Source organism: Seriola aureovittata, chromosome 8 (assembly GCF_021018895.1).
Source record: "Seriola aureovittata isolate HTS-2021-v1 ecotype China chromosome 8, ASM2101889v1, whole genome shotgun sequence".
Taxonomy (NCBI): domain Eukaryota; kingdom Metazoa; phylum Chordata; class Actinopteri; order Carangiformes; family Carangidae; genus Seriola; species Seriola aureovittata.
In genome coordinates, this window is record NC_079371.1 from 5,379,607 (window position 1) to 5,523,785 (window position 144,179).

Here is a 144,179-nt window from a genome sequence, read left to right on the forward strand (position 1 = left end):
TGATGTAAAACTAACCTGGATTTTTTCAAAAAATTATAATGTCCTAACTTTATCTTTCAAGCTTGGAAAAAATGCCAATAAAGACAAATAATCATCATCTATAGAATAGAAAAGACTGTTTTCTGATGAAATGACTCAAAGTGAAGAAATGTTTGAAGAGAACTTTGTTTATTTTGTTGACTGCAGCGAAGGTGTTAGAACAACAATGTCAGCATTGAGCTGCCTAATTCAATTAAGATGTTATCACTTATTCATAGTCAATTAAATCGACACAGAGCTGTCACCAGGCAGTGGGCTGCTTCACTGGCTGCCTGCCAGCTCACCCTTTAAGCCACCTTCCCTGGAAAACAAGCAGCATGAGACACCGTCAGTGCAGCACATTCAGTTCAGGGTGGAGGTGACTGACGAGCCCTGGGTGGTTGACAGAGACTGACCTGGGCAGGAAGCCTGAGTTCAGGTCAGACTGCATGAGTTTAGCATAACTTTCAAGCCTGCTTTGAATCTGGGTCCTTGTCACAAAATTATTATAAATCACTGTAGTACGTCTTTTCAGAGGCTTATACCTATACTTGCCTGTGTTCATAATTCTATCTATGCAGCAGATCTTCTTCCCCCCCAGGAGCCCCAATAATACCATGTTAGGAAGTGTTCATTCATGAAAATGGGATCTAAGATTAAAAAGAAAAACTTTATGAGTTCGGAGGCTGGAGTCCTGCTTCCAGAGATCCATAAAGAAAATCTATAACAGAGTCATCAGAGGACATGGCATTTTGATGAGGTGGTCCATGTAGTATATTCTCTGCAGGTGCAGAGGTAATGGAGTGTCTTCATCTATTGTAATATTATGCAATACACAGCATACTAAAATAATCTGACATGCCTTCTCTGGGGTGGAGAGAGCAGCTTGCCACCACCTGTGTCAAGGCACATCCACCTGGCCTTCAAAACCCTAACTGCATGCTCCACCACAGCATGAGTGTGTGCATAACCTCAATCCCCTGGAGACATGGTGAATTTTATGGAAGTAGTTTGGATGGCAACATTACCGTTTGACAAGTCACTTACCAATAAGCCAACCATCTTCATGGGCACCTTGGGCAAGACGTGTCCCAATCACACTGTTTTACGCTTCCTCAGGCCAGAGCAGCGACATTTAGCAGGTTTTTATTTTGCATCTGATATGATTTGAGGGTTGGTGGAGTGGTACTGCTTGACACTAAGGAAGGAGAATGTAACAGGGGAAGGTGCTTTGATGCATAGAGGTGTGCAGTCTATTGCCCCATGATGTTGGTTAGTCTAGTGATGGCCTGAAAGTTACTCTTAGTTTTTACTTGTTTGACAGTGGTGTACGGGGTTTGATGTGATATCTGGGTGATAATCTGATGAGGGCTGACCAAGGAGAGCACACCGCTCTGTCTCCTATCTCTGTTTCTGTGGCCAGGAATTGGACTGCAGGGAGCACCTGGACAGGTGGTGGAATAGAGTTGGATTGGCATATCTGTTGAGTTGCGACTGTAACAAGTTACAGACTTGTAGAAATGGTAATCTAAGCCGTGACAACAACCACTCATCTGTCCCTGCCCATGTATCAGCACACCATCTAAAGACACACTCTCTTCCAAGGACCTAAAGCATCCAGAAGTAGTAAGTCAGCCATGACACACCTGTAATCTATAAAGTCTGTAAATTTTCTTTCCCTCCAAATATTAGAGCTCATCAGTAAAATCCCCTGCTGAGAAGATCAGGAATGAAAAGTGTTTGAGCCCAAGAGTCCATGTCTTCTCCCCTCACAAAAGAGGTAAAAATATATATATATTGGCACTCCAACATGCAGCTTTCAAACAACAACCAAGATGCTGATTGGATAGAAAGCTGGTTAGAATCAAACACAGTGAAGAGCAGGAACTACTTTACCCTGAATTCAAGAGTTTGCAGCGATGCACAGTGATGTGATGAGTAGGCAATAATATAAAGGGCTTTGACTGTCTTGATAATAAAAAGTTGATCTCATACATAACAGGAGTCTAAGAGAATAAACAGAAACACTGTGGTTTGGTTTCCTGTCACACAGTTGCTCCTTTAAGTTGCTGCATCGCCATCAAGTTACCAGATTCAAGTGATTCTCTCAAATATTTGCAGTGCTGTTCAGATGCTGTTCAGATGCTGTTCAGTGTTCATCTGTTTTCAGTGCCAGCAGCTTAGACAGCACATCCTCCTCTGTAAGTTTTCCTCCCAAGTTTAACCACTTGACACTGAAACCTCAGCTGAAATACTGATCAGCATTTGTACTTATACTTCCAACTCATGCACACAGAAAAAGCTAAAGCTAGAACAAAAGTCTGTTTGGATTGAAGCTGAGCGTTGCAGAGCTGTGGAGATGTGAGCACGCTGCTGCTGCTTTGAAGTGGCAACGCTGCCTTGTTTGGAGGTAAAGAGAAAAAGAATAAACACACATGCACTCGTAGTAGAAGCTTTGCTCACATCTCAGACTAAGTTCACTGGCAGACTGCGTTATTGAGAAACAAACTCGGACTTCTTTCCTGCAGGAGGCCTCAGTTTCCCATAGAAATGTAATATATGCTAATGTCATCATGCACTTCTCCTGATTCTCTCAAAAAGTAATACTGTGGCCTTTCAACTTTTCAAAACTATTTTTAAAAAAAAGTCCCATATATGACACTTTTCCAGTGTTTTATTTGAAGTTCTGATATCCATGGGAAGGTATTTGTAACTGAACACATGGTTGCTGATACATAACACCCACTACACTCAGAGTTTGAACTGCTTCCTTCTGGCCGTTGATTCAGGGCCCAAAGGGCCCAATGGAACATATACAAGAAGTATTTTATTCACTATGCCATACAGGCATTGAACACTTCTTATTTGTGTTGTTATTATATAAGATTGCTCTCCAGTGTTTATATAACTTATCTGCTGCTACCTGCTCATTTGCACTATTGCATGTTGTACGTGTTGTTTGTTTTTAATGGTGTGTTGTGTTATTGTGATTGTATGTATTTTTTGCTGTACTTTGGGAGAAGCCAAGGACAAATTTCCATTGAGGTAGACAATAAAGTCAATCAATCAATCGATCATTGTGGTTTTAAGTACCAAAAACCATCTCAATGTAGTTTTACATCTCCTCTCAAACAGGTGGGTGAGCCTCTTCTCTGATTAAAAATATAGCAGATTTCAGGTCAACCGAATCCTGCAAGGCTGGATGGTGGGTCCAGGTGGGCGGGGCTTGGGGCATAGCTGAGGGCGGCGACTGCTTTGTTGTGACATCACAAAGTTACAGAAGTTTGTGAATACAGGCTGAGTGCATTTCTCTGTGGACTGAGCGCTTTGATACTTTCACAGTATAGAACCTAGACCTGCTTTATAATCAAAAAAGACATGGACATCTACCTTTATACAATATGGGACCTTTAAACATCTCATTTTTTATGACCCCCCCCCCCCCCCCCAAACCACTTTAATAACTTCAAACAATACTCTCTCATTTGTAATTCTCTTTTGTATTATAAACAATTATAAATGTGCTGCTTACATCCAGATTTGTCCGTCGTAGCACTTAGTCAAAATGTTACAAAGCTGTTTTGTCAGCAGCAGAGATTTGGAACAGGAGGTCCCACCGGTGCCGAGTCGCAGCAAGCCACAACGGCCATGAATCATTAAAGAGAGAGGTTTCGCTTTGATGTTCATCTGCGACAGTCTGATGCCTCTCCTTGCACATTTCCCCACAGGGACGGGGGAACCTCCTCCCATCCAGATGTGGCTGTAACCTGGCATGACCTGCCCACTTTCATGTGCTTGTAGAGAACAGATCAGGACATCGCCGCAGTTTTGGGCTCATACCCAGAGTCTCACCGGCTCTGAGGTGATGCAAATGAAGAGAAATCCTGAAACATTGTGCAAAAAGTGGTAATTCATTACATGTTTTACAACTGCAGATGAAATGGAAAATTGGTGTGGAAGAAGCCTCTATTAATGACACTCTATTAATAAATTTTCAAGTCTGTGGTTAAAATTGTAGTAAGTCATTAATAAAGGTTTGTGGATTCACTTTTTTAATAACCATTTTGTCCATTTTCGGTTTGGATGAGGTTTAGTTGTTTTGCCACAGGTCCTGGGTCTTTGTGTCAGCACGTTTAATACTTGTGTGGATGCGAGCTGACACCCTATCAGCTCTATTACATGCTCCATTATCATCATCACAGGAGGAAAATTTCTCTTTTGAGGCGAGACCAGAATATAAACTTTAAAAACACCGAAAAAATGACAAATGTATTTCTGCAGTGCTGCCATTGTTGGTGCTCTCTCTCTGTGATTTCTATGGACCAACTGTTCTCAGGTCCATTTTGGATTGAATGTCTTATTTTTGTAGATTTTTCTTCTGGTTTGTAGCTAAAAAGCCATTATTAAAGGTCACATATTGTACAAAGGTAGATTTCCATGTCTTTCTTGATTATTAAGCAGGTCTAGGTTCTATATTAATACTTTGAAAGTATCAAAGTGCTCAGTCCACAGAGAAATGCACACAGCCTGTATTCAGAAACTGAGCCTCAACTCGAGCCATCAAGACTTCTGTAACTTTGTGATGTCACAACAAAGCAGTCACCGCTCTCAGCCCACTGTCCAGCCTTGCTGGATTTGATTTCACTGAGTGTTGACCTGAAATCTGCTATATTTTTCAGTCAGAAGAGAGGCTCAATGCCTCAGACCTGCTGTTACTAGAGCTCCAGAGAGAAGCCTGATAGAGAAGCCTGTGACATGTGACATGTAAATTATGCCGCCATCACCGTCAATGATGTGTCCTCCTTCCTTAGTCACCGTTTGAAAATACATCCCCCCCTGCTACGTAGCCAAGATGGCGACCGTTGAGGGTGAGAAGTGTCCTGTATTCCACACTGAACTTTTTGACCGTACACCATCCAGGTACTTATAGTGTACTGCATGTTGCCATGTTGATGCACTCACATTAAGTGTGAGTATGGGAGAACACAAATTGAGACAAACCAAATGTCTCCAGAGCCATTGAAGGAAAAAGGTGGATGACCTGCTATGTAAAATTGTGCCTTTGCTTCTGTTGCGATATTCATCCTTAAATTTAATAATCACTGAATGATTAGAAGTGTAGCTGCGTTATTAAGAAAATTAGGCTTTTATTTTTCTATTTACTAGATTCACAGTTTAATTTCACATTTCCCTCATTAAAGACTGAGATAAGATTCAGCACTGATTAATATATATTACTATTTATTCCCTTTAAGTGTTTTCAACATTGTTATAAATTATTTAGTTTGGCTGCTAAATGACCTTAATGCTGTTTTTCCTCAGATGCTCGTCTATGTTTTCCCATTGAAAAGGAAGTCAGCAGTGACTGCCAAAAGACTGGTAAATGTCGTTTTTGGAGGACTATTCATCCAATGCCACTTGGCCAAGGTAAGCATGCGACAGACACACACACACACACACACACACACACACACACACACACACACACACACAACACACACACACACACACACACACACACACACACACACGATTAGCTCTGCTGAGGAAATGTCACGTGGGATGTGTTTTGAAACAGACATTATCTGTTGTTATCTACAATGCCAGACCCCAGGAATTGACCTTTGATCTTTCGTTTAGATTTCTACATGAATTACATTTTTCATACCCTCTTCCTGTACTGATACGCAGGATGAGCCGTCAGCCCAAAAGGAAACCACAATGATGAACTTCTCCTGCATTTGAAGTTGTAATTCAAATCAATGTTATTCAGCCAGAGGCAAATCAATATTCTCAAGGGTTCCAATGACAGGAAATAAAAGCCTCTAAGCCAAGCCAGTAATTCCTGTTTACTGCTCACATCCCACTCTCTAAATCAAGGATATGCAGCTTTGCAGAGTCTCAAACACTTCGAAAGTTTTAGATTTTCTGCTGCTTTAATTGACACTATTAATATTATCATTGCTTTTTTCCTCAAGGTAAACTTGTGTTTACCCTTCTGGAGGGTCTGCTTTTCATCTGCCATACAGTGCTGACTAAGGATGGAAGCACCTCATTAGACGGTACGACAGCCACTTGTTCTTCCTTCAGTGGATTTGTTGCCTAGAGATCTCCTAACACCACAAGATTCAACATCCAATCATTAGACGTGAACTTTGATTTTACAGCGTTATGTCCGACAGTTTCTCCAGCCATCAGCTGAAAAACAAACATCGGCAAAGATCTACAATAGTTCGCTCAACTCATACCCCCAGACTCCGCCCGAGTGAGTCGGCTGGGGGCATCTGGATTCTGCTCATCAAATCTCGTCTTGGCAGCCTGCCGTAGTGGTGATACTTGATAGGCTGTCACAGGTGTCTCACAGATAAACCCAGGAGCGACAGCTGCCTGTGCCATTTTCAGTTTTTTTATTTTTCCTCTTCTTTTCAGATTAAAAAAAGGAGAAGCATCATCGTAGAGACTGAAGGAGGCCCCAAAGCACACAGTCAATGCATGAGGCCTTCAGCCATAAAAGGGCCCTGCACTGATTGGACGAGGGCCGATGTTTGATGAGAAATGGGTTCATACTCTCTCTCTCTCCCTCCCTCTCTCCCTCTCTCTTTCTCTCCCTCTGCTGAAAAACAGCAATAAACATATTGTTTGAAACAGTTTGCTGTGTATATATGTTTGCTGTGACAACTGGAAGCAATGAAGCCACAAACAATCTGCTGTAAATAAATGGGGCCTGTGCGAAAAGAAGGTGACGCATATTCCAGATGAGGAATCACTTTCATCATTTATCATAGTTTTAAATCATTTTATCCGTCATAAGTAAATGTTTTCAATGTCAGAGTGATCGGTTGTAGTGCTCTGATTTCACGCCAGCAGCCCTTTGTCAAGGGAAGATATCATTTTTTCTCTCCAGGGTGGAGCTCTCATTTACGATGAATAAATCAGCACAAGCTGGAGACACCACTGGGTCTTAATCCAGAAACGTATCCAGTGATGAGAGACACAGGTGCAACGTGCCTGCTGTATTTCTCCTTCTCACTCGTTGGCTCTGCACCTCTGCACCCGAGCACGAGCACGAGCACCGGAAAACATGGCAGCAGAGCGAGATGAAGAAATTAAACAGGGAAAATAAAATGGGGTTTAACATGGCACCGCGCCTTAGCTGTGACAGTTCAATCAGAAAGCGTTTTGGAATGAGCCTCTGATGGGTTACACAGTCTGTGTGTTTATCTGTCCCCTTTGTAAATGTCATAGACAAAAGCAGAAATGCCAGGCTTCTATGTGTGTGTTTTTTTTTCCTGGCCGTCTTGTGTCCTGCAGCAGAACAAAAGGCAATACTTCCATAAACACGGTGCCGATGTCCGTCACACATGTGACTTGGCAGCGTTGAGCCTCATGCAGGAAGGACAACATGTGTCAAAGGGAAAACAATGGCTTTGTAGATTTGTTATGGTTTGAAGGCAAATCTGTGCCACTGAGACTGGGGAAATCTCTCCGTCATCACGTGTCACTCAGCACGTGTTATGTAGGTGTCAGTTACTATATACTGTATGCCCCCCCCCCCCCCCCCCCCCCACTCTACTGTACTATATTTACTTATTAGGCAGAACTGCAGTAAACATACAGCTTTGTAAGCTGTCTGTGGAAATATATCTCAGGGCGTCATAAAGGGTTTGTTCCCGCTAGAGCTGAAAGACGGCCAGTTCTCTTTGGCTGAGGTGTTTAATACATCAGTGTCAACATAACAAAAAGGTGTATTGGATTTGGATTTAGATCACTTGGCTACGTGATGCAAAATCAAACTCTTACTTTTGACTTTGTTATTATTAGGAAATGAAAGAATCTATTTAGAATTTATTGAAAACAATTGTAGATTCAGATGCCTGTTTGTATTGATGTGAGATCTGGAGTTACATGTGTTTGTGTAGGGTGGTCCATCTTACTAGGTTTTTCCATAGACAAAAACAGTAATTTCATCATGCAGACCATGGGAGATGCTGGTCGACCGCTGTCTCGCTCGGCTTGTCTGTGTTATTGTGTGGCAATCAGTGTTGGAGGGAGCATTCAGATTCTTTACTTACCACGCAATAACACAAACTAACCAAACAAGGCAAAATGCAAAGATGAGACAAAATAGTGTCTAATTTCTTCATAAGGTGGATTGTTCCGTGATCTGCCCTGTGAGTGCGTCTTTGGCTAGACTTGCATTCATCATTTCCTGTTTTATTTTGAAATTACCTTTGTTGTGTCTATTATGGTTCTACCTGTCTTTGCCCCCCCCCACCCCACACACACACACACACACACACACACACACACACACACTTGCCTGTGTGATTGCTTGCCCCACTGTAATTAGTTTCACCTGTGTCCTATTGTCCTCCATCCACTAGAGTATTTATGTTTCTGTATTCCCTTCACTCGTAGTCCGTTTGTTTGTTCCCTTGTATTTCCCAGTGGATTTGTTACCTGCGTTTGGATGATCCTTTTTGGTTCTGATTGTGTTTCTTAGTTTATCCTTATGTGTATTTTCCTGTTGCCTGCATGTGTTCCTGGATTCCTGTCTGCCAGCTTGTCCACCTGAATGTCATCCAACCTGCCTCTGTGTGAATCTGCATGTGGGTCCTCTCCTGTGTTCCTGGCTTTTACCATAACACGGTTGCATAAGCAAAAAGGAGGCTGCTAATAATGGCTTTTCTTTTCGGAGACAGACTGCAGAAAGAGGGTGGAAGCTGGAACGAGGAACCAGTTTGATTAAGAACTGGCAGCAGCGAGCTCTGGTAGATGGACACGGTATATGGCAACATGAGATTTGAGCAGTTTGGATTAAAGCCTGAAGGCCTGTGGTGTAAACGTAGGCTGAGTGTTCCTGTATGAATTCCTCCCTTGACAAGGTATGTAAAGTTTTTAGTACAAGGCTTCTTGTCCTCAGGCTGATGAATCCATGAACAAGCCCACGTTCCTGGGAAGCCATTTGAAGAGCTTGGAGCTTTGGAGAACAGACTGTTCATAAGATGATACAGCGCCAACACAATCGATTATCCACAGCCGATGTATAAGAGACCACCTCGGAGGAAACTGCACTTGTCTGAAATTTTCCCTACATCATTCAATTTTCTTACTTGACACTAATGAGTCCTTCAGAGGGAAGAAGGAGACAAGTTCTTCTGACGTTCCAGCCGAGTGAGGGAAAATTGACCAGTCCAGGTGAATTGAGCAGATTAATAAAATAATCATTGGCTCTGGTTTCATTAGCAGGCACTAGACTATGTTCTGGAAAAAGCACTTTTATTAATTTGTCTCAGCTGGCAGACGCCTACAAATAGAGATGCTTTAGTTTCTGGAAGGTTTCCAGTTTGAATCTCTGTCCAGGCTTCTGAAACCTAAGGATGTGAATGAATGACGAATGCATTCTTCTATTTCTCTTTTGTCACTCACTCACGAAAATTCTCTAAGTTAACCAGCAGATATAAGAGATTTTTCTCATGATAACATTCACACTGCATGTTGATCTTGAACTGTAAATATGCAGCACTGTGTTCAAACCCTTCAAACCTGACAGTTTTATCTCAAAACACAATATTTATCATGAAAATCTACAACCTTGAAAACCCAACATTTTACTTAAATACAGTTCAAGAGGAGATTAATTATATAGGAGGGGATTTAAAAAGATGGTTGAACTCTTTTACTTTGAAATCAAACATTTACAGGTTGTTAAACACTAAATGCACATGTCTCCAGAGACAGTTTGCCCCAATAAAACCAATCTATATTCCAGGGTGAATCATTTGTATTGGCCCTTAGAAAAACAAAGTGTCCTTGTGCTACTGGGTAATAGATGTGCACTCTTGTGCAGTGGCACGTGTAAAACCTTATTGGTGTTTTGCCCTCAACAGCTCTCAGTGTTGATGGTGGCAAATGTTGGCTACTATACCACACCCCATCAACCACCACACTAACATGTAATTGTAGTTGGGAGGACCTTCTGCTAGTCTCCGGCCTCATAATGTTTCCAACAAAACATTTCCATTTGTGAATTTATCATCTCACCCGCCCCCCCCTGCCTTTAAGTGTGGCCATTCAAGTACAAACACCCTTGTCTTTAGAAATGGTCGAACAACATGTCGCACATGAGTGTTTAAAGTCATCCTGTTTTCATTTTGAAGACTGATAAAATGGAGTTTTACATAAGAAACCCATTTTGTTATAGAAAATAGTGGAACAAAGGCTGGCAAGGAGCAGGACGGACAGAACTCTGAGCCAGGACAGATATTTGCTCATCGACAGAATAACATGCTTCCAGTTCATCAAGAGTAAAGTCAGAAAGACGCAAACACATCTTAGTGAGCAAAGGGGGTGGGGAAAGGCAGCACGTGGGTCGCAGATAACAAGCAGGTTTAACTAAAAAAAACAAGCAGACAGGAATGGTTGGAAGGTTTCAGCAAGTCAGCAACAAAGAGACTGAAAGCAGAGAATGGGAACGGGACAATGGCTGGTATAAACTGGGGCTTAATGAGGGAATGAGGCACAAGTGTGTGGGGAGGAGGGGGGTCATGTGACTGGTAGGGAGGAGGGAAACTCTGATGGTGGACAGGTGAGAGAGAGAGAGAGAGAGAGAGAGAGAGAGAGAGAGAGAGAGAGAGAGAGAGAGGAGAGAGAGAGAGAGAGAGAGAGAGAGACTGTGCAGCATTTACCATGACAGATATTATGGACATATTGCACATTTCTTAAATTAAGTGGATAATGTGTGGGTTGTTAGTGTCCTTGCTGCAGAGTGCAGTGGATTCATCAGTGTTTATTAGTATACATTAGTCTGATTGCAGCTGCACAAATTACAAAGTGATGACAGTGATGCATATACTCTACATAGGTGCCACTCAGTTACATGCAGCTCCAGTAAATATTTACATGCAGAGCCTGAGGGGTCGATGTGTTGTTTAGTGCTCATGTGTACATGGTGTGTAGGTGTAGGTACACGCGCTGATTCCTTTCATTTAAGCTCCAAGTTGTTGGACTGACAGCAGGAAATTGATTGCTGCTGTGTAACCGTAAGGAGAAGAAGCTTATTATAGTTACATGTATGAGAAAGTGCCATGTAAATAGGCTGTCAAAAGGTCTAGCACGTGTAAACACACTGCAGATATTTTCTCAGAGGGGCACTGGTTTATATACAGTACTCACATGTTTTCAGATTGTAGGCTGTGATCATGATGGTTGCTTCCCTCTCTCTCTATCTTTTTTTTCTCCAATTATTTGGTCAAAGGTAAGCTCCTTCAAGCAGACTGCCACTTTACGCCGTGCTTCAGCAGATTGTGGTTTTCCCCTGAGTGCCTCAATTTAAACATGTCTAAGGTTTTACTGAAAAATTAAAAATTACAGATGCAAAGAGGGAAATTATATCATATTCTTTTTTTGTGTGAAGTTGCTATGATTACCATCTTACAGCAAAAAAAAAAAAAAATCACCTCTCACATCAAAAACCGACTCTCCATGTATCAAAGAGTATGTCAAGGTTTGAATTAGAATTTCCTGTGTTAGATCTAACAGCAGAATGTAGCCTGTCTGTACTCTTATCCTGTATGTTTTAGTAGAAGAGAGGCTCAGATCCTCTCCTCTGATTGGCTCAAAGACCTGTTGTTACTATAGCTCCAGAGAGATGTAAAACTACATTGAGATGGTTTTTGGTTCTTAAAACCACAATCATATCTTCTTATGAGCAACGCTTCAAATAAAACGCTGGTGTACAATGTGTAAAATATGGGACCTTTAAAAGTTCAAGGCAGAGATGAAAACCAACAAACAACCTGTTATCATTAACCTGTGATAGGCCGATTCATATCATCATCTTTTATGGCACAGAACTACTGGACAGAAATGGATCCCTCAAATCAGCTGAATTAACTGAAACTAAAACGTTCACTGAAGCATTCGTGAACACTTACGAGTAATAATCGTGGTAATTTTCTGAAGTCTCACTTGACATGAATATTTGATAATCAGCAGCTTTGTTTCCCACTGAGGAAGATTACATTTCACACCATTTTCTCTTTCAATATTGACTCCAATGTTCAAAAGGAAGCAGGCCAATTACTCACATTCTCATAAAAACGTGATGATAGAAGGGTAATGATACATTGCAAACTTTAAACCCTCACTGTAGAATCAGACTTTGTATTGTGCAGCAAAAGAAAATGATGCCACTCTTTCTTACAAACCTCCAGTCAGTGAGGTCTTCTCTTCAGCAGTTACCTCGTCTTACCTGCACAGCAGGAATAAACTGAACCGAGCAACCTAAACATGACAGCACCTCCCCCCTTCAGCCCATTTCCCACATGGCTAGAAAGTCAAAAGTTCAAATGCTCAAGCTGAACATGGCGTGTCTTTCATCTTGCTTCGTCCTTGAGGTGAGGATGGTGGGCTTTTTCTCTCGGAAAGCCCAGAAGGCAGCCAGGCAGCTCAAGACTTTGATGTTGTTCTCTGTGTCTCAACATCTGAAAGGTCTCCAGTTTGGAGAAAATGGCCGGAGAGTTGACAGCTGAGATGCATGAAAGCAAAAGTCGAGAGTCCTGTCAACAGGATGAGACTGCATTAAGAACTGAAATGTTTTACGAAAGATTACTTCTGTGTGATTTAATCAAGAACATTCATGAGATTTGATTTAGAAATTCATTAGATACATCATGAGATACAAACATCGTCTCAGAAATGAGACTTCATCAAGCCAGTCGTCGCTGGTTACAACAACATCACCATCTCCCAGGGAGGTGAGTCACCACAGCATGACAGCGGAAACAGATTTTGATGACGATGATTTGTTGGTAGGACTGGGTGTTACAGTCCCTGAAGTTATAGCACAACAATTGGGGATGTTCTTGGAGGTGACTACTTGCTATTGCTACCAGTACGACACATCATGTGTACCTTGACGCCATTGGGTGTTCCAGCCTTTTATCACAAGACACCCTCAGTCGAGGCAGGCCCACCGCACACTGAGCTGAATGACTGCTTCTTTCTGCAGCGTTGACTAGAGCTTTAACTGCATTACTGCCGGCCTGCCCTCTGACTCCTACCTCCCTCAGGATCTGTGCGGTGGAACTGGCGACAAAGCCTCTGCAGCCCACCTCCACAGGACGTACTTCAACCTTTCAGTCTCGCTTCTCAGCGTCAACTGCAAGGTCTGTGTATCGTAGCTTTTTCTGTTCAAAGGCGTGTTTCTTTGAACCCAGTTGTGAATAAATTGTAAGAGCACAAACAAACATACACACACACACTTCCTCTTCATCACACTGTTGTTGATTCCTCAGTGAATTCACAACCAAAAACAGCCGATCCATCATGTTCTCACTAAGCTGACGTCTCCTGAGAAACCTGCAGTTGATCGTTGACGTCTCCTCTTCTGACTGTGTGTGTGTGTCTGTGTGTGTGTGTCTCATTGTCCCCAGTCTTTTGTCTGTGATAATGAGCCGTTTTGTTCTCAGTGTTTTTGTCATCACTCATCCATCAGCTCTGTCTCTGCTCAGCTCCCAGCAATTCATCACTATGAAGGAATCCTATCTAATAATTCATAGTTGATGTCGTTCCCGCCAAAAACAGACAGCGATGCCTATTGATTGGTGAGTGTTTACATCACAAACAGTGCATGCTCTTTGATGGAGTTTCTTAAGACTTAATCCCATAATCTCCTTTTAAAAGTTACATTTGTAAATGTGTCTATTAATTTATTAGGGGGTCCTCTTGTTTTTACAGATTAGTGGCAGCAGCTGATCTCTTGTTCCTCATCCAGATCTGTATTTAGGGCTGCTAGCTGCTACACAGGGACCAGATTAAGACTTGTACTACAGCAGGTTCAGGTTCAGGATCTAGTGATGAAAATGACTTTTAAATAAAAAAAAAGGCATATCTGCATGTTGGGTAGAAACAGGAAGCTCTGTGGCGGAGAACACTCTCAGCACGGAGGAGGAAGAAAGGCAGGACACTGTTTGGCAAGAACATAACGTCTCTGGGAAAGCTTCGTGTCCCTCTGCTAACAGTGGAGCAGCGGTTGGTTGAGTGGGAAAGATAGAAGATTTTTAGCTCAAGACAATTGAAAGTGCTACATAAAAAGGCATCAAGATAAGATATAAAAGACAGGAAATAAGGACACACAAGCTGTGTTCCTTCGGAGGCTGCATTTGAAGCATTTGACTCCTTCAAATGTGGCCTTCATTTCCTGGGCAACAAAGGCTCCAACGGGTGGATCCTTCATGGCCCAACCTATCCCAAGATTCATTGCACCGGTAATAATATGACAATGCCGACAGAGAGCCCAGGGATTAGACTTTTAAAAATAAGTATTGGGTTTCAGCTCAACGGTACAACAGTTAAAAACAAGTGCCTTAAAATCTCATGTTTTTCTGAAAGAAAGTTACGTGTTGTTGAGGTTGCCAGGTGCCAGGAGCCGTGCTTTACGATGCAACAGTAAGGGCGGACACAGCTGGTGACACAAAGAGAAAACCCTCCTTAGGCCAGACCGTCTCATTTTACTTTGGCCTTTGTGGACTGCGTCCTCTGAAGGATGTGGCCCCTGAGTTGAGACACAGCTATACTGTATAAACATATTCCCTCAAATTTTTCCAATGTTAAATCACCATTTTGCTTTTGTAAGAGCTAACAATAAATATGCAAGCCCAAACTGAATTACTATAATTGTTTATTGGAAGCAGAAATGTTGTCATTTACTTATTATTGAAGGTATTAATGATGTTAATGAGTCCAAACAGCCAGAGTCACAAAGAACTATCTCCAGAGACAAGAAGAACAAGGGCACCTGCAACAGATGGTTCTCCAAGTTCTCCAACATGGTTGGAACAACTTTCCTGCCAAGAACCTTGAAAACGTGCAGGTGTACTGAGGAGAACTGGAACTGATTTTAAAACAAAGGGCGATCACAGAAAATGTGATTTATATTTTTACGGTTAATTGAAGAATTTAAACTAACCATGGCATTATTTTTGAAAGCTTCTCAAACCAAAACTTTTGCACAGTGCTGTATATTAGAGATGTCCCAAGCTGATCTTAAGGATCAGTATCAGGGCTGGGCCAGGAATATTTTAATGGACTAAAATAATGCTGTTTAAAATCGAATCCTTTTGTTACTGTACTCTGCTGCCAGTGTTGCAGCTCCTCTCCTGTGAAATGATGTTTGGGTGCAGCGGTGAGTGACTCTGAGTTCACACACTGAAGCTGGAAAGATGCAGACATTCACTAAGCTCCAACAGCAGTGTAGGAAAAATTCAGCTGCAGCTTCTCATTTTTAGCCGGTGCTGAGTGTCACTTGTACTGGTTAAAATGACAAACATCTCCAGTGGTAGGCTATACGTCAAATCAGCTCTCACTAATTAATGTTAATTTTGTCAGTAACATGCTGACAGGCCTAAATTAAACTTGTCTGTTGTTGGTTTGTGTGCTGTCGGCATGCCACTGTCAGTATTTGTCAAACATAGTTTGTGAGGGAAGAAGCTCCACTCTGTAAAACCACTGTACAAGCACGTGTGACCTGAGTGTTTCTTTAGTTTTAACAAATCCAACAGAGTGAGACGTAAGATCTGCTCAACTGAAATTCTGTTCATATCAATTTAAGCTTACAAGCTTTATATTTTTATAACCACGACCTACAGTATTTGCATCAAGAAGCTCATAATAAATACGGTGTGTAGTCTACAGCTGTGTTAAAACTGTGCCAGATTACACAGGCTGTTTAATCAACATTTAAGTAACATAAATATAAGTGTCACGCTGGACCAATATTGGATTGGGATCCAGGCCAAAAAAACGGATTAGTTTAACCCTGCTGTATATAATGTACTGACACCTTCATATGTGGTTAGCAGTCCTTGAGATGAACATCTGTAGGTTTATATGGGAGGAGATGGAGGCCAAGGACAAGAACAGCTTTGTTTTCATTAGAACAGTTTGAATTTGCCAACTAATCACACATGGTGTCCATCTAACTGGACTACATCAGTGTTGCTTGTGTTGGTCAAACCACATCTGCCAATCACTTGAAAATATTCAAGGATTCCATGCAAAAAGAGGAATCAGCAGAGGTACAGTGTCAAGAGGCAAATGTCTGGGGCCCCCAACATGTGAAGGGCACATTTTGCAATGACATCTATAAACCCCCTTAAACCTCCCATTAAGGCACTGTGCACGGCTGCTGCCCCAAAACCCCTGATGATGTGTGCTGTAGCCAGCATCTACCGACATCGGTAAATTGTACCTTCTAACATAGCCTGCATGTGAGCTGTTGAGGAAACATGGAAATTGAAGCTACTCCTGATCGTCTACATGTGAGGCATTTAGGGGAACATATAGTCTGCAAACATTGATTTTTTTCCTCCATATTTCATTAATAATGTTACCCTTTATGGCAATTAAACAATCAAAATGATTAGTCATTCTAAAATTGCAATATCTAGTTCAATATCTGAGTAATTTATTACACACCAAAAGAAATTTGGCAATCATGTCAAAGAGTCTTACTTATTTTAAGTAACTGCATCATGTCAATGACATAAATGTAAAAACATCTAAATAATCAGGTGATGTACATTAATTCAAACAGAACAGACAAACCCTGAGGTATGATTTAAGTTAAATTATGACATAATGGGCTTCGTGGTGAATGAGGTCTCTATGTGTAAATGCATGGTACCACACTGTCTGCTCCTCTGAAGCTCTCTCTCTGCACTCTTATCTCTTTGTAGTGGTAGACTGTTTTTCATTCAGGGTTTCTTCAATGTATAATGAATGTATTTCTGCCCCCCCCCCACCCCACACACACAATCACTTTTATCTGTATACACACGCTCAGCGCAGACAGCATACCCCACTCTCTCTTCTTCTTCTGCTGTTTCTGCTCTTTGTTGCTCCTACATTTACTCTCTCTCCTCCCATTCTGCCTCTTTTTTTTCTCTGCAGAGGGGAAGCTGTAAAAGCAGCCACGGCTTCAAACACAATACTCCGTCTCGGGGAAAAAAAAGAGGAGAGTGGTTAAATAATAAAAGAAAAGAAAACACTGCTCTTTAGTCAGGGGAAAATTAATTGAGAGGAGACATGACTATGTATCAACCAAAGCTGTAGTCGCCTATCACCACTCAACTACGCTGTTCTGAAAATGTTTTCGCCACCTAAGAGTTATCACTTTAAACTGCTGTATGGGGTCAACACAGGGGGCCTTACAAAGTAAAACCTTGTTTCAAAAACTGAGACATACAATGAAAAAGAAAAAAAAAACCTTGAAACTGTTGCTTTTCATCTTAGATCACTGGGTAATGGCTGTGAGGTCTTTGGGATTGAAATAAAGAGGTAAAAAGCTACAAAAAAATAGATGTAGCAGCTCTGTCAAGGCCTGGCAGGACACAACAAACAGACTCATGCTCAGGCACCAAATAGCATATGGGCAAGTGGTGCTAAATAGCTAGAGCGCTGTGCAATGACAGCATTTGGCGTACTGCAGGGCTCGAGCTGAGGCTAATGGCTTCAACAGCGTACAGAATGTGGAGGTGCTGTCGCTGGTAATCCCGTCGGGAATTGGGGCCATTATGGAGATGCAGTCGGTAGTGCCCTTGGCCAGCTCTCTGTAACGTGGCGAGTGACCTCTAAGCACAGGCAAGGCAATTAATGGCAAATGAAATCCATGGAAGAGAGCTGATTGGATTATTTTGGTTGCCTCTGCGGGTAAGGGTAAAATGAGGAGGGAGATACGGCTTATGGAGCTGTATAGCACATAGAGGGAAGCCTATTTTTGCCCCAATTACTGCTCTGTTGCTGTTTGTGTCTTATAGACAGACTAGGTAGCGGTCCATGATATATTGTAGGTCTCAGGGTGAGCACAAACTGTTTGTTGTCATGGTTCAGAAAGCTTTGGATACAGCAACATCAAACCGGCAGACTTCAAAGCTCTGTGTCGTCATCAGAGAGAATTCCCTTCTCTTTGTCATCTGTGTGCCGTCTTATACCCCAAATCTCTCCTTCAACCTAAAGCCCTAAAATTCAACATATTCCACTGTTTGGAAGCAAAAAGCAGCACTGCGTGCAAACACAACCCTATACTTACAGTTCCTGTGACATTGGCAGAACGATCAGGGTCAACACTTGCAGCCTCCCTCCTGTTCTCCATCTGTAGCCTTTGGCTCACAATTTTCCCTCACTTAGTTTTAAGAGTTCACCTCCTGAATATGTATGGTGTCTTTAGTTAGAGGTACTATACATCTTCAGGGCATTTATCCAAAGCCTGCTGTACTTCAAAAGCATGCATATATAGTATGTTCTTGGAAAAACGTATTTGCATAGGTTATCTATGTATTTATATAGAATCTGATTCCCGTATAGCAGCATGTTTTGCATTTCATTGGACTGGGCATGGTTTTCAATAAGCAGAAAGGTCAAATGTGCCGGCAGTGAATAATTTCTCATTTGAATGCTGATGTAAATGGGTGTGTTTGTGTTTGATCCACTGCGTGATCTCGTAGTAAAAAAGACAAACACATCTGTTCAAATTTGTGGAGCCAGAACACTGTGCAGAGCATAGTACAGGGGATGCTTTGTGACTTGAATGTCACAGGACACATATTCTGACCATTATATTTAAAATTAGCACTGGCATCTCTGACATTTGCATAATGCATGTTCAGAATGCCAGTTCTGATGAGGGAGAATGACATGCTAATGAAGGGGCACCATGATTCATTCATATTCGTGAGTCTTAAAGAATTTCATGATTCTAGGAGGCTCACAGACATCCAGACAAACACAAGTAGTATTTTTAAATCAGGAAACACTCTGAGCCTTCAGTATTTTACCTATGCCCCCTTCACACTGGACAAAAAAACCTGCTAACATCAGGCTTTTGTCGCCAATGTGAAAGGGCACTCCCAGGTAAAATGACTCTGCAGTAATCATTGGTATTTATCAGCTCCAGTCCCGTTTGGCAGTGATGTAAACCGGACACCGGGTGAACACGCTAAATTTCACCCCTTTTCTGTGCTGTGGCATCTTTCCGAGCACAAACACTGTAAACAGACCTGACACCTGCCCAGCACGGTGCTATTAAACCAGAAACGCCACAGCTATACCTTATTCTTACAGTCTCTACACAGAGGCCCAAAATAAGGAAAGGAGCTATTGTAAGTTTTGCTATTGCTACAGAGCCAGCATTAGCATTAACAGCTGTTTACTTGTCTACTTTCTTACAGAAGCTGCTGACACAGAGGAGGGAACTCATCGCTCCCTGCGTCTGACCAGCTCTCTATGCAGCTGGTCCAAAGGTTCAAAGTAGCGTTCCTCCAGTCACAAATCATTTTGTTACCTACAGGTTACAGCTGACCTTTGCGTCAGTCAGGAGCAGAGTGACTATCCCTGTAGACATCCCTTAAGAGTTATCCTTGGAGACAGTACTCATCAAACCTGGACGAAGTACAGGAAGAGAAGCACCGAGAGAGAAGAAGAAAAAAAAGTTTTTAATTGCTTCTTTGTTGTTTTTGTTTTGTTTCATTATTTCATGATAAATATAATGAATTTAAGTAGAAGCATTTAAGACAGTGTCTGACAAACATGGGTTTTATATTACAATTACATCCCATATGATTCTACATTTTTCAGTAGCCTAATGATCTTGAAAATAATAACACATGGCACGACCAGATAAAATATGTGCTGACTGTGCCACAAGCGTGTATGGTAAAAAGGGTGAGGACCAAGCAAATAAAGCTCTGGGTTAAATCCCTGGCAGCATTGCCTCAGGCTTTCCAATGAAAACACAACTGGGACTGTTTGCAGGAAGGATGTAACTGAGGGATCTTGCCCAGAGGGGGGGATTTGATCTCCTTGCTGGACATCTACATCTCCAGACCAACAGCAGGAGGTAACAATGTCAAGAAATAAAGAAAAAAAAATCTGGCTCAAGAGACTCAGCTTCAGATCAAAGATTGACAACAAGAGAAACATTTTTATAATGTGCGCAGAAAACTTTCAGTTGTGTGACTCACCCCTTCAGAGCCAGTAGCTCCCGTCGCCTTGAAAGACTGAACTTGTTAAGTCGAAGGAGGAGAGTTTAAGCGCATGCATCAGGGCTGTAATTATGTTTCTACAACCCATCAGTGCTCTGCATATTGCCCTGGGAGGTAGATGTGAGACACAGATGAAGGACGGTCCCTCCCCAGTCACTTGTTCACTGCATAAATTTCCATATGGAACCTCTGGTAATCATTGTAACACCCAAATTTTAAGCCTCAGAGTTTGTTTTCATCTTTGAAATACATTACAATAAACTGCAGCAGAAAGATGTGCATTTCTCATTCTTCATTTTGTTCTTTGTAGAATCTAGAAATGTTAGATAAATGATTGTAATGAAAACAAACCATCGAGCACCTACTCTAGCAGTGTTTATGCATTTTGATATGAAGGGAGCTGATCAGTTTTAGGAGGTGATTTTGGTATTTTTCATGGTAGACAGTGGGTGAATGTGTGTGTATATATATATATATATATATATTACAAAACTCAGATGTAAACACAAGCTTTGCCTTGTATGTCTTAATAAATGCCCTGAACGACAAGCTTCTCATATTGTGCAGCAGTGTATGGAGGAACACCTCCTGTTTAAACATCGCCTCTGCATAAACAAACATTGAGGCTAAACCCATTCTAGTCTAGGTAAGCTACGTTTTCATTAGTGAATGCATCCCTGTTTTTACTTTTTTTTTTTAATATATTTCAATATTGGTAATGCACATTTTATAGTCCCGGCAGGCCAGGACAGAAAGTGTCATTTATCAGTTTGCCTGTGAACATCAAATCTATTCACAGTCACAGTATGTCTCAAAATCTCTTCACAGTCACAGTATGTCTCAAACTGCCAATAAACTTTGATACAAACTGATGCAAATTCTTGTTCTGCTAAAACTTTAGTTGTTTTTTGACCCTCATCATAACGAACAATGGCATGCTGGATAAAAAGTTACTTTGACGATGCTGGTCTTTGTTCCAAACTGAAATTGTTCTCTGGTCATTGTTTGTACAGAACTGAAGTCCATTCTGTTTCCTGTCTTTTCCATTTGGCCTCTGCCCAAATCTAGACATCAATACAACTGTTCTTAAACCATTTACATTTTATACTTAAACATATATCATCAGCCTGGTTGGCTTAACTTTTCTTATCACAAACATTATGAACAACCAATGCTAAGAAGTGTATTGATCAAATCCAGGTCTGCAAGAAATTCCATGTTGCTAATATGGATATTACTGATGCTACACAGTGAAAAAACATATTTCTCCAATTTTGGGGATTTATCTATAAAAGTGAAGGAATAAAAATCCCTTTATGGGTTGAGAAAATATCCTTACTTCTTAAGATAGCCTAATTAAACCATTTAAAAACCCACTGAAAGCAGAAAACAGCTATTTTTGTTACTTCTACAACACATTTTGAAGTTTCAATCATATAATGCAGGATAATTCCATCCAAATCCAAAAGAGTGTTTAATGTGGATGTACTGCTACAGTATATTGTGTTGGGATTCTTGTTTCTAAGATAAGTTAAGTAGCACTGTTTTATCTTGCGGTGCTGTGATTACAGAACAGAACACAGAAAAACATTGCATTATTTTAGACCCTGTCAGTAAGTAGACTATGAAGTCATGCTTGAAAATATAAGTCGCAATCGAACGTGTAATGAAATATAGTTTGATAAGAATGAAGATATTACTGCAGTAAATTAGAATTCTCATTTCACCGTTAGATGAACTGAGTTTTAGTTATGAACATATATTAAAAGGGAGAGGGAGACAGAAGAAAATAAAGAGAATAATGATTCCATTTCAGCAATTCACTTGACTTTATTGGTAAATATATCTGATACAGAATGAAGCTTTGTGCTGACAGGGTTTACTTTCCATCAGATGAATGGATAATTTTATTTGCCAAATACCAGGTTAGTTTATTGATGACAGAAAATAAAATTATGTGACTAAGAGACCAAACTAATGCACATCAAGAAAATTAAAATCTGGCAGTTTAGTTTCAAACTGTAATCCATTATGCTGTATTTGTAATTTTAAACCACTTCAGATTTCCATCTAGCAGTAGTAGTAGGAATAATAATAATAATAATCTTTACTTAGCACTTTTTGTAGTGCTCTACAACAAAGAAATTAAATGCATCATGTGCATCAAATGAAAAGACATTAAAGATTAAGACAAATTAAAAATGGATTACATAGAAGGCATAAAATCGTTAAGACATCAATATAACAGCATATAAAAGAAATGCTGAGCAGAGCATAAGTGTGGAGCAAAGTGCAACATTTCAGAGCTAGTTGAATGCTAAGGTAAAGACATAAGTTTTAAGCTTTCTTTTAAATATGCTTAGTGAGCTGGCTTCTCTGATATCTATGGGTAGTGTGTTCCATAGCTTCTGGCCGTAACTGACAAAGGCTGCATCCCCAACTTCCATACAGCTGTTGCTGGGAACCTTCAATAAACCAGAAGTAGATGATCTTAGTGTTCTTTGAGGTATATAGGAAATCAGAGAATTAACAATATTGCCTGGTCTTTGCCCATTAAGGCCTTTGTGTACAAGGAGGAGGACCTTAAAATCAATTCTAAATGTAACAGGAAGCCGCAGGGCGGTTAAAACTAAAACTGGGCTGGGTCTAATACATTTACTGCAAGTGAAGAATTGGTCCCAATTTATTTTATGATGTAATAGATGTTTTTATAAGTGTTATATTAGTTCTGTCTGGAAAATACATTTTGACATCCATCTCAACACCCAATAATGTACAGTAATTGAGTGATTGGTATCGAACAATTATCATCTCAACCTCATAATAAAGATTTATCATGGTCATATTGTTGCATGTCCCCCAGCCCTTCTCTCTGGCTACCAGTTGTAAGGTGGTCTTGTTTAAAAAAAAAAAAGCCACTGTTTCCTGTCATGTAATTCCCCAGTCAACCCTCACGAAACCTGCTCGGCCCCTGCAGGGTGGAAATAACTACCCGGAGATACTGAGCGAGATAAAGAAAACCTAATTTCCATCATTGACTGTGATTTCTGTTTCACTCCTCCTGACAGCTGGATGAGAATTGAGAGGTAGCAGCCCATAAATCAATGCACCAGAGAGTGCGCCTCAAGACAATACTTTCATGGCACACTGCAGTCACAATGTTAAATTGGCTGGATGAGGACAAAGGCGCAAGGAAGATTCAATACCTTTCATGTAGCCTGGAGGCCAGAACAATGACAGCGGCACAAGCTTGTACGGAACAAGATCCCTTTGAGTGAATTTCGAAGACTTTCACCGTCACACTGATAAAGTGAGTTCAATGGGCACAACTCCTGGGTCTTTACTACAAATACAAATTCAATATGTTTTAGTACATAATAAAAAGGTAATGTTTCTCCTATGTATGTATGTATGTATCTATCTTGGTGGCAAATTCACCAAGTTTGGGGTTCTGTGTACTTGACTATCACACTCAGTTTTGGTGAGTGGCACTGCTGAAACTAAGCTCCACTGTGGCTCCGTTGTTTCACAGTTTGGATTTTCTGGCTCTAGAAATGGAAAAGATCACAGTGAGCCAAAATGAAACCTAATGGATCCAAAATGGTCCTTCAGAAACATTTTGAGAATCTCACAATGCTCTACATCCACGTTTTGCATGTATTAAAAAAGTGCTGTATAAAAGCAGAAAACATGCAATATACAAAAGAAAAAGAGCAATACAATGTGCACGGGACCAGAGAATGAGTTTCCATGCATTCTTAGTCAAGTTAAAGTAATATTTTTCTTGTCCTTGCATCTGAGCCTGAGGGGAAAAGACTACAATTCCCCTTTGAATCTGCTAGGGACAGAGCAAAAAAAAAAAGAAAAAAAAAGCCAAAGGTGTAAAAAGAAAAACTTCTCTAATAAATTTTATAACAAATGCCAAAAGTTAATAAATTGTAATAAAATAAACTAGAAAAAAGTAGATACAAAAATTAAGGCCTAAATAAGCAATGAAGAAAGTAAAGTTTCAACTTGACACAGCATAACTATACAGACCTAATCTTGCAAATGACACACCAGAGGGTTATATACACTGTGTGTAGTGTCATTATTTTGAACATTTTTGGTGTAATATGTAACGAAATATAAAGAAATACCAACACTGGTGGACAACAGTTGATGCAACTGCCACAGACTCCCAAGCTAGAAAGGTTGAAGAGACTTTGCCTCAGGGGCCAAGTCAACACAGTGACACCACCTTGAGGGTTTATAGCAGCAACAAAAACTAGCTGGTGGACTGTGAATTCTCAGATGCTCCATGCAGCTGTGCAGTAGACAGCTGTGCTAGACTGTGTTAGTAACAGCAAGCTCCCAGTCAGCCCCTTTGGCAGGAACCTGATAAACCTTCATTACTAACAAATCATGTCATATGTTGTCTTTAAAGTAGGCTACACACAACAGGCTCAACCTTGCTGGTTGATGATGAAGAAAAATGACAACTTGATTTCTTCCTGTTTACAGAGAAGTTTTTATACAGAGTGCAGCTATAACTTCCTGTAGGTACACACCATGTTAAGCACAGAAATTGGTGAGTCTCAATAATAAACTGTCTAACAAATCAGCAGCCAGCAGACACCAGGACATCAACCACAACCTCAGATAGACAGACAGCAACTGATTACAGTCAAGACTTCAACTCACAATGTTCACATAACAAGAGCACAAGATCTCCCTGGGTGTGGATGATACACAAATCTGTGGAGAGATGTTGTGCCAGTCTTCACAGATGATTCGTGACAGCTGCTCTTTGCTGAGCTTTGCTTCTGCTTTAAAATACTCCAAAGGCATTCTGTTGGCCAGGTGATAGTTTTCACTTCTTCATTCTTTGCAGTGTGGAGTGGTATCATTGTCCTGTTGGAAAATTCATCCCCTGCTAAACTTCATGAGACTGTGAGTGAGTCATATTTTCATTCAGTATTTGGGTAAATAAACCTGCATTCACAGTACCATCTGTAAATGTCATCTCCCCTACACCTTGTGCACTCACACAGCCCCATATCAGCACACTCCCACCTCCATGTTTCACCAGTCGGCACTGTGCAGTCACTGTGGTAGTCTCCTGGCCAGGTCCACACCAAACATGCTGGACTCCATCTGATTCAAACTAATTTATTTTGGTTTCTTCTGACCAAAGAATGTGCTGCCAGCATTAATCAGTCCTCATTTCATGTTCTTTGGCAAAGTTTAATCTTGCAGTTTTAAGCTGTTCTGCAAGCAGTGTGTTTGATAGAGGTTGACTTCATGCAAAGTACTTCACGCTGTCTGATCAGTCACTGAAACACCGATTTCCACAGATAATCCTTGTGTCAAGTCAGAAGCAGATACCCATGTGTTCTTCAGTGCAAGGAATACTGAATTGCGTGTGGTGTCATTTTATAATAATTGGCAACTACACCTTCTGTTATTGATAGTATGACTCTTCCTATGCCATGTTTTGGCTTACGTTCAGTAGCCCACTGATGTTGTTGTTCTTCTCCATCTTTGAAGTCTCACAATGTGGTTTCTTACAGGCACTTCCTCACCATGTGGAGCCATGTTGCACAAGACACAACACAGGCCAAGATTGAGAAAGCTGTGGTGGTCCTGGATTATTTTATAACCTTGTTCATGCATTTAGACTTAACTGGAATTAAGAGGTACAATCACTAATGATGTAGTGACCACAGGTAAACTGATTTTTGCTACATTGAGGTTGTAATTTGATTTACTTTCCATGCAGTCCATCTAACCTGTTTTTAATTTATGTGGGTTTATGTTTAAAAAAAAAAACAAACATAAATCCACCCACCTGGACGAACCATCCAACCTTGCAGAATTTGGTTTCGCTGAGTGTTTACCTGAAATTTGCTATATTTTTTATTAGATCACTCATAAAACATTGGGTGGTAATAAAAACCATGATGATTTTTTTATGACTGCAGTTTTACATTAAATGGAGATATTCTAGCTCTCTCATCCTTCCCCTCAATATAGAGCCTGATATACTGTGTTTGCTATCTGTGAAAACTTTGGCATCTTGACTACAATTTAAAGAAAAGTTCTGCAGCTTTAATCAAGCTTGCCCTCATATCAAGACTCTTGACCTACAGGTATGCATGACAGGGCTGAGGAGGTTAAAATAGATGGGGTGTTGTCTAGTGCAGCTTCCCATCTACTGAGTTGGTCGCATTAGTCATTCATTCTGCTCCAGGCACTGAATCTCAACAACTGGTCCAAAGTCACGCTGAGCCTCATAATTCAAATGCAATCAATTGAACTGGGTGTTTACACTGGCCTTCTAGAAGGCCATGAGTCCATGCAGTGACTTTCTGAAAGTTTACAGTAGCTGCTCTTTCAGATCTCCATCAGACTCTCAGCTGGAGCCCATGAGAGCTAATTCTGATTCATCTGTTTTCTCACCTCATTACCTTTTTTTCATACTTCTATGCTCTGAGGGAGAGATTTTTTTCTTTCGATTCTACAGCATTTTGATGTAAAGTCTAAGAAGAGGCAAAAAAAATGTCCAGCTCCTCCTGGAGGCTATGCCAATTAGGCATTCAGGAAACTGTCGAGGCAAAAAGATGAGTTCTAAGACGTCCTGGGGTGTGTGGACCACCTGCCTCAGCAGCTTCCCAACCCATATGTCTCCTGGAGGCATGAGCTCACATTACCCATGATGCACAGAGTTCAAGCTGACAAGAAGTGGTGAATTTAGGAATATAAGCTGGAAATAAATGAATAAATAGATCATTTTAGAACTGTTACATGAATTTGTGGCTGTTAAATGCAAAAAGTATTGGAAATGTGCCCTGCAGAATCAACCAATGTGAACATTATTTCTATGGAAAGTGAAATGGATTTCGGATAATAACTTACAAATTCAATGGAATTTGTTCCACTACGTCCGTGGCTAAATCGATTTGAAAATGAAGTTAATGATGGACACTAAATTGATTATAGGATTATAGCAAAGATGATTTTTGACCAAAGAAATCACTTAGACATACAGTATGTGTCTTTTGGATCCAAATCAACTCAAGTACCATAAGATGAGAGAATGAACAGACTGTACTGAGAGCAGCGAACCTACCTTCTTACCTACCATGGTTACTATAATAACGGTCATGGATTGAATAGGTTTAGGTGCTAAAACTACTTAGTTAAGTTTCGGAAAAGATTGTGATTTGGGTTGAAATAAGTACTTCCTCAAAATTAAACAATCTGTGTTGTCATGGTTACAATAATAACAACGTAGTTAACTAATAGAAAAAAAACTATTACTTTGACATGGGAATCAAACACCGCTCTCCTGTGTCATATTACTGTGTTTTGTTGACGCAACCATCCACTACAACTTCCTCCTGACACTGACTCGCTCTCTATACCACATCACCGCATTTTTCCCTTTGCTCCTGTCATTCTTACTACGGTCGCTAGATGTCGCCTAGCAACAAAACGTAAATATAAGTCTTAATAACCTGCTGCACAAACAACCTACAGGCTCGTGTTTTACAGGACAGTCTCGCCCAGGCAGGTATGCATCTTTACTTCAGTTGATTCTCTTGCTTTTGTTGACTGTCCGTTTAGTGCTGTCAAAGACTTGATATCCACCAAAAAAGTAGCCTTCAGTAAAAGTTGCCAAGTTCCTAACCTCAGTAATCTCACGGCAGCCTTGGCAGTGCGTCCAATACCCTCTTCTCTGACTACCTCATCCGAATGTGCAATTAACCGAGGTTGTCATCCATGGCCAGAAGTGTCAGTCAACAGTGCAGGTCTGCCACAAATAAATTAGCCCTCACGGTACCTCTGTGCTCCACACATCAAATATCACATGACTAATTGGACACTTGAAAGACAATGAGAAGACAATGCAAGTTGAATGTTGTCTCTCAGAAAGTGAAAGTGCATAATTGGAATGCAAAACACAAACCCTGAGGGAGCCATCTCCACCTGAGTGCCTCCCTGGTATATTTATTAACCTTTCTCTCATCAACAGATGATGAACTTGAACTTCTCCGAAGACCTTTCGGTGTTATCTGCTAACTATGCAGGAGGAAGTCGGGGGGCAATAGAGTTCACCCACAGCTTTGAGACCTGGCAGTGAGAAGGCCACGGGTTGAATGTCAGAAAGTTTGAAAGTTTCTCAGCTTCAGCTGCCCTGGTGTCAGGTGTGGATAATGGCACGTCAAATACCCATTTGCAAGTTGTTGCAGCTTTTTTGGTACCGAACACAAATTCATGAGCCTCCGAGAGCTCCTCTCAGTGCGAATAAAAGAGGGGTGGGGTGGGAGGGAACAGGGGGAAAGATTGATGCGCCTCTCTCCTTCATGTCTCACTGCCTCCCATGGCTGAATGAAAATCCTGCCCATCAAAAGCAGAGCCGGACAACAGAGCAGCTGCACCCGATTTTTAAATGAGCGCTCGTTCCTCTGTTGCTGAGTCTTTGATGCATGAACGACTTCTCTGTCAGCCTGATAAAACAATTCAGATATAGTTCAGTGAATCGAAGTTCTGCTGTTGTACTAATAACTGGGCACGACTGTTTTCAGGCCAGACTGTACACTGTTCCAAATGGTGCCGAGTTTGATGTGCTCTACATGTTCAAAATACCTCTGCAGCACTTACAGCAGAGTAAAGCACCAGAAAGCCACAAAAGGTGAACAGCAGCTTTGAGATTACAAACACAACATCAATGACGTGGTGAAAGCAAATAAGAATTTCTCCCTGAACAGCTATTATCAGTGTCCTTGAATAAAGAATTTTTTGTGTTTGCTTCCATTTTTCATTAGTTGAAATAAAAGATTTCATACTTATCTGTCCACACTGACATTTTATTTCTCTAAAACTTTGTTCACAAATGTGTTTAAATCCCTGTTAGTAAGCACTTCTCTTTTAAGACCATCCATCCATCTATCTGACAGGTGTGGCACATCAAGATGTTGATTATACAACGTGGTTATTGCACAGGTGTGCCTTGGGCTGGTCACAGTAAAAGCACAGCTTTGTACTGCAAAACGATCCACACTGAACTACTCCCTAAGAGTTTTTGTGGTGTAAAACAATGTCCTGCTTCTTCTGTCTTTGGTCCTGAGAGAGGACAGTCATTATCTACATGAGGTTGCTTTTCTGGAAAACATGAACAGGTTGTTTTAAAGCATTTGTACAAACATGAAACGGTCGTTGCAAACTGTCGTTGCTCCAAAACAATGTTCTGTGTTCAACTGATAAAGTTTTCTATCGGCTGCAGTGACTGTGATGGTAGCAAAGGAGGAAGCCATGTGACACTGTTAGAGGGCAACAAAGTTGATGTTTGGAGGAAGCCAGGATGGATGGATGGATGGATGGATAAACAAAACATCAAGGACAGATCACTGTTTCCATTTTCCATCTGACAGGTAAGGTTCTTTTTCTTTTTTAAGCAAGCCGTAGTCATTCCTTCCATTAATTAACTACATTTATTATTGTAACCATGATGATGAAAGTCCCCTAACCTTAATAAAATAGTCATGTTTTACTCAAACCACAATCTTTCCCTAAACCTAACCAAGTTGTTTTGTTGCCAAAAAAACAACATGTTTCCATTCCAGCTGAAAGTTCAAGGGGCTTCTGGAGGATAATGGTTAAGATGGATACCACAATTGACAGTTCAATTCCTGGCCAGGCGACTTCTGTTGTAAGTCATATCCCTCTCCCTCTGCGCCATTTCGTGTCTCTATAGATGCTCAGTGGTAAAACAAAATCTGAATGAGAAAAAAAAACTTCTTGCAATGAGCAACCATCTTTTTTCTTTTTTTTTTTTTAAATTACGTTAAATATGGCAAGAGGACATTATGTTTTGCCTATAACTTTTGGATTTCTCTATATAAAGTAAAATGATCAATAGATATCTAAACAATAAATTCTGAGTTTAACACTTGGGACAAAATAATGACATCATCCTGTCTCTGCTGTTCAGTTCAGAGAGGGACACTTTTTATAAAATCAGAAGAAGAGAAGGACAAAATATTATACAGCTCCCTAAGGGACCCTTCCACAATGAGACAACATGTATTTTAAGAGCCTTGGTACATTAATTTCCCATTTTCCTCTCAATCATATCTCCCTGCCTGTGTTTGGACTGAGTGTGCTCCACGGGGAATCGATTAAATTATGCAGGGGAACAAATTGATACTCTGAGCTAAAGGTGGTCCTTATCATTAATTTCCCTCCTCTTCATTATCCTGTTATGATTCAAATGAATAATTGAAAATTCAATATCGTCACTGTCACCCAAAATGTCTCTGGGCGCAATGTCGACCCTTCGTTTTTAGGCATTAAGGGACGTCACGGGTGAAGCAGGCTGAAAAGAATCAGGGCGCAGCGGTTGGATTCACAGTTTTGCTTTTATCCGTCTCATTACTAATTCTTTCAAATCTTATTTTTTAATTGCCACTGCTGTCGCCAGTGTAGCGGAGTCGCTGATCAAATGATAGAATCTTGATTAAAAGAATTCCCACTGTTTTCAAGGCTGTTTTTTTGGCGTGTTTTCCAAGTGAAGATTTTCACCAGCCTCATAAAAATGTGCATATATTCTTGGCCTTTATACTCCCTTATTTTGTGTTACTGCATTCAGTCAGAAGAGAGTGCATGTATTTTACATTTATCCACTTGTTGAGCTAATGTTACCATGCGAATTGTTCAAAATGTGTGCGTAAATTAGGCAAATGTGCAGTAGGGTTTAGTTCTTTTTTTTAGGGTTAGGACATGTTTGCTTAGTTTTGACATACATTTCCGTCCTTTCATTTCAGTCTCATTACCTTGCAACATTAATGTTATCCCACTTAGGGGTTTGGGGCAGTGGCAGCACCCCAGTGGGAGGTGTCATTGAAAAATGTGCCAATATCAGGGGCAGTCCAGGGCCTCTTTAACCCTTAGGTGCCCCAAATGTTTGCCTGGTTTGTCGCTCCTCTCTGGAAACCTCTGGGTGTATCAGGCGTCAGATACACAGACAATATTCATTAATACCATCAGTTCATCTTCAATCTTGTTGTCGTTCTCCACTCAGCAAATCCCATGACCATAGGTGAGGGTTGGAAAGAGGACTGACTGATAAATCTAGAGCTTCGCCTTTAGGTTCAGCTTCTTTTTCAACATGTTCAATACAGTGCCTGCATTACTCATGACACCGAATCATTTCACATTCTGTCTTATCCTCACATGTGAAAAATACCTTGAAATCCTTGGCAGCTTCTTCCTCCGACTGTGTTTATCATGTATGTATCTGTTTAAGATTTGAAAGGCATTTCAATTACTTCTTTAAAGGATGAAATTTGCAGTTTTCTGGACACAAACATCATATCATAACAAACCCACATTTGGTGACAGTATTGTACAGTTGAGCCAGAGATATTTAAAGGTATCTCAGGCTACACAAAGACTGCTGAAGGGACTGATCGATGAGAAAGGAGCAGTGGGCGTTGGTCAACGAGGGAGTCACAAGCTGTGCTGCAGCAATACATCATTTTGGGTTTTAAATCTTTCCCACACCCACTACATATTGACACATTGGGTGATACATGGTTACAGGGTACTCAGGATGTTTCCAGAGCAAAGTGTATGGATTTTTTTCTCTCTTCATAGACAGCAGCACCCATGCCCTTTCAACCACACTAGTATTCTGGTAAATAATTTATTTACCCTCTTTCCTGCAGGAGCTCAAGTATAAGTAGGCCAACATGTCTGACGCTGTGGTTAAACACCTCCTCCGGCCTGCTGGTGGTAATTCCGTGCATTAAGCTTCATTGCATTAGATATTAAATAGCTCTCTTTCGGCTCTGCAGTTGGAGCTTTGATGCCAGGTTTGCTCAGCGTTTTGATCTCAGAACACAGAAGCCTGCAAAAAAGCTGGTTTGGCAGTAGTGATCAGTTCAGATGGTGGATAAGGGGAAAAAAAAAAATCATCCCCAATGTGAAGACCCAGATAAACCAACACTGATCACAAGCTGGAAGGTAGTCTGTCGCTCCCAGTCAGGGAAACTCCTCTCAGTCTGTCTGCTTGTTGTTGTGTAAGAGTTGTGAAGACAGATAGATCATGCAATTATCATTCCTGTTTTCTTGTCTGGGTTTAATATATATATACAGATTATTATATATATATATATATAAATACATTTTAATTCTTTAGCTAACCTCTTATTTAATTTCCAAATTGAAATGGCAATAAAAACGGAAACCAGATATTCTTTTATTGCTGAAATATACTACTTTTTCATAATATGTGGGTTACACTCAACAAGAGTAATATGGGTATAATCCTCCTAATGGCTTTAAAAGCATTCAACACCCACTAATGCCATTAGAATTTCTCAGCATGGTGTGTGGATGATTAATCAAAACTGTGTCCCAATTCAGGGGCCGCATCCTTCAGAGGACACGGGTCACGAAGCTGTGGCCCTTTGTAGCCGTTGTAGACCATGAAGGCTGAACCGAAATCTACGGTCTATGGAGGATTTTTTTCTTCGTGTCACCAGCTGTGCTCGCCCTTACAGTTGCGTCGCAATGCACAGCTCCTGTAGCCTAGCAACCTTGACAACACGATAAGTGTGGGTTTTTTTTGTTTGTTTTTTTTTACAAAAACTTGAAATTTTAAGGCTCATGGTTTTAATAGTTGTACCCTTAGCTGTTGAACTGAGTTGAAACCCTTTAAAAGTGTAATCCCCAGGCTCTCTGTCAGTGTATGCTTTCATTACTGGTGCACAATGAATCTCGGGATAAGTTGAGCCATGAAGGATTCACCCATTGGATCTGTTGTTGCCCAGGAAACGAAGGCCGCATTTCTTGGCCACATTTGAAGGAGCCTTCGAAATGGGAGAGCCCAATCGCGCCGCTGTGACGCAATCAGTATTCAAATGCAGCCTCTGAAGGATGCGGCACTTGAATTGGGACACAGCAAAAAGATACAGGCTTTCTCTGCCGAACTATAGATACTGTATCTACAAGGCTACTAAGATGATAATTTATAGTTCCACAGAGGTTACTGAAATATTTAGGTTATTTTAGAATCAACCAAGCCTAACCTAAACCTGTCAAATGAATATAAGTTGTCAACATTTGTGTTACTGGAGAGTTCATTTTAAATACACTGTATAGAATCTCCATCTTAACAAGTAAGCTCTATGTAAATCCAGAGTATGTCAGAGTATGTTATTTCAACATAAATCCAAGTTTTCAAGGAATGTTACAGCTTGAAAAACAAAAGAGTAAATGTGCTGCAGTAGAATGAAGAAAAATGAAACAGGACTTTAGAAATGGGATGAAACAATCTGATTAGCGATGGTGATGAACATTTGAAGAATACAATTACAGACTAAATGGACTTGATGAGGGAGATTGTTTGCAGTATTTTTGATTTCATAGTTTCAGAGTGAAGCTAATTTGAAAAAGCAGATGAATCAGATGATTTGTTTTACTCTTTTCAGGTGAAAAAACCTCAAGGCTGTTTAATATTTACTCTGTTATGAGGTAGACACCCAGAAAACCACCACCCAGAAACAAACACACTTTTGCAACAAGATCTTCTTATACTTTTGGATAAATTCCCATTCACTGAGGTGAAAGTGGGTATCGCACATTTGTGGTTATTGTTTTTTTTCTTCAAAGAGATACCTGATATTTCATAAAAGATGAATCTCAGCAACTACACCAGCAGTACTATGTTTATAAAATATATCAGTACTATAGCAGGTCCATTCAAAGTGTAAAAGTACAGTCACTTGCGCACTTGGATCAATGTGTCAGTTTTCTCCTTCTTTTGCACAGCAATAATTCTCCAATCAGCATGTGACAAGATATGAAAAAAAAAGAGGAAAAAACTTGGCAGCTGTCACACATCATCAGGGAGGGGGAACCAGACGTCTTAAGGGTCCATCATAGAAATTTAATAAGATCCTCTCGGTACGCCGTCACAGTTTTGTCACAGCTGGACTCTGAGCGGTTCAGTGCCCTCGCTGGGGAACTCTCACTATAAATCTTATTATTTGTGCATTTATGGCTAACTATGGCACACCACATGACTGCAGTTAGCCAAATGCTTTGGTTAGCCGTGGGGAATTCAAGCAAAATCACAAGCAAAACAGTGTTCTGCTAGATGAGCTGCTTCTTTCATTCCAGCCCAGAACATCCACCTCCCCTTTTTATTATAACAGGATAAATAGTAAATAGAGAGCTATGACTTATTCAGCATGACGGTGTCTCACTCTGACATATTTTACTACACAACGCTGGAGGTGTTTGAGGAACCGTGCAGTACCAGGGACAAGTACATGGGTGCCTTCCACATCAATGTTTCAGGATCTCTTCACTCCACTGGTCCCTGCAGACGCTGGGGCACTGCTCTCTGCTCTCTGCTGCTGCTTTGCCACCAGCAGACACACACTATATATAGATTCAGAGCTGGTGTGAGGGGGGAGACACCATGTTCTCTACTGCACATTCTGCAACCAGAGAAGATGCAAACAGTGACTTCTTTTATTATATGCAGAAGAATGTAATAATAAACTTGCATGTTAATACCAGATAACTCAAAGGACCATTTAAAATGATCGACAAAACTAGGTCGAAACCTACTCTTAAGTCACTAATGCTTGCCTTCAGAGTGACTTCTGGGTCTGCGCCCATCTACTGGAACTCAGTAATAAAGCCTTATGTTGCTTCTCGCCCACCGCTTTCCTCTAAGGAACATCATCTGGCACCGCTCTCGTCTGTGGTGGTGGAACAAGCTACCGAATTCTACCAGAGCAGGGGTGTCCTTCTCTATATTCAACAATCTCTTGAAAACTCATCTCTTCGGAGACTACCTCCTCTCCTAATCACTCACATGCGTAACTAGCACTTACTACGCAATTTCAGTGCACACCTGTTTCCAAGGCCAAGAATGAACTCTCATTTCAACCTTTAAGCCACAATGAACAAGACGTCCTTAAAAACAGAAATTTGCAGATCTACAGTCCATTAACAATTGGTCAACTCCATCTGCTGAGGAAGATGGAAAAGCCAACATGGAAAAGAAATCCTTAAAATGCTCAGAAAAAATGTAAATATACTCATTGATCTTTCAACTGGGCAAACTCCAATTGCTGTTTTGTTAACTATTAAAAATGCATTTGAAATTGAATTCATTGATTTATTTTTTAACATTCGAGAGGCCTGGTTGGATACTGTAAGTACATTATAAAGAAGGATGGATTTCATGACCCCTGCAGCATTTAATTACGCATGATTGTTAAACACTTGATTATAATCAAGATAATTATGGATGAACTGAATATTTATAAGGCCTAAGAATAGACCATCATGGAAAGATACTGGTGTAAGTAAGTACCAAATGAGATTTAAATGAGCAGGCTAATTAAATATCTAAGAGGACTGTCTTCATGATGGCACAGAGTGTGAAATGTTATTTCTAATTAAAGTATATATGTATGTACCTTGTGCCACAAGGTCTGCTGCACTGACATGAAACAAATAAAAATAAGTTGGGATAATTCTTTTCAAATTCTGACTGTCATTTAAGTTCTTAGAAATAAGATTTTGGAGTAAAGTGAACCATATTTCAGTCTACAGGAGAAGAAACACTGTAAATGTGTAAGAGTGCAGCTCTTCACTCACGCTTTACATCAGTGTCTGGATCATGAATTTACAGTTTTTAAATTTATTTTGTATATTTCTACCTCACAGTATGATGATCCTCAGATTGGATCCCTCTGTGACCCCCTGACACTTCCTGTTTGCGAAACAAGAATCAATCAAAAGCAAGTCTAGACATTATGAATAGCAGCTGCAAGAAACACAGAGCGATCTAATCAGCCTCACAGAGAGGCAAGTTGAAACTGGGTGTCAGGCCACAACCGGTGACAGAGGCCCCCTCGAGGTTAATCTGAACTTTCAAAGAAATCCAATTAAAAACGCAGACACTAAAGAGACAAACACTCGCAGGGCATCTTTTGTATAACACTGCTTCTGTACAAGGAAAAATAAGGTATTTTCTCACCATGACACCTGGGGAAATGGGGTCTGGTTGCTGTGGCTATTACAAAAGTCAGCGTTTCCCTTTGTGCAGCAGAAATGTGGAGTCTGCCCCGACACAAAGACTCTGTTTATTAGCTCAGTTTGTTTTCATGGGGTCACATCTTTCTCTAGAGACAATAGAAAGAAAGATAAAACCACAGTAGTATCCACCATTAAAGTCTAATACAATGGGAGCAGCTTCTTTCTGAGAACATTTCAGACCAAACCTTCAAAATGTTTCCTTTTATGATCCGAAATACTTTTTATCCAAGCATCTTGTACCTACTGAGGCAAGACAATACAAATGAAAATAATAAAAATGTTAACTAATGGATATCACCAAAAGGTGAATACTTACACTGAGTTTTCTGAAATGTCAATATTGCAGGAATGTGGCCTGCTTTTAAGTTAATGGAAATATTGCATGCATTGGTTGAATTTGTGTGAGCGCTGCAATTGCAAGATCTGTGATTCCTGGATTCTGTTAAGTGTGCTGCGATGTCTGTGGGCTCTTTGATACTCCAATTGGTTTTATGGGGACTGTAAGTGCTAAAGTGCCATTTCTTCCCTTTTTTCCATATCCCAATTATAACCCCTCACACCATTCCTTTTCCCCATTTTGTTGACAGTTGAGCAAGTGGAGCGTAGCTTTTCTTACTTCACCCTACCCCATGTATGTGCAGCTCTCATGTTGCATGGCAGTTCACTTGATAATTTGGTGCAGTGCTCACCCGGTCTACCCCAACCTCTCTGTTTCTATTTTAGGTGCAATTTGCACTGTGAGACTCTCTATTGTTGCACAATCCACTGAGAAAATTGCATGCGTTTCAGGTGCAGTAACCACAATTTAAAGCATTCAAGTAAACTCGCAGGTTTCGCTGGCATAATGAGCAATCTTATCCTCAACTCATAATAACACTCAGATAGTTGAATGTGTTTAATAAAAAACCATGTCGCCCTTCAGTTGGCTTTTAAATAAGGAAAATTTATGATTTTTTTGTCACCTTCATTTGGCCCTAATAAGGAAAAAAACCTAAGGTGTGATGTAAGGTTCACTACTGCATGTTTTAGCTATATGAACAGTGACTGAGACTTAACAACTATATTATGTCCGTTTCATCTGCCCTCATCATTTCTGGGTCAGAAAATCCACCTGCATTCCCAGAATATCCTCTTGAACATCAGCACAGCTGTCTTTTCCACCTTTGTCTGCTGATTCCTGGCAAAGCTAAATATCTGTCTGGTGTCACAGATAAGTAGCATGCCGAAAAAAATAAATCCTTGTCCTATTTTCTTCTCCAACTGGAAAAGTTAAAGAGTTCTCACTAATTGTAAGTGGACTGTCCTAGTTTATAATGAGTCTTTTCATAATTCAAAAAGTAGCACATTAGTAAAATCAAGTAACTTTAGATTTAGATTACGTGTTTTTTATTATCCAGATAATGATGGATGTAGAGATTTCTGGAGTATTTTTTTCTCCCGTTCATGGACTTGTTCATGCCATATTTTACACTTACTCTGATGCTTTATTTGAAGCGTTGATATCCATAAGAAGATATATTTGTGGTTTTAAGAACCAAAAACCAGCTCAATGTAGTTTTATATCTCCTCTCTCAGGCTTCTCTCTAGACATTCTCTAAGTCAATGAGCCTGACTGTTTTTTTCTGAATGATCGAATGAAAATATAACAGATTTCAGGTAAACACTCGGAGAAACCAAACCCTGCGAGGTTTGATGGTGGGTCCAGGTGGGCTGGGCTTGGGGCATAGCTGAGTGTGGTGAGTGTTTCATTGTGACATCACAAAGTTAAAGAAGTCCTGATGGTTCATTTTTAAGGCTGTTTCTGAAAAAGTGTGCATTTCACTGTGGACTGAACAGTTTGATACTTTCACAGTATTAATATAGAAGCTAGACCTGCTTTGTAATCAAAGAAGACATGGAAATCTCATTTAATACAATATGGAGCCTTTAATACTGAGCTGTCCTAGAGCATACAAATGAAATGCTGTATTTGAATGTTGAAATTCAGTGGGGTTAACCATTTATGGTAGAGCTGGTATATTACAGTACTTAAAGTAAGTGGGAATCTGCATTTTAAGCACACAGCTCTCATGCATGAATATCACGCATTGACAAGAATCACAAATTAAATGACCTTCTCTTTAAGCCACTGACTTTACACTGAACATCACGAGTTGGCCAGCTCTGCTTCTTGCACAAAAGCTGGCATTTCAATTTCAAAGCTGGCCATTTGCTTGAAGCAGCAGAGGGTCCCTCTGCATAAATCTTGGCCCATCTCTTGACTGTGGAACAAATGAGTGTCTTAAATTAAATTTGAGACAATTAGGCTGCCTGCTATATGTAATTGGTTTTCTGGATGGATCAAACAGTCACAACTCAGGCCTGGATGAGAGGAAATGTGGGCGGGGTAAGAAACACAACAAGGGAAGATGGGCTGAGGAGTCCCAGATGTTTCATCAAACACTTTGCTAATAAGATATCACAGTGTTTCCACTGGGAACCAACACAGCCTCTTTCCCAGACTCGCATTTCCTCCTCTTCTCTTTCCCCCTCCTCTCTACATGGGCGAGGCCTTGATGGCCTGTAAATTTCTGTAAAAGCTGATGACCCTTCTCACATGATCAAATTAGAGGCCTGCCTGTCTGCTGTGAGAAACTGGATGTCAAAAAAATTCCTGCTCCTAAATTGAGATAAAAAATTGAGATGCTGGTCGTGGGCCTGACTCGGAATAGGCACCAGTTTGATTATTTATCAGTAACTCTTGACAACTTTGTGATTCTCAAAGTCTGACAGCCAAGAACCTGCGTTTGATCATTCTCTGTCTTTTGATCAGGACATTAAAGATATCAGCAAGACTGCCTTTTTCCACTGAAGTAGCACAGCTAAAAGTTGTTCTTTTCTGTCTACGGCAGATGCTGAGACCCTAATTCACACCTTTCTTTCATGCTGACTGGATTATTGTACCGTTTGATTTTCAGACCTGCCACACACTCGTACTGAAGAGTCTTCAAATGGTTCAGAATGCTGCAGCTAGATTTTGACTAATCTGACCACATTACACCAATTTTAGCTCCCCTGCAGGTCAGATCAGACTTGAAAGTGCTTCTAATGACTTCCAAAATCATAAATGGACAGGGCCCCATCATTTCTGTCTGATCTCCTACAACCCTTTACTCCATCCTGTGCTCTTAGCTCTCAGAATACTGTCCCCAGTACAACCTCCCTGCTCACATCAGACTGTCTGACTCCGGTGGGGCCTTTAAATCCAAACTTAAGACTCATCTTTATGCCTTAACCTTCAGTTAGTGTCTTTTTCTTTGATTACTTCAGGCCTGGTACCCATTACCGTTCCCCCACCAGCGAGTCAGGGTCCAAGTCTCAATTAATCCACTAAACCTAGTAAGTTGAGTGTAGTCCCTGTTGTCCTGCTGATGAGATTACTGTAACCGCTGCATCTCTCTAACCCTCTGTTTGTTTATTCCCTCAAGCACATGAGCGTCCAGGCTGTGTTCCTACCCTTCTCTCTCGTTCTCCCTCTATCCCCTGTCTCTATTTTCTCCTCGCTGTCTTCTCTTGTCACTCAGGCTCTCTGCGCTGGACCATCAGGCATCCTGGGACCTCTCGTCCTCTCCTGATGCCTCATCCCAGATGTTTTGGATCTGATCTTTGTCCTCCAGGAGTCCCAGCCTCCTCCTTGTCTTCCTCTGTGTGTCTGTTTCCTTCTCCGAGATGTGTGAATGATTTTGCCTCTTATGCGTTTGTGTAGTCTGTCCTCTTTAAGGTTATTCATGGTGGGGAGAAAGTGATGTAGTTCAGGTCTTATCTGTTGGCAACACCTGGAAGTTGCTCAATAATCCTCCCAGATCATACTCTTCATGAGTGTTTTCAATCTATAATGTTGTCATACTGATTGTCCATACCGTGAAACCACTATGGTACTCTATTCTGCACACATTACATTTTTTTGGGGTGGAGGGGGAGTTTTTCCTTGTCCGTTCGAAGGTCATAGAATGGAGGGTGTCGTAAGGCTGTTCAGATTGTTTAGCCCCTTGAAGCAAATTTATGGTTTGTGATATTGCGCCATACAGTATATAAATAAAATTTAACTTGACATAAAGAACGTGATTTACTTTTACACCACCCTCTGCCACGGCTGCTTTAGAGTCAAAATTCAGATGTCAGGCTCAGAGCATTACCCTCTGTTATCAAATTTCCATAGATGACTGGCAGTTCAATTTTGCAGCCCAGCAGAGCTTATTCCAAAAGAGCCCTTCCTGGCAAGTACAGCTCCAGATTTAGTCCAGCGTGCTGTAATATTTAGTGCATTGTGTTTGAAAGTAATAAGACCATGCAGGGGAAAAGACCCAAAACAAACCTGTGATGTCACACTACAAACAGGCCTGTTTATGAACAGAGTACAGTTTTAGCAGGGGCCGGCAACTCATGGATGGGAACATCCTGCAGAGGTCTGCAGCTCATTTTTGCTTACACACTTTGCCAAGCTGGGTCAGGTATTAAATATTCCTAATAAAACTTCAAGGGTATTTGTAGCACTCGTATCAACCAATATGACACTTATAAAGCTACTGGACCAGTTCTAGGTTCGACTAGAATAAATTCACTCAGTCCAATGAATAGCCCTGCAGGTAATGAAAATACAAATCCATCTCTATTTTCCTCCTTTGAGTTCTTTTACTTTGGTTAGTAATAGTTTAATTCATGAGATCCACCCAGGCTGGATGGCTTGTTCTTATTCTTAAGTTCTTTACCCATATTGGTTCTGTTTGCTTGAGTTAACTCTTTTTTCCTCCCTTGACACGTGAAACAAGACTTCACAGTTTCCAAATCAAAACTGAATGGACATTACTGTACCCAAAATCATAACACTTGAAAATTATGAATACAAAATACAGTATGAATGTGACGCTCAAACCAGTTCAAGTGCAGTTAGCTATGACTTCCAATTCAATTCAGTTCAAAGAGAATAGTTCCAACACTCGCACCGCTGTGGCAGCAAGTTCAATGGATACTGGCAGTGTGACCTCTCACTGGTGCAATGATGAATCCTTACCTTTAACAAAGTAGTTGCGGGTTTGGCTCGCCATCTTGTTTCTTGTGTGTGTGTCCCCCAGATGCAGCCAAAGAATCTTCACTCAAAACTTCAAGCAAGAGCAAAAAAAACCCGACCTGTACAACAGGTCATAAAGTAAATGATTCACTCTATTTATATAAGTGAAATTAGTAAAGTATCACAATCACTGTGTGTCATAAAGTTACTGCTGCGTCGTTTAATTAGACCTGAAAAATGGCGACATAATGGTAAGTTTCTGATCTCACACATTCGTCTCCTATATATAATTAACTCAACCTTTTCCGACAAACAAAATGTACATTCTTATTTAGCTTATACAATAAACTCCAAATTATTAACTGGCCACAGTCAGTATTTATGGTTTCCTCCACACACAGTCAATAGCGCTTAGCTAGCATTAGCTTTCACAAGTGCATAACAACATCACAAACACAATCCCAATAAAACGATTTTAAACTCACCAAAAACCGTTATAGCCAAATTAAATATGGCTTCCAGGTAGACGTTATTTTTCAGGTTCTAATTCAGTAATTGTAAGAGTATTTTCCCCGTTAATTTCTCTGCTCCGTTTCCTTGTTTGTTTACTCTGCTCCCCGCATAGTTTTTACGTTTACGTTGTCACAAGAGCAAAGGTCACCTAGTCTCTTAAAGGGGAAACGTCATTACAATTTTTTATAGGCATACTTTTAATTGTGCCCAGTAAATTATTATCAGCTATTTTTAAATTGCTCTTATTTAATGTAACATACACATTCTTAACTCATTTATTCGTATTTAATTTATAAAATTAAATACGAATAAATGAGTTAAGCTAATGAATTAGCCTATTTATAATTGTTTATTTATGTCGTTTTAATGTGGGTTACACATTATTCACAGAATCCTAAAATTTCCACAATTTGACTACAGTGCATGCTGTTGATTTTGACCTATTTTTCTTTAATGAAACTTAGGACAGTGTTTATGATTGAACTTTTGCTAACGCTAAGCCCACTCACACCTTTCATTTTCACTTCAAAGGTGTGAAAAGTGTGGGTCAGGAATCAGAGGGTGTCAACCACTGATCAGTGGCTTCCAGTTTGCATTGCGAATTGTCCTTTTGCAAGATACTGAACCCCAAATTGCCCCCAATGTATCATCGTGATGTGTGAGTGTGAGTGTAGTAATGGCAGAGAAGGCGGCATGTGTCCCATGAAGGCTTAATACTAACTGCAGTGGCTGAGGTTCAAGTCTGACCTGTGGCCCTTTGCTGTATGTCATCCCCCCTCTCTCTCTTTGACTTTCCTGTCTCTCTCTCACTGTCGCTATCAGAATAAAGGCATAAATGCCCTAAAAAAGGTAAGAAATGGTAAAAAGAAAGCGGCATGTATTGTAGAGTTGTTGATGAGACTAGAAAAGCCCTCTATAAGTGCAGTTCATTCACCAACCAACTGTGCCACAATATTTGTGAGCCAGTCATCTTGTGGCTGTCAAACTGTGCTTCGACATGGACATAAACCACTGTCTTTATTTCCCTGTGTTGACACACATAAACTCTCCTGAAAACCATGAATCTTACCACGTGCTCTCCAGATCGGCAGATCCTGGCAGGTTAAAAAGAACTTACTGTTTAATAATCTTACCAAAATACATGACTGGAAAAAGGCAATTAAGATGATATAAATCCAACAATATTATATTCAGGCTACCAGATGCACTGACCTGCATCACCATAAACAAACAACTACATTTCTGAGCCGTATTAGTTGGATGTGCACCACAGCTGGTTTCACAGTGAGAGCACTGGTTGATGAAATGTAAGATGATGTCTTTTTTGCAGACAGGAGAAGCAGCACATCAGAACAGTGCGGGAGTGACAACTTCCCTGAAGGAAACGTTATTGAAGAGCAGTGGTATTTATAGACGAAGAAAAACATCTTGTTTACTCCTCTAAAATCCTTACGGAGTATTCATACTACCAGTCTTCATCTTCTATTTATGTAGGGAGGACATTTTTATATATAATGCAGGCCTGTGCACCGGATTAGTCGGTTTAGAGGTTGTGTGGCAAAGACTTAGCATCATCATGTGCCAGCTAGCACTTCAGACTCAGAGGAGCAATGCTCACTAATTGAGGTCAGGAGTGCTCTTTAACTGAACTTTTTTATATCCTTTTCAGCCCATTTGTCGGCTCCTTTTAACACAGTGAAATGGAGGAACGTCCCCTCAGAGTCCTGCGCTCAAATTAAATGTCTTATAATACGTCAGACCTCTTGCCACTGAGGTGGATGGAAAAGCGGCTCGCATTCCTGTCGCTGATATGGATTGAGAGAGGGGAGCTCTCTGGGCTACTTTAGTCATTAAACAGACCTATTATAGCTTCATCTGAGCCGCCGCAGCCGCTGCGATCTCGTGTCAATGGACTTGTCAATCAGAGCCTCTCCAGGATGTGCTGATAGCCATTGAGGTCGCCTGGATTCAAAGCTGAACGGCGGAGGGTGATATTTTCCCTATGTGCTGAAAGTCAAATAGTGGTCTGATGGATTAAAAAAAAAAATCACAATTACCTCTCAAGCATTCATTTGCATATAATGAAAATATGCAAAACAGAGGAGAATCTTTATGCATATCTGTTTGCAGCACTAGTGTGTCCACTGGATGTAGTGCGATGAGAAAACAAACAAAGCGTTTTCAGGGTGGTCTGCTGTCTCTGTGCATTAGTCTTGCAATATGGAAATTCAGCTCTGCTGGTCATGCACTGGTGGTCACACAGATGAGAGCCTATTGGGTTTCCCGCAGCTCCCACATAGCCACTGTAAGATATGTAACATGTAAACATACTGTTTAAGGGGACTGTTTTTGTTGTCTTTATGAGCAGTGTATTGTCCACAGATTGCAGACTGAAGTTTAAGGGCAATTTGCTTTTAGGATAAATGAAGATGTCAATTGTTGCCAGTGAAGGTTGACCGTATTTTCAAACACAAGAACCATTCATGCACCACATGCAGCATGGAAACCAGGACATTTTGGTAGTGAATGTTGAAAACTGACATTTAACAGACATTTAAGTGTTGTACGTTAAGTGCATGAAGTCCGAGGCATTAAAATGGATCTCTGCTCGGTTCAAAACATTCAGGGGTTTTGTTGCTACTGCCAGATTTGGTCTGATATGACTATTACCTTACAGTGGCTACTGTTAGCTAATGTTGGCAGACTTGAAGAATCTTCTCTGCTGTGACACTATGATACAACATTTACCATTATTCTGCAATTGTCACTTATGGCCACAGTGACTACTGATTCACACTGCAGTTGCCATTCAGGAATGGTTCATTAGAAAAACACCATACAAAGCCATTTTCAATGTAATGCAGGGTTTTGCTGAATCTTCAGGCATCAATGTTGTAGGATGGGTATGGCTATTTTAAAGTAGGTGGCTAGAGGCTAGCTAAATGCTGTAATCTAGATATCTAGACAGGCTGTTCTTATTCAGTTTGAAACCAGAGGGCTTTGATAAATAACATTTCCTTCTTCCACTCTTGTCACTTGTATTTTTCTGTGGTTCAGGCCAATGCCACCTCCATGTCTATGGAGAGCCTGTTGCCTTCTTTTTAATGCAATTGTACTGAAACTGGCTTCAATGAATGGGAGCAAATAATTATTCACACTTGCTTCTAGACAAAAAAAATCCAACACTTATTCTTGTTTTTGCAAAAATATTATATGCATTAGAATTGAAATGAAAAAATACTAATGTCCTTCTGTCCTTAGCGTTCTGCTAATATATGCTGATTGTTTGGACAAGCTTCCTCAATAGCACCTGGAGTCTACAGACGTTTTTAAAATGCAGTCGAATGAATGTGGTTAAAACAAAACAAAAACTTACTTAGAAGCGGTATGTTCCAGCTGTGTTGTGACCATCAGTGGCTGCTGCTTGATTGATGTGTGGAACCGAAATGGCCAATGCCGTAAAGTGGCTGTGGTGCATGACATCACAAATACTAACAGAAAGGTATTTCCCATTCATTCTGAAGTACCTCTCAAGTGTTTCCTACACAACCAGAATTTGTGGGGGTGGAAGCTCTCCCTATTTCTTTCTTTTGCTTCGCGGTCTTTAGTGACTTCTACTTAGTGTGTTCAGAAACGCAACACAACATTTCAAAGCAGAATTAATTTTACTACGTGACCCACTGATGTTTAGCTCAACCAGCAGAATAATTTCTGCTTCTTATTATTAGAACAGCAAAATAAGAAGTTCTGTCCATCTTTTCATACAGGAAAACATCTCCATCCACCCCCAAAATTAAATAGAATAGAATAGAAGTTTACAGATTTCACTTCCCATTCTGTGCACACTGGTTGGTGTGTGGGGTCAGTGCCCAGTGGAGAGCAGTTAATTGACATCAACTGCAGCATGTCTACAGGACACCAATCGAGCCAGGGCTCCCCTGCAGCCTGAGTGCTGCTCAGAAAGCACAAAGGCAGCTCGGTTTGAAAAGGCTACCTCTGAGCATGAATACTAATGGAATTGATTTATACCTCCATTTCCTGCAGGGAAACGTGTGGACTTTTATTGCAGAGGAGGAGCCAAGACCCTTGTGTGTGTTCAACAGCCTGAAGTGGAGGAAAGCAGCTGCAGAGTGAAGCCTTCAGAGGCTCTGCAGCTCTGTCACTAACTGAGCAGCTAGGAGCCATTATGGAAGTCCGCTGAAAAAATGGCTGTGTTAATATAAAGGTACACCAGCAAGCTGGAAGAAAAGATACCTGATGGTAACACAATGGTAACACAATTTTGTGAAGGGAGTATAGTGAAGGTGAATGTGCTGATAAGGTAGAAATATCCAATCCAAATGTATTTTTTCTTGGGTATAGGTCTGACATTAGTTTAGCTCCTATGCTAAAGTAGTTTACAAACTATTGTATCTTGAGAATGTTCAGCACAGATAATCTGACCTAATGGTAAATTATCTCAAGAAGGTGTCTGGATAAGGCCAGTACCCATAACATTTATAGGCTTGTTCAGGGTGATGGATGACCTTTAACACGTTTGATTTAAACAAGCTATTTGTAAGTTTTGCTATTAGCTATTATTGCTAAAAGCTAGCTATTAGCTTACCAGTCTAGACGAAACATTGCGAGGTCAGCATCAAACTTCATTCCTTTACTCACTAAGAGCTGTCTCCAGTAGTGGAAAACAACCATCTTGTTTTGCTTCTATTTCTATAATTTCTTTTCTTCTACTGAAGTTAGCATGCTAACCACCTAGCTCCAGCCTGGTTAACCCCTCTCGTCACTTTCTGATACCGTGTAGTCAGTGTAGCATCCAGTCTGCCCTGAAGAAGTAGAGGGCATATGTCGTGTAAACACAACAATGGCTGCACATCTTGCCAAAACTGGGACGTAAACAGCTGTTAATGCTAATGCTGGCTGTGTAGCAATAGCAGAACTTACAAACAGCTCCTTTAAATGCTGGAGACCTTCACCTCCTCTTTAAGAGTGATGCTGCCCATAACCAAATCTCAATCATACTGAAGCTACTATTCGTATATATTAAAGGAATAAATATGTTAAAAATCATATGGAGATCTTGTTTATTGCTTCATTTAATGTTGTGGACTGACCATAGGTTTATGGCCCTGAAGTTAGAGTGAGAGATTGATAGCTTTTCATTTGAGCAAAGAGTTTGCATTTAATAGTTTATACCGTTACCTCTACAGTCTCTGGCATGGGGGTATTTGCATTGTGGAACTGGCGGAGCGTAAATCACTAAACATCTGTTGCGACAGACAGTGAGAAAGAGTTTGTTTTCTCCTGTGCTCTGCAAATCACATGTGCTTTTTGAAGCATGACAGCATACAACCAAGATGTCTGATGCAATAAGCAAGTGATAATAATTATTTATGTACCACATGGAGCACTAAATAAATTAATGTGTTCAATTGTGATCATTTGTCTTGAAGGAAGTTGTGGTGTTTCATAAAAAAAAAAAAAATACACGCACAGCTGCACTGGAGATAACAATGACATGGCTGCCAACCTTCAAAAGTGAATTTTGCTGATATATTGCGGAAGGTAAATATGTTAAATTACAGGTTTTGCACTGTGTATGTTGAAAAGGGATGCCAGCAACCTTCTGAAAGAACCTCCCGTCCCAACCAACCCAAGACTCAAACAAGCAATAACCCTGAAAATATCAAAGCATCATGATAAATTCATTTTGTTTTAACGTCGGCCTCCTTTTTGTGCTGGAATTAAAGCCAACTCAGAAGTCACTGCCTTTCCTAATCCTTGCATGGCGTTCCTCCATAATCATTTCAGTGGATTTGTTTGATTTAAAAAGGTTTGCTGATACCCATATCACAGACCCACTTATGACAAACAGACTGCAATAAGAGAGAGATGCTGTTTGCATCACTTTGATGTCCCTGCCCTGCACTCCCTGTGACACGATCACATGTCAGGTCTGTTTTTGAAAAACTCTCCAATCATGATTTGAACGACACAGTGCATTCTGTTTACAGCCCTTTTTGCTTTTATTGAATAGATGTTGAAATTTCTTTGGAGAAAAAAAATAAAATGTTTTTAAAAAAAATGCACAACAGCCATGTTGAGATGAAAGACAGAAACAGTAACATGTGATATACATTGAAGGTCTTTGCACATATACTTCCTTAATGAATGCCATGCAATGGAATATGATTGCAGGTCACGTCTCAGTCACATAAGTCAGGAATGATCTTGTGTCCAAAACCAGAAATGAACTGCACGTCTGCTTCCATATATATACTGTATATATCTATGAGAAGGTTTGTTTTCTTTTTTTAATTTTACACACAGAAGGAACAGCAGCCAAAAGCCAGCTGCAGAACTGTTTGAATGCAGAAACACAAGACGATGAAAAATTATATGAAATCACTTTATTCTCAGAGTGTGCGGTGATTCCATTTTTGCAGGAAAGTTACAGACTGAAATATCTGTCTAAAATGGCATGCAGTGAGGCTAACAGGTGGAGCTTTGAAACACAGAGGACACGAAACGAGTATATCAACAACCTTGCCTACATCGCACACCATAAGCATGCATACATTTTGTCAACAAATAGGGAGAGAGAGAGAGAGAGAGAGAGAGAGAGAAAGAGAGAGAAAGAGAGAGAAAGAAAGAGAGAGAGAGAGAGCGAGAGAAGGAAGGAGAAGGGTGAGAAGATTTTGCAGTACCAAAAAAATGCACCAAATCAGCATGTTTTTTTTTTTTGTTTGTTTTTGTTTTTTCTCAAAATACCAACCACCAGAGGACAGAAACAAGACCTTCTACAGACAAGAAAGAGAAAAATACTGCACCAGAGTAAGCATCCTCTCAACACGTACAGAACAGAGAAAGACAGATGCAAGGAGAGAGAAACATCAGACAGTTACATTCAAGTCACATCAAAAGAAGTATTTTTTTTAAGTGGCATATTTTTCAGGCAGTTTTTTTAAATATTGTATTAATGGCTGTATGAGCGGCACAAATGAGTGAGTCCAAACCGAAGTGGGTCTCTACTGGACGACCAAATATTGATTGACGCATGACTTGGGCAGTTTGTTTGGGCAGTGGTCTATAAGCCATTTAGAGCGCAATCAATTGGCATTTACAAGGTAATGAAAAATGGGTTTATGATGACATCAGTGAATGAAATGCGAAGGGTGATCTGGTTTCAGGCCACACCAGTTTGATAGCCTGAAGCACTGCACACACTGACAATGTTGCTAAGAGTATGTTAGTGGGAAAGTCCTATACAGGGGCAGTAATTGTAGCTTTCTAGAATATTCTTGGGCCAAACAAGAGATATGTCATTCATAAATAAAAGTTGGTTCAGGCTTGCTAGGCCCCTGGCAATGAATCTGTCCAGTTTTCAGCAGAGAAGGCTAATTATGCTAAGAGAAGGCTAGTTATGGTTTAAACATCTATTAAAAACTTAAAGCTAGAATACCTGAGAACTTCAAAAGAAATAAAATATGCAGTAACTAAATGAGAATGAAAACTCTTGTCTAAGTCTACTACTACCAGCACTATTCTTTGGTTTGATTGGATAATGCTCGGATAATGGAGTGTTGATGGTTCCATAGCTATTGGATGCTAATTATATGCTAACACACTGTTTAAACAGAGGCTGGCAAAGGCAGTTTACAATACATTTAACTCACAAGAAGATGTTTTTTTTGTATATATTCAACATGATTACAGAGCTCACAAAGCGCTGATAAGCGCTACATTTCCCCCGTCTATGCCACAGGAATGCACAAGTTCAGAATTAGCATTATTTTATGTTTAGCTAGCTCAATAAAAAACAGTGGCAATGTGGCAGAAAAGTTGGTCTAGAAAACCTTGATTACAAGTACAGCTACTGTGCGCATGTGGATCACGAAAACATCTTCTAACAAAATTTATCACAAGAGTTAACTGGTCACTGCTATTAGCACATTTAAGCTTTCCCTTAGACTTCATGAGGGATTTTTTTGTCTTTAACCTACACAACAGCTGAAATCACTGCAGACTTGGTCATGTTATGAATCTTAATGTATATTAGATTCACTCTAGTGTCTATTTTCAGATTATAACAACATCAAATTATTCATTGTGATGTACTTGTAGGCTAACAAGGCATTGACTGAAGCCTACTGCAAATATCCAAGTTTGTGTGTTACCAGCACTAGTCTGGTGGAATGTCTGAAATATCTGGAATGTTTTAACAAGACACTGTGGAATGAAGGAGAAATAAAAAAAAAAACGCAAGGCATATGGAGATAAAACCGATTTTACCCTCATATGACCCCCTTTGAATTTGTGCCATTAGACTCATTTACCCGAAGTCTGTAGGACTGGTAAACATTTGCTATCATCATGGAGCTTTCATGCTAATGCCTGCCTCTGAAAACCTGCAGTTTGATTTACCTCTTGGTTTGTGATTCCGAACACAAACCTCCGTTGTGCTCGTCATTCTGTGATGTGACTGAATAGTTTTTAACGACGTGAAACAAATCGTCCCACCTTCCCCCTTTTCTCTTTTTTAACCAAATATTTCTGACCTACAAACGCTTCACTGTCACTATGAAGACACGTCTGTGTCTTTAACATCGACTAACACATTAAGGAGTAACTTTAAACACACAACAATGAAGATTGTCTGTTATTGCTGATTTGGGACTTCACTCCCATCAGTTAAACCAACGGACACAGGACAACTTCATTTCGAACAATATATTGCACTATTGTCACTGTCTGTTCACATATAGTGTGTTCACAACGTAGTTGTGTTTGTGAAGTTTCAATTTTTTACAAAAAAAAAAAAAAAATGAAAATGTTAACACAAATCAAAATCAGCTAGTCTGGTCAAACTTTTACTCGTCCTATTGCAAAAGCAGAGCGAGCGACACCTGCCACAGGACATATAACTGAATTTTTAAACCACAAACATGTATAGTAAGTGAATTTATAAGAGAAGATATAAGAATGTTCCCTAACTGATTTGAGACAAACTCTAGGTATGGAGAACATTTATAGTTTTCCCCATGGAAGAACATTTCAGACACAAAGTCAGTTATCGCCTACTGTACATGGTGGATATGATGTCAATTAAATAAAAATGGAAAACCAGTTATTGCCTCAATTATCAATGGATTTCGCTTTATCATAACAAATAAAATGGTATCCATAAGTGTACTTCACTTCACCAAAGTTTTACTGCATGCTTAAAAAAAGGAAACAAAACAAAACAAAAACAAAAGTCTCATTCCAAATGATTAATTCCTTCACTTTCTGGTTTTACAGATGTTTTGACTTTACCAGTGTCATTTTACACATTCACAGTAAACCAATGAGAACATGAGGGACAGTTTATGGGGTGAATCCTCACAACGGAGAACCAATAAAAATGCAAGTATTTATATACATCGTATGTATCAAATATTAGCAAGAACATAACAGGATAATTCAATCAAATTTTGATATGATTTGGATAATTTCTTAAAAGTTAAAAATATGGCTTATACTCTTAGTCATCTTGTTATATGTCATATTTCACTCATATATACTTCTCTTTTTTTTATAACCCAAGTCTATTTACAAACAAAAAGGGTGGATGATGAATGATGTCTCAGCTTTTTCTAAGTGCTTGGCACTTTGAAAACGCGGCATTAGTTTGCCTTGAAGTTAAGACACTGGATCTGTGCAGGTGTTACATAATTTTTTAAAACAGAGTTAATCACAGGTTATCAGGAAAGATGCTCTGTATGAGAAATTAAAAACTAAGTACCACCATCAGAGATCAGATATTTTAACTCGAGGGCAAAGTCAGGACACGTTGCACGACTCCAGGACACTTAGAAGTTGGGCTGAAAGGGCGGGAGGGGGGGTGAAGAAAGGTGTGACTGCAGGTTTGGGCGGGCAGGGTGGTACGGCATTGGTTAGATGGGCGTTGTAAGAAGTTAATCAGATTTCACCCAAAAACACTGTTACTTTTTATTGAACATATCCATGAGCGGGGCTGGGATGAATTTCATGACCGTATCCACGATGCTCTCCTCTTCCTCCTCGTCACCGCAGCCGGTGGGAACCGCCTTCTTCGGACGGGTGAGGCTGCCCTCAGAGGCCTGCTCCATAGCAGCTGCTGCCTCGGCTTCCTTCTCCTCCTTCTTCTTGATGCCATACTACACAGGAAAGACAAAAGAAAAATAAGCAAACGTAGGCCCCAACAGGATGGGATTCATTTCTCTTGGGGTGTTTGGGCGGTTGATTTAAAGTGGAACTTGTAGTTTTTGACAACCCCCGGACCATCATCTTTTTCTTTCAATTAGTACATGTCCGGATGAGGGTTTTAAGCATTTTAAACAAAATCTTTAAGGAACGGTTTGACATTTTAGAAACTATCCTCATTCACTTTCTTGTCGAAATTTAAGAGGAGATGAAACCACTCATTTACGTCCACTATGTATAAAACTAGAGCTAGGACACTACTAGTCTGTTTTTTTTTTTGGAGAGAGTGTTTGGCGGTCCAGCCACATACTAAGTTTTGACATAATCTTGCTTTTATTACAGTTGTTTGACCAGGGTATGTCTGTATCTGTGACTTCAAAAAGTGGTAGTTTTAACTCAAGGACAGAAATGTGTGAGGCGTGACATGATCATTTCATGCATTTGAGGTAAATTGGTTGAAAATGATTACTACTCTTGCAAAGTAGGCCTAATTCAGATTTCTTCATTTGCACAAATTAGCTTCAGGCTGCTCCCGTGTGAAGTTAAGCAGAGTGTAGGTCGTAGCTTTGTGGCTCCTGCATGAGCAGCAGTTATCGATTTCTGCAATTAGATGTAGAGGTGGAACTGAACACAAAAATGTGGGTTTCACTCTTGTGTTTTGTTTGTTTGTGAGTCAACATTGGGAACATTTACTGCTGCTGGCTCTAATTTGACCTTCCTGGATATTTTATGCTCCAATTACAGGCGGAGGAACTCGGTAGGTGTGCTACACAATGCTAAAAGATTAGCTTACAAAACCCTGGGCCCCAAAAGACTTTTATTAAATCAGCAGTGTGTTTGAGCACAAAATTGCGATTCGAAACATTAAAGAGAACAACAGCTGCTGGGAAATCTGTTTCACCAGCACCTTGATTGTAACAGCCTTGTGTAATTGTTCTTCTCTTTACTATTCAGTAAATATGGACGAAATAAATTAACGTGAAAATAACATGATTGCGTAAAAGCAAATAGTTCATTCGTTGATGATTTCACTCTGCTGGCACTCTGTAGTTAAAAAGCCCCATAAGTTACACTTTTCCAGTGATTTATTTGAAGTTTTGATCCATAGTGGTTTTGACAACCAAAAACCATCTCAATGTACTTTTACATCTCCTCTCTCAGGCTTCTATCTGGAGCTCTAACAGGTGGGTAAGCCAATCAGAAGAGAGGATCTCAGCCTCACTTCTGATTGGCTGACTGTTTCCTGCATGATTAAATAAAAATATAGCACATTTCAAGTAAACTCTCCTAACCTAACCGAAACCTAATCCTATAAGGTCGGATGGTGGGTCCAGATAGGCCATGTTGGGGGTCTAGCTGAGGGGCGATGACTGCTTTGTTGTGACATCACAAAGTTACAGAAGTCCTGATGGCTCATTTTAAGGATCAGTTTCTAAACACGGGCTGTGTGCATTTCTCTGTGGACTGAGCACTTTGATACTTTAAGTATTACTATAGAACCTAGACCTGCTTTATAATCAAGAAAAGACACAGAAATCCCAGTTTATACAATATGGGACCTTTAACAAAATTTTCCAATTGTTACTTTAGAGTTACCAGTTTTAGATTTTCAGAAGTGATACCGAAAAAAAAAACCTCTTCTAGGTGTCTGGTGAAAAGCTCATATTTTGGAGATACAAGATTTCTACACAGTGACAACAATCTGAAACAAACAAGCCTGAACAAGCTGAGACAATCTACCACTAATGCATCATGTCAGTTTAAATCCTGCTTCCTTTATTGAACTGAAGATTTTATGGATCCAACCAGATGGACACGGGATATTAGCTGTAACTCCAATGAGTGAAACCAGGATCTTGTTGCCTTTTGTTTTGGCATTAAGCCTGTAAAGTATATTTTGTGCATGTGTGGTCCTAGTTTGAGCAAAATCAATACAGCTAAGACTGCAAGGTAAAGGTTGCAGAGCACAGGAAGGTCAACAGGCTGAGTGATGGTTCAGCTCAAGGCAGAGATGTGGAAAATGAGCTGGACTCCTCTGTGACCTCTTTGCTGCTCTCCCAGGCATGTGTTAATGTGATTCTGCAGCAATGAATACCTTAAAGGAGGACTACCGATGAGAGGATGGTGCGTGAGGGGAGTGGCAGCATCTGCTTGTTTGGTTTTAGAGGGGAGGAGTAGGAGAAATAATGCAAACACAACAGCTGTTTTTTTTGCATTAAAGTCTGCATCTACTGTTACAACTAAACCATCCTTTTGTCAAGCTTGGTCCCTGTAAAGGTTTTGAGGGTGGAACTGCCCTTACTTAACTAAGATGTCTGGCAGCCACTGAGACATACCAACAGGAAGAAACACAGCATCCAAATCTTTGTAGAGCTCTGTTTTTTGTTACATTGGAACGACCTGCCGGAGGAGATGAGGCAGAATCAGTGACTTCTTTTAAATCACTTCTTAAAACCCATTTTTATAGACTTACTTTTATGTGATGTCATCTTTATACTGTTCTTTTATTGTTTTTTTTTATTACTGCTTACCACAATAGCTACTGTTTCTACTCTCTCCAGTTGTTTTTATTTATATTGAAGTATATTGTGTGTTCCCAGTGTAACTCTACCAACCCCAAAACAGAACTAACAAATCAAACATAACCCAGCTCCTTTCCAACCACCCCCCCACCCCAACAAGGCTGATTGAACAGCAAATAATACCCGTTGGGCTCCCTCTCTGCTACCATCCTCATCCCTGTCAGCTTAAAAGATCATACTTTCTGATCCTCAGTCTTACAAGACAAATGTGTGTCCTCAAACATTGTGCATCAGTCGTAAAATGCTAAAATCAGGTGTTTTCAACAGGGATTTTTAACAGTTTACCTGCGGGTTGTATCAGAGTGTAGAGAGATACGGCCCATAGGCTTGTTGTTACTTGCATACAGGGCTGTAGCAAGGACTTGCTGTGGTAATGAATCCAATTTCTCTGAAAAAATCTGATTGAAAATTCTTTCCTTATATTTATTTCACCTATATGATTATCTGTGTAGAAACATAAAATCCCCACTTTTTTTTTTTTATTGAACTAATTTTGCCTAAAATAATCACATTTAATACGGACATTTTAATCAGATCATGTGTAATATTTGTGAAATTGAAGACTTTAATCTCCTCAGGTCGTTAAACCGCCAAATTCCAAGAAGAATAAGTCACATCATTAAAATGTAGCTACGGCCCTGAATCCTTCTCAAATTTAACTTTATTAATGAAGATGTGTGTCTAGATATTTCAACATAGAGATTATATCTAACTTTCATCGAACTATCCAGTGTCCTACAGTTTGCATTTGTCTCCAACTACTATTCCTCACACTCTATACATTACACTCATGCACACACGCACCCACACCACCGATTACACTGATGATGATCACATCCCATGATTTCCTTTCCTTCTTGTGTTAGTTGTACTATTCATTTTAAACAAATTACTTTGCCTTTTCTCACGGCTTTAGAGCCATGCAGCATCCCACGTCTCATCTCATACCATTAATCAGCATAAGCATTTCTATTACTTAAAGAGGTTTAGTTTAATTATATTATTTGGCCTAATATTAAATCTACATTATCCATATTCCAACTGCCTCATGTATGGAACATATGGGACATTCTACTGACATCGCATCGAAGAAAAACGTAGTCTGGGTCGTGTTATATTTCCTCAAAAACCGGATATGTCTGAGAGTAGGAGAGAAGGCTGATAGTCATCCTTTAAGTCAAACACGTCTTCAAAATTAGATGAAACAAATTTGCCTGATTGGCTGAAAGATTGGGAGAACTTTAGTTCACCACCCGAGAAACGTCTCTTCTTGACAGAAAAAAAAAAAAGAGAAACATTGGCATGATTGGTCGTCGGATCCCTCCTCTGGATCTCCTTCTGCTCCCTTGTTTGTTCTCTGCCTTCGCTGCATGATGCCCTTTCTTGTTCTCCTGCAATCTGTTTCATTCAGTCTCTCCGTCACTCTCAGACTCGTTCCTCAGTAACAAAGGCTTTGCATCAGTTGACAGTCACGCTTAGTCAGCCCCTCTCCACTCGCTATAATCAAACACTTTCCAAAGATATGCTGTCATATCGCTGACGCTCCCTCCTCTCCATTCTCTCAGAATTGCTCCCAAACTAAAGTAAAGAATCGCTGGAGCTCAGCCGAGGGAAGAGCCGCTCTACGAACTCTGAGGATAGTTTTAGAACACGGAAGACTTTAAAACTCTCACAACAGTCAATGAAATATTAGCAATGTCGAGAGCAAAGTTGGACAACTTTGACATCATTTAACATTTCATTACAGATTGATCAATTCATGCTTTAATATTTAATTAAAGACAAGATCGTCTTGGCAAGATAAGAAAAGGGTCAGTAAGACAAAAAAAAAAAAAAGAAAACTTGCGAAACCTACGAATATTAAATGCAGCCGACGAGACGGTGACTCTACTGTACCGCTCCTGACTGTGAGTGTGTAGCTGTGCGGACGCTCAGAGGAACAAACAAGGTAGTAAAGATTTTTGCAAACAAGAACGTTACGTTTGTTAACTTTATTAAGCAGCTGTATTGAGGTGTTTACCTTGTCCCTGATGCCCTGCCGGATGTTTTCTCTCTCTGCCTCCATTTTTGCGTATTTGGCTTTCCTCTCCTCCTCCTGTTGCCTCAGCGCCTCTTGCCTTTCTTCCTCTTTTTTCTGAGCATCAGGATCCTTCTCCTCCTCTCCACCAAGCATCTTGCCCATGTCTTTGGTGGCCCCTGTTGTTGGAGGTGACAAAGAGAGAGAAGTGATAAATGAAACAAATGTCAACCAGAAATCTATTAATGAGTGACACTGGCAATTCACAGTAATTGCACATAAATGGATCTTAGCTAACTGATAGCTGTTGCTAAGCATTTGATGAGCACAGTGGCACATCTAAGATTTAGATAATTCATTAGACATTGCTTTGTTTTCCAATCCTCTTTGAGGCCAGTGAACGAGCGGCGCAATCTGTCCTCGGCTGAAACAAAGACAAAAGTGTGTGACAAGAGGTGAGCGCCACGAACAAGAGCCTGAGATAAGAGACACTGCAATAAATTATTAGCAATTCTCTCGACTGCCTTTGTGCTGCTCACATTGGCCTTTGCTATCTCCGCCATGGAGTTACATCCTCATGCGAAGCGTCCACTTGGACCAGGGGTCAAGACCTGAGAACAAAAGGCTGTGAGTGCTGTTGGAGGGACCATAATAAACTAATTCTGCTACTGATCTCATCTCCTGTCTGCACTCGTTAGATATGCTAAACAAGAGATCATGCACGTGGTAAAAACATATTTATTATTTGTTCTGTTTGATCACGTCTAATGCAGAAGTCCCACAAACGCAGACTATGCAGGCAATAGAGAGACACTAGCTAGAGCACACATTATCAGGGGCCCCACTTAGGAGGTTTTGGCACACTGTATAGTTATAGGAGATTTAAGGGGGTTTATAGTTGTCATTGCAAAATGTACCAATCTGGGGGGCCATCGTGGGCCCCTTTACCCATGGGGGGGCCCCACAACAGTTGTTGTGCGCCTCTGTCTTTGCCTAACCTTAACCAACTTATTCAGTGGCCTAACCTTTACCATACAAAACCACAGTCACTCCCTAACTGTAGCAACAGTCACCACAATGTAGCAACAGTCATCATACTGGAGCAACAGTCACCACACTGTAGCAACAGTCATCACACTGTAGCAACAGTCATCATACTTTAGCAACCATCCACAGACATAAAAAACATCGTTAGACGATAAAGATATCATTATGGAGAATGTCTGCTGGTGTGATCACACCGTCGACATTTGCTGCCATTTGCTCTTGTACAACATGAAAAGAGCTTCAACAGAGAGAGAGAGAGAGAGAGAGAGAGAGAGAGAGAGAGAGAGAGATGGTCCTGCACAGTAAACATTTTGTTTTGTCAGTTCCTGTTCTGTTGCCATTTTGTTGTGCTTGAGCAAAGTGTTTTCACAGATACGATGCTTCCATGTCAGTCACACACACACACACACACACACACACACACACACACACACACACACACACACGAAGAGATGCATGTCTGCACAGGAAACAGTAGTTTAAAACACAGTCTCTCTTATTACATTTATTTTGACATTAATGCTTTATTTTAACTGAAAAAGATGGGAAATGTAGGCTACACCAGACACAACTCTCCTTCATATGAAGAGTTATTTGGCCTTACAGAACATAAAATCTCACTATCAGCTGCATTAACATTGAGAATACTGGTATTATCCTTTAAACTAAAACAACCTGAAAGGTCACAGTTCAAATCAGCATGTTACACAGACCAGGTTGTTTTTTTCTTTAACTTTGCCTTATTTTATTTGATGCCGTGGCGACTCAGCCTTGTTAGTGATACACGGTCTACCAGGTGAGCTAGCAGGGCGCCCGACACAGACTATTCTTGAGTGTCAGCCTCCATGTTGAGCGGCTCCTGCAGTGCTTTTGCACATTGCTTCTACACAGGGATCTGGCTGAGCGTTCTCACTCCAGAGGCATTAGTTCCTCTTTCCAGCTCAATGGCTGGAAACAAGCCAGTGCTCTAACAGTGGCCCTGACGCACCCTGAACCCATGGCTCCTCTGCTCACTTCCAACTTGCAGCAAAGAAATTGATTTTAATGAGAAGTGGACTTCCTGGAACCACACCGGTCAAATTTGAAATAGGCCCGTCTCTCTCGCCGCCCTGAGTTCAGCGCGCTTCCTTTCACTACTAGCGCCTCTGTCTGCACCGCGGTCTGTGCTCAGCTGCTACGCTTCGCCTCGCAGGCTCTCTGGAGTCAAGAACTCAAAGACACAGCCGTCTGCTTCAGCCGTGAAATTGATGAGACAGCGTTGACCTTGGGGCTCTTGGCTGCAGTCCGAACGTGCCGCGTTGACGGACCGGGACGGGCCCCGGTTCTCGATCATACGGAGCGGGGTGACTGCTAATTAATAAGCAGACATGTTGATGTTTCGTGCTTTTCATGAACTCTTTTGTGTTCCCAACACTTAACATGGTGTTATGTTGACAATGCGTTATGTTCATGATCTCGAGGCTGTTTCATGTCAGCGTAACGTGCAGCATTGACAGTAACATGATATGCATTAAGTGGACATTAGAGTGGAGCTTTCTCAATATCTGCATCACATAGAATCAGTTTATGTAAGACATGAGGTCATCAGATATGTTGAGCCCAGTGACCTCTCTGGTCTGAGGGCGAGCTACGAGTTTCCTCTCAAGCACCGAGTGTGATTCAAATTCTTGTGAGCCGAAGAAAACATGACGACCACATGATGAGTTATTCTTACCAATTAACGTTGCGTTTTGTCCTTTCCCATACTGAGCTCATCCTTGACAATAACTAGATTTGGGCAGTATTTTTTAAGGTTATGCTTTTCACTACCCCTTATCTATAAGACATTGGTTACCCTAGCAACTGAGGTTAAAAGTGTCTCCAGATGTCTACTATCTGTACTGGATACACTGGATAGCAGAAGATTCAGACGCAGAGAGGAGACACACCACAGTCCAGTCTAAAATCCAAACTCTTTAATCCGGTAAGGCGGGCAGGGTCATACACAGTAAAACAGTCCGAAAACCAGGCAAACAAATCAGGCAAGGGCAAGACAAGAAATCCAAAAATACAAACTGGGTCATCCCCTTACTAAGATCACTAGGCATGAACGCCAGAGAGCAAAGCACACGGAGGTGGTGATGACAACCTGTCAAAGAGCGCGTGAAACACAGGAGTGTATAATGCTACTGACTGACTGATGAGCTGATTAACAACAGGTGCGTCTGAAAACAGGTGTGGACGATTGGTGGCTGGATCACTGCACAACTTTACATGCAGGAAGCGAAAAGCAAAGAACATGAGTGCATACAAATTTCAAAGTAAAACAGGAAGTCCATGAGTGTAATGAACAGAGTCCTGACACTATCAGTCTAACGGTATGTAAACAGTAACCCATTGTAAAGATGTAGTGACTCTGGGACCATAAGTGAGGCCTAGAAAAACAAGATGAACACCGGAAGGGGGAAACATTTCCTTCACACCAAGGAACATTTAGTTTTTGTCATAATAACATGTTTGTATGCATTCACAGAGCTGGGCCCCAGAAAGTTACTTTCTTGCAGTAACACTGATAACGATACGTCTCACAGATTGTCTTTGCCGCAGGCTGAAGTAAAACTGCTGAATGGGACTAAACTTTCTTTCTGAGTTTGCTGCCAGTAGCCTGAGGAGGTTTCCCAAATCTGGTATGAGTAGCAGAAGCCGAGTGGGACTCTGAGGGTGAATATCCATCACTTCAGGGATAATAAATAATTCTTTGGCCAAACTGAAGAGAGAAAATGAAAATCTTGTTCAACTTCAGAATCTGCAGCTACAAATTAAAAACTAGCACAGCAGACTTGATACCTTGATACTCTTTTTTTAGATATATCTTCCCACGCTCCTGTCATCACGACCTATTCTCACCTGCTCATTAGCATTACCTCTGATACTGCAATGCTAATTCATTCAAAAATGGGTTATAATATGGACATACTTTAGTTTTTATTTTTTACCTAGAGTAATTCAGTCGACAATCTGATGCATGCAGTTGTGATAGATGAAGTGTGTTAAACTGTGTTAAATTTTGTCAGAGGTTACACAGTGCATTTGCTGTCTAGCTCAAAAATTAGGCAAATTTTTTATCTCATCTCTGGTCTACTTATGATGATTTTACCTCTTTGAAACTGATGCATCTACATCTCCCACATCCCACATGTAGCCGAGCCTCTCCCAAACCTCCACATGACTGATTTCAATGCTCAAGGCTAATTAGCTTGTCTGATTGTGACAAAGTTGCCGTGTAGCAGCGCGAGACAGTCGCCCGTTCCCAAAAGCCTCGGTGTCATCGAAAGCTGCCAGCTGTGGAGTCTGGGAGCGCCAAGCGAAACAACAAAGCTCCAGAGGAGGAGCTGAGAATCTCAGCTTCACTTAGAAAAACACCGGAAATGTACTTAATTAGAAGACACAATGAATAACTCATTCCTCAACACAAGCTCTGTTGTTGTATAAAGCAACTTGTTTACTTTAAAGTGGCACTGGAAAGAAAGATTTTAGTTCTAAATTATTATTATTAATTATATTATTATTGTTATTATTATTTTGAAATTATGCTACCTGTTGTGATCTATAATGTTTGTTATCATGTGACCGATTAAGATTTTAAGACTGTGGCTCAGATTGTCTTCACTACAAACAAACCTTTGGTTTACATTGATATGAATGTGTGGGGGTGGGCGTGGTCAGCATGCAGCTGCAGGAGAGAGAGAGAGAGGTGTGGAGACGGGTAATGTGATCAGTGTCGGTGAAGCTGATTGATCAGCTGCTGCTCGTTGACTAGTCAAACTCTCCCTTTAAATGCACCTCTGAGGACTGCCACACGCAGGCACACGTGCGCGCACACACACACACACACACACACACACACACACACACACACACACACACACACACAAAAACAAACAAACAAACATGAAGGAGGAAGATGGCCACAGTAGTCCATCAGAAACCAGGTTTCCACTGCAGTTTTAGACAAAATAGATGTGATTTTTTATTTTTTTTAGAAAAGTCAACAAAACACAATTGCAAATGGTCTGTGTTTCCATTGAGTGATGTCATACAAATAAAACTGTATTTTCTCCTCTACGGTGTAAATTCTTTTGTGACGTTTGAGAGTTGTTTCGAAATTCACGTGTTTCCATTATTTGCAATTTCAAACTGTTTAATGGAAACGCACCTAGAGACTGTCGAACTGTGCGCCGGAGAAGCAGGGCAACCAGAGACGCACAGTAGAAAGTTGAATATCTATGTAGGAAATGTGTGTGAGCAGTGTACACAATAAAAAATATTGTTGATCAGGTACTCACAGCGGCAGCAAGACTTTCTACAAATGTATTATATTATATATTATGATTCTTCTCTGCAAAAATCCAAAGCACCATCAAACTCATTTCTTTCAATTAGTTAAAACCTCCTCTTAAAAATATTACAGATGTACAAATGTAAAATGATAACACAAAGATAAAAAAGGCTACAGTCATGCTAGCTGTTGTAATGCAAACTTTAGACAAAGCAAGTTTTGGAGAAATTGAACATTTGATGTGACAATGGTGCTGAATAAAAAGGTTGCGTGGTAATCGATCCCAGTTGTTGAGACATTTCAAGCTGAACCACAAATGTCAGCCTGCTGGTGGGGCTGCAAGAGTCAGGGGATCGTCAGTCTTTGGGATTCATCCTGTGGGAACCAAGTTCATGGCAGAACTTTCATTAGCTGCCGAGATATTTCACTTGCAACCAAAAGCAGCGGACCAACTGACTGACCGACTGACATCGCCATCCCCTGAGTCATGCTGCTAGCGTGGCTAAATCCAGGTTTTAAGTCACTCAGTTCCACTACAGAATCAGTACAGTCCTTAACTTGTACAGTGACATGGCTGCCATGAGTGTGGAGAGCTGGTTATCTGTGCTAACTCATTGTAGCTTTGAAGGGGCTTTTTTAGGTCAGCTGAGGCCTGGGGCTAATTTTAAAGTGGGAGGAGGCCTCCTCCGCTTGGTGTAGAAATGAAAGAGTAGAAGGGTAGAACTTGAAAAGGAAAAAGTCTGGAACTTATAAATGGTCGTGTCACGCAGTGGATCAGACTGTGACGTGTTACATGAAGGCTGGTGTTAGATTTGGATTTTTAAAAGCATGAGGAGAGTATTCAGAAGTGTGTGTGTGTGTGTGTGTGTGTGTGTGTGTGTATATGTTTGGTGTCTGTAGAATGAGAACAAAATGTGCAGCTCTTAATTTCCCACTATGTGACTTGTGCACATATTGTGCGTGTGCACGGGAATGCTGTTGCAGTAAGATCGAGTGTGTGTCCTCCAGGTGCAGTTGGGCTCCAAGAGCGTTTCAACTTGTGTGTGTGTGTGTGTGTGTGTGTGTGTATGGGTGCGTATGACTTAGAATTTTCTTATTTCTTCCCGAGTGTTCCCAGTGGAGCCCAGAGGCTCGCGCAGAAGGACGAAGAAAGAAAAAGAGGGAGCAAGGGCTGAAAATGAAGATAGAAACAAAAGCAAGGGCAGAGGAATAAAGGTAACTGAAATGAGAGTAAGATTACTTCCACTACAATAGAGCAAATTGTTGGGAGAGAATGGGAGATAACAATGGGAGAGCATAATTTAAAAAAATTCTGCGATAAGGACGGGTTATAAAAAAGAGAAAGTAGGAGTTACAGACTGACAGAAAGGACAGTGAAGGGAATCATTGAGAAATCCACATCAGGGAAAAGTGGAGAAGGAAATTGAGAGATGAAGATGAGGAGAAGAGAATAATGGAGGGAGAACGATGAAATTAAAGGACAAGGCTACTGTGACCGTGAGAGAGAAAATGGGAGATACTGCAGAAAAAAAAAAGTGATAGGGAAAGGGAGAGAAAACAGCGGGACCAGCTCAAGGACTCTGTGTTCCTGCTCTCCCATCTGTCACCGTCCTCAGCAGTCCCACGGCTGCTGACCAATGGGTCTCTGCTTCAACCCCCACGGCCCTCACCAGGCGTAATAGACCATCATCATCATCAGCCTCTTGCCCCGGGCTGGGCAGGAAGGTGGATCAAAAACCCAGTGGAAAGACCACCAATGGAAGCTTACCATAAAAGCAGAAAAGAACATGAGTGGGTGCAGAGAGAGTGCTGTATTCTTCGGTCTTTCAATGTCCCTCATTTGTTGCATCTCAAATCTCTGAGCAGCTTTGGCTGGAGCCCTCGGATCATGAGACAACAGTACAAACAAAAAGCCTCTTTTAGCGCAGTTTTAGTTTTACAGCACAATTACTGTGATGTTCATTCTTCACGTTCTCATCAACCCAGCATCAAACGTCAGACAGACACAGTTAGTGACTGGCCGGCGAAGGAAATGGAACATGTAGCAGCTACAGAGCCAAATGTAGCTGGTGGAGACCAAAAAGGAGCTATAAGGAGAGTGAATATTGGCTAATATACAGACAGAAACAACTCCAGTGGATGCTAATGTAGCTCTGTGACTGCTGGACGTTTAAATAGATAATTAAAATGTCAATCATAACAAGTAAATATGACGACATATGTCTGGCTATGTGTCTGTCAGCTTGGGTGGCAGTTCTTCTGCCTTTAAGTGGCCAATGGGCCAATGGAGCAGGTTGACTACATTTGTGTTTGAGACTTTGTCTTCCTTTGGCACACGTGAATGGCATTAAACATTTCATTGATATGGCTCCTCAAATTTTATTTGACATCATGGATAAAAATTCTGATTGGTTCAATTCTTTGTGCCAAGCACCTAGGAACATAGTACGGGTCATTAGTGTTTAATCCATTAGATAAACTAATTGGAATAAAGTGTGTAGTCACGGCTTGAATTCGATGCTAGCAGCATACATTTCACTCAAGGTATTCCTGCCAACATGGTGCTATAAACACAACAAATCATGATGCCATCATCAATTTACACACCTCTTCTTGTATCTAAGTAAAAAAATAAAATTATTTTATTTCATTGTGCGTTTGTGGCCACTGCAAAACTCTGCCTCAGTTTGGTTCAATGACTGACCATGATGAACACCAGGAGACGCAGAATGTGGCCTGACACTTATCAACTAACAAAATAATGAAGGTTAAATAAAGATTCCTTAAGTTTACTTGCCAACTGAGGATTGACTAGTTGGTGATTTAGCCGGGAACATTGACCAGGAAGCCATTAAACAACTGTACAGCACAGCCTTTCATGCTTTCTTCAGGACAACACAATCAACTTGGTGGTTTTGGATTTGATCATTCCCTCATGTGCAGTTTCTGGCTTTTGAGTTTGTCTTGACTGGGTGAAAAATGTTGCTGAGGCAGAAGTAACCAACCACGTGTCTGTGTGAGTGTTTTACATACAAAAAGTTGTTCACATCCACATCTCTCCAACTTCTTAAAAGGTCATGGCTGCATCGTGATGCTTTAAAAGATCTGTGGCTGTGTTTGAACTCCCACACTAAGTTTCAATCAATGTCAGACCTTGAAAAGTTAAAGCAGCACTGAGTCACTTTTCAAAGTGAGCTGTCTGTGATGGTTCTTCACAACTCTCGACTATCAGGGAGGCCGGTCTGGGTTTTGGAGCATGGCTGTCCTTGGAGATCTCTGACAGCGCTTTGGAGAGAGGAGGAGGAGAGGCCTTGTTCAGCACAGAGGCTTGCTTCTACATTGCTGAGAGTGAAAAGACAACCACGGTGGGTTGATTATTAAGTTCATAGCTGAATGAAGTAAAATCTCCTCTAAAGTATCCTTGTGCAAGACACGGAGCCCTTTCCTTTTCAGTCCTTGTGCAGTCACATAAATAAGCGTGTCCTTAGTGGCTTAAAGGTGTCACAGTGTCTTTTATATTAGTACGATCTGTTTCCCTTTGAATAACAAAAGATAAATGAGAACCTGATAAAGTGAATAGAAAACTCACTGGAAACATGTATTTGATGTTTATCTTGGAGTTAACAGTAGAAACACATCTCCAGTAACTTTTAGAGAAGAAAATGATCTACTTGGTCTCATTATGTCAACACCACGATGAAGGTACATTTCATATGAAAGTGATCTGTATATCACAGAACCCATTTAAATTTAGCTATATTATGCATCTAAAGTTGATAAGCTATTTCATCATCAAAAACTTTAGTGAAAATGTGAAGCATTTAGAGATAGATTGGGAATGTGCATCTAAAGCATTTTAGTAATTTGTATTTCTCCCATCACATCAGTAAAAATAACACGGGGGAATCAGGCTGTAACAGCTGAACACAGAGAGTGGACTCAAAAGCACAACTCGACACTCAGCAGGTAAAGTAACAGTCTTTACTTAGAAATAGATCCGCAGCCAAACAGGAAGAGGAAAGGCTAGAACCCCGACACAAATGGACAAGACGAACTGGCACGGAGTGAAGGGAACACTGAGACTAAACACACTGGGGCAAGGGAGACAATGACACACAGGTGCAGCACATTAGGGCGAAGTCGAGTAATCACACAGGAGGGAAGCACAGGAGGGCAGGAAGTGCAGGGGTCTGGAATAAGACATGAGGCAAGTATCAAAATAAAACAGGAAACACGATTGGAGACATGAGGGAAGAAGACAAAAGAGACTTAACTGACAAGATGTGACACAGGCTACACTTGACTGTCTGCCTGTCACGTAAGGGGACAGGTGTGGAGCAGCGCCAGTGATGTCAACACATTAGCTCATACAGAGGTACTTGTTGTAGCCACAGAGTGTAAATTAAGTTGGACGTAGCCTCCGTGGCGTCACTCACGGTTTTCTAAATAGCGGTTTTGAAGCTCAGAGTGAGCTGCTTCGCCATCGCCATCTTGGCCAAGACTTTGATGCATGCTGGTTTGTGGCAAGCATACACTCAACCACCTGTCACTCAAAGCAGCCATGCCCTCAATCACGCAAAACTTTAAGTCTAAATAAAATGTAAACAGGTGAATTGTATAAAAATTCACCCCCTGTACACTTCAGATGGTGCCAGTGGTTACAGTGTAAATGTGTTTCAGTGTATAGAACAACAAGCTTTCCAGCTTTATTACCTGAGGCTTGTTTATAGTAATTATGTCAATTTTTTGTACAATTTTATGTGGAAATTAAATGTGAATACAGCCAGCAGACCAATTAAAATTGATTTGAAGGAATAAACTGAAATTCAGTGAAGTGGAGACACTAATGTGGACATGTAGACCCATCAGCCACCAGAGGAAGTGGGAATATAAAACATGTCAGTGGTTGAAGGATTTGGAAAAACCGGACAGAAACGCAGAATGATTTCTCATGTGCTACAGACCCCCACCTCCTCCCATCCACAGCATACCTCACTAGCTCTCTGGGGTACATGGGAAACAGAGGCTTGAGGTACATCATTCCTGTGCTTTATCACCCGTTCGCCACCATTATCGTTGGAAGACAGCCTCACAGAGTCTGGCCTTGGTGATGAGCGAGCAGGGACAGGCCGCATTTATCAGCTCTGAGGTTGGCACCAAGGACGAGACAAACCATCCATCCACACACAGAATACAGGTCACCGACACATGCGTTTCCTGGAGGGTTTCTTAGTATCAGCAAAGCACATTCAACTGGATAAGTGACACTATGAATCATGGACAATCAGATTGGAAAATCAAAACAAACGTTACATAAAATCAGCAATGTATATAATACATAAAGATACAAATCCCATCTATCAAAGATTTCATTAAAAAAAGAGATGAAAAATATCAAAAATCATTTCCACCCTGTTAAAATAAAATCTCACCATGACAATATCACTTCAGCTGTCACTTTCATCATGAGGTTCATTACATGATAACTGACTTTGAATGGAGTTTAGGTCTGATTGCTTCCTCTGGCTCTTCGGATGAGCACTTTCTGTTGGAGCGTGCTCTAACAACCTGCGACAGCTCGGGGTGGCACATTTGGTCGCGTGCCAGAGATCACGGAGGGCGCGGAATTGCAGAACTTCATGAGCAATTACTCTGGAGTCGCTGCAGTAATGAGTCATGGAGGTGACGCGGCGGCAGGGTGGCCCTCCACCAGCAACACCAAGGACACTACACACCCACAGGGGAGGCAAAAACACTAGAAACAGAGGGTGAAGTCTACCGTGAGAAATATATTTCAATTCCAGATGGAGCAGCCCAATTTAAAATGGATATGTAGAGAACGTCTTAGAGGAGCTGATGTATGCACTGTACTGTGTTACCTACATGTCACTTACTTTGTGTTAGTGACGTGTTCAAAGTGTGGTTCAAGAACAAACCTGCAATTATCATGTAGGCTATTGCTATAGGTGCTCCCAAAGACAAAGGAGAATTTGCAAGATTTCAGGCAAAGTGAAGTAAATAAACCACTGAGTGAAAAATGTATAATACTCAGTAGGCTACATATTGCTATCACAGCAATGTGATTCATCCGGTATGCACTGAAAACTGCATTGTTTATAATGTAAATATATGCAATTTTAAATGGCTGAGTCTGATGCCTGTGAGTGAATTTCTAATACCTTAAATAACGAAAATAAATGAATGCATTTATTTTTTAACTTTAATTATCATGTCAATTTTTCTACCCAGTTCAAAAAATTCTAATGGAGATTTTATGCATGATTTTTATATAACATATTGCTGGTTACGTAAACAAAAATTGATCCAGTCTCTTGGATAATCAATTAATACGTTTTTAGGTGTTGTTCAATAAAGCTTTTGGTGTATGCACAGATGCATTTAGCACATACAACACGTGAAACTGCATCGTGCATGTGTCGAGGTCACATTATTGATTCAAAAGGTACAGCTTCTGACAGTGTCTGAAGAGTGTCCTTGAACAAATTACAGAACCTCTGTCTGGTTCAAGGGCCCTGAGCTAAAAAAAAAGAAGAGAAGAAACAGCTCTGCTGATCCTGACCACCCTGCCAACAAGATTTATTTTCTTTAGGGATCAATAAGGTATCAGACAGTACTTTGAAAGCATAATCTTACTCTAGGGCTTTTTTATAAGCAGATATGTCTGGTTTTCCAGTCCCTGTGTGTGCATATTACAGGAGATATTTAGAGACGAGCCTGACAAAAGGCTCATTAAATGCATTCGTGAGACAAAGGTATTAAAACAGATGTGAGTCGTGTGAATCGTACAATATCAGTTTGTTCCTTTACAGAATATGCATAGATTTTAGTTTGAAAAAGTAAATAAAACAACAACATGGTGAAAACTACTTCCTTTCGCCTGTCATTTTCCCTTAGAGCTCACATCATGTGTACATGTCTAGACAGTTCAATGTGCTGCATCAAGCCAGTGATCCTTGAAGATGAAGTGATTCACCTGACATCAGATATCCTCCAGGTTTCCAATCTTGGTTTGTTACAGCCTATTCAGCCTGTGATTAATTGTTTTTTCCCCTAGTGTTAAAAATTAATTTTACTAAAAGAAACATTTATTAGTACATCTCTGTGTGATCATGTGTTTGCCTGTGTGCCTTCAATACTGTTCACTGTACATTTTCAATCAATAAGTGGAAATGAAGTGTATCCATAAATAGCCTAATTCATATGTAAAATGAAAAGAAAAGAAAAAACAGCAACTATCGAGAACCACAACAGATTTAAAACCCGACTACTACAGTATTTGCTATTAGAACTAAAACCCATTGTTAACCAGTTATAAAACCAGCAGTTTGTTGTTTTCACTTAAGCTCTTAGGTTATAACACACCCTCTGAGCAGCGCTATGTCTTCAGGGTAGATTGGAAGCTACGGTGAGTCGCTATGTGAAAGTGATCAGATGGGCTGGGGCAAACTGGCTAGCTAGCTGGTTGCTAACTTAAGTATAAGAAAAGAAGTGATAGAGACGAAGTGTTGACACTGGCGTTGCTCTCCACCACTGGCTACAGCTCTTGGTGACTAAAGGAACAAAGTTTGATGCTGAACTCACAACATTTCTTCTCGACTAGTAAGTAAAAGGTGCTAATGTTAATGTTAGCTATGCAGCAATAGCAAAACAAATAGCTCCTTTAAGAGGCCAACGCTAACTAGCATGCCAATTAGTTTAGACGCTGTTATATAACAGAGGAAAAGAAAACAGATTTAGTCTGTTTTAAAGCCAAAGAGCTGGAATCACAAATAAACTGTTCATTCATTAAAGCAATTATTACTTTTGGCAGTATTCTGCTATGACTGAACGATGGAACTGTACAAAATCATTAGTTATAAAAAGTTTGTCGTTATTTTTCACAAGTTCCTCTGAAATATAACACGTATAAGATGACAAGTTAAAGTGTGAACAATTACGCCATGAGTCAAACGTTTCAGTGTAGAGCCATTCAAAAATATCTATCAAAAAACAAAAGAATCTGTTATCACCTGGTGATTTTCTGTATCACACCTGAAAATCTTTGTTTCATGTCCTATTTATACTCCTTCTATATACCTGAGATGTGACTTCTAACACGTCTGAATTCTAACATACCAGAGCCAATTAACAGGTTAACTAAGTAACAAATTCATCTCCCCCCTGTTACTGCTCTGTGTGCAAATCATCATAAAAATAAAACATCAAACATGTTTGAAACTAAACTTTCTCCTCAACTTTACATCACTGCGTCTCTGCAGCTCCGCAGGCTGATATAAACCTTTGTGTAATCCATGGAAAGATATGAACTGTATGTACGCTTTTCTTGCACTGTTGCAGTATATTTATGTGTGTAGCAAAGCTCTACCAGAAAAATGATATTTCATTTTATTCTATATAGATCTAGGAGTTAAATTGTCTTAGATGAGAACCCTAAAGTTTGTAATGGTTTTGTTTAATCAGGCAAACCAGTGGCTATATAGGAGGATCTATCAACATTACATTTGCATTTTCTGAAATAGTATTTCCCACACGTGTATAGATGCTAATGCGGCTTCCTCCTCAGCGCTGCAATAAAAAAAATTCCCCATCATCGATCTCAGCTAAAAGACTCTTTCACATTAAGGACAATAGCAGCTTCTGACATGACTTTCTTTTTAACACCATTTCTGGATCTGTCATCTAACAAAAATAAAAAATCAATGAGCCAAGCTTTGATGATAATGATGACATCCCTATCTGGTTGAAAGGGTGCTGCATCTAAAGGCTAAAACTGAAGCAAAAAAACGCCTTGGTGTTCATTTAAATTACACGTAAACCACTGGAAGTCATAAACCAAGCAGTGAGAGGTTAAGGATCTGAGCCTCCAGCATTTCCAAGAGGAACGAAAATCATAAGCTACAGAGCTTTACAGGCTGAAGTATTTCACTGTATCGTACTTGGGAGTTCTTCAAGTGGGTCAACAACTTTTTTATTATTTTTTTAATCAGCTAAGTTGTTTACTTTATCAACAGGGAATTGGAACACTGTAAAAAAAAAAATGTTGCATGGATTTCAGGAAAAACATTTAATAAGTTTTAAATGAGTAATGTAAAATTCAATCCGAAATTTATTAGCTAAGGTGAATGTGAAATCTAACTCAAATCCCAAATTGCAGTACGACCTTTGAGGAGAATCGTCTTTTCAAAGCCTCAAGCTCCTTTGCGAGTACCGCGATGCTGCTGTCACCTTCCTGAAATAAGAATTACCATGAAAACCCCTGCGGAGCTAAGCTGGTTGAGATCCTCCTCGGGTATGTATTCTCAGCATTATTCATGCACATTGATCCCCGAGACCCAAGGCTCTGCTTCCCTCTCGCCCCACAGTTATGCTTTTAGCTCCAATTTTGCCTCCTGCCTCTATGCTAATATCAGGAAGTATGATTCAATCCTCGGTGCCTCCTGATGGCTTTTGGAGAGCCTCAGTGTGTGAATTAGCTCAACGTAGCAGCGGCTTCCCACTATGCATAATCACCCTCGCCTCATCCTGCCCCTGCCTCTCTCTGAGTATACTCATCAATCACGTTTGTGGGGAGGGGGCGTCTGATTTCAATGATGACTAAGACCATTACTCAAACATGAGATCGCGTCGACCTCCACGCAGATTTGGAGCTTTTTGAACGTGTGAAATATGAAAATGCAATTCATGCCACCACCCCTTCATGGTCATGCAGGAGCAAAGACAGTGTGTACATGCAGAGAAGGAACTGTGGAGCTCTGCGTGGTTTCGATTGGGTCACAATTTCTAAATGTACATATACAAGTGTGGAAATACGGCTCATTCAGTCCACATCTGTTACATTTTGCTTCTCTGCAGAAAGGGAGTCACACATCCATGTTTTACCATGCCATAGAACAAGTGATGCCACCAATGCTTTCACCATCAACAAAGACAAAACTGTATTTGTATGATATAGTACCCTACTTCATCTATTCCACAAAATTCCAGGGGGTAGTATTGCATTTCTTACTTCACCATATATTTGACACTAAATTTTTATATTGGACAACACAGAAGATATTACAGGAATAACAGGACAGCACATAAAGATATGGCGTTCTCATAAAATACAGTTATACCACACAACAGTTTACCACATAACTAAAATTAATTCCACTCCAACCACCTGCAACCTTAGAATGCTACTTACATATTAATTTGTGAGTAATAATAATCTCATTATATAATATATGCATATACATTATTGGATTATATAATAGGATATGTTATTAATTTATTTGCAAGTCGCAAATACATTGATACTGAACAGATCAGTAGAATGTTTTTGTTTCTGCCAAAATATCTGATCCTATATCCACTGGTTGTAACTACAGCAGTGTTAAACTGGTTTATGGTTTTAAAACATATTTCATAATTCAATTTGATGTACAAGCACTTCAAATTGAATTAAAGCACATTACTTTTGCCTGCTGTGAGCACAGAAATAAAATACTAATAAGAAGGAATATGCACATGAACACTGATGCCAACATCCTGAAGTATCTGTGTCCTAATTAACCACAGTCTTCCTGGTTAAAACTCGCTTCTGTCTAGTTAGCAGAAGTTGGTCACAGGATTTGAAAATCAAACTGGGATCATATCTTTCCCTTGAATTCATTTCTTATATCTCCAGTGTTTCATAAAGAGACCAGATGTTCCTCATGTTTTATACATTCAGTGAGGCTTTGCAAACACAAAAGTTAAAATCGTTACACTTTGAAGCCAAACTTGTTTTAATACACAACTCTGACTTTTAGAGGAGATGAATAAAGATGCACCGAATGTGTGGGCATCAAGATATTCTTAGGTTTTGTCGCGCAGCGGGCTTCAAACTCTGATGTGGAGTTCCACTTCTTGAGTTATTCACCATCATCCCGTCTGGAAGCACAATGACAGACGGTACTGAAATACAGCAGAGCTGATTCACACTGTGAATCACAGCCTGGTGAATAATTGCAGCCTCTCTCTCTATAAAACCCTCCATTGAAATGATGTGATACTATGTAATAAAACATTTCCCATCCTTTCATAAAGGGCCGGCCACATTCATTCTCAGTCTCATGAATTTGCAGCACGATACAGTGTATCCGTGTTATTACTTTTGTTAGCTTGATTAAAAAGTATGTATGGATGTATTACCATTCTCAGCTTCTCACTACGCTCTGTGACCTGTGTCTTCTTTCCTCAGCCACAGAGGAGAAAGGAAGGAATCCGTGTGTTCAGTATTTGTGATTTGGTTTTGACTGCTGTGCAAAATTCAGATGAAAACTACAGGTAAATGAAAGCCTGAAAGCCCTGAAACTAGCAACAGCTACACATTTCACCAACTGCATGTCTATGCTCCAGGTCCACAGTACATATCAATTCTGCAGGTTTTAAAAGCATTTTAAGAGGCAAAAATCACAACGTTAGAAATATTTAATGTTATATGATGAAATGTGAATAAATCTCCATTTTGCTGTGAAACTGTGGACAAATTTAAGTGATGAACGGGGACCACTTTGGCGGATTTACCAGGCCGCAAGAAAGAACGCCTCTCTGCCATGATGCATGGCAACATTATACAACACACGTCACAAAGAAGCTCCAACCTTCTCAGGCTGTGTTGCAATGTTCCACCTGGCTTATCCTCATCCTCATTCTGCTTGTGCACAACAGGCAGAGTGTGTGCGCTCTGCACGCCCATCTATGTTGGCACGTGTTTCTCTCTTGACAACACGCCCTTAAGATAACAGTGAAATACTGCGCCACTGACTTCAAACCAGGTTTTTGCTGGTCAGTCGTGTTATCACTTTCCACCGCCTCAACATAGCAATGCACAAACAATGTGTCTGACCACACCCTATTCTAAGACCAAGGGCTGCACGGATAAGTGCAAGTGTATTTACTATTTAAACAACATGGGCGATGGACGGGAAGATGACAACTGCATTTATCTGAAACCAGAAAAGACACTTGTGTTGCTCTTTGTGAGGGGTTTAGCATAGGACCCATAATGTTACTGCCAGCAGTCAGTTAGCTTATTTTAGCATAAAGACTGTCAACAGGAGGAAGCAGCTACACTGGCTCTGTCCGAAGGCAAAGAAATAGTCTGGCACATAACAACCTGTTGTGATTCATGAAATCAACAAAAAGTGGTTAAACAGTTGGTTGTTTTTTTCGATTACCATAATTTTGTCCGCCACAGAGGACAGTTACATCATGAATTTTACATGAATCCTTCAATTATCCAGTGTGGTCCAAGCATCTGAGACCGTTTTTCCTGCTCCACTTGAATGGGAGAGTGGTCTCAGATTTTTGGATCTCACTGTATACTTTGGAATTTCAGACCAAAACAAACACTGAACCTTTCTGGCTCACACCTCCCTCCAAAAAGACAACTCCTACTTGTCACCCCGTGTGAGTGGCAAGTAGGCATAGCTGAGAGGAGTCCAACTGCAAACAAGCAGAGAAAAGGTGAACTTTCCACACCACGCAGCTTTTGATTTCACTTTTCAGGCTGTGCTGCGTGATTAATCGTCGGAGGAAGCTGGAAGCTGCAAACACCGTTTCAGAAACGAAAGGTGTGTCAGCATATCAGGATTTATTTTATTCAGACGTCCTTGTTTTCCCTTACAACTCCTCTTGAGCTGCAGTTTAATAACCGCTGCTGTGCGACATCCAGCCAGTTAGGTGTAAAAAGTGTGACTGACTGCAGCAGAAAAGAATATCCCATCATGCCTTTCCCCTGACTGAATTTTCAGTCACACCACACACGCATGCTTTTTCAGCAGGCTGGGTTGATGTTCGAGTATTTCTAGATGTCCTCTGATGTTCACCAGGCGACCGGACCCCTGCCTCTCCCGCGGCTCTTTGAAGTTCTTCTCGGGCGAACAAGAAAAGTGCGTGAGAGAGCAAGCTGAGAATTGAGGTCAGCGCTGGATTCTCTGCGAGTTCTCCATGGCGTGGGGAGGCGAGGCACTCCCAGATCTGACCCTCTGTCTTTTTTATTTCTGAATTTCAAGAAATATAACCCCTGTGTGAGGGGAGAGGGAGAGGGGAAAGAAGGTGAGAATCTGAAAGACAGAGGGGGAGAGTGAAAGAAAGCGAGGGTAGGGTGTGGTGGTGGTGGTGGTGGTGGTGGTGGGGAGGTAAGAAAGAAAGACGCTGAGAGCTGATTGTCGCAGAGGACAAAAAGGAAGTAGAGTGTGACGGAGGAGTTTTGTGGTGCTGACTCATCCGTGCCAGTGACCTTGCCTGGCAGAGGAAGGGAGAGCAGGACAGAATATCAATGTCTCCTCCTCTGAAGTGGAGCGGAGAGAGGCGGCGACACACTTTACATGTTCTTAACTGTGTTTGACAAAAATCTGACAGATCTGGTTACATTAACCTCGCACAGAGTCTCAGGGTTTTTTGTGACAAAGCATCTACTTCTGGGTCTGTCATGGAGGCCTGTTGGTGACTTAGCAAAACTATTGTGCCATTAATATTATATCGTGACCCGTAGCCTGTCTTTCTACTCTTTGAAAATGAGGTTTTAGATTGAGATGAATTCAGTTCACCAAGCGATCCCCAACCTGCACGTGTTGAGGCATAGTGGGGAGTCGTGACTTGAGATTTTCTTTTTGTTTGTCCAGATACATGGAGGAGTCTCTGAGGATTTTGTTAAATACCATAAACAGAAGGTTGTACAATGCCTGTAAATGATCTTTTTGAGAACATAATCATCTTTGGCCCAAATGTGTGTAAATACATGAGAAAAACCACATGTAAAGTACGAGAGAGAGAGAGAGACTTTTGACAGGAAGATTTACACAAAAAAATGACATATGACAAATGACAAAAGGAATCCAAGACTGGAAATAAGAGAAAGCCAACGGTAACTAAAGCTGTAACATAGCTTTCAGAGTGACAGGAGCGAAACTGAATAAACATATAACCTTTTGAAACAAAGAATGCTTCAGAGGATATATTTAAATATTTTTATGATCGTCTGCCCCGCACCTGTTTTCAGTTACCCATGCCTCCCTTGTGTATTTAAGTCTGTGTCTTTCCTGGAAACTGAAAATTTTCTCTTCTAAAAACAGCACAGACATTAACCTAGTTTGCTCCAGAAAATTTGAAAACAGCCAAGTCACAAGTTTAGTGACACAATCAGCTGTTCACGGATGTGGTTGGGAGCTTAAGTGCCTCCAATATGGCCTCTATTTAGGGATGATCATTACACAAGCTGTGCTTCGTGAACAGGCTGATGATACTAACGTCCATGTCTCCCTGGCTTGGTTATGATTTAGTCTGAAAAATATACTGTATTTGGCTCAGCGTTTTGGGCAGTGGGCGGATGAGGCTTTTTAAGAGATAACACTTGAGGTGCATTATGTGTGAAGGCAGTTGTGCTGGTGAGCATCTGTCCTGCTAAAAGCGTCCTTCAGTGAGACACCGGGTCGCCTCCAGCTGCAGGGCTGCTGCTGCTGCTGTCTGACCTCAGAATGGTAAAAAAAAAAAAAAAAAACGTAGGTATTTTATTGTTGCTTCTATTGCCTTGGCTTCATTACGCTGGACACATTCAGCCAAGTCACCGAGTCCATTTCCAACTCTCTGACCTTTGAAAACAACAGTAGCAAAACATATTTGAAAGCTCCTCCACTGCGAATGGATTGGTGCTGTTTCATGGGGAAGCTGTCAAGGTGAGGTCAGCAGGACGCTCGGGGGTATTATTAGACCGAGAACAAAGAAGGATGTTCTATATACTGCAACGCTTTTCCTCTAAGGGAGAGTCTTTATTATGTCTTCATTATCAAGCTTGATTAAAATGATCGGGTAAAAGGGGAGATTTTCCACATAAAGCCGCGGATTATGTCGCTGTGTTTCAGTAAACCTGCATCCTCCCAGTGCGACGGTGCCTGTGCAGAGCGTACAGCGTGGTTGTCTTTGCAGGTCTACACGTTTTCTTTAATAAACTTCTTTGTGCTATTTTTGGATCTCAGTTGTGAAATGCAAGACGTAAATATAAATAAATTAAGATAGATGAGAAAACTAGAAGTACAAAGAACAAAAATCACAGAGAGAGCGATACTGAGAATAATAATATCAAAACTAAGTGTTTTCATTTGCACTGACAGTTGATCCTTTAACTAGCACAGAGGATTATCACAGGAGCAGACCGCGGCTCAAGGATTTGTTTGTTTATGGAAGAACAATGAATATGACCCGTTCAGAAAACAGCAACTTTTATATCTCCATCTGTCATCCAAACACCTTTTGTGCCTCTCATGATAAAAGCCTGTGAATGTGCCTCCATATTCTGCACACAGGAGAAAATTATTTTGCAGAAGCAAAACAGGAAGTCAAAGGAAATAATTCTAGATTCTTTGTCTCCTCGCAGTCCGTGTGGACGGCCTCATGGGCATCAGTTGCCCCTGATTCACTCACTGACACATGTTGTACTGTTGTTGAATTAATTTGTTGAGTCCATTCTCTCCACCAGACACCTGATTTACGACTTTGCCTCAGATAAAGATTTAATAGTAACTTCCAGTAAGTTTACGACAGAGAAACACACCATCATGTCCTTGTGAAATAAACGAAGTGCTGTATGAGCTGCAGAGGCAGCAGTATTTGCTTTGCAGAATAATTTTTTATCTCCTTTGGTTCACTGTCTCTGTGTACATGCACTTAGATGACCGACTGCTGCAGCTTTTATGGTGTGTTCAAGGGCGACTTTTGATACTAAAGCTGAGAAGACATAAAACACTTTGTTAGCGCTGGTTGTTTGAGGTTGGCTCAGACCCTCAAGTTCAAATAGTCTGATGTTTCCCTCACTTTGATTTTAACCCCTAAAGCTGCACTAATTAATACTTTTAAACAATGGACTATGTGCATCATGAACCCAAAGACTGTTATCAACCAACTTTGCAGAGCTCTGGAGCTTTTTAGCCTCTTTCAGCTCGTTTAAATTTAACGGCCTGAAACTTTACTGTTTTGGTTCAGTCATCGTCCTGTTTCCAGCAACAGCAGCAATTTCAGTAAAAAAAAGATCTGATAAAACTTACTGTGCACAACCCGCACAACACCAAAACAAAGACGCAGGAAGCAACTTGCTGGTCAGGAGAGTAAGGCCGCCTGTGTGGGAAGTACCAGTCATAATGGAGGATGCCATGATATTGTTGCTATATCAGGAAAATCAGAGGCCTGAATTTCCAAGCCAAAAAAACCCGACCTGTTCATGCCTTGAAATCATTTTTTCTGAGCTGGAGCTTGAAAATTGCGACGTGTCATGAACGTAGCATGAATAATTGACTTGAATGTAACTACAAATGAATGCTAATGTTGTTCTATGTCTGCAGGATGTGTAAATAGGCAACTGTTAAAATATTATTGTATAAAAATATGTCAATCTTTTGTTTACAGCAGCGAAGTGGACAGAAAATACTTGATTTAAAACGATGAGGAATGAGCTAAAACACTATGTGATACTATCAGACAGAGTGAAGTAAGACCTTTAAAAAATCCTATGATAGCACTACAAAATGTGTTCATTCAGAAAATTTAAAGCTGAACCCTGGAGGCAGATTCAGTGAGTTATCTGGTAACATTACCAGATAAATTCCAGAGTAGATCTTCCGCTGTCACATAAAACACAGCTCATAATCACACTTGCTGCTGCCTGGTTAGCCGCGGTCAATTTCTCTATGCTCCCCGGGTCTGAGCCGGTCGGCAGCATCGGTCCTGACAGGCTTGATGTCTGAGAGTCAGGGGCCGCGTGTGACTCATGGTGAGCAAGATGCATTCAGCGCCTGGCGTTGTGTACATACCAACACACAGCTGCTGCACTGTATGAATCATAACGGTAATGCATGTGACAGGAGCAGCTCACTCGGAAAATTAACCTTTATTCCCCGGGGTTGAACGGGGAATGCCGGTCAGTGGCAGATGTGTTGACCCCGGGAGGAGTTGCTCGTGGGTGCCAGGTTTTTAGGAGGCTAACTGGACCTGGAAGGAATCAGATGGGGAATGAACTGATGTCAGAGCAGCTTAGATCACTCAGCTGGCTGATGATTAAAGCCTGGCAAGGAACTCTTGCCTGGACACCAGACTGTCAAAATGAGATCACGACTGCTTATATCAAACAGTTAAGAGGCTGAAAAGTCACTATTTATATCCGACACCGTGTCTGTACTTGGGCTGATTTGTAAAGAAGCACTGTTTTTGGTATTAAATGCCTCTTTTGGTGGAATTCTCTGTTGATAATAAACAGTATGTTTGGAAAATTGCTCGGTACTCCAGCAAACTGGATTTGAAATGAAACAACTACCGAGGCTTAAGTGAAATTTCAGCTGTAAATTTGAGGGTGTTTATATCCGTATGTTGTGAGCAATGCAGAACCCAAGCATTTTTAAACAGGCTCTCGCAGTTATGGGAGAAATCCTTTTAGTTATTTTTAAAAAGTGAGCTTTGTTTCAAGGTACTGACACTCATTTCCAGAAAATTCTTGGTCTTGATTTTAAGAAAATAAACCATAAATCAGGCTGTAATTTTAGACAAAAAAATGCTCAAACATATAGTAGTCTTAACTGAGAGGAATGAGGCTCCCACTGTTTACACTGCAAAATGGGATTTTGTTTAAAAAGGTAACGTGCACAGTAGCTTAAATCAACTGTGCACTTACAGAGCAAAGAGTCTCTGAACCTGTTGAATCAAAGTTAAGTCTCTTCGATGTGATGCTGAACTCCCGCTGCTGCTCAAGCATTTGCCCTCGAGGGTGAAAAAAAAAAGAAACTAATTAATCACCACTTCTCATGTCACATGGCTCGATATCATCTCTGCTTTTCACCCCGGCAGAATCATCAGTAATTAGCAGCTTTACCATTAGCATACCATCACCGCTGCATCATAAATGAGCCTCTTTCATTTGCAATCTCCTCATCACGTCCTACTCTCATTTGGATTTTCTGCTAATCTGTGACTGTGGTCTTGGGTTGGGCACAAGAGCCAAGGAAACACAGCAGCCTTCTGCTCCAACTTTCTGTTAATGTGTCTATATCTGCAAGAAATAGCTTTTCTTTATCTTGAATTTCAGCGTTGTCCTCACTTGTTCAGGAAATGAATATTTAATCTGAAATTCTGAAGTCCATGATTGTTGTTGGTTAGTGACAATCACTGTATATAAAAGTAAAAAGGTGACTAAGAATGGAACGCTGGAGACATTTAGTGGATGCTATTTGTCTCTCCATAGCAGACGTTTTTAAAGCTAATCTGGGGTTGTTGTTGTTGTTGTTGTTATGTCTTCATTAGCTGGTTAATGAATCACTCTAATGAAACCTTGTGGCACTTTGCGAATGCTGTGTGTTCAGCCAGTTAGCTTCAATTTAAATACAACCACCTCTAGGCAATAATGACTTATTCTTCTATCATGAAATATGAATAATGTGTCTGGTCTGTAGTTGCAGTGAAGGTCATGGTGTTGGAGATCAATAATCATCTGTAACTTTGTTCTTTCTCTGGCTGCTCGGACTCGCGGTCATACAATACATTGGAAGTCATCAGGCAATTTCACTAGTCATTGTTTCAGTCTTAAACAAAAGATGAAAATAAAATATGTTAAAAATTATAATAATTCAAATCTGAGTCAAAACACAGTTTTTACAAATACATTTTGCAACATAACAGTTTGTAGATTAACTGTGCATAAATCAGCAGCTGGTTTGCATTTTCTACCATTTTAGTTCACTTTCTATTACAGGACAAATTTTCCATTCACCTAATTTACTGTAAACTGGGATGAACAGCGTCATGGAGACAGCCTTTTAGTGAAAATTGGAGACCCCTTGTGCTGTATAATGTTTATGATATTCATTTTTCGTGTTGGAGCGTATACATTCTCTGCTTTTTCTGAACACTGATGCCGTCGTCTCTATCAATACTTCTCCATCTGCTCCATCAGCTGGGCTTTGACGCCGCTCTCTTTGGCCTGTGGGACACGTCCCTTGTAGCGGCACTGTAGATATGGATTGAGAAGATATCTCCTCCCTTTTGTCTTGCAGGACAAAAACTGGCATTGACATCTCAACTGTGCACTAGCCTGATAACAAAGCTGCCAATTCACTCTCATAATCACTCTGGCAACAGAAAGAATAATTCTCCTTTTCAGTTTGACCCTCGGGCTTCTATTGACTCTCTACACTATTTTCATTGTTTTTTTTTGCCTCCTGGGAGTTGGCGAGGTGACACGACTTCAGCAATGTCGCACGAACTGTGGGTGTTAATGTATGTGAGGTGTTAGCACTGAGTCAGTGGTAGCCTGAATGCCGATGGAAGGACTGACCTTTACAACAAATGTTTGTCTTCACTTATTTTAAAGTCCTATGAAGTCTATTCCTGTCTGAATGTTCTCGGGCAGCCTGGCAGACTGTCAGGGCATTGGAGGTTGTATTAAATGTCTGACAGGAGGTCATCTTCCTTGCCCTCAGTCCTGACCCTCTCACCGTGAGTAAATAAATTACTAAACTGCCCCCTTGAATTGGTGAAAGGCGGCCCCCGCCCCGCACCATCTGCATCAAGATACGTCCTGCTGCTCAGCAAGACACACTGATCCCAAGGGCTAACATGCAGCACAAATAACATGCTAAAATCATGCTTATAGGGTTCATTATGTACTTCACTGATTTTCAAAGTGCTTGCAGTTAGCTTACAAGAAAATCAGTGTATCTTCCTGTTTTACAACTGAGAGCAGCAGGTGTAATGTGAGCTGCCAAACATCAAACTTTAGAATCCCATTGACTGAGGTGTTTCACCACCATCTGCCATCATTTGTTTTATTTCTATTTACTCCAACTGTAAGGTGGTGCTGCGTTTCCTATGTGCATTGAATCGTGAGTTAAACGTATACATCAACACTCAAAGAAGTGGTTTTCAATATGCACAGTGATTTTGAATCAGTCAGCAGAAGTGAATTTTGCCCAGCTAAGAAATATTTTTGGTAACCCCCATCAAAATGGAAATTTGATGTTTTTTATAACCTTCTTCTTTCCTATCCTTGCATTAATGAAGAACACAACTTTACAAAAAGGGCCCTGATCTGCAGTACAAGGCAGGTACTAACAGGCAGTTAAAATAAAAAAAAAAAGTGACAGTCTTAGTAAATAGTATGAATGTTAAGCTAAGACTGAGATTCATCACATAAACAACAGTCTCCTTTCAACCTGTTTTTCCCCTTTAATTTATTGTTCCAGCGGCTCCCTGCATCAAAAGACATTCAGGATATCCTCCACATGTCAACACAATTCCTAATTCCAAAGTCTGTTTGATGCAGTAGTTTGATTTCCTCGTCTTGTTTCTCGGTTGTTTGGAAATGTAGGACTTGTGTTAAAATGTGCACCTTAATGTTGTTTCGGTTGCTCCTCAGTGATTCATTAAAGCAGCGATGTGGGAAACGACTTAAGGAGCCTAATTTCATGCCTCGCTCCTTCGCTGCCAGTGACACATTTAACCCCCCCCCCCCAACTAAAAAAATAAAATAAAATAAATAAAAAAAGCGCTTGCCACCCAATCCACATCTGCAAACTAATTAGAGCACCATTGTGTCAGTTGGCTTCGTTTCCGTGTCTGTTTTTTGTTTTTTCCAGAGTTGCTCTCTTTTCAGTGTCTTGGCGTCTTACTGAGGAATATATTTGCTCAGTTCCATAAACTGGCCTTCAGTGATTGAGCTTTTGTTTATAGCTATTCACACAGCGTGCACTCTGTTTAAGTGAGAAAATACTATTAGTAAATCTTCAGACTGCGGAAGCTCACATATGAAAATGTAAGTATGGCCCCTTTTTCCTTTGCTATCTGCTCCCCGGTGGGTAAGAATAGCACAGGAGAAAGCTCCCTTGAAGCACTGGGGGAGAGATATGGAGTCAGAGTCAGTTAAAGAGCGTATCTAACCTGTGACCCCCGGTGTCAGCAATAATGGTACGACCCGGTTTCTTGGCTGCTGGCTGCTGCTCTTTAGGTGGAGTGCTCCAGGAGACTTCATAAAGCTTTTTAAACCGATCGCACTCCCACTCAGGGCAAGCCCGGCAGCCTTCTCTCAAACACCTACATCTCCTGAACCTGTGTACCCTCACAAAGGTTCACACAGTCAGAAGAGAAACTGCTGCAGCTCTGAGACCGCTCCTCTAGTCAGAAAAAAAAGCAGTCCTCCTTTCAGAAGACCCACGTAGAAAAAGAAAAGTGAAATAGAAATTGCTTGTTGCGCAAAAATATTTTCGGCAGTCACACAGTTCAGCCTTTTAAGCATTGATTTGCTGCAACCTGGCGATAAATTGGAACGCTTTCACGGTGATCGGTGTCAGAAGCTTTACCTGCCAAAGTTTCTTGTTTCTTTTTCCTCTTGTTCCAAAAGAAGATCTACATCATCAAGAGCAAGAAAAAAAAAAACACGTCCCATGTTTCCATTTGACAGGAGCAAACTCAGATTTGTCTTTATTGAGAGTTTTGTTTTCAAACTTTGATGCTGCGATAAATTGAGGGGATTGTGGTTCTAATACAAGATTGAAATAACATAAATTCAAATGTTTGTTTTGTCTTACATTAAAAATCCCACTCTCTCCTGACAACGATAAATGCTCCAAGCAAACTTTAGATGTGTAGGTGTCCACAAACTGCATGTTGCACCACACACACAGACACATGCACACACAAACACGCACACACACACACACATACACAATAGATGCACAAAAGCCCAGACTGGAGCCTGCTGTGGACAGCACATTCAGCCTTTAGAAGCTGGGAATCAGCGTCAGGATTGGTGAGTCGATTCCCCGGAGTCGTCACCTGAGCTCAGGAGTTTGCCGGGAGACAGATGAACTCATGCTATGACTCAGCGCTACGAGGATATGCGCGAAAGCCTCCAGCTGCAGTAATCCCAAAACAACAAAAAATAAAATGCCATGGGGGGATTCCACCCTAAACTGCACTTTAACTCTCTTTGAAAGTATTCAGACCTGTGAAAACTGTTCAGCAGCTCTGAGAACAGCAACCTAGCATGCTGTCAGGACGGAGTTGTGAAAGCTGCAGATGCACACAGACCATCTGCACCATGTAGCAGTAGAGCAAGGTCGAATACTAATTTATACAATGCAAACTTACTTTACCACAACTTGGCAGAATGATGTAATATTGCTTTGTATGTCATGGCAACAAAAAATAAAGGACCTGCTTCTGTCTTCTCTCTGACAACATAAAGCTTTGTGCTCTGTTCCAAATTACGAATCATGAGGTTTGGGCGGCCATCAGACGCCAGTATGAACTGGCAGTGATTTTCTTCACAGTTCTTGACCACACAGATTTCATGGCCCAAGTGAAGTCACCTTGGCATTTCAACCCTGATGAAGGTCTACTGTGCAAAAGCACGGCTTTGTCAGGGAGAGGTGACAGTGTGTGGGACTTTTTGCACCTTCTTTGGCATTACTGTTATTCTCTGCACTTGTACCATGAGTGCATTCGACACAGCGGAAGTGCCTTGGAGTTGAGGCGATAAATGCAGCTGTGCTTTGGATTTGGTTTTGTACAGGTTCCAATTTGGGCATTTTGAGATCAATCTTGCAAAGTGCAACCACCTGCACCACTTTATACTCTGATTAAAAGCACATCAGGAACACACCACAGGAAATTGGAAAAAGCCACAGTTTAAATGTGGCCTCCTCTGTTTGGGTTTACCTGTGTGAGCGTTTTTGCCTTGCTGGTGACACCTCCTGCCGTGCACCTCTGTGGTCAGTTTATGTCCTGCTCCTGTTCCGAGCAGTAAAAGGAGGAATTTCCCTGAGACAGATGGTGGATGACGTAGCCTTAGTCTTATCATCAGCAGAGTCAGAGCAGCGTTATGTGCTCTCTACCCCCCACGTTAACCCCCCTTCACTCGTCCACATGTCCCTCTCCCCTAGCACTTCCAACACTACCACGCAAAATACTACAAGCTATTAATCCACACAACCATACAATATCGTGAGAGCATACATTTTCGGCATGGCTTGACCCAGTAGGTATGAAACCACAGAAACCTTGGCAGCGTTTGAGAGTAAGGATTGTTCAGGACACTCGGCATATGACGACCAGCAGGACATGAAGCTCGGCCTGTACAGATTGGTAGAAAGGGAACGCTTCCAGTGAACCATGTGGAGAAAGACACAGAAACTAACTATCTGTGATACAGGATTAAACCTCAGAAGAGCAACAAATAAATAAAGGAATTGACGTATTATTTAAAGTAGGACTTGCTGTGTTATGTGTAAATTAGTATGACATACACTGCAGAGGGTCCAGAGCTCAGTCCTTAGGAAACACAGTCCTGCTGGCTTTTGTTCCTGCCAGTTAATCAGGGATCGCTTTACACCTGGGAGGCCAGGTGAATGCTATGAACACCAGTTAGATGGGAAACCAGCAGTCGCCTCGTCTGTAGAATATAGAGGAAAAGACTGCACTGAGCTAAATGTTAATGCGTTTCATTCCTAGCCAGTGAAAACCGTGTATGTCCAGGTGTGATAATGTTGAGAGAAGTTAAAGGGTTAGTTTCAGGTGCAGTCACAGAGGCAGCACTTGACCCAATGATGCATTCAAAGATGCACTGTTCTGTTTTGGAGCAACGTCAAGCTGACGCCAGACGTAGGAACGGACACACAAATGTGCACATTCAGACAATAAAACCAGTGGTGAAGTCAATGTGAGAGCAATGTGCTTTGTTTTACATAGTATTAAAGTACCAGTCTAGAAACTGTGGCATCGCTGTCATTTCTCATAACTCACCCTGAACTCTGGAGCATATATATACATTAACATTTAATTTGAGGTGGTCAGACATTGTACCAAACCTCACAGGACCAAGGTGGGAGGTGTGTATCTGCATTTCAACCTCCTGGACTTCCAAACATTGCGTTTTTATCCCATTTCACACAGAAATAAGTCAAATTCTGTGCTTTCTGCTACCACTGACTCAGTGCCGTTTACTGGCTTTGACCATTTGCTCCATCAGTGGATTTGATAATGTTGGAATAAGCAGCATCCTAACTGTTCTGGTTTCAGGTTAAAAAATCTGCCAGATTCTAATGGCAGTGAGGATAAAAGCACCAGCCTTTGTGTAACCTTGAGTAAAACCTCAGTGGGCGCTCTTCTGCTGCGTCTTTGATCGACAACACTTTCAGCTCGACCTTGAGCTGTGTTTCAGACAAAGTCACCGCTCTGTTCCCTCCAGACCCTCTCTGCTTTTCAAACTCACATCAGCACAGGGTGAAGACACACACCTGCAGAGAGAATGAGTTCTGGTTTAAGATCCAGCAGACCAAATGGAGTAACACAGTTTAATGGACCTGCAGCGGACATCATTTAATTTTCATGGAAAGTGGGTGTCTGTGTATGTGTATGTGTGTGCGGGTTCGAGGTGCAACTTTAAGGGAATCACTTCCAATCCTCCAAGGGTTTGGCAATGATGCCATAATTCAAGCCATTTTATGCCAAAGTGACATATTGAAGAGGGCGGCCATTTTGGACATTGTTCAAGAAGGAAGCAGTGAAGGTCAGCTGTTGCTTTTTGCCCTCGCCAAAGAATTACCATTGTTCTCACTGGGCGGAGTAGCCCAGCATGTTGAGTCAGAGAGCCAAGTAGAAAATTAGTGGTTATCTAATGAGGAAAGACGTCACCAGAGTTATTTTAGGCAACAGTGGTTCCTTTATGTAATCAGCTACAATTATATAATTTTTATTTTATATAGATCAAATTGTGGTGAGGGTAAAATAAAATGATAAAAATAGCAGTAGTAAAAAATACTATTTAAAGGCAGTGAACAATATTGCAACAGGAAACTTTTGTTAAATTTTACTTGGCCAGCCATTTAACAAGGCTGTGTTTCAAATTCAAGCTAGCCAAGACTAGCCTGTATGCTAATGCTTTCAAGGTCATGAATGCTCCATTTACTTATAAATACATTTTCAGTTTGAGTTCTGTATTTGTCGTAGAGTAGAAGGCATTCATTCAGGCGTCCATGGCCAGTTCATTTTCTGCACATATGATGCAAAAAACTCTCCCTGGCTGAATCATCAGTACAAAAGATGAACAACTGTGTTAGAAAATATCTGGTTGTTTTATAAAAAGTCAAATTTGTAAGCTTGTGTACACAGAAACCTAGGGAGAGAAGACAATCACAGCTTTAAGTTATGTTGCATGCACCGCTAGCTGCAAGCTAACGCTAAACATTACACTTTGTAGAAGCCTGATAAAACTTTTAAATGTATTTACTATTCACACATTCTGATGCAAAGCTTTCTGATGTAGCTACAGGTCTCTGACTGCTTTATTCTCCATAGCAGTACTAGCGCGTATGTATTGTATTTGCCTTAATAAACTGTCAGAAAAACATTATTTATTAGAAACAAAGTTGTAGAGTAGTCTGTTTCCTTCCACTTGGCAACTTTCTTAGTTTGCTAATAAGCTAACTTGCACTCTAAGTACCTGTGGATTCCTGGCTCCTCCCACTTGTGTTTCAGTCAACCAATCAGATTATTCCTGTCTTCAGAGCAGCTCTGCCTCTAAAAAGAGTTTGTGTGGCTAAAAATATCCAACTTGCTAATTTCCCTGTAGCTCCAAAGAGAGTCCCACTCAAAATAGGAGTCTTTTAAAAACTTTCACGCCTCAGTGGATGAGTTGATTAACTACTTTATATATATATATATATATATATATATATATATATATATATATATCTTTATATTTCATTGGGCCCCTAAGTTCTGACTGCTCAACTCTCCTGACCCGATCTAAACAGTGTTGTTTGATGTTAAATCGCCATAAACAGACAGTGGAGGTCGGCACTGTGATATTGCATAATGTAGGTGCAAATATTCAGGCCAAACAGATGACTCATTTCCTCACAGCACAGTCACTGCAGAGGTAAAGAGAGAGAGCCCATCTGTGGTGTGCATGTGTGCAGTTACTGTGCTACCTGTGTTAGAAACAATGCTTTATGTATGTTAATATGTACATGTAGGCTACATGTATTTTTTTTTCACTTTTCAACATGTGTTTATATGTATTTCCATATTCACCTGTTGGTTTGTAGTGAAAGGAATTATGTCTCTGAGCCGTTTGGAGTGTACTTGCATATACACTTCTCATGTTATTGTTTATATGTCATTCTCAGTGGACAGGCATATGTTTATGAGTTTATGTTGCAAGAAAAGAGAAAAAAGTGGATTTCTTTTCTGCCTGACTACACAAACTTCCCCCAGTGCATCTGCAGGGGTTGTCAAGTCAACGGTGACTCAGTAATTTCTTGGCCATGTGCTCGAAAAACTCGCTTCACAACCCAACTTACGTCGGATAGAACAAACTCTGCAGCTTCTACCGCTCCTGCAGCAGCAGCCATCAATAACTTCACGCCCCTTCGTGTGTCACGGCAGCAGGAGGCGTCTCTTTGCATCAGTGTCCACCGGGCGGCTCGGCAGGCCACAACACATCACCGATTCCCTCTGCCCTCAGCTCAGACAGACCTGCCACTGCCTCTGTGTGTGTGTGTGTGTGTGTGTGTGTGTGTGTGTGTGTGTGTGTGTGTGTGTGTGTGTGTGTTTGTGCCAAGTGTGCAGCTGCTGACCCTTACAGAAAGTTCTGAATGCTGCTGGGCTGACTGACCTGCTGTCCTGGCCAATTCCTGTGTCTGTCCTCCATCTGTGCACTTGTGCAAAGTTAACAAGCGCAAACTACATATTAAAGGTCCCACATTTTAAACTTCCAGTGTTTAATTTAAAATGCTGATAAATGAAAAGATATATTTGTGGATTTAAGAACCAAAAACCATCTCAATGTAGTTTTAGTTCTCCTCTCTCAGGTTTTCTCTAGAGCTCTAGTAACAACAGGTCAGTGAGCCAATCAGAAGAGAGGAGGCTCTGAGCCTCTCTTCTGATTGGCTGACTGTTTTCTAAGAAAACATGCCCTGCAAGGTTGGATAGTGGGTCCAGGTGGGCGGGGCTTGGGCATGGCTGAGAGCGGTGACTGGTTTGTTGTAATGTCACAAAGTCCTGACAGCTTGTTTTCAGGAATACAGGCTGTGTGCATTTCTTTGTGGACTGAACGCTTTGATGCTTTCACAGTATTAATATAGAACCTAGACCTGCTTTATAAAATACATGGAAATCTCACCTTATACAATATGGGACCTTTAATTCAAACTATCACAAAAATTTTTTGGGGGGGAAAACATTTTAGTCCAACAAGGGTTAGATGGGGGGGCTGATATCTACATAGGCTATCTATTTTACAGTACAGGTGACTTACTCTAGTCCGTTGTGCCAGTGATCTATAGTAACAGCATGCCAGAGGAGGATGCAGCATTCAATATGTCCTGATCCATTATTTGTCTGATGCAGTGACTTATATCGTACCTGCGAGGCAGAAACCTTGGCAGCACTGTCTGGAGGTCCATTAGCTTGTGCTGTACATCATTTACTATTGCACAGTGCTCTACAAGTCACACTGCTAATGGCAGACCATTAGTGCAAGTCTTCCCTTGTCATTTGATAACAAAAAGTTTTCAATTAGTCTTGTAAAAGGTTTGTACAGGTTGCAGAAATAGAGAATCTCCCAATGTTCCTTGAGACACTGATAATATTTTCTGGTGGGAAATATTAACCCTTAGATGCATAAGTGGGTCAAAAATGACCCGGTGAGGTTGCTTTCTTGAAATATCTTCGTAATGAAAAATTGTTATTATTTCATATTCCAGGTATTCCTCAAAAAACATGTTTTTGATATAATGCCATTTACATTTTTAACTTACCTTTTATACATTTTAAGAAATTTTAGTTTTTGTATTACTACCCCAAGCTTCCATAAGTGGGTCAAAAATGACCCGCATGCATTTTCTATGGAATCCAATGGGAACCTTTGATTCTTATCAACTGTGGCTGTCAGGAATAAATTAACTTTGGATCACACAGACTATATCAGAAGTGTCACCCCTCAGGAAGATTATTTTACAAAGCAAGAGCTGATACGTGTAAGTATTATCTTCATATAATATTGTGTGTGTGTCTTTCATGACTGTTGTTATTATTATTTATCAACAAATTAGCCTACATTATAACTAGCTAAGACTAATGATATAATACAAGAGGTGATGAAGTGCACAAACTTGGAAGGACGGAGAGTAGCAACAGCTAGAGGAAAAGAATGGAAAAATGTCCTCAAAGATGAATTCATGGCCTTCATTGGATTGACCCTGCTTGCAGGAAGTGAGAAGAACTGGGATGTATCAGTCCGTGAGCTGTTTGGGAGTCCTCTACATAATCCCATGTACAAGGCCACTATGGCTGTTAGAATATTTGAAGACATTAGCCGTACCTGGCGCTTCGACGATAAGAGGACCAGAGCCTTCCGACTGGAAACAGACCATATGGCAGCCTTCTGCTATGTATGGGACCTGTTCCTGGTCAACTGCAGACAGCAATTCATCCCCAGTGATTGTGTCACTGTGGACGAACAGCTTGTGCCATTCAGGGGTAGGTGCAAGTTTCTACAGTACATGCCAAGCAAGCCCGCCAAGTACGGCCTAAAGATCTTCTGGGTTTGTGATGCACGCATCCCCTATGCAATGGATGGTATAGTTTACACGGGGAGACAACCAGGAGAAGAGGTTCAGAAGAATCTGGGGGAAAACATTGTCCAGCAGTTGTGTAGTAGATTTAGAAACACAGGTCGAAACATCACCATGGATAACTTTTTCACCAGTGTGCCTCTTGCACAGCATATCTTGGAGAAGGATCTCACTATTGTGGGGACTCTACGTAAGAACAAGCCAGACATCGCTCCTCTGATGAAGCCTTCCAAGTCCAGGGAGGTTCACAGCACAGAGTTTGGATTCAACGACAGCCTTACCATGGTCAGCTATGTCAGAAAGAAAGGAAAAGCTGTTGTGCTCCTGAGCACGATGCACCACGACAAAGTAGTGGATGAAAATAGCAGAAAGAAAAAAACAGAAGTGATCACATTTTACAACAAGACGAAAGGAGGTGTAGACACCACTGACCAGATGGTTGGCACCTACACCTGCAAGCACCAAACACAGAGGTGGTCCATGGTGTTGTGGTACAACCTAATTGACATCGCCACCCTGAATGCCTCTTACCTTTTTCAAAAATGTTAAAAAGTGAAAAATAAAGATATTTCAAACATGAAATCATTCTTGTGTGGTCCTAAATATAATACTAAATATTATACAAGTGATTATTCTTAACCAAAACGACAAAAATGGCATAAAAACACATTGATTCTAATACGGGTCATTTTTGACCCACTTATGGAAGAGTGTAGGGTCCAGTCACTCATGCATCTAAGGGTTAAAGTAAAAGCGTTTCTTTCTCTTTGTTTTTTCTGTCCTATTTGCTTCATTTTTACCCTTATTCCTATGACAACATAATACTAAAACAAGTCCTACAGAGCAAGGAGCAGGGAAAGTCAGTAAACATGACATGTTGAAAACAATAAGTTTTACCAAACATATTTGAAAGAAAATAAAAACAAGGCAGATGTTAAATGCACTGCAAAATCTTTCCATCGTAAGCATCCCTCATATTTTACAAACCATCGTCCTAAGTATATCTACGCAAAAAAGGCTGAATGTTGATCTGTTTAATCATCTGACCACTTGAGGTCATTGTCCTTCTGTCCCCAGATCTCAACAACTGACCAGGTGAGTAAAATGTTTTCATAACCAAAAAATGTGAAAGTAACACGAAAAAAGTCCCTTAATGTAATTTTTTTTTAGGTTGGGTTAAAGGTCATTTCAGTCTCAGAGGAGCTCCCCACATTTTCAGGCTGGATGAGGCTGGCAGGATGCCCGCTGGTGTTGTTATAGATTCTTGGCATTGATCTAGGCTGTCTGTGTTCTGCCAACAAACCTGTAGGATACAGCTTTATTTACTGTCCAAGATATATCAGTTTGAAAAGGCTCCCGCTTCACATTAACATTGAACAGAACGAAACAGACAAAGGTTCAAGGTCAAAAATCAACCACACTCGCAGGCATCAACCTATAACCAACACAGTATGTTACATAAGAAATCGGTTATCTGAGAGCCATAAAAACTTGTATCATAAAATAATAACACCTGTGCGATCAGTGAGTCAACTGCAAATTTCAGTGAAAAAGAGCAGCGACATTCTCTGCAGAATAATGATGATAAACTGTGCTACATATGCATTCACAGCCACACAAGTACACACAGGCACACGCATTCGAGAGGGTGCTCCATAACGCTAATGTGTGCTAGTCATCCCTTTCACCATCGCGTGTAGTTGAGTGTCATGCAGCCTCAGCGTACGCTATTAACTGCCTTCTAGGTCAAAGCGTGAATCGGTAATAAGCATCAGTATCTCTCACGCAGCGCGGCATCTCTCAGCTCCCCGCCGATGCAGGTGGAGTGTTTTTGATTCCCTGAACTCTCCACCAAGATCAGGGGTAAAAAAATAAATAAATAAAAATTTGGAGAAGTAATTAGCACAGAGAAGGAAAAAGAGATGATGTGTTTGTGTGTTTAGGTTCAGAGAGGCTCATTTGTCTGCAAGGATGACTGAACAGGATTGCCATGTGGTTTTAGTCTGCGTCTGTAACTGTGCGTGCCTGTGTGTGTGTTTATCTGTCATGCCGATGGCAGTCTAGGGAAACCATTTGTATTATTTAGTAAATATTAGTTTACTAACTTCCTCAGTTAATTAGCCAGTGATATGAAATCACTCACTGGTTGACACGAGGTGAAGGGTGTTATCATTAAAACCCAGTTAAAAAAAAACAAAAAAAACAGAAGCTCTACATTATAACGGAATTCGCACTGATCTCAATGAATATAAAGTAGTGAAGTTTGGATCATAAAGAATACATGTAATCCTATCAGTTGTACCGGGAGGACGCGGCAGGAACAGTGGATAGGAGACATCCGTTATTTATCCATTTGCAACTAGTTGCCTTATTTAGCTGCTAAAGAATCCCAAACAGAGCTAAAAGGAGACATAGTGCTCAGAAACATGATGAAAAAAAACGACGAATGCTAACATATCCATAGCTATTGGATTGGGGGGTTGGGTACCACGACATCATGCGCGCTGATGAAAGACCCTCGAGAGATCAATGTAATGTGTTGATCACTCTGAGCCCAGCATTAGGTTCAGCACCGAGTTCACGCTAAACAGTCGCAGCCATGAGCGAGTGGCTTGGAAAAAAATGCCACCCCTACTCGGACAGTAAGAAACCATACTGACACCTAAACAACTTAAGTGAGCTGTCATTCAAACTGTTGATGTTTTGGCTTTTTGTGTGTCATGTATAGGTGTGCGTTCAGCTACGTAAGGGGCCATTATCTTGCCAATGTTTCTGCATAGAGAATACTTCGGGGACTTTCATGTTGAAAATGAAAAGCTGTGATTGACAGGCACGTTGGCCACATGGGGATTCCCTCTGCAGTTGTTGGACCGCCCGCCCCCGCAGGCTGTTGCAGGGCAGAAAACCCCCACAGATCGGAGAATGTCAATCTATTGTCATTATTACATAAGGGAGAAATATAGTTCAGCGCTGCACAAAGGGCGTCTGGGCGGTTGAAGACATCAGCAGCCAAGAGAACCCAACAAACAAAGAAATGTGAGCTTTGAATCCATATGAGAAATGCATATTCAAATTATGGTGATCCTGTAATTTCTATTTTTGCATGCTGATAATCTTGTTTTTGTCTTCACACACATCACTCTTCAGCAAAAAGAAATGTGCTTGTATGGTTGGTTAAGATTTGTAATAGTGCTGGTTGAAGTGTTTTTGGATCTGGATGGCCTCGTTAACAATCATTCATTAAGAGGCTGTTGAAGTTTAACGAGCAAAGGCAGCATCACTCGGTAGATCCTTTAATCCTTTGATAAAACTTTTTACATGTGGAATAATTTACAGTTTTTACAACCTACCTTTGAATAGAATGTGATTAATTCTTGAAATGGTCTCAACCCTCTCTGGATCTTATCCTGGGACTGACCTTTTATTATGGTGGTCTGGACTGCAGCTCTTCAACCTTCCACAAATGTTCCAATGGTATTATAAGCAACTGAGTGAATAATCCTGCTGCTGATTAGTGCCCCCAAACAGAAGCAGAACCAATTCAGGTTAAAAGAAAACTCCCTTTTTAATTGCTGCCGACAGTCCTGACTGAGTGGCTTCATATTTTACAAAACTGGATCTTTTGGAAATGGTTGCAGTGCTCTGTAACCGGAATTCCAGAAAACGCCCCTTGGTTGGTCGCTGTCACTTCACCATGATTATAACACAAAAACACCACACACGGTGTGACATGAAGACCTTCAGGGTGAATTGCTGGACCATGATGACAAGTAAAATATCAATACATCAATCATCTTCAGTCTGACATTCCTTTAAATTTGCCCCCTCAGCAGACACGGGTGGAGGACTTGTGTTTGTGAAGAAAAGGGTTCTGGGTCCTCTTTTTTAATGGTGTTTCAGAAGGTGTCACAAAAGCAGCGACATTCACAAACATGCAGTCATCTCTGAGCTGAAGCATCCAGTATAAATACATAACTGTTTGTTATTTTTGAGACTGTCTTCCTGTAAAAAACGAGGTCGTTTGTGCAGCAGGTAATTATGACCCATGGTTTTGTTTTGTTGTCAAGCGACATCTAGTGGCTGTAGTGGCCTGATAACGACAGGAGCAAAGGTAAAAGTCTGGTGACGAAGTAAAAACAAAGTCTGTGTTTGGTGGAGGTTGTGGTGGATGGATGGGTCTAAAAAACACAGGATTACAAGTTAGCCATGTTGTTATTATTGTACCATGACAACAAAGATTGTCTAATGTTGAGGAAGTACTTAATTTAATCCAAGTCATGATTTTTTCCTAAACCTAACAAAGCCATGACCATTTTTTACAGTAACCATCACGACGAAGGCAGATGGTCGTTCTTGGTATGTTTATTATTGTAACCATGACAACCAAGGTCCGGTGCGCCTGCTATTTCAGGAGAAACTCTTATGGATCGTATCAGAGGGTTGAAAAAACATGACCTATACTGTTCAGGTTGGAGGACTGGTTGTTATTTTTAGTCTCAACATCTGGGAGAAGTGTTACAGGAAAGAAATGCAGATGTTAAAAGTTGCTATGCTGCAGTTATTCCACCAAACTCAGGAGGTACAAGGAGAAGCAAAGGATTGGCTGAAAATGACATCACTACAAGCCATGACCAAAAGACATAGTAAGTAGAGATATAATTCTTTATTTGTTATAAACATTAAATTTCGATACATAAAATGATAACCCAATAAGTAAACGACTTATTGGGTTATCATTTTATATTTATGACCTAATGCTAATACAGTTTTTACTCAGTTGTTACCTGGGTTGTTATAGAAGCTTGATGTTTTAGTTTGTTTACTGGGCTGTGCTATAAACTGTAAATCTGTATTAAATGCAGTAGGGGTTTCTTAGCTTCTCCCTCTCTCTCCAGTGGATTCATTCATGTCTGGTCACACTCAAGCAAGCACTGGTCGTCCAAAATAGCATTTCTTTCCATTGCGGATAACACGATGATCACAAGCAACATGTTGAATCAGCTCCGGAGCCAGAGGTGTCAGCTCAGCTGGGTCCAGTCACTGACCTCAGGAGCTTAATAATTACACAGATGCTAATTTGTCCTGTTTTCAGTTGTCAGCTAAGAGATAATGAAAGTTTGAATAATAAACAAGATCCCTGAGAGCAAAGTGAAAGTTTATTTGCATCTCTGTTTGAATTAGCTGAATAATTTGAAAGTTTTATCTGATTGTTTCCCCTGAAGATCTACCAGCAGGCTCTTCCTCTGAACTAATTAAAACACTTTGCTTGTGATAACAACTCTCCTCGAGGGAAAACTGGTGGAATACACCTTTAATGAAAAACTAATGGTTAAAAGATTTTGTTGTATTTAACATAATTAAAAATTAGCAAACTTGAACTTGTTTTTAATTGAACTTTTTCTGTTCAACTAAGAGTGACAGGTATTAATGAATGATGTCTCCTGCTTATAAATCCCACATATATTTGGAACTTTAACCATATCACCGCTGACTGTCTTATTATGAACTTCGGTTCATAGCGGATCGGTGCAGTGGCAGCAGTAAAGAGGGCGTTGTACCGGACCACTGTGGTGAAGAGGGAGCTGAGCCGGAAGGCAAAGCTCTGGATTTACCAGCCTATGTTCATGAGCTCTGGGTAGTGGCCGAAAGAATGAGATTGCGGATACAAGCGGCAGAAGTTAGATTCCTCTGCACGGTATCTGGGCTCAGCCTTAGAGATTGGGTTAGGAGCTTGGAGTAGAGCTGCTGGTCCCTTCACGCTGAAAGGAACCAGTTTGATGTGGTTTGGGATTTTGATTAGGATGCCTGCTGAGCGCCTGCCGTTGGAGGTCTTCCAGGCACATCCAAGTGGTAGGAGGCCTAAAGGTAGACCCAGAAAACACTGGAGAGATTATACATCTCATCTGGCCTGGGAACATCTTGGGATTCCCCCATGGACTACTGCTACTGGACTGGACTACATTGCTTGATCTGCTGCCACCGCGACCCAACCTCGGATCAGCAGCAGAAAATGGATGGATGTATATAAGAATGATATCTGGTTGACTGTGCTGTTTACTCAGTTTGAAATGTTGCAATGAACTTGACCATTCTTGTTAAAATGAAACAAAAATTAAAAATCAGGCGCTCACAGTCAACATTTCAGTCCAGATTTGGGTTTAATCTGGTTTGGCTGTTGTTGAGTGGCTCTGCACCATAAATGATAAGAGCCACTGTGCTGTGCAGTGGAGGTGTCTACAGTGGGAAGATTTCATTACTGCACATCAATTCATCAAGATTATACAGAGCCTCCCTTCTTGACTCCTTTCTCTGAGTTGCATTAAAATGGGTTGATAGCCACCAGAAAACATTATTCTTACATGCCAAGTCAGCTGAAAGCCAGTTAAGTGAGAAGAAACCCATTTGAATTGCTCACGGACACTGCCCACCCATGCGCTGCGGTGTTATATGAAATCCAGCAGGAAGCTCGTGTCATACAGAAATTACATGTCATGCTATCTAAGCTTGTGGTTAAGTGGTCAACTCCTGTAAGGTATGAAACACACGCACAATCGTGGGAAAAAGCACGAATATTTAGGACCTATGAAAATCCAATGGCCATGTTTTGATAGTTTAAATCAAAGAAGAGTGATTACACCAACTGCACAAAGACAGTGTGTATGAATCTGTCCCACAGCTCTTGGATGGAGGCCATGTCTGCAGCTAAAGAAGACGCAGTCAATGCCAGGCTCATTAGCAGAGAGTGGACAGAGCAAGATGGATATGGAGGGGAAGGAGGGGGAGAGAAAAAAGGAAGATGAGAAAGATGAGCAAAGAGGGAGGACATGCAAAAGAGGGCATGTAGAAGCCATTGATTTACAGATGTTAGGTTTGTTTAAGTACGAGCTTCAAGGGAAGGGATGTCCATTATGTGTGGAAAAAAAAGTCTGATTCGAAATCACAAAAGAAATCCTCTCACGATGCAAAAAAATACAAACAAGTGTTTGTACTTTTTCTTTCTTTGAACAAGTAAACAAATAGCAGTCCATACACCAGGGGGGTTTGTAAGGTCACTCTTGAATCATATATCTTCATATTGCGATATTCTCCAGGGTTTCCTCTGCTAATCCTAATTAATCCTTCAGGATAATTACGTTTTATCTCCTGTGTGACCGCACAACCAGAACACAGGGAACCACGTCGTGCACGGCAGAATACAGTTTCACAGTTACACTATCAATATTGGTCATGACACTTTACACTTAATGCATGGTTTTAGCATAACTGCGTCTATTACTAGGACCACATTAGCTAACATATACTGTATGTGTGTGTGTGTGTGTGTGCTGTTGCTGTGTAGGGAAACTAAGCTGACTGGTAATAATATTTTCTCAGTTAAATGATTTTCTAGCAATGTGTATATGAGTTTACTGTCATGATGATTCTATTGATAACAAAATTTGTTCCAAATTAAATTGCAATTTTTTCAAGATAATTAATTCTATGTTACTAAGAGACACACATCAAGCTTTCTGATGGCAAATGAAGTAAAAGGCTGTAAACCTACAAACAGCTGATTTCATTTCAATCTAAAGCTTGATCTCTGTTAATTCCCTAGTTGCAGTTAACATTAATCTGAACTCCAGATCGATACCAAAATACAACGGAATCTTAAGCCAAAAAAACTGGCAAAAAATTCCTAAAAATTTCAAATGGCAAATCCAAAGAGCAGCAGTAGCCTTAATGTTCGAGAAATAGCTTGTAACTGATGCTGATTCCTGGTTCAATTCTCTGATCTTTATTACAACAGTTCAAGTGTGTTCGACCAAAAAACGTCAACGCCCATCTTCTCCACTGGTCAGAAGATCAAACTGAGAGAGGTATTTGTGCTCAGTAAATTCAATGCCCAGAATAAATAAAGGTTAAAACCACATCATTGTCAGAGGCACCTACACATCACATATATCTAATGTGCCTTAAAGCTGCTTTACATCGTCTCAAAGTATTTATTTTCATTAAAGGGGCTTTTTGTAAGTTTTCTCTGCCGTTGAACATGGTTTCTTGTCGGGAGCGGGTGGTGGCGACTGTCACTTAACAAGAGCTTCAGCCATCGTCATGTTTACGCAACAAAAGGTTTTAATACGCCCTCTGAGCAGCGCTGCGTCTTCAGGGCAGACTGGAGGCTACAGGTAGTCATTATCAGAAAGTGACAGGTCGAGCTGGGGCTAGCTGGTTAGCATGCTAACTTCAGTAGTAGAAAAGACGTGATAGAAACAAGAGTTAACATTGCAGTTGCTTTCCACAGCTGGAGGCAGCTCTTGGTGAGTAAAGGAATTAAGTTTGATGCTGAACTCGCAACGTTCCTTCTACATTATCACATAAACAGCTGCCAATGCTAATGTTAGCTATGTAGCAATAGCAAAACTTACAAATAGCTCCATTGACAATACAATTGGAGCAAAAAGTTGTTTCATCATTTCATTACAGAGAACAGCTTCAACAGAAAACCATGAGGTGAGAAGAATTCATATATATATATGAATTCTGCCAAAATGCTCTGAAGTTTATCCACTATTATTATTCAGTGTTGTTTCCTGTTTACAAACACACACACACACACACACACACACACACACACAAGTTTGTTGTCTTACATAGTGTTTACATGTTCTTCCAGTAGATGTGTGTGGAAGGCTTCACTGCAGCTGCTCTCTGTTCTGTTGTGGTTTGGTTCCCCTGCTGTGGTTTTCAACCGGGGGGGAGGTCTGTCGCATCCCACTGATTACGACCCCCTGTGTGTGTGTGTGTGTGTGTGTGTGTGTGTGTATATGTGTGTGTGTGTGTTTCTGTGCATTCTTGGGTATGTTAATCAGTGTGTCAGAAGGTTTGATTTGATGTTTTTGTGCTGCATCAACCATCTCTCTTTCCACCTTACTTGGGTTAGCGCACACATCCGCACACACACACACACAGACACACACACACACACACACTTTCACTTTATCATCTAATGCCAGCTAAAGCCGACTACTAAGGCCCACCCCAGTCTCCCATGTCTGTTTGTCACACACTTTGCTGCTCTGCCCTCTCTCGCTCTCTTGCACACACACAGACACACACACGCACACAGGCGCACACACACACAGATCCCAGTTTCCCCTGTGGTCGCCTGATTGAGGTTTCTGTGCCTCGCCCTTTAGATTTACTGTAATCGTCGGAGGAAGGTAGGGAGGAAAGAAAGGGAAGGAAAGTTAAATTGAAGGATGGAAGAGCAAAGAGGCGATAGAGAGAGTGATGGAGTAAAAGGAGAGAGGGTGTGCAAGCATGGGAGGGGAGCGATGAGGAAGTGGGAGAGGTGGCGACGGAGGGCAGAACAAAGGTAGGGAAAAAACGTGACTGAGAAGCTGAGGAAGGTCAGAGGGAGGAGGAGGGAGTGTTCGAGGGAGATAGGAGTCGAGGAAAGAAATGATGAATGAAGGGATGATTAGAAATAGGGGGCAGTAAAGAGGAGAAAGAGAGAAACTCCGAGGCTGCCGAGGACAGAAAACATCTCCCATTAAACAGCGATTACAGCCTCTGCCGGTCCAGAGTGCTTTGCGACTTTACAACCTCTGCTGTCAGCCGCTGATGATATAACACCCAGTTTTAAAGATCAATTTGTCACTTTTCATCTCCTCCCACACCTCATTCTCCTCCACCTCCTCCTCGTCCTCCTCTTCCTCTTCTTCCGAGGCCGAAGGCAGAGATGCCAGAGGAGGAGGTGGAGGAGGAGGGAGGAGCTGGAGTCGTAGTCTCATGGAGAGAAAGAGGTGAGAAAGCTGACTTCTATTTACGAGCACTTTTGATGATGTCATCTGCAATAAATCCTCCCCTCTCTCTCCCTGCACTGCTTCACGTTCTTGCAATAAGAGCTCTGCACACACACACACACACACACACACACACACACACACACACACACACACACACACACACACACACACACACACACACACACACACACACAGTGCTGTAACTGCCCGGCAGATTGAATCAATTCCTCATTTGTCCTGACTCCTCTCTCTACATGTCTCTGATAAGCTACGGCCAGTGCTTCCAAAACTGAGGTCTGGGGACTCGAGGAGTCCTTTAAGTGGTTCCACGAGGGTCCCAGTCAATAAGACGGAAAGCTCCAATTCACTTTGAATTAAGTTATTGAACCAGCAATAGACCAGTTATATGGATACTTGGCATATCTTAGACATCTGCTACAGTTGTAACCTTTCTTGCCAGTCTCACTTGGCCCTCATTAGCAATTTATATGATTGTTGACCATTGAAATACATGTTTTCCTGGTGTGACCACACCCACGATGACAGCTGTGGGCTGTTGCACTTGCAACCTGTGTCGCACAGGTTGCGGAAAAAGCATGTTGTTGCCACTAGTTGGCGGCACAAGCAAGATTATTTATGTAGTGAGTCTTAAATATACATAAATGGTGGTTAATGGGCTGAAACTTTACAAAGGATTAGCAGGGTCTTCTACTACATCTCAGTACAAACTGTTGATGCTCTCCTAGGGTGAGCCTTCTGGGTGTCACAGACACCAGAGACTTTGGGAACTTCTCATCTTGGCAGTAAAGGTCATGGGTGACGGAGACGAGTGCTTCATGCGTGCCTGGTGAGACGACCTTGCTCTGCACTGTACGAAACAGACAGAATTAAAAAAAAATAAATCACGGCCTAGATGGGAGCAGATGGAGTGTGAGTTTCTCCTCGGAGTGTAGAGAGAGAGAGAAGTGAGATAATAGCCCACAGCTAATCCACTGCACACTGAAAACTCATTACTCCTTAAGAAGGAAACAAAAAAAAAAAACCCTGCTCCCCAAGATGGAAAGAACGTGCTGCCTAAGGTGAAGACCTTGGCACCGACGGCCTGGTTTTCCTCATGTGTGAAATCTCTTTTATGCACAGTTCAGCGGATTTGACTTCTTGTCTTTATTGAAGAGGATCTTTTGTACGAGCCCGGCGGTGGGCGCCCGCAGCTCCCCAGGACTCCCGCTAGCACGCTCACCGGCAGCGAAAATATGTTTTTAATGTTTCTGAATCAATCTGCTCCTTCAGGAAGCCTTCACTGGACAAACTGAAGAGGAGCAGGAAGACCTATCTTGTCCTGTGAAACTGTAAACACTGGGAAAAGGCAACGCACTGCAGCAGCGTTGTGGTATTATTGAAACACTGAGAAACACCTCAACCGGTGTCACGACAAGCTCAGTCATAAAATAACATCAACATAGTATCAATAACGCTTCACATGTCGAACAGAGTTTTTACGTCGTTTGTGTCGATATTTGGCCACAACTAAACCACACACACACACACACACACACACACACACACAAGGCAGAGGAGGCTTCACATTCAGTGGCTGTTCAATGAAGTGGCTGCACTGCGTCAAGTTTAAGGCAAATTTACTTCATGTTTAAAAGAACCAAAGTTTAACTGTTGTGAGGAGACGGGGTGTGAACTGTACTCTGTTGTTACATCATCCCCTGGCTCCGATAACGCAACAGTTGCAGCAGCTTTGTAGATTTTAATGAAGCCATTTCGGAAAAGGCAAAGTGTGAAATAGTGTGAAATATAAATATTAAAGGCCATGAAAACATGTCATAGGCCATTGAGGTTTTACATAAACACGATTTTCTGCCAAAGTCAGTGCTGTTCACGGCGATTTTAAGTGGCCGTGGCCTTAGCTGACTTGGGTGCACCAATTAGGATTTAAGCAACACGTGAGGTTGGATATTTCCAATCAAATATGATAAAACCACATCCACACCGTCCTGGTGAAGCAGCTTAGCTTAGTTTCGGACTTTAAACTCTTAATAACTTACACTGCTGATTTTTTCTGTTTGAGAACCACAGAGAAATTTCAGCACAGAGTTTAATCACCTCATGAAGATACCAGCAGCAGCAGCAGAGCAGGCTTTTATTTTCACCCTGCTCCGTACACACACTCACTCTAAGGGCTCCGCTGTGGACAAAATCATGCAGCATCTCAGCTCTGTTAAAACCACTTAGGTCCTTTTACCTTCTACCGCACCATCTGCATATTCATACATGATAACAAGTTCATGCTCCTTCAAAATTCATTGCTCCGTTATGATAATCTCATGTCCAGGGAGTCGTTGCAGCACAAGCAATTAGAAAATCATTCACATGCCTGCATGCTGGAATGAAATTATTGAAGATTAGATTCTGCTTTGATTATCTTGTTTTCCCTTCAGGTGGAATGTGTGGACTCAGCATGTGGAGATCAGAGTCACTGCAGCATCCAGTCAAGAGGAGGCACACACAGCCTGATTAACGGTATAAGACTGAGCCGCGGCAAAGACCCCGTTTTAACACCTCCTGGTAAGCAGGTTGCACTCACTGGAACACAAAATGGCCTTGTGGCCACAGCGCTTCAGTCTACGTTACAAATCACCAGCCTGTTACAGTAAGTTGTACTCAGTGTTGCCCCAGGGGTCAACTGCACCATGTGTGCAGGGAGCCAGCAGCAGATGTGAAGGAAAAACACACACACACACACACACACACACACACACACAAAAAAAAACATGAGATGAGAAATTAAATATTAACTGCACCTTTCTAAAACTGAGGAGAGTAATGATGTGTGAATTTGTGCAGCAAATTGGGAAGGCACCGAATATCAAAAAGTTTGGGACAGACAAAATAACACCTCCGGGAAAAAGCACAGGGCATCACCGGACGTGCTCACAGATACAGGCTGGAGAAAAAGGTCAGACTTACCTCCCAACGCTTGTTTCATAACGAAATTCATGACGATGGCTTTTAATTCCCTGCCTTCCTTATCCAAGCGATGTTACATTCAATAGTTGCAGAAAAGTAGAAGTCCTTGGTTGCCAGATCTGAGAAAAAAAATGACCAAAACAAAGATGTTTCCCTCATGAAAAAGAATCAATAATACTAAATTTAATAATCCTATAATTTAACATTTCATCAAATAAGACAGCAAAAGCAATGACTATACAGCATATTCCATACTGGAATAATAATGACTTAAATGCCATTAGGTACAAACTCACTTTAGGCTACTACAGACACGCTCCTAATTAAATATTCAAAGATTGTAGAAATATTAAAGGATCATTTCTGAAATGTTACAGTTACAACCTGCAGTCACATATGAGCTTAGAGACTGTGCATGTGTGATAGGCACGTTTCTTCACTGCGCCAACTGAAGGACACAGAGGTCAGTGGTTCAAACACAACCTTAACACAACGGAAAGCACAGCAAACATCTAAAATGTACTGACCAGATCAGCAGCTATGGCTCATTGTCTCCTTGCAAATGTGGCGCTTTTTAAAGAATCCGGAGAGTTGTGGGTGTTTGGTGTCATGCAGTGACGGGGAGTGTATGTGTGTGTCACGACAATCAGTAATAACCTCTATGTGGCCAAAGCTTTGCCCGCAGCCAGGCGAGTTTGGAGAAAAAGTGCACGGTGCCAGTCCTCAGCTTTGCAGGACGGTCTGCTGCCATGCATGTGGACGCCGGACTGAACCACTGCACACTGTGCATTTTTGCCTGATCATGTGGTAAAACTTTCCATTCTCCATTGGAGGGACATTGGACCCAGCCATCCCACCCCGGCATCAAAAAAGAAAAAGAAAAAGAAAGCTGTTCGTACAGTGCGTTAATTAAGCAGCAATGCAGACTCATGCATGCGTGTTTACAGCTAAATGTGCGGTGAATGTGCGGAAAATATGTTCAAAAACGACCCGATTGCGCGTTTGCGTGCAAAGAGACAAGAGGTGGTGTGAAAGCAGAGATACACATGCACTTCCTCGTTCTGATCAGAGGCTGGTTTCAGCACCACCGCGGCTGGACAGCTCCCCAAACCGTTGAATTAACACTGAAGGAGCCGAATCAAGCATCGATTTACCTCCGTCCGGCGCCTGGATGAAATCCTCCTCACACACTCAACACACCAAACAAGGATCAAGAGAGCAGAGCTGGAGCCGCAGCCGCCTCCGGAGCGAAGTTATCCTGCAGCAGGCAAACAGCAGCACGGGCTAATCTAACTGCTCGTCCCTTGCATCTCTGGCTGGCTCCCCGGGGCTGGAAAAAGGACGTCCTTGGTGCTTCCTACTGCCTGCCGCTTCGTCTTCCTGCACACACACTCACTCACTCATAAACACTCACACACACACACGTAGAGAGAAAGAGGAGGAGTAGAATTGGGGGGGGGGGGCGGTGTAGTAGTGGTGGTGGTTTGCGGAGGGTGAAGCAGCTGCCGTTCACACCGTGATGGGAAGGAGCGACTGAATCACATGGAGGGCTGGAGGGAGAGAAACGTCCCACTAACGTTCCCCTGACCGATAGAGAGATCAATTATTCAGCCCTGACGATGGATGGCTGCTCCGTCCAACAGCCCGCCCCCCTTCTCTGCAACGGGAAGAGGGACTCGGGAATTCACTTAAAACGGAAGAGCAGAATAGAACAGATACTGTATGTGGTGGACACGGGGGGGATATGTTGTCGCTTGGTGTCTCTTGGTTTTGTCTGTGTTGCATTCGGTTTACATCCAGGTGGAGCAACGTGGAAAATCACAAAATGTTCCAATAGGCTTCCTTTCATCTTTCTGCAGGGAATGCTGGTGTGTATGTGGTGCTTGTTAATGTATGGTGATCATATTGCTCTTTATTATATTTATATCCCATTGTTGCACTATAGTATTCAGAGACATCAGAGCATGCCAGTGGTGTGCACAGACTGTGTGAGGGACGGGGGCAAACTGCAAACACCTTTTCTGGGTTAAGTTATTTTTACATTGTGGCACATCAGAGAGGCATCAATACTAGGCCTATGGGAAAAAGAGACATGAAAGTTTGCTGTTACGCCCCGGACATATCCCCTGGTTTACAAAAAAGGTTTCAGATAAAGGGCATTTTGATGGAAAAGTGGCCCGGTGCATGCCAACATGCTCCCATTAGGGACAAATGCCAAGTCAAACAAATGTTAAGAAAGTTTTTGTTGCATTTAAAAAATACTTAATACTGTTTCAGGATAAGCTGCACTTGGTATCACTGCAACACAACAGGGGAGACAAACTTTAAAAATGTCCCATATTTTACACTTTACTGGCATTTTATTTTGAAGTTTTGATATCTATAAGAAAATATATGGTTTTAAGAACCAAAAACCATCTGAGTGTAGTTTTACATCTGCTCTCTCAGGCTTCTCTCTGGAGCTCTAGTAACAGGTTAACTGTTGGCTGACTGCTTTCTGAGTGACTGAATAAAAATATAGCAGATTGCAGGAAAACACTCAGAGAAACCAAATCCTGCAAGGTTGGATGGTGGGTCCAGGTGGGTGGGGCTTAGGGCATGGCTGAGTGTGGTGAGTGTTTCATTGTGACATCACAAAGTTACAGAAGCCCTGATGGCTCGTTTTAAGGCTCAGTTTCTGAATACAGGCTGTGTCCATTTCTCTATGGACTGAGCGCTTTGATACTTTCACAGTATTAATATAGAACCTATACCTGCCAAAAAAGACATTGACCTCTCACTTTATTCAATACGGGACCTTTAAAAAGATTTTAAAGGGGCCTTCTAGGCCATCATCAGTCTTTCTAGAGTCTTAAATCCAGCTCCAGGTGAAATGGACGTCTTGTGTATTTGACATATTGATTTTGTGTGGGACCGTAATCTGACCGTAGGTTTTTGGAGTTTAAACAATGCTTAGTCAAGTAAAAACATACATGCTCATGGCGCAGGGAATACTGGTGATGTCTCACTCTACCCAGTGAGGGCCAACATGATATGATTTTCACTGAGCTTGTTTCAGTCTGTGATGACACTTGAGCCCTTTTCATTCCCAGCTCATGACAAATTTTCCTGATCTGAATCTTTCTTGCAAGGAGGTTTAAAACTGATCTTTTCAGTGACACCAAACATAATACAATATTAAACTGTATCCTAATAGATGATAGTTCCATAAATTTATGAAAAGCTGTGACACTAAAATTTCACATCTTACACCCTTTCAGTTGTATCTCATTTAGACTCCCATGTACTTTGGTTTGGTACTTCGGAGACCCTTCACTATTCAGTCGTGTAGCGGGTACTTGACATGTTTCCTGGAATTAGGCTGCATGTAGAGAATTTTAATCCCTGCTTTCATTTTTATCTCACCTCACATCTCACAGTCTTCCAGACTCAAGGTAATTAAACTTCATCAGTTCTCCCGACAAGCCAGACTGAGTTCACTCAGTCCCTGCTGGTGTAAAATGATGTAATAAAAGCAAAGTATACCGCTTGCATACAGCTGTTGTTTACAATTCTTTTCTTCCAGTTAAAGCAGCACAGGGCAAGATTTCTATATTGAAATACACCCGTGTTATTCTTAGAATAAGTAGGACTACATCAGAAAAGGGTTGAGGTACGTTAAACCTGGTGTGTGGTTTGGTCATCGGTGGAAACGGTTGCACATAGGGGTTCAAAATTAAAAGGTTACAGCCATGACCCTGGTCTCATGGGAAACTGAACTCTGAAACTGAGCCAATGTCAAAAAGGCACAAACATATTAGAAATGCAAGTTTTTTTTTGGCTTAAAAAAGTGAATGTGATGTTTGTAGAAGCACATTTTTTTTATGCATATAAAACTCTTTGGAGCCGCAAGTCTCCAGCTGTTGCACTGATGTGATTTTCCTAAAATGGTTTACACACATAGAATCAAGAGACTTAGTGCTGTCAAGGTTGTGTGAAGACTGAGTCCAATAAAGATAAAAAAGACACCTAAAGCAGCACAACCAAGGACTGGATTTACCAACATCAAGTCTTTTCCTTCTCTCATCCCTCTGGTTCCCTCTGACATAAAGCATTAAAGACCATCTGTGTGGATTAGCATGAGCACATGCTGTATTTCTTACTGATGTCACCTTTATGGATTTCTGCAGGTCCTTAAACTTCAAAGTGACCTCTCCTTTGCATTTTTCACAACATGCTGAGTACAACTTGCACACAGGCCCTGCGGTGGCTTTTTGTCTGGTTCCTCTTTCTTTCTCAAGCAGCTTTGTACACTTGTTTTAGAGAGTGCAAACATTAGCATAATAACTTTGACTCATGTCTTTAATTTACAACTGGTCACCTAAACTGCAATGTGAAGCAAATATAGGTTATGTTGTGCAAATAAAGTTTATTTTTAAAGAATGTAAAATGTAAATGTCTAATTTCTTTGTTTTAAATATGATTAGATATTACTTGATTGATGATTTGGATGAATAGTTCAGTTACATACTCATGATGAGGTTAACAGATCACATCAGTGCTGAGAAAAAAGAGTATGTTGAGTAATTTTGTTGATGTGCTGACAGATCTATATTCTGTATTGCATTCTTTGGACATGATGAGTATGAAGCTGCAGCTGCTTTCTGTTCATTTCTATTAACTTCAGCTGTCACACTACAGTAAGGTTGTTGCCGCAGGTCGCCCCCCAGGACGCCTGTTGGCCGAAGCAGAGGTCATTTGCATCAATCCACCAGCCTCCATGAGTTCCCTCCATCAGCCTCTGAAATGACTATTGATGGAGATCAATAGTAACTTACTTTAAGTGATTTTTTAAGCCATTTCTGTCGTGGCAGTATTGCACACCCTGCGGGACTTTGAATTTGTTTGATTTGCATTATGTGTTCTGATCTCCTGATTTTTACTGATCGGTTATGGAGCTGTGTGTATGAGTAGAGCGTGTAGCGTTGACCCTGCCGACCTCAGGCTCTCTGGCGTTGGTGGTCACCCTTGAAGTTAGTGTATTTAGCCAAATGATGGTGAAACTAATGCAAATAAACAAGAAAGCAGCAGCAGGTGCTTGTTTGAAATGAAATATCAAACATGACATTTTCTTGCTGAATCATTCACCTGTTCAGTTAATTGATTCCAAACATTCATTTTCACAGCAGAAAGAAGAAACGACGTTCACTGTCTGATTTGTGCTGAAAATCATAGCTTATAATTTTCTTATTACATTTATACATTATACATTTGTCAGCTATGGTCAGTCGTTACCCATTATGTACTGTACATTAGATGGCTAAGTTTAGCGAACAATCTGCCGGTCATACAGCAAATATACTTTTTTAGTGTTTTTCAGATGTTAACACAGGTTACAAGCAAGTTATAAAACAAAAAAAAAGTCAAACAAACGTACGTACCTTAAAGTCAAATCTACGATTGTCTTTAAGAGATATTCATGACATCTTAGTGCCAACAAAAGTATTTTAAAACCAAAATAAAGTTAGCACACTTGTTCATGTTTTCTGTGTATCACACACATGAATGTTATCCAAGCAAACAGTGTGAAGATCAACTGTGGTGGCTGCAACAGTTCCCAGTGCAAGTTCCCAGTGTGGTGTATTTTTTCATCGATGAGCAGAATAAAAGTATGCCAAGCAGAGTTCTTTGAGAAAGGAATAAAAAATAGTTTAATATTAGAGTGATGGGTCTTGATTGTGACCTCAATAACCCTTGGAATTCACTTTGATAAAGCAGCAACAACAGGGAAGTCTCACCTTTTCCTGGACGTACTTTTGTTGTGAGGATGAGCACAAAAACACACACACACACACTATCACACACTCCCCTCTCTCTCACACATACTCCCCTGACGTCTTGTTAATGCAACTCCGGCCAACTCTAATGTACTATATTCTCTTTTCTCTCTCTCTCTCTCTCACTGTATCTTCTCTTATGACACACACACACATACAGAGAGTGTAATGATACATCTTTGGTTTCCAGTGCAGGCAGAACAGCAATGCTCGCTCTGACTCACAGGCATCAGACGCTCCCCAATGACTTGCCAAAGCTGATCTGTGCATTTAAGTGGCAAGGTGGTCTGTTAATCAACATGGGAAGCCAGCAGGACAGCACTGACGTATTGTTTTTATTCCCAGGTGAGGCTGCTGATCTGAACTCAGCCCGCAGATTTCCCCAGAGGATGAGTTGTGTGACCTGGATACTGGAGGATGATGGCAAACACTATACTGTTTGTGTTTGGTTACTGTTGCCAAATGTCCTCCAAACACAAGAAGATGTAATAATAATAATAATAATACATTTTATTTAAAGGCGCCTTTCTTGGCACTCAAGGACACCGTACACAGTTACACAAATTGAGATTAAATACATATTAAGAATTAATTAACAACAATAAAAATGAAATATAAAAATAAAAACAATACAAAAGTGACAGTAGACAGTAGCAATGATGGTTGGAGTGGGACCAAAACAGCTCGCAACCAGCCAGGAGGATATATATATCAGGATGTATATATATATATATATATATATATATATATATATAAGAAGGATATATTTCTTTTTTCTATCGTTAACAAACCTCATTATATGTATGGAAGTTCATCAATGTAAAAAGTTTCCACACTATAGCTCATCAGTGCCAGCAGCTTATTATGACCAATAGTTATATTATTATCATTATTATTGTTAGGAAGACCTCTAGTGGCCGCGGCCATTATGATGTCAGGTGACGTAGTGTGAAGAGCGACAGGGGGCGGTTGTGGTGGATGGAGGGGAACTAAACATGGGATTTTCACACAGTAGACCACTGTGTGTTTCCTGTGTGAAACCACAACTGTATTCGTATCCATGACAACAAACCTGAGCTTAATCAAATCATTTTCCTGCCTAAACCAAACCACGATCACTTCACAACCTTTACCGAGTGGTTATTATTGTTACCATGACGTAGAAGGCCAAGTGCACGTGCCACTGCTCTGCTCTTACACGTGGTCTCTGAGGGTACGGACAAACAACTAAAACAACAGAACAGGTCTTCATCAGTGCGTCTTGTATGCAGTGTCCGAGCACGGTCAGGTGGTTGAAGGACAGGTTTTAAAATTGGTGTGTTCATGTATGACTTCACTTTACGTTAAAAACAACAGGAAGTAGTATTTACAGTGAGTATGTTATGATTAGGCAGCAGCTCTCCCTCATCTCTAGTGTTTGCTTCTGTTTATTCCCCCCTTCCCTTATGTTGCGTTTGTCCCCTGTTGGTCTGTGTGTGTGTGTGTGTGTGTGTGTGTGTGTGTGTGTGTGTGTCTACCAGGGCGTGGCTTCCTGTTTCTCTTCTCCCATCAACTCACCTGTGACTCATCAGCTCATCAACAAGCAGCAGCATTTAAGCCCTGACCCCTCACTCCGTTCTCTGGCACATTGTTCAGTGCCTCTGTGATGTAACGCTATGGCAACACTCCCAGGTTTTCTCAGTGACTCTATCTAGTAAAATGTGTTGTGGTTTCCCCGGTCAGTCCTGTATCTACCTGTGCTGGTTTGCCTGCTCAGCCCTTGTCTGTATGCCAAACTCCAGCTCAGACTTCTACCGCTTTCACACCCTCACTTGCCCTGGCCCTTGCCAACCCCTAACCCCTTCCAACACCTTGGGTCAAATCAATTACCAAGTCTTACCATAAACTTCTACTTCTACTTCTACCACATTTGGGTCCACAACTTTAAAAAACTGAACTTAACAGAGTAGTCTTTGTGTACTCCCCTAAACCCAAGTCTTAACCCTAAATTAAAAAGTTAACAAACACACACAAACACACACACAGTTCTCTGCAGATGATAAAATCAAAATTCATCCGTTCAATGGAGCTGCAAGTCACAGAACCTGCCAATATTCAACACACAGAGCTTGACACTTTACCAGAGATAACTGCTGACAAATAATCCCCGCTGTGTCAGTCCCGTTAGTGTTGTAGCTTTTTATTGTGTGTACACCAGGAGGACTTGAAGCTTCATTAATACACATTCACAGTGACTGAGTTTGCATTATTAAACTACTCACCATGAAGTGCTGCTTTGGAGTTGTGGACTTTTTTTTTTTTTTTTTCATAATAAAACCAAATTGTTCAGCTGGGCCATCAAATGCCACCCACAGGCCTTGTTGAGATGCAGACAGCCCTTTTTTCAGAAAACAATCCAATGCTTGGCGGATTAATCCAGGCTGGAGGATATCAATGGTATTCTTCATCTCAGCAGAATCAAAAGTCTCTGTGAGTGCTTACATTTATTGTGCAGGATGAAGTAGATGGGATTATGGAAGCCAGTAAATCAAAAGAAATTCTGTCAAACACCTGTGGCTGGTAGTGGAGGGCATGCGGCCTTCTGAGTCTGGATTTAATGCTACCATGTGAGAAAGAGCCTGAAAGTTAAATTAATAATTTTTTGCTTTTTACACCATCATTCAGATTTTCTTGAATTGCACAAGTTAATTTGAGGTTACTCTGCTGCACCATAGCTTCAGCAGCTTAACCTTTTGACTCTGTGTACACAGGAGTCAATAAGTCAATCATTGCAACTCCAGCAATTGGAAATCTGAGTGGGAATCGACTCGAGAAGTGTAACAGTTGTTCTCCATCACCTCTGACAGCTCACTGTGGCCAAAGGGAAGGCTACAGAGAGAAACAGACAAATGTGCACACAGCTTTTCTTTTGCAGTGGCTCAGTACGTGCACTTTCATTTCACTACAGAATCTTTTTCAGAATGATTATGGTAGTGGGGCTGAAACTACATCTTGAGGTCTTTTACTATGAGGTATCAGAACATAGGGTATGACTTTCTTATTTGGTGCCACAACCATCATGTTACAAAAATGTCTTACTCTTGCTAATGCTTCTACACAATACACAGTACAGAACACTCAACTAATGTTGCTATGCAACAAAAACATAGATTTTGAGTAATCGTGCTTAGCAACAAAATGTCATGTGGTATTCTTTTCGAATGGAGCAGATGTAATCTGTAATCAAACTCTTTCAAATCAAACCCTTTTTTTCCGTATTCATTTAAGTTGTGTTTTACAACCGTGATGAATAAAACTCTCAAGTCAGAATACCCTTTTTTTTTTTTTAACATTTCCACAGTTTAATTGGTCACTGCTGGTCAATGTGAAATACACAAACACCAGCACAAAATACATCAATCTACTAGGCTTGTTATAGTGCAGTTCAGGAACCTGCACACCCACGCAGGTGTTTTCAGTTATTCTGGCTGATTAGACTTCGGCTTAGGTTAAAAATGGATGAACCTATGTTTGGAATTAAGTAAGATCACATAAGTCCATACAGGCTACTACCTGGAGAAGACATGTAATGTGATTTTTCAGCTGGGAGCTGAAATAGACAACTTGAAAAGCCGTGTGAGAGGAGGCAGCAGCGATGAGATGAAAAGCTCCAGATTTTGACACATTAACAGCTAACAAAGAGAAGCTGCCACAGAGTGCTGATGTCTAATCAGCCAGTCACAGCCGGCTGTGTTTCTGTCTGTGTCCAGGGACTGAAGTTGAAGTTAAAAGTTTTATGCCTTCATTTTTGTTTTACTATAGTAATCTTCAGGCTCAGATGAAAGGCCCTGACTCAGTCCCTGGCTCCTTCAGATTGCACGTCAAAGTGTCCTGGAGCAAGACCCCAACTGCTCCTGATGCTGCAGCATCAGGAGCGAATATATGTGGGAATGGATGAATGAGATATACTGTATAGTGTAAACCGCTTTGAGTGATCAAAAGCCTTGAAGCTTTGTATAAATCCGGTCCATTAACCATTGAGCAAAAGACGTGTATGTCGTAGTTACAGTGTGTGAAAGAGGCAAAGTTTGAACCTTGATGTTGCACTTGTGGTTAAAACTGTGGGAGTAAGAAGAGCTGAGCTGAATCATTTTAGTAAATATTTTATTAGACTGAGAAGTTGAGAACGGTCTCTGACCAGCACAATACACAACCACTAAAAACTCTGAAATCATCTAAAAAAGAAACTTCAACACGGCACAATATTTTCTGTCCTGCTGGTTTTTCACAGTGACATGTAAAGTGCGTCAGGTCAGACTTATTCCAGCATATCCCTGACACCCTGGCACCACTTTGTGGTCACCCCCCCCCCCGAGACCACAGTTGGTGGGTACTCACCACTGCTGACTGGGAGCACCCCACGAGTCTCGCCCTTTCGGAGATGCTCCATCCCAGTCATCTGGTCAAAGCAACTTTACCCTTGTCAAAGTCACTCAGGTCTTTACACCTGCCTATTTCTCCCACTCTCACACTGACTGGGAACCAACTGTTTACTTACCGTCTAACGTATGACGGACCTTGACATGCACCTTTTTTGTTGTGAGATAAACAATGTTTTCTTGCTTCACTTGGCTGATTTGTGTATAACCGTGTTCTTTCTGACCTCTTTTATTAGCTGCTGCATATTATACTTGGCTTTCTTATGCTTACAAAATTTGCCCTGATCTGAACCTCTTCCTGTGGATTTGTCATCTTGAGTTAACTTCCATTAATTGCACTTCATCTACGTTCAGTATTCACAAATCCGTTTCCCTCCCTGATGTCCTCCTTTCTTATTTCTGGGTCAAACAAGGGAGCACGGCGTTTGCACATTGGCTAAACTATCATTAATTTTACAGTCAAATTCTTTACGCTCACATTGTAATCCCTCCTCTGCAGGGGCGCTTACAGTATTAGACCCTCATCTATAGACAGATTTGTATAGGATAATCTCAGCCAGAGGTCTTTTTTTCCATTATCTAATTCTTCATCTTCAGCCATGTAGCCACAGCTCTTAATGATGAGGAAATGAATCATTAATGTCCTGTGGAAGGAAATGGGCCACTGAAATGAAATGAATTGCAGTCATGATGTTGAATGGGCTCTGCATTGAGACTGTGTCTGTTTAATTGACGTACGAATGGACGACTGGCGATGAGGCGATGCATCATGACAGAGAGCGAAGGCTGAGTCAGCTGAGATCCGAGAAAAAAAACATCAGCAGTATTTTTACATATGATGACGGACATACAGAGTTCTTCGGTTGTATCTCTGCAAGCGATATAATGCTGAAAGAACATAAATTGAATATCATGGTGGAATCTGCCTTACTCTGCAGCCTGTTGTATTTCGACCAGTGAAAATGGAATTAAGATTAAGTATCTTTATTCACTAATAAGTCACTAATCGCCCTGATTAATGGCATTTTTAGAGATTAATCATCAATTTTCAGACTCCAGTCAAACATCATGTTGCTTTGGTAACTGGGCAGAAAGCAGAAGTTAATTAAGCACTCAGACAACAAGATGAGTTTACTAACTTTAGAAAATAGCAGTTTGACAGACTAATCTTAATCCAGTGTCTGCTTACAAGCTTTTAATCAAATTTCATGATTGAAATAATGTTTAGGACACAAGTGGCACACACTGGCTCTACGAGGTTATGGTTTAGGACTGAGGCTATATTTTGTGTTAATTTATTCCAAAGATCATGCTAGAGGGTCTTTTGGAGAAAAAAATAAGGGAATTTGAGACTTTGGGTAAAAATCAACCCCATAATAATCAGTTTTCCTGTTTTTTGTTTCCGCTTTTAGTATCTTTAAAGATGGAACAACCATGTAATTCCACATTTGCAGACAGTGTAATATGTTCCTTATCAGCATGTTCAGATGCCTCAATCAAGTTATTATACTGTTAGGTAGTGCAGTACCTCTGTGTTCTCTATGGCTTCACTGCTGTATCTTGTGCACTATTTCATAGACTTCAGCTTGACATATTTGGTGACTCTGAAAATGTCTCCACTAGACTTCAATCATTTTGGCTGTGCAATATGAGTGTGTAATGATGGCAGGTCTGTGATCTGTTTTTTTTTTCAATTTCTTTAACTTCTGCTGCAAAGAACATGTTATTTTAAGCCCACATGCTTCATTTCGCAAACTTTCTTGAGACCAGGCTGCAATAAGAGAAAAGGTACTTGATTATACTGATATCTCTCTGGGCCACTGGAAGAAATCCGCTCACTCTCCTCCTCCTCCTCTTCATCCACAGACTTGAGAGGCATTTGATAAACAACCAATTTTTCGCCCCTGAGTGTTGAGCGTGGGGTGTGGCGCGGGGGTGATGTTTATTAGAAATGTATGAGGCGTGTGCAATTGGCTCCTTGTCTTGAAGTGAAAGAGGGTTGGGTAAAATCTAATGCTCTTGTGGGAGTCTGTGAATAGGTCCCTTTGTTGGAGCGATGACGAGTCATCAGTTATTGTGGGCTGCGCAAGAATCATCATTTCTGCAGGGGGCTTCCACAGCATGTACAATCAGAAGCTGAAGAGAGGGGATAAACTGAAACTTGTTAATATCAGTTCTCAGTTAAGTTTTCCATCCAACGGTAAAGATAAACGTTGTGATGGCAGCAATCTACGCCAGATAGCCCAAACATTCTTCCACCCAGCCACAGCGTCAAGTGCGTCCTGGAGCACCCAAAGGTTTCACCGGGCCAGATGTGCAATAAAAAAAAATGAGCCTGTTGTTTGTCTTTGCAAGCAGCTTATTATGACTTATAGTTACATTTTATTTTTAAACAACCTCTGGCAGCCACAGTAATTATGACAGGAGAAAAGGAGGAAGTCAGGTGACCATGTAATGATGATGATGATGAATGTCGTGTAACCTTAAGGAAATCCTTATTTTAACCCAACCCACAATCTTTTATCCGCAGTTCCAACCTTTTTGACCTGTAGACAGTTTATATATTGTTTGAAATGTTGCTGTTTGGTCTGTGTTTACTTACTAAATGATAAACAGACATTTCAACAACAGCGTCACACAGGTTCATGCACTGGGTGGTGTTGGGCTGGCTACCTCACAAACTGATGACCTGCAAATTAAAAGTCGCAATATTGTTGTTGGGGGTGTGATAGGAGGTAATGAAGAAGAGAGAGTCTGCATCATGTTCAATGCAATCACAGCTGAAACACCTTTTTAATAGCTTATGGAGTTTATAATTATGACTCAGCAGCAGAATCATAGTTCCCCTCTGGCCTGGTAGCAAATGTTCCTTCATCTGATACAGATCTGCATCCTGGGGATTGTTTGGTTAATGTTGAGCTAAAAACTTTTTAAAGCCTAACCTCCCCATGGCTAAGAGCAGTCTTTGTACGATATCCTCTGACAATTGACCAAAAGAGGAAAACAAGGCCAACAAAGGCCTGGTCCAGTATCAGCCCTTATGGACCTAAAGGCTTTGAGGTGTGTCCCTGATCAGTCTGTGAGGAGTCAGGGTTTTTCCCTTTCATGCACACTTTCAGTCTGTAAAGTCTTTTCTTAAACGTATGATGGCATGATTATTCCCAAACATTTTTTTTTTAATTTCTGAAGAAATTAAAGTGTAAGAGGAAGATAAGATATGAAGGACAAAAAAAGAGCAAAGATTAATCAAAACCATGAGGCTAAAATCTGTGTGAAGGTGCAGAGACTAAATTAGTCAACAATATAAATTCTTAATAAATTATACTGTGTCTTGTAGAGTCCCTTGGTCTGCAACTTCTATAGAAAAATAAAGTATTTCACAGTTATGTGGTTTCTCTCTGATGATACTGGTTCAATAATGGAAAAGGCACATGACCCCAATAGAGAACATTTTTATTACTAAATTATGCTTTGGACTGTGAAGACCTCCTAATGTCTTTGACTTGCAGTTAATGATGAATAACCATCCCTCCTCCCTGACTGTCGCTGTCTCCTATGATTCATTCATTCATTTATCTACAAGGACAATACATTAATCAACTCTTGTGTACATTTGCCACTGTTCACAGTCAGCCAATTTTAAACTGTACAGTCCTAAGATTGGAGGTCCACATGATTTGATGTAAGTTCACTTTTTGCTGGTGGTTCTCAACATGTGTAGCATTAGACAGAAATTGGTAAATATATATATATATATATATATATATATACTGTATATATATATGCAGCTGTGGGAGGGTCTGTATGAGGAAAAGGTTTTCAAATGCATCATATATTACATGAATATTTCATTTGGAGCAATGAAAACAAAAACATACACGCAGGAAGGCAAAGCTATTTACATAATAAATATTTCACTGGGTTTATCCAGATATGCAAAGTGTGGCAAACATGGAGGGAGTGACTCACTATGTACAGCAGAGTAGAACCATGTTGATGCAGGGTGCAAATCCAGGAACAGAGAGTAGATTTAGTTTTAGAGGTGGGTGTTGTAATGACTGACTAACATGGACTGTACTGTGGATTTACTGTGCTTCAGTTTTCGCTGAATCACAGCATCATAGGTGCATGAAACTGTGGGTCAATTTAAAACTCGTTTTCCTCTCTTCTTGACTCCTGATGAGACTGCCCTCACCAGAGAAAGTGACAGCAGTGGGAAAAGAGAAATGACTACTGTTCCTTACTCCTAAAGGGTGACTTCTTGTGGCCATGTTAATAATTAACCAATTTCCTCCACCATAAAACATCTTGGAGAGGATTATGGGTGGTGGTAGGTTGGACGCATCGCATGAATGTTTGAACCACTACATTGTTTTCGGTGACCATGGTTTAAACCTGTAGATAAGACTCTTCAGCTCTTGTCCTGACACGCATACAGCAGGTGAGCTAAACATGCAAACATATACAGTAAATGAAGTTTCCAATAATAAAAGGATTATAAATATTCACTTGGGCTTAAATAAAGCTATATGTACATACAGAATACAACCGGTCAAAATGTTTTAAGAGACGCAATGATGGTTGAAGCTCTCTCACCACCTGCTCCCGGCAATAAACCATGTTCCATTGCACAGGAAACTTACAGACCTCTTTCCTTTGAATGGAAACTAGGATATACTAAGGAATTATATTTCTCCTGTAAATCTTTGGCACTGTAAAATTCAACATTTTTTTTTAAATAAAAGCTATTCACAAGTATTAATTTTCTCATTTTATACATCATATGTGTAACTCTCCTATTCCAAGATAATCTCAAACTAACTAAATCTACCAACAACATAAACAGGATATAGCAAAGGGTTTTATTGCTGTTTCACATGCAATCGTGAGACCGTATGTTGATTCCATTACATCCCAAATACCTCTGTGCCATCAGAATGATAAAAGGCAATCAGACCTGGGATCAGAACTCTGATGAGGTTTCGGGTTTGTTTTTTTTTTTTAAACCACATGATTGTTGGAAATCTTACTCCACTCCTCATACATGCCAGTGTGAAACCAGACAGGCCGTCTCTGCACTGCAGTCAATCTCAGTTGGATACGGGGCCACTGATGGTAAAAATAACATGTTTGATCAGGGCTGACTCACTTTGGCTGATTCCCAGAAGACAGAAATCTTGGCATGGACAAAAAAGGACAAACTAGGAAACATCATAGAAAGTTTTTAAGGATTTAAAATGTGCTTTTAGAGACACAACAAAGATAAAACACAAAGTAAATGTGTAAAAGCTCCCAGATTTAACTCTAACTTCATGTGGTAGAAGGCTGGAAAAGAGAAGCTTGATATCAACATGGTGTGTAATCTTTCCTGACTGTTTCAGCAGTTAAAAAACACACAGCACTGGTCTGGAGAAAGTTTTCACCACGGAAAACAAACAACCAGCTACCCCATGATGTAGTGAGGCGCCTTTGTCCCCCAGCCAGTTTAATTAAAATGATCAATCTGGAACGCAGTGGAGGTTTGCCATTGTTTGCATGCTCTGCCCTCATACTGCATTAATAGAAATGATTAATATTTAATGAGAGCTTTTGTGGGCCACAGGTGTGGAAGAGAAAGTCATAAGAGTTGAATTTCGAAACTCAAAATATCAAATTTGAGAGATATTTCTAAACTCGATACGTCAAGTTGGAGAAAAGATTCTTGACGGTCATCACTGACTTTAAATAAACCATGGATATCTGCAGAGGCCCGGACAGGTCGACGCAATGTAAGAGCAACAACACAAACACAAAAGCAACAACATGAATGGCAGATCCATACAAAGTGGACTAAATGTAATGTTCCTTTGCACTAGGTGTAACTGATTGAATGTGTTTTAAAACACACAAAATTTGCAAAGAACAGTCTCTCCAGTTGATCTACTTTCGCTGTAACGTTAGTCTAATATCGCTAATGTTTCCATGCACAGGTACAGCTTTACATTCATCGGATTTATTAATGTTACCTACATGACGTAATGCTAACGTTACTGCATAGCTAGCTTCACAGTAACGTGACATTGGATGGCAGAGTACATGAATATGAGAATGCTTTTGCGTTCCTGTTGTGGCTTTGCAATCATGTTGTTGCTTTTGCATCCGCCTTGTTGCCTTTTTATTTGTATTGCGGCTTTTGCGTTTGCGTTGTTGATTTTGCATTTCGTGCTGTGGCTTTGGCATTGTGTTGACCCATCTGGGCCACCGTAGGCCACAGTCCATGGTAGCACCATAACTGAATTTGACAGTACATTATGTTCCAAAGTCACGTGATACATTAACACCTGTAGGCTTGACATTTTGGAGTGCAGACATCTGATGAAGAGTGCAGCACCACAGCATCACCTTGCAGATGCTGATCATTTTCGCACGCTGCTTTCTTCCTCGTTGCTTTTGTCAGAGCCATCACACTGTGCAAAACATGCAGGCACCATCTGCTTGACAAAAGGCTGGAAGACTCCTATCAGACAATGTGCAGACAGCAAATGGGCACATCCTTTTAACCAAATTATGCCAAGCCTAAAAAGCAAGAAAGGGTATGATGAAAAACGGTAAACAAGGAGGTAAAACTAGTTTTCTGAGTATTTTTCTTTCACAAAACAGTAAAATCTGGAAATGAAAACCGTAATTGTGACTTGGATTACATGATCCCATTACATATGATAATCACAGATACACATTGGTTATGTGAATGGTTTTGAGGTACAGTGCAGCCAATATAAAACTATATAGCAAACAAATGAAAACAGACTGAATTTAAAAATTACATTTGGGACTAAATATATGATTTTATGTGCTGTTTTCCCTTGACTGACCCGGTTGGTTACAGATCTTGTAAATCTTCCACATGAAGTGATGAATTAAAATTGAACACGTCTAAACAACAGCAAAGAAGCAACTCGTCCTATTGACGCCGATGTTACCAACAAGTCGATTGTGCAGGTGACATGGTTTCTGTGAAATTAAGTCATTCCCTCTTTATAAAGCTGCATGAATCCATTTTTTATGCTAAGATTCTCAATAATTACATGTAATGGACATAAGCAAACAAGAACATTTTCAAAACAGGAGAGGAAAAGGAAAGTGGCGCATGAGAAGAAACTATAGACAGAATACAAAACAAGGAGACAGTGAGTAAATTCCATTCACAGATGAATGGATGTAACTGAAAGCTCCATAGTCACGAACTCTGAGATTATTATCAATTTTGCGGCTGTACAAAGTCTCTTTTAGCTTGTAGATTTCTTTACCGAGACACATTACGAGTATGGCTCCGATGAGATTTTTCTCTTCAGCGGGTGGGGATGGGGTTGGAGGGGTGCTTGAGTGTCCATGTTTCAGGTCAGTGAAGTTAGTGAGTGAAGTCCTTGGAACACACATGCAGCGCCTTGAAGGACAGGCACACAGGAAAGAGGCGGACGGGGAGGGTAAAAGCAGCAGTCCAGCAGCCCAATGATGCAGCGCCCCACTGGGATTTCTCTTTCTTTTATCTGTTCTCTATCTGTCTCCCTCTTGCCTCTGCTGGGTGTCACCACTTCCTGTATCCGTCATATCAAATTAAAAGCCATGTTTCATCTCATGGAATAACTTGATATATATATATATATATATATATATATATTTATATATGTATATGTAGCGGAAACACTGGATTCAGTCTTAGCAGAAGCAGCTGTGATAAACCCACTATAAAATTCCTGCCCAGCAACAAACAGCAGACAGAAAAGTTGCTGGAGGAGAAAGTGAAACATACAGCAGCTAAATAGCTTAAAGCAATCAATGCCAGTAGCGTACAAAAACAACGACTGTCATTTTTTCAGGAGTGCACTGGTTATTTTCAATAGTGCCTGAAATGTATCCACTGAGACAAATAAAACTTAATAACACTGTCACGCCCGCAGCTATTGTGGCTCACACAGCCACTAATGATCAGCCAGCTGTAAACATGCTAACAGATTTGTTTTCAAGGTTGAGTTTAACACGAATTATTGTAAAGCTATTTACAATGTTTTTGCTTTTCAGCTCTACATCTCCAAGCAAACTAAGGTCGCAACTTATTCACATCATCGGTTCAGTCCACATATATATACCAGGAAGCACCAGCATGACGTTCACCAAGACCAGACAAATACTGTCGGACACACAGGGAGGGGGGAGGCAGGGATGCTGTCCTGTCAGATTCATCAGGAGCCTTAAGGTCACTGAGGCTATCGTCACACAGCCTTTATTTGATTTGGGCAGAAGGGTGAAATCTTGTTATACCTCCTAATGAGCAGAAAATAGTACTCAGAACCCGTAGAGATGGCGAAGGCCTGTCTGGCACCTTGTGTTGCTGACATTTTTGTCCCTGCTCAGGCTTCAGAGGAAGGGGGACAAGGACGAGGTTGGGGACAGAGAAAGCATCACATGGACGCTTTCACCTGAGCCGCCTCGGAGGATGTGTCCTTCCTTCGGCTTGTTTTTCCCCAGTGAGACGACCGGCAGACAGCGAGCGTGGAACCACTAATGAGGGCAACGCTCGCTCACCGCGACTCTCGGCTCATTGCGAAGGTCGCCGTTGTTAACGCAGCATACATTGAAGCAAGTGAGAGGAATGTGGTGTATGCGGTGTACAGGCAAATGACAATGATTTGTCATCGCACTGGAAGAAAATACCATCCATTTTTCAAAAGACAGAAGCGAGAACTTAGTAAAGTGTTTTCAACTTTTCCTCATTAGTACTCTGGGACGAATAGAGCATCTGTAGCGCAGTAGACTACCCTGTATCACACCAGCTTCAGCGTCCTTTGTTTGTTAATTATTTACTCTACAGTGCTTTGCTTGCAACCATGAAGTGTTTTTCATATCTTCTAACAGATGAAAGGTAATATTCCCCACACTGAGTGGCGACTGAGCATTGTGATGAGTAATTTAAAATTTCTTTTTTTTTCCAATGTGAGAGAACTGAAAGGCTTGCTCTGTCAGACTGGCTAATATATGCCATTAGTGCTGAAATGAAAGCCAGATGAAATAAGGCATTAAACCTGAAAACAGATGAACCCAAAGAAAAAAAAAAAAGAGAGAAAAGAGAGAAGGCTACAAATCAGAGGAGAGTCTCTCTTCAGACTGAGCACCAGAGAGAAGCCTGAGAGAGGAGATGTAAAACGACATTGAGATGATGTTTGCTTCTTAAAACCCACAAATATCTCTTCTTATGGATCAATGCTTCAAATAAAACGTGGAAAATATGGGACCTTTTTTTTAAGATTAAAAGTAAAATGGATGTGTCATGTAACGCATGTAATTTATCAGTTAACTCATCAATGTAAAATTAAAACATCAACAGAGATAGTGTCCTTCAAATTTGGTTACTTTGCACAATTGTTTGGCTAAAAATGAAGAGAAAATTATCCATAAAAAAGCAGTAAAGGTGTTATAGAGCAGAAATTACCCCATGAATTCTGTCTATACAACTTGCATTGCAATATAATGAAACAACCATTCACTGGCTCACTAAATCACCTTATTACACTTCCACCTTCTCCTATCTAACAATCTTCCGCTCCTGTGGTTGTGTAAATACTGAATGCAGTCTGTGTGTACGTGACCGAACAGGTTACATCTGTGATTGATAACTTCTTTGCAAAAATATAATAAAATACAGCATGGATGTTTAATATTCTGTTCTATGTTCTATATATTTGTATTGTCAACAAAAATAACAAGGTTAGTTTGTGTATCCAAAGTCTGATATATCTTATTTTTCTATGCCAAAGAGCTCCGTTGTTGTCAACAAACTATTAAAAACACATCAGTGAGCCACACTTTCGCACTGGGTGACATTCATTACCAGAAACTCGCATACTGTAGTTTATTTTGTACTACGTTCACTGCCTTGCTATTGAGCACCAAATGTGTATTAATTCCCAACTGAAAATAGTCCTGAACAAAAGCAGCATTCAGTCATCCTGACTGAGTGATGTTGGTCAATATCCTGATACATGACCGTGTCTATAAAGGTCGTTGGAGCTGAATGACTGTGGTTGGTAGCTGAGATGCCCGGGAGTCAAACCCAAAAGTTTGAAACATGCATCTGAGTTTGTAAACTTCTTGACCCTGGTTTCGGTATGAAACAGATAATGAGCTGCAACAGTCTGTTGCTCCTGACAGCTTTAGCCTGTTTGATCTTGGAGACTGCAGAAGTGAGCTTGATGCTCAAAGTGATGCAGGGGATCACCTTGTAAACTTGTCTGATAAGTTGAATTTGAGTTTTTAATTTATTTCTTACAGTCTGAAAATGTTAAATCATGACGCTGCAGACACTGTCAGTAATGGTGACTGGCTGGAAATTCACCTGTCTTACCAACTACTGATTCCACCAGTCCCTTCCTTTCCACATGCAAAGCAGATCTTCCTTCAGCTAATAGAATAATGAAAACTGGGAACGATGGGATTTTGTGCACAAACATCCCAGTGCTACTTTCTAAAATCATCTGTGCTGATATAGAGACCATCTTCATTATGAAATGCTTTTTCATACATTCACAGAGAGGTTGAGCACACTTCAACAAACCAAGGCAAACATCTAGTTTCATTACAGAGTGACACGTGTAAAAAAGGATTTTTTAGTGTTTTGCCTCAACTAGACAGTGGTACTAAATATGTAGGTTCCCATGGTGATGGATGCCATTTTGAAGTATCTTCTAAATATGATGAATATTTATAGCTTGTATGTTACTTCCTGTAGAGGCTCTTCACCAGTCATTGCTACCAGCACTGTTAGAGCTTCTTTTTAGAGTTGGTTGTGTGCAAATGTATGAAAAATGTATGAGTGACATATAAACTAATACAGTAGAAATATGTCGTATAATAAAAGTACGTAATAAAATCTTAAGAAGGTGGCTCTGATCAGTAACATTATAGATTATTTTCTCAGCAGAGTGGCTGAAGGTCACTATGTGTATACATGTATATGTATGCATGGGCAGTTTGTCATGTTTATTGTTTGCTTTGTTGTGTCTTAATGATCATGTTGATTGATTGTCTTGTGCGCTGAGACCAAAGACACATATACAGCTCTGCTTGGATTTAAAACACTCTCTATTCTCTTCTTCTGACTGACTCCAAGAAACACTCAGTTGTGCTGCAGTGGTAAACCCCACGCATTTGGTCCTCAGAGCAGGTCAACAAAAGCAAAGCATTATTATTATGCAAATACTACCTGTCCATCTGAGGCACAGGCTCGGCAGCTACAGTGACCGCTCAGGCTAATGTAATATTACACCGCTGTCTGCAGGCATCATGGTTATATCTGAGCCCCCTAAAAGCCTCGAATGGACTCAATTATGCCTTCATCATAAAGACTGAATAAGAATGTATTTCCCTTATCTCCCTTTCCCCTCAGCCTCCCTCTCCCCCACAACGAACAGACATTAAAGTCTCCAATGCAGCTCCCAAAGAGATTAGATTCATACAGGCCAGCTGCAGTAACATGGCCAGAGATGGGAAATTAATACCAGCCACCAGCCAAAACTAGAAAAGTTAATAGTGGTCACATCTAGCTTCATACGACAGTAATGGTTTGATGATGTGTTTAGTTTCATATTAAATGTTACATATCAGCCAGCCAGTGTCAGCAACCGTTAATTTGAGGGTAAAAAAATGATGCAGTCATACCAGAAGATTACCTGTGTGCAGTGAACATACAGTACACACAGTACACACTTTCTCCACATAAATATACACCCTTCTGGCATGACTTTAAACCAGATACTTCAGCAATTATATAAAAAGGTGAGACCATATAATATGTATAATTCTCACTCTGTTCCCACCTGCTGACTGGGTTTCAGTCTCTGACATTAGAGAGGGCTTGTGGAGTGGTACTCTCATTATTTCTTAAAAGAGAAGGACTTGACTTTAATTGAAGAAACTGAAACTGTCCTAGTTTTTCTTTTAAGTCTTCTGAACTTTCATTTTCAACTTTAACAAAGTCTTTTGGAGTCACGATCTGAGAAATCAGTTCACATATCAGTTGTGTTATCACATGCCCAACAGGGGTCAAATGGCACATCACATAAACAGAGCGACTGTAACATATCATTAATTTAAGGGATTAGCGTGCGCCGAACAAACTGTGTATCTGTCTTCAGCAGGAACACACAGTATCCCATTATCTATCACATGAAAAATCAAAAGCATCTTTATCTCATCTTTTCCCATTTTGAACTAAATTACAAAGTGAGTGACTGATGAATGAGTAAAATTTTTATGACTTCTTTATGAGCTTCTGTGGCACTAGACCAACCGCATCTCAGACCAAAACAGATACTTCGTCAGACACCGTTCGGCCACTTATCAGCAAGTTAGCGGACGACATGCCTACTGTAGCTGGTCACTAATGAAAACACACATGTAACATTGAGTAGTAATCAAGTTACTTACAAATCGACAAAAAAGAAAATCTGGAGCCCTTAAGCCGCTCGTTGGGTTCTCCATCTCGGTATAGCCAGACCAGTATTGGCTGCTTGGCCAGACTGGAAAAGAAATTTGGCGTTGGACTTGGGGCTGCAAGTCGCATGACATTGACGGAGCCGGTGAAGACACTGATGAAGCCAGTAAAAACTTTATGGATGTTTTAACGGTTTTGAGCCGGTAGTCTCCATGACCATTAGCCTGTTCGCTGGTCTTAAATTTTTCTTTGCCTGAGGCCTTTTCAGCTGAAAAGGTGGTTTCTTCTGTCTGGAAGTCTGGAAGGTCGCTTTAATCTGAACACTGTGTGCTGCACTGTGCCATCTCGTGTGTGTGTTTATAAAGGTGGGGAGGACCAACGGTTTAAAGGACTCACATGCACACATAAATGCACTAAAATGCCAAGCTACCAAAACAAAGAACGGAGAAACTCAGATTACAACACACATAGAAGGGGGTGTGACTTAATTCTCTGCTCAAGATGCCTTTACTCTACTATATCTATATAAATAATTGTATGCTGATGTTATTGTTGTTATTGTAATCTCATTTATAAAACCTTTAACAAATCCCTTTTTTCCACATTTCAACCACATTTCCAGTGTATATTGTCAAAGGTATTTGGCACCGAGACGCATTGTATTCTGGAATAAAGCCTCAGATTTATTCTCATGATTCTATAGCAAAATATATGATAATATCTACAAATACCTGTTACAAAGAAAAGCCACAACCTCAGGATATACTGTTGCCGACACTGCGCCATGAATGAAACAAGGAACAGGAAGGATTGGAGTAATGTGATTGTTGCAGGAAAAGAAATCAGGTTATGTTTTCACATGAGCAACCTCTCCATCAGTCACCTGCCCCATGTGGTGCAAGTCACACTCAGATGAGTACATATCATATTACCTCACACACATAGATGAGAAAATCCATTAAAAAAGGTCATGTCATGGGAAATGACAGAGACTGCAAAAAGAGAGGGAGAAAACCAGTAATCCATGTCACTCTCGCTCTCCCTCTTTCTCCCTCTCATGCAGTTGTTTTTCTTTGCAGGCTGCTGGTTTGCATAGCATATGAGATGAAAAGCCAGCAGCTGTCCTCCATACTGATGGGGCATTTCTCTGTCCGGCACCACCTCTAATGAACCAGCTCAGCTCAGCACAATATAAGAACAAAAGGTTTTGTGGACTGAAGCAATAAATCTTGATAATAAAAAAGTGTCATTACCCTGCTGTCTTACAACAGTTTGAAAGTTGTGCCTTGTGCTGACCTGCAATCTGTTATGACTTTCTGAAGCATTGGTATTAGTTGGTGTAATATATTTCAAACTATTCACTGCAAAATGTTTGAAAAATTTAACACTGAATTTCATTGACTTCAGTGTGAAAAATGGCTGTAGCTGTTGAACGCAGTGTTAGTGTTTCTTTTAAAATGGAAACATGTCAGTGAATATAATCATCTCGGACTTGTAAAGTCTATCAGTCTGGACAGATAACAAATTAGTTTTCCACTGATTTAGCATTGATTGCACTGCTATATCATTGTTGACATCTGATGGTGATTTTAATGGAGTCATTTGTAAGTTTTGCTATTTCTTCATTAGCATTAACAGCTGGTTACTCACCAGAGAAGATGAAACATGAGTTCAACTTCAAACTTCATTGCTTTACTCACCAAGAGCTGTCTCCAGCAGTGGAAAGCAACGCCAATGTTAACTCTTGTTTCTATCACGTCTTTTCTTCTTCTGAAGATAGCACGCTAACCAGCTAACCCCAGCCCGGCTCGTCACTTTCTGATAGCGAGTCACTGTAGCCTCCAGTGTGCCCAGAAGACGTAGCGCTACTCAGAGTTCGTATTATAACCTCTAAAAGCAACAATGGCCGAAGCTCTTGCCAAGCGACAATCACTACCACCTGCTCCCAGCAAGAAACCACATTCAGCGGCAGAGAAAACTCACAAATAGCTCCTTTTTAAATCAGAGGATCAAAACTGATGCAACAGAACCAGATATGTGTTTTCTATTCCATGCATTCTTCTTGTCTACATTACCCACAATGCAAATTTACCAGCTTCAGTTGGAGATTCAGGTGTGTTATGCTAGCGAGCAACTAATGTCGCCTGGAGGCTTTAGCCTCAAGCAGAGTTGGGGAGCAGGCTACAGAGTTCTAGTTAACTCTTTCTAATTCCACACCTCCAGATTTTCATTTTCAAACTTACCTGTCAGGCCACAAAAGGCTTTATACAACTTTTATCACGTATGCATTAGTACTTCTCAAGACCTACAAATAGAATTTCATATGTAAAATCAGTGCAGATCCCCTTTCTCTGTGTAGGTTCAAAGAGACATTCACATGTATAACTGGAGGCTGATTTGGAACTGAAAAAACTGTCTTCGTTCAGGTTTTAATGTTGAACAAGGGGTTTTCTGGTGGCCAGTAACAAGGCACACTATTTGCTGCCACATCCCAGGATTTTTGGTTTATTTGTTCCAGAAGTAACTAGGCTTTTCGGAAGACTCCCTCACCTGCCTTTGCCAGCACACCTAACCCTCCATCTCCTACTGTTCTAATACTAATCATGCTGCTGTTACAGGGTGGGCCTTCCCCCCAACATCACATCTCTGTCTTCCATATTTAATGCCGTACCTGCCATAGCTGTTACTGTTACTCCCCATCACTATCACCACCACCAACACCCCCGACTGGCTCCGTCTCTGTTGCAGGGTCTCTTAAATAAATGCATGCTACGTACAGTACCACATAATCTCCCAAGTGTCTTCCCTGATCTAAATGTTTGAACATGCACATGCAGCTCTTTTAAGTACTCATTTACTTTTAATTGCTATGTTCAGTGGCTATCGTAATGTACAGTCGTGTGATCATACAACGCAGAGAAAAGTAGAGGTGCTTGCTGTCGTCCTGTGTTTCAATCTCTTCTCTCTTAGTGAACTTTAGCTGCCTAACCTTAATCACATGTGTGCGTGTATAACAGAAATATTTAACTGAAAAACATTTCTAATAAACATTTTGCAGAAACATGCAATATAAACATTCGGTCCAATAATGTGTCATCTTTTTTGAGTTTTTTTGTTTCTTATACATTCAGTCATTCCATGTGTCATGACCTGATTCAACTGATATCAAAAAAAGGGAAAAGAAACATGAAATGAAACCCAGAAGCATTTAAGATGGATTGTATGGATGCTGCTAACGCAAAATAGTTAATACATGTAATTCAAATGCAATTTGAAGTTGATGCAGATGTTTTAAAGTACATCTTTTTGTAACCTGCTTTGCCGTAAAAAGTAAGTAAACTGGCATTCCTCTAACATTATGTCAGCATGCAGCGAACTCCAGTCACTTGTTGTGTGCTGTCAGTTCGAGGATTGAGAGTCTCTTGAGTCGAGTGTCAGAGGCGCCCTGAACTGAAGTGCCACAGGCAGGTCCAGCACTCCTCAGACACCCCGATCTCTCGCTCCGCTTCGTGGTTGATGATGACATTTCAGCACTGAAGTGAAAGAGATGTCAACGAGAGCTACTGTATGTGAGGAAATGCAGGCTTGTTTCTCTATAACTAAATTTTACTTTAGCCTGCTGCGCCTTCATTTCGCAGTTCACACACACACACACACACACACACACACACACACACACACACACACACACACAGACACACACACACACACACGCACACACAAATTCACACTTAGTAAAAGACACTGAAACATTTAGCACCTTTTTTGTACAAACTACAACTGCAGACTTTCCACGTCTCATACTGATCAATAGCTTCTTATGCTGTTATTCAAATGATAATGTGAATGTATTCTTTAATCTGTAGGCGTTAAAACATAAATACAATATTAAAATCACCCGCAGTTCTCTGTGCGCAGCTCAGCAGGTTGTCATTATCATGAGCTTCACTAATGGACTATTCTCTGTCTCTCTCTCCCTCTCTCTCTCTCACACACACACAATGTTTATATATAGAGTAAATATTTTATATATTCCACTATGTTTTAATTTAATTTTAAAGTAAATCTAACACAGTAATATTGAATTCTTTTTAAAATGCATAGTATTTTATATTTGCCATATTTTGCAGGATATAACAAATATTGAATGTAGTTTTCCCTGAGATATTGACTAACTATATCTAAATCCTGTATTTACTATTGCATAATCTGAACAGCTGACTTTTTTTTTAATCATCATCGTCATATACAACAAAATATATTTTTAAAACTAAATTACAATGAATAATAACCTGTAAATTGACTTCATACAGGGTAATGTATCCATAAAATTCAAAATAGCAAACACTGCATATCGCATTATACATTTAATTATTAGGCTGTTATGTTCACCTTTGTAATTAATGCAATGCACTGAGAACCCCTGCAATATTATCCTATGTTTGTGAAGCTTTTCATGTGTCACTTTGATATAGTGTCACAGAGGTGTTGATTCAACACTATGGCAGTCTATTTCCATGGTAATGCCGCTGAATTATATTGTATTGAAAAGTGATGTTAATATTTTGCCAGCTCCGGTAGTTTCAAAGGCTGAAGTTTATAGGAAGTTGATGAAATCTCTCTGATGCACTGATACTAAAAAATATGTACCAAATATACTGCAAACAATTTTTCAACATATTGACAGGTTGCATGGAAACATCACTTCTTCCACCTTTAATTTTTTTTCACCATCTACACCACTTCATACTTCCACAACATTGTTCTGAAGTCGACAAACTCATAGCTCACAAAAAGTCACTGCTGTAACTGTTAGGATCATTATTCTCTCTCCTCTGTGCTGGAAGTAATCTCAGTCAGAGGGTGGGTGGCTGGCAACTGAACCTTTAACTGGCAGACGTTGTTTGCTGTGAACAGGAACATTCTGTTAAACGGTTTACTCACGGTGACAAGAAGAGTTCAGAGGTTCAAGCTCAACCTGAATTCGACCATAACCAGAGCTCAGCCACTGTTCATGCATGTAAACACAAACACCGGCTGCTGTGGGATTTAAATTGTGTGACCTTGGAGTGAAAGGGCAGACGGTAATTTCAAAGCTCACATTCAAGCAGCAGCGACCAACTCGAGCGCAGCTCTGTCATCATGACTCTGGTACGAAGCTTCACGTCATGCTGTCCTATAATAAGACAAAATGAGATGAGATTAAATGCTTCACAGTCATTACAGCCCCGTTGTTATGACAATAACAGGAGGTCTCATCTAATCCAGATGAACAATTAGATTACATTTCATTACATTACTGTACATTAGATTACATCATTGTGCAGCAGATTTGTTTTAATCAGTTTAATTTTATTTTTGACTGATGGAAATTTCCACAAGATAATACAGGAAAGTCTTCCAAGAATGGAAAGAATGGAGCAACAGAGTATGAAATTGTCATTGCAGGAAAAACATTAGTTATTTTCTTTACTAATCATTAATCGTACCTCATCTCATGACTGATATTCAGTCTTGTATTTTGTGTATTTTCAATTCCAAAACTCCTTTTCTTTTTCTCTCCACTTTTTCTGGTTGCTGATTGTCTTCAATCAATATCCCTTTGACCTTCAGGCCTCAGTAAATAGCACAAACACTCTTGAGACGTGGCGACTAAAAGCATTCCTCGCCCTTGGCTTCAGCCTTTGCTTGTTTAGTTTTTAAGGAAGATTGAACCATAACGTATTTTTATTTACAGCAGAGGCCTGTGAAGCGGCCACACACTGCGGGAATGTTACAGTGATGAGAGTATAGAGTACCCAACCGGTCCACATCTAACTGGATACAAAAGTATAACTCTTCTGCAGTTGTTCACATTTTCACACAAATATGATAAAGAGATGTATCGCAAAGCGCTCGTTATAGAAGTAATAAATCTAATTTAACACCGTGCAATTCATAATCACTTGAAGTAACATCAAGTTACATTTTACATGGAGTGAAATTAGTCATATTATTAAATGACACTTGTGTTTTGATTTTAAACAAGCCTGCATGAGTGAAGTACATTCACACGCACCTTGGAGCTAAAGTCTAATTCTTCCTATCAGACTGCATTTCATCATTTCGCCCGCATTGTGTGTTAAAGAAACACTTGCTCCCGTTTGCATTGTAATCGTGTTTTATTCCTCGTCAGCTCCATGACTGACTGGAGCCGTAATGACTGAAAAAAGTGTATCCTCTGTCTGCAGGATGTGGTGACAGAACATTTTGCTGGCAGAACATTCTCTGATTTGCATTCTAATTAGTTCTCTAACAAAACAGCAATAGTCTCAAATCTGTTATTGCCAGTTCCTGCCTGCACACTTTGCTCGCTCTTGATGGGAAAACACATTTTGGAAAGCAAACTTACAGATTCTGAAGTTTTTTTCCATAAGTGCAGCTTTTTCTTGCAAAGTTCAGGCATTTCACTGCAAATAAACCAGTTTTACAACAAGCAAATAACAATATTGAATTTACGTTTCAATGGCTACAGCTCGAATTAAACGGGCTTTTAATTAGATAGTAGATAGATTGAAGTTCTAAATTCTCGCAGCGCCTAAGAGGAAATTGCACAACACTTTTGCAGGAAAAAGACAGCTTGACCTTTTTTAGTCAAGTGTATTGAATACAAGTCCCTAAAACAGGCTGTAACTGTATTACAACACCATTTACAGGAGCAGTGAGTTTCACAGACTTGAACAAACACACAAACACCTCAACGCGTTTCTCCTCCTTTCCCTCACAAACAGAGACACCACTTCGACTACAGATGGTTTCACATTTCATTGCAGAATAAATAATGATTCATATCATCCACGTCCTGAACCGGTGTCAGTTCAGGACGCAGGAATCTGCTCATATTCTTATCACAGTCTTGAACTACATGAATGTGATCCGTCTTTTGCAGCCTGGTCTGATGAAATTTTGAGGAAAGAATCTGCTGCTGTTCAGTGGGGGGAAGAAAAAAAATCATCCAGTTCTTCTCAGTGAGCGAAGTTACAGAGAGAAACTTAACTTTAAGGAGAACTAATGACCTGCTTCCTGTAAGGTCTATTGGTATTTCTTAACAATGGCAAATGAATCTTTTCATTCAGGTTTGGAGAATTAATGGAAAAACTATTGGCAGAATAACAATAAGGTCAGCGCAATATTTGACACAAGCTACAGTGTGTGATTAGGAACAATGCTACATAATTTGTATTGAATGGTCCTGCTCGTTTCTCGGCGCCATCATTGCCACGTTTCTTACACACTTATAGACCCGCAAATCCCCGGCTGTTCATAGCTGCCATTTCCTTCCCATTAGGTCGATGGAAACAAGTCAATGCATTAACCAATCATTCATCATAATCCCTAATGCGTTTTAAAGATTGGAGTAAGCTCAGGCCTTTGTGTCGTACACCGTTTTTAAACCATGATTTGCATACATTTATTGCCATTATTCACGCAGCCAAACACCTATTGTTAGCAAACGTTCTACTATTACTGTGGAATACAAGGGATCGCAGGGGAAATTGATCCGTGGATCAAAATACTTATTTATTGTTTGTATACTTGTACTATATGTACTAATATATACAGTGGGGTCCAATAGGAAAGTGGTCTTGCCCGTTTATTAATTTTTTCTCTCCTTTTTTATTCCTTTACTAACTTCTGTTATTTTGTATCGCCATACTTACGTTGAAAGACTATTCAGCTTTTATCTGTTCAGTGTCATCTTTTGGTTTTGATATGTTACCGAGAGGAAGACAGAGAGTTTTCATATAATCTGAAGTATGGACAACTAGCAATAGAGCAGTAGTGCAGCCTTGAACTGTACACACCTGTACCTATATACACCACCTGTCGTCATGTCACTAAACCATGGAACTTCAGTCACAGCTAAAGCTGCATCCACACTGATGATCTCCGTCCGGACGACTGTTTCAGCTCTGTATCAGAAACGATTTCCGTCCATGCTAACACACCAGAAAACGCATGCATATAGTATGACCTTGCACGTGCACTGGGTGTGCACGAGCCGGTGTAAACAGGAAGCAGATAGTCTACTTTGCAGCTGATTGGTTGTAGAAAATACAACAAATGAGGAACAGCAAAGACACTTGAAGCTTTAAAATGCAGAATTAATACAGAACACCAAAACAGTGTTAAAAGAGGCTACAGAGCTCTTTAGACCTGCCGCACTGAGTGTTAATTATCTGTGGGTTCGCTACGAAACAATTTCACACTACACTGAGTAACTTGATTCATTAAAAATATATAAATTAGTGTTTTTTTTTAACTCTTCCCCATTTGACTAAGAAAACCCTCTGAATCCGCCTTGTGGACCTTTGGGTGTCCCAGAAAACCACCGCTCCAACCTTTGTGCTGTGGAAACAGATCGGCCGCACTGCGTCATTTGGTTTCACTTCTCCTTCACCAAAAAAAAAATAAGAGAAACACTACTCCAAGACTCAGCAGGGGAGTATTATACACCAGTCAGAGGGAATAGTTAAAAGCTCTGCTCGGAAACACAAGCTCTCTGAAGCCCCAGTGCTGCAGAACTGAGCAGAAACTTGATGGCAGCAATGGCGTCTGCTGTTCGCCCAACACCTCTGCAATGCGTCTACATGTTTGTGTCTGTGTGTTCTCTCTCTCTCTCTCTCTCTTTCCTTCCTTCTTTCATTTTAGCTCATTGTGATTTACAGACATGAATACAACACAATCGGTATTATCAAAACATTTGGAATCCATCAAAAGAATGAAAATCTCCTTTTCTCAATCTGCAGACTATGACTTAAGAGTGTACTTGTACAAAGTGAGCCTGCTGTGTGTGTAAGTACTGTACATGTGTGATCTGCATTGTAATGTTCTGCATGTTCACTACGAGCAGAGATGGAGATTTAAAAGATTTCTGTGTGGGAGTTTTGAAGCTTCCCACGGTGTTTGGGTTGTACAGGGAACAAAGGCGGCACATGGTGTTCATGTCTGCCGTGTTCCCCGGCATTAGATCTTCATATTTTTGGAAACTGGGGCAATGAAACAGGTCTCTGAAGGAAAAGTAGGGAGGTATATAGTCTTAAATTGCCTTGGGGTGAGAGGTAGGGAGGTGGAGGTAATATGATTTATTCAAAATAAAATAAATCAAGAGGGAATTTTTTTGTGTGGTGTGATGGTATTTAAGGTCAGAGGAGGAATCAGCCAGAGAAAATAATTTACATTCAAAACCATCATCTGTATTTTGTGTATTGTGTATATTACCAACCACTCACCTGGTCCTGAAAGACGGAAAAAGTTAAATATGTCCAAATTCTAATAATTGCACATTTACAGTGGCAACAGCAGCATCTGCCATGGTGCACTAAGGAACTCGCTGTGCACAAATAAAATCTGAAGTATCTCTGGACGGAGACACATTTGAAAAGGATTGCTGTGTTGCAGCTACACATCCATTCTGTAGTGATTTCAGTAAAGGTGACAGTCTGATAAAGGAGATTTGTTTCTAAATGCATGCTTCTCCCATAAAGTCATTTGTCTTGTTTTTATCACTGGTCGTCTCAAAAAAGCACCTGATTTGGAGTTAGAAGTTGCTTTACAGCTACATGTATTTGCCACTAGCGACGTGAATAAATGGAAAAAAAGGTTTATTTTCTAACTGTTTACCCCAAGCACCAACCTCCGGGACTGAAAAGAGAAGCCAACACCGAGATAACAAAAACTGTAGTTCCTCAAATGGCCACTTGAGGCTGGCTCCAAAAGCGACTCAGTCCCCATAGACTCCAATGTTTGTCTATTTTTCGAAATCAGGCGCTGCCAGGATGGTGACGGAGGAGCAGCCCACTCTGAGCTTCAAAAGTTTGTAAATTTCCCTGTTCGGACCACCTCTCCTTTTCTCAAGTTATAGGTTTAGAAACACGTCACATATATGTAGCGCTGTTTATGATGAAAACTATACATTTGATAAACCATATTAAAATAATGGGACATCTGGTCTATGAAAAGGAGACTGTCAATTATGTTATTCTAATAAAAACATGTCTACCTTAGGAAATTGTTTGTTTGTATTATATATAATTTTCCTAATTGTATTTAAGTAAATAATAATATTAATAATAATAAACATAATAAACAGCGCCATTCAAACCCAGAGTTACAAGGTGCTTCACAAAATACAGTACCGTACAATATAAGAGCAAAGAATTAAGAAAAGAAAAACATTTAACTGAAGAAAGCTGAAATGAAACTGCGCTGATGTCCCACCTAATTTTCAGGTCATAAATTAAATGACTTATTAAGAAAAATATATAAAAACTCCTCAAGTCCAAATGGAGTCCTGACACAATGCTCAACTGCAGAGCTGTGTAACTCATATGATTTGTCCTCTCCTGAGAGAGTTTATAAAAATGGATGTGGTTGAAATTCTGCACACTCACCGCTCGTCGCAGACATGGTCCAAACAGCCCTGATGAAGTATTGATTTTTGGGCTGGGTCTGGCTAATGAAGATAACTTTAAACACTGACAGCACATGTAAACGATGATTTTGGATACTGCACGACTGCCTCTGCTGCTGTCTCGGAGCTCGTCTCCTAAAAAATTTAAATGGGCCCAGGTAAATATAAATATAAATGTAAACAAGGCATATTGCAGACAGTGAGATTAGAAAGCAGTGAGGAGAAACAAATCAATTTATACCACACAGCGTGTTACTTCAAAATACTACACATGTACGTTTCAGTGCCGGGATGTTGTATTATTTCCCCTCAGTATATATGGGCAGGTATCAAAATGTATTGATTATTTTGAGATTTCCAACCATTGGGCTTCTGCAAAACAATTATCAACACTAACAGGGACTGAAAGTTGAGTAGTTCCTCATTACATATATATATATATATATATATATGTGTGTGTGTGTGAGCTGTGCAGCTTGGTTCATTATTAATTAGCACAATCTATTATATTGAGATGAGTTTTATTGCATTAGTGGTGATATTGAATAATATTAACACCTTAGAGCAGGTGATGTTGGCTTTGCAGCTATTTTGGCACCAGTTTGTTGACACTTCCGCAAATTATTCTGGCAACAGGGAGATACTGTAGCTATCTGAAAATCCCCATTCCTTCTACCTCTAGGAGGCTGAAGTCAATGGTTGTCTGTCACATTTCACATCCTCATCTCATACAATATGATGTAAAAATGCTTTTGTTTTGTTAAATAACCACAGACCTGTCTGTGGTTAGGTTTGGAGAGAGTGAGGGAAAGATTGGAGTTTTGGTTAAATGTAAATTAACATGTTGTGTCACTGTGAACTTTTTCTGTTTTAAACCAGAACAGGATCTTTCACTAATCATAACCAGGTTCTGTGAGAGAGTCTAAATATATCATAATTTAAGACTGTGGTGATTAAATAGCTATTCTCCTGCAAGATCAGATATTTTAGCAGAATGTTGGTTAAATAATTGAGTTAAATCCAAAATATATATGGTTTCAGTATATTTGCTGCATTTCTGGGATGTTCCATCAGTTTCTCCACAGTTTCCTGGTTCAGGGATGATAAGCGATTCAGAAGATAACTTCTTCCCTTTTTTCTCTCTGAGATGAGGACACATGATAAGATGTTTAAGTGAAGTTTCCCTCAGGATACAGCAAGGACAGATAGAAAAGCCACAAATAACACAACTGCAGCCACATCCCCTTTGAAATAGGCTAAATAAAAACAGAGTATTGTAGAAGTGCTTCTTCACTGCTTTTCCGTTCAAAAGACCCAACTCAAAAAGATGTCTTTCCACAGCTGCATGCAGAAATTCCCTGTATATATCCATTTGACATGTTTTCATAAGGCTTAGTGTTCAGTGCACTACACAACTGCTGTGAAGACAGCAAAACAGCAAGGACATTTCAGCTTTATCCAGAACATCACCGGAGATCAAAGAGTGCAACATACAGCGAAGAAGTCTCTGTATGTCTGTGGTTTACCCTAATCTGGCGTGAAAGAAAGAGACAGTGTGTATGTGATGTGTTTCTGTATTTGTCTCTTTATGTGTGAGTGCAGACGTGCATGTTTTCATGTGTATAGATATCTTTGAGCTTAGAAAATTGCTTGTGCATGTCTGCATATGTCTGTAGATAGGCAGTGAAGCCACAGCATAGAAAAAGTAGGAAGCGTCCAAAAACACAATTGTTGAGAGATAAAAAAGAAAATTAAAAAGAAAACAGTAAAAACTCTGTTTGCAAGCAGATGTACAAGTTTTTAAAAGTGTCATTTGTTTGGAGTTTGTAATAAAAATCCTCATCTCTGCTTGAGGCTAGCGGCGTGAGGCTATGTAACTGTTGGCAGTGGAGCTGCGTTGTGGATAATCCACGCCCCAGGTTTAGACACGGAAGAAGACTGTGAAGAATAAATCGATAGATTTTAACCTTTTTTTTGTTTGTTTGTTTAAACTTTCCACCTTAAGTCTAACAGTGTTCTTGGAGTGCATAGCTAAATCAGTGCCCTCATTTAATATCATGTATTTCTGTCAGTCAGCTCGCATAGAAAAGTCTATTTACATTCAGATACAGTACACCAATTTAATATTTTACATACTGACTGACCATTATCACTCCCTAGTTTTCTTCCCTTGGGATTAAAGTCAGAGCCTACGGACGGATGACGTCGGGGTGGTGGTGTCGCTGAATGAAGCAACACAACAAAAGCTTGTGATGCAATGAGCAGGGTTTGCATCGACGGCTTAAATAGACCCCCGTTTGAAATGGTGTGTTGGACAAGTGATAGAGTGGACACAGACGTCTGTGGTAGAAGCCGGGGGTGTATGCACTGAGTTAGCTTTCATTTGAATGACTTGGATCACATCTGGCTCTCTTGATACAGACATGCTAGCAATTCAAGATGCCGACTCTACTGCACCAAAGTTTGGTCTAAGTGAACAAGGAAAAGTGGAACCACAGTGTCATCTATAAAAAGCTCTAACGTGTGTGAACGTCCGCTAATGAGTCTAATGAGAGGGTGTCTTGTAGTAGACTGCCTGTATGTGTACATGCTTGGCTGTGCTTATGTGTGTCTGAGACCCGGAGTTCATACAGTGTATCTGGGCGGACTGGCAGTGGGTAATTAGAGCGCCCGTTTCGCCGCGGTGCTTCCTATGTCTGCATTAAAGGTGACAGCAGTCCTCTTTATGTGTGATGGACGCTGTAATTACAGACAGGGAAGCTGGTTACTAAAATTGGCTGGAAATAAAGTCTAGTTTTGCCCTGTTATATGACCCTTGCGAACATCCACATCTCTTGGCCAACTGCTCCAAGTCATTACAAAACTTTTTTTTTTGTTTTTTTTGTTTGTTTGTTTTTTTTAGTTCGCTCACTTTTCAGACTCAAGTCCCTGTAGGATCTTGCGATAACTTTCCAACTCTGCATCTTGTGACAAACGGCTTCTGGGTGCAACTGTGCAGATGCCACAGACATACAGTACATCCTGCCTCCGAATCTGTCAAATTAATTTAACTAAGTAAAATGATAAATCTAGGGCCTCTGAATAATGCATCACACCATGGGAAGCAGGATACAACACTTGACAGCTGCATTTTGGGAAACCCTGCAGAGTGAGAACAAGAAATAGCAAAGAAAAAATAAATAAATAAAACAAGGAAAGTCACAGATACCTAGAGACAGAGAGGTTGAGACTGACAGAAAGAGCAAGCTGGGAATTCCTCAGCTTAATTGCATTGTGTTTGAAATCCCCCAGTTCCTCAATAAGTGAAGTGTATCTGAAATTATAAACAGAAAAACTTTACTTTCTGCCTACGTGGCTGAAATTGGCTCATTTAACTGCTGACAGAAAAATGTTTCTCCTGCAGGTAAATGGAGAATTGTTGTTTAGCATCTCGGCTAATAGTGACAAACTGCTCCAGAGGATCAGCTCGGTTTCTAGGTGGGAAATGCAAGACATCTATCAAAACACGGTAGCGGATAAAACTATATCTTATGCTGTTTTAAGGGGAGTTAATTCTGGCCAGAGGGAAAAAGATGGGTGAGGTAAGTTCCTGGAGTTATCAAGAGTTCTTTGCTTTTAGTGAGAACCACAGCAACCCCAGAACAACCACCAAAAACCACATTTCACATTTTGATTACAACAATAAACAGAAGTGCACTCGTGTGCAGTACATAGCCACATAGGCTTATATTTAGCAATGGTTGTAATGAACTGGTACAAAGACTGAAGAGCTGTCTGGCCCTGCAGGATCCATGCAGCAGTTCACTGAACTGAAGCAGGGAACATAAAAGGGAAAAAAAACCACATGTGGTACACAACAATTCAACCCACCCACACCACTGGTTTCTATGTGAGCAAACACACTTCAGTTCTCTTCACTTATGTTGCTGACGTGCTGTACTGAGATGATTTACATATATCAAACCTCAAAGTTTTTTCGGGAGAAATGGAGAAGACTGAAGTCGCCAGCACAGTCGAGCGCTACTATCTTCACTTGTGCTCGTGAGTTTGTGACTGTCTGAGGTTGTAATGCTTCCATTCATACACTTAGTTTGGTTTCACATAAACAACCAAATATAAATCGTGATCAAATCGAATCTTATGTCACTGTTTGGTAGCATTGGTAGCGTCCCCGGCTAGCAACAAGCCTCGGACATGTGCCAATAGTGGTTATAAAATTGTCTTGGAAACAGCACATTTTCCCCTCTTTAGGGTCATGTGATCCAAATGAGTAATATTGTTCTCTTACTGTCCAGATGAGAGAAGAGATGAAATGATGATATCCTCACCCGAGTCATTTTCAGTGATTACTGTGCTCAGTACTGTCTGTAGTGCTACTGCAGAGGATTCATTGAGTTTCTCTGCCCTGCATTTTGAGGCTGCTGGAGGAGGCTGTGGGCTGTGACTATAGACTGGAGCCTAAAGAGATACCAGAGAGCTGCTGAAAAGCAAAAAAAAGGTTTGTTTAGCGTTTATTTGACTTTGTTCCTGAAAGAAAAGATTAATAAAAAAACAGTGTTTGGGTTGAAGTCTCTCTGTTGACCATCTGAACATGCAGAAGCATTACAGTTTGTTTTTCCAATATAGGCAGAGCAAATGTAAATGTTCTTCTCCACACACCTTCTGCACACTGTTGTGCAGTTTGATTCACAGAGAAAAACAAGCCTGTCTGGATTCATTCCCAGAATAACAACAGAAAATAAGCACTTTTGGAAATTTTAGAAAATGGCCCTTTTATGTTTAACAGCCAAAAAATATTTAACAATGTTGCTTGAAACACTTTCCTGTGATCCAGCTACTGAGCAGCAGAGTTTCCATAGCGCTCAGCACTCTGTCCCTGAGGTTGATTTCCTGGCTTACTGGGCTGACTGAGCCGCTCCGCTGGAAGTACGTGACTAATGTGCAGCTTAATCAAGGCAATCGTTTGAAAGGTCATCTAATGAGTAGGAGTGAAGATCATATGTTATCCTTTATCCCTCACTGTGGGGTATTGTGGGGAGCAGGGAACACCTGCCGCCTCCTTGTCAAAACATTAGCTCATGTTAATTGGCTAAAGTGATCTCCTTGTTTTACCAGTTCAACCGTGGGCTGCTAGAACGAGTAGTAAATGTAGGATGCAAATGTACGCAGGTGAATTTTAAAGCAGAATTCAGAAGCTGCTGAATTGACTCATTTAATTTTCAACGTAAAAAAGGAATTCTTATCAACGTTAGTTAGCCAGATAAACGAGAGGATTCGCTTTCACGTGTCATAATGTCCATCATAGAAAAATTGTTACAGGAGACAGTCTTTTTTTTTTATCATAAGAAAATATGTTATCTGCTTCCTCTACATGTTGTCAACACATTTCATGTTTCATAGATGGCATTGCATCAGCACGTTTTTTTCCTAAACTCACTGATTAAAATCTTCTGTGTCAGTGTCAAATAATACGAGGGTGTGTTGCATTATTTTAAAGCGAGGAGGAGGAACCGCAGATCTGGCATGATATGGAGCCACCTTTAAAAACGCTCATCTTGAATAAATTTCCATTTGGAAGATCTGTGGCTCTCCTCCTGTCTGATGTGGTTCTACCTCAGTAGAAGATTTTCCTAATTGCTGCCCAAATAAATCCCATTGCTGGCTTCTGGTTCCTTTAGTATTTGTTTGGTTGAAGCATGTTCTTACAGAAATACCTTTTATCCTCATTTTTTATTTTCTTCTTCCTGTTGATTAATTGTTTCGACTGTTACTACTAGGCTTTCGGTTGCTTTAAACATATGAATGGTAAATTGAAAAAATCCACCGGCAATAGATATTATTGGCACTAGTAACAATTGCAGTTGGAGTCCTATTACAACCTTTGATGAAATCTGACTCCTGATTGAACCTGCATTGCAGCAGATTGCTTTTTCATGTCACCATGAATCATGATCTTGGTTCGCTGCAGTCCTTTTCATCAGATACACCACACTGTTTACCGTCCTCTCTCAGAGCTGCAGCACACCGCCAGTGCTTCAAGCCAAGGTTTTTTAAAACCAGGAAACCCCTGCACACAACATAATGTAATACTATAGGATACTCACTGGACTGTAAAAAGTCAGAGATCACCTTAAGTGCAAAGCATGATGAGAATATATTAGCAGTCAGCGTAATTAGTTGGCTTGGGGTCAGGCTGTTTATGTTACCTATAATTCATTTCCTGGTACTGAATTTCCTTTCATTAATTTTCTATTCTCTTGTCTCCCCTCTTCCCCACCTCCTTTCTCCTCTCATCTCACCTTGTGTCCTCTCAACTTTTTCTTTCCTCACCCCTCTCCTCTCCTCTCCTCTCTTCTCCGCAGACTCACACACTCACATGAGTCCTGTGGATACCAAAAGGTCAGTAAATGCGGAACCATTAAATGCACACACACGCAAACCCGTCTCCAAAACACCATAACATTATAGCAAGGACACACATACACATTTTCAAGTACACAAACTCATTGCAGGTCCAGCAGTTGAGTATTTGACATTAACTAGAAACCAGAATGTGACGGGTGACATGTTTTTTAAGGAAGAAAATCACAATAGGTGTCTAGTGACAGTGCTTTAACAGGTATGACAGATACACACACACACACACACACACACCGACTAGTGCACAGATAGCAGGCACCCAGTTTCATATGTATTTCACGTATATATTTCACATATAATGTGATCCACAGACTGTGACATTTAATTCACACCTCATACAGTTTGTGGAGCAACAAGGAGAGAAATTGAAAGTAATTGGAGCATCTTTTGAGAAAAATGCATGACATTTAATTCATAACAGACAGACAGTATGTTATGTGTCGCCTTTATTCACATACAAATGCCATTTTGAGATGTATTCATGAGGCTTTCTGTACGAAAATATACAAAGTCTGCAATTAATTTGCTTATTTTGTCAAGGAGAGAAAAATTACTGAAAATTCAGTAGCTCTGTCAAAATTGTCCAAAAATGACATTTGATTATTCTCTCAAAAAATAAAAAATAACAATCAGCCGCTATAGTGGTTATCATTATGATCAGAAATAACCACTGCATGAGGGCCTTGAAACTAAAGAAGAAATGTTTGGGATGATGAAAGTTTGCACTGAAGGAAATACCATGGATCCAAGGTGGAGAATGTCTAACAGACCAAAGGGGCTTTTATCCTCATAACACGCCTTCTGCTCAACACAAAGCAAAGATTTCCTTCAGCTCACCCCCGTCAGCTTTCCTGACAGTCCATCAGTGGATCATGTTGCGTAGCATATGGTGGAGCTGTATGCTGCAGAAGGATTGTTTGTAATAAACCACAAAATTCAAACTGATGTAATATCAACTGAAGTATTAAAGATTTCCATCTGGTGCAAAATAAGTTGTTGTTTTTTTTTCACATGAAAAATCCCAGAGAGACAAATTCCCAGCAACTTCCCACAATCCACTGCAACAATAAATATGAACAAATAGTCTTTTATTACCAAATTACCATTTTTGAGCTGCAAGATTTTCTTTCATCAGTGACCAGAAAATGTCACTGGCTTCCTGAAACACTCTTGGAGAGAGAAGTGGGACATTGTGGCTGAATTTAAATCGACACAAGGTCAAATAATTAGTTCCTATTATGCAGCAATGCCGTGAAATATGGAACT

The 144,179-nt window shown here is 40.7% G+C and overlaps 1 protein-coding gene and 1 long non-coding RNA gene across 5 annotated transcripts; both read right to left on the reverse strand.

The window, feature by feature from the left end:
* Window positions 1-21,928: 21,928 nt before the first annotated feature.
* On the reverse strand, window positions 21,929-41,838 carry LOC130173201 (uncharacterized). 3 transcript variants are annotated; one of them, XR_008828378.1, is made up of 5 exons: window positions 41,700-41,838; window positions 41,218-41,333; window positions 36,109-36,253; window positions 35,789-35,841; window positions 33,258-34,552 (listed from the first exon to the last, which is right to left on the reverse strand). It is a non-coding gene; the product is annotated as an uncharacterized LOC130173201 (long non-coding RNA). The 3 variants fall into 3 exon arrangements; XR_008828377.1 differs by lacking the exons at window positions 33,258-34,552; window positions 35,789-35,841; window positions 36,109-36,253 and adding an exon at window positions 21,929-22,525; XR_008828379.1 differs by lacking the exons at window positions 33,258-34,552; window positions 35,789-35,841; window positions 36,109-36,253 and adding an exon at window positions 38,096-38,428.
* A 6,281-nt stretch (window positions 41,839-48,119) lies between these two features.
* Window positions 48,120-104,803, reverse strand: LOC130173761 (complexin-2-like). 2 transcript variants are annotated; one of them, XM_056383234.1, is made up of 4 exons: window positions 104,495-104,803; window positions 103,341-103,459; window positions 56,551-56,726; window positions 48,120-51,902 (listed from the first exon to the last, which is right to left on the reverse strand). In XM_056383234.1, exons 2-4 carry the CDS (start codon window positions 103,369-103,371, stop codon window positions 51,708-51,710), a joined length of 402 nt encoding a protein of 133 aa, XP_056239209.1. In that variant the 5' UTR covers window positions 103,372-103,459; window positions 104,495-104,803; the 3' UTR covers window positions 48,120-51,707. The 2 variants fall into 2 exon arrangements, with proteins under 2 accessions (XP_056239209.1, XP_056239210.1); XM_056383235.1 differs by lacking the exon at window positions 104,495-104,803 and adding an exon at window positions 103,868-104,069.
* Between the last annotated feature and the right edge of the window lie 39,376 nt (window positions 104,804-144,179).

What these genes read in the sequence shown, in the direction of transcription:
- LOC130173761 (XM_056383234.1), bottom strand. Translation starts at nt 103,371, where the DNA reads ATGAATTTCGTTATGAAACAAGCGTTGGGAG. An exon ending in TATGAAACAAGCGTTGGGAG is followed by an intron (nt 56,727 to 103,340) that starts GTAAGTCTGACC and finishes CTCCAACAACAG; the next exon opens with GGGCCACCAAAGACATGGGC. An exon ending in GGCAGGGCATCAGGGACAAG is followed by an intron (nt 51,903 to 56,550) that starts GTAAACACCTCA and finishes TTTCCTGTGTAG; the next exon opens with TATGGCATCAAGAAGAAGGA.